The sequence below is a fragment of the Microtus oregoni genome, unplaced genomic scaffold, assembly GCF_018167655.1.
Source record: "Microtus oregoni isolate MIOR12 unplaced genomic scaffold, Mior012 000011F_ref0000422, whole genome shotgun sequence".
In the NCBI taxonomy this organism is placed as follows: domain Eukaryota; kingdom Metazoa; phylum Chordata; class Mammalia; order Rodentia; family Cricetidae; genus Microtus; species Microtus oregoni.
This window is the reverse complement of record NW_024543070.1, coordinates 15,764,460-15,908,638: the sequence shown is the minus strand read 5'-3', so window position 1 is coordinate 15,908,638 and position 144,179 is coordinate 15,764,460. Positions and strand designations below refer to the sequence as shown.

Below are 144,179 nucleotides of genomic sequence, written 5' to 3'. Positions count from 1 at the left end.
AACAGCTGCACCATCCTGTCAGTCCACTATCAGTAGAAGCCCGGAAAATCAGCCTGGTGGTGGCCGTGACCTGGGCTTCACGTGGGACTTTCCAGGAGGCTGATGCAGGTGAAGTGAGCCTGGGGTGCTCTTCAGAATTGGGCTGAGCTGCGGCCCAGACTGCAATCTTGTCTTTCAAGAGCAGAAGTGAGGCTGTGAAAATGGAGAGTCAGAGCAGGGGTGAGGTCAGGTGAGGTGAGAGGCCACACTCTAGGATGGGTTTCATGCTGCACCTTGGGACCTCTGGCCCTCCTCAACCACAGAGAGGTAACTGAGAACTAGGGAGCCTCCTCCGTTTCTGGATTCTGTGATCTTAGCCTTGGCTGACTGGTCAGGCATGAGAACCTCTGGCCTGGCCCAGTGAGTATCTCTTCTCTTGAAGTTTTGATCTTGGGATGGAAAATCTTTGAGGTCAGCTCTCTCTCGTGACTGATAAGATCACAGTCTCGGCCAGTAATTACAACACACTTCTTTTTTTTTTTTTTTTTTTTTTTTTTGGTTTCTCTGTGGTTTTGGAGCCTGTCCTGGAACTAGCTCTTGTAGACCAGGCTGGTCTTGAACTCACAGAGATCCGCCTGCCTCTGCCTCCCGAGTGCTGGGATTAAAGGCGTGCGCCACCACCGCCCAGCCCACAACACACTTCTATATCGTGGGAAAAGCCCTTCTAAAGGGAGGGGAGGATGCTGGCATCTGAAGAAAGAACCAGAAGAGACAGTGATGGAGGATTTTCAGGCCCAGGACCTCCAGTTGCATCCTACCACATTTTTCTCTAAGTTGGTGACAGTTTGATCACATGTATCTCAATATGCCCAAGGGACAGCAAGTAACTCCTTCTCACACCCTTCATAGGGTATATCCTGTTGACCGCAAGCAGGCAAATAGATAAGGTTAAAGGCAAGACCCCTGTCAGTTAAAGGTGGCCATGGGCCAGCCCTAGGAAGTCAGGATCTTCTTAAGCCATGCCAAAGACATAGAGGTAGGTTAGAGTTAAAGATTTGAGCTCCCCAGCTTCTATCCCCTCACTGTGGGTCCAAAAGAAGCTGGGGACAAATGTCTAACCGTGGTGCCTATTAGCATACCAAAGCACACGCTGAAATCCTGGCTCTCAGTGTCACAAGCCCCTGTTAGAGCCCAAGCTGGCATCCTGGCTCTTCTCACCCAACCTCTGCCTCCCACCGTAAATGTCTCCAGCTCTTAGTGTTGAGTCTGGTAGGGGGTGGGTCATGCAAAGATGGGGACAGACCACCAAAGTCTAATAAACCCGAAGCAAACTTTATTCCAGAATCCAGGAAAAAGTAAAGATAAATAAAAAAAAAATCTCCACGGGGCACAAAAAGCTTATCAGCTAGCTGAGACCACAGCCAGAGATGGTTTGTGTAAGGCTGTGGCCCAGGCTGGTTTCTGAACCCACCTTTTTATAGTAGGGGCACCAAGCATTAGGTCTGAACAAGGAAATTTTTACAATCTCAAGATAAAGCTCAGATGCAGATTGCTTATTTTACAATCTCCATTAACAGAGTTTCTCAGTTAAACTAGTGTTTGTACTTAATCTATTGTCTTCCTTGGTATGTCCAGGTGGTGTTTACTGAAGCCCTGTGGTCTCCCCTTTGATGCTGCCAGTTCCACACAGCAGGGATAATGCATAACCCAGAGGTCATATATCTATTTTCTAAAAGTTGACTCAGCTCATATCCGTAGGCTAGCTCTCAGTTTGCAGAGAGATGCTTTGGCCTTGTAAGTAGAGCTGTGGGTTGCAAAGCGGAGTGAGTAACCCACTGTTAATAGTTAATCCTTAAGCTACCGAGAAAGATGCTGACAGTCTGTTCTCCTAGGCTTACAACTTTATATTTCTTTATTTCTATATCCCTATTTCTGGAATCTACATTTTTATATTCTTATTTTTGGATCCTTCACTTAGGTTTCCCTTCCCCCAGCTTCTCATTCCTATATAACCCTGCCATTTCTGCCACATGCTCTCTTGGCTTCTCTTGGTTCCCTCCCTCTTGGCCTTCTTTCTGTCAGGTGCCAAAGAAACAAGAGAACAAGCTTTCCTCCGTACCTGTGGCTCCTCTCAGCACTGCCCACCCTGCCCCTACCCTAAACTTCTCCAGCCCGGGGGCTTGGCTTCTCTTTGCCACACTAACCTACCATTTCTCTTCCCCCAGCTTCTCTTTTCCATATAAACCTACCATTTTGGTCATGTGTTTTTGGCCTCTTGGCTCACTCTTGGCCTCTGGTCTGAGGCTCCTCTCTTAATCCTCTACTCTTGGCGCCTGGTCCCCACTTTTGCCCTTCCTTCTCTTCCTCTCTCACTCTCTGCCCCCTCCCCACCTCTAGTGGTCCAGTCCATTCTGCTGGTCATGTTTAGTCTACTTTATCTCTCTGCTCTGGGCTCTTCCAGATGCCTCTGGCTGCATTCTCCTATCTTATACCTTGGAGCGGGCATATCCTCACTTTCTACACCTGGTGCTGAGACCCCCCACTTTTACACACTCGCCATATTTATTGCACCCCTATTTGTTCATTTGTTTTTGTTTGTGTGCTTGTTTACTTTCAGGGCCATGGAAAGATCAAGATTCATCCTGACTTGCGCTGGCCTCAGAATCGTCTCAACACCAGACACTGAGTGTGAGCCCTGGGAAGCTTTCCTGTCCGAGCTGTCTGCCCAGTGGGGCACGTGGGTGTACTGACTGCTAGGCTGGATGCATAATCAATGCTCCTTAAGATACAGATAAAGAGCCAGGGGCAGGGCAAGATGAATGCGCAGTTGGGAGAAGTTCAATGCAGATCACAGAGGTTTCAGAAAAGAACACGGAAAGCTGTAATTAGAAAGCGCGGGCATTCAGGACTGCCTGCGGGTCAGAGGGGCGGGGCTAGTGGGCTGTGGTGGTGGTGGTGGTGGTGGTGGTGGTAGCCAGAGCAGGAAATGGGCACAGAGGTCCCCGCAGTTCAGGGCTGACATAATTGGACAGAGATCAGCAGCCGGTCACCATGGTAACAGCCAATCCGAGGTGCTGTTCCTATGGCAAAGAGTCAAGGTTTCTAAAGAAGGGACTAAAAATGCTTCTTTTGTTCTCACTTTGCTATCAAATCCCTGCAGGGGTGATGCGACGCCTCCCAGACACAGCCAACAACTGCTGGCCCCTGTGCCTGGGAAGGAGCCATGTGAAGGCCCAGGAAACCAGCTGGAGCTGGAGCTGGAGCGGTTAAATATGTTTCACGGAACTATTTGTGCCTCTCTGTAGGGCAGCGGCCAATGCGTGGGTTTAGAGTACGAACACACAGGGCTCCCATCACAGCTGAGCCGAGCCTATTAGCGGGCTGTGTGACCTGGGAGCGGTCATACCTCAGTTTCCTTTCACAGTGAAATGTATTCTTTGTTTGCTTGAGACAGGGTTTCTCTGTGTAGCCCTGTGTCTTCATTAGGGTTTCTATCGCTGTGAAGAGACACCGTGACCACAGCAACTCTTATAAAGGATTTTAATTTAATTGGGATGGCTTACATTTTCAGAGGTTTGGTCCATTATCATCAGGATGGGAAGCCAGGCAGACATGGTGCTGGAGACATGGCCGATTGTCCTACATCATGACCTGCAGGCAAAAGAAAGTAGCCTCTCTCACTGGGCGTGGCTTCAAAGCCCACCTCCACAGGAACACACTTCCTCCAACAAAACCACACTTCCTCTAACAAGGCCACACCTCCTGATAGTGCCACTCCCTTTGAGGGCCATTTTCTTTCAAACACCCTGTCTGTCCCGGAGCTTCTTGTGTAGATTAGTCTGATCTCAACTCAGAGATCCTACTGCCTCTGCTTCCCAAGTGCTCAGTTTGAAGGTGGGTATCACCTTGCCTGGCTAGAAGAATGCACTTCTGGTGCTTGTTTTTCGGGGAGGTGGCAAGAACTGAGTAGAGGCCCATTTCACATTGGCCTAGGGAGTCAGAGGCTATGGTCATGATTTTGAAAAGAACAGCGGTTTCACCAAAGGGTTTTGGGGAAGTAAAAACCAGGTTTTGCTTCTTTTGGGGGTACCAAAAAGGCTGTCCATGAGACGCAAGAGTCCAAGAGAGAGTGGTTAGATTAACAAAGTGGTATTTAGAAAGAAAATATTCTCAGGGCAGTCTAGAAAGCTGTGAGCCACGAGAGACTCCAAAGCCTTTGTTCTTCTGCCCAGGAATGAATTCCTGGTCCTAGAGAGTTTGCCTATGAGCTCATCTTTTCTCCTGCCACAAGCAGGAGAATCTGAGATGAATCTGAAGCCAAGGCTTTCAGGAACTATCACAGGAAGGTGTGAGATGAAGGTGAAGGGATAGGAGAAAGCACTTGCTTAGTAACCAGGACAGACCTGAAGCGGGTTGAACAAGGACATAGCTGTGGGCTGCCCACATCCTCCCTCCCCATCCAGAAGTATCAAGAGATGCAAACATCCGTATTTGGACTCTGGAGCAGCCATCTGTTGCTATGGCAACTTGGTGGGCTCTCTGGTGGGTGGAAGAAGGCAGCAGCTGGTGGAGATCAGCACCGGGGGCTGCAGCTCTGCCCTTGCGCTGGCATAGATATAGCATTTATGCCAGGGTGAGAGCAAACAGGTCTTTATTTGCTGTCACAGGGCCTTCACCCCTGTCTTAGATCTAACCCGGCTCACGGAAGGGAGCCAGGTACCTCTGCCGAGGGGTAGCTCTCTGGAGACTCCCACCTTGGACCGATTTCCTCAGACCACATGTTTACCTGAGAGATTCAGCTTCATTTTCAGTAAGGATTCAATCAACCATCCGTCTGTTCACTTATTCAAAGTATAGGAGGTGCAAAGTGCTGGACCAGAGCAGCGGCAAGATAGACGCGGCTCCTGCCTTCATGGAGGCTATGGTTTATGTAGAAATACGAAGAGGCTGAAGAGAATGCATTCTACGGTAGGACCCAGGGAAGTTGCGAGGCGAGCTGATTTGAAAAGGGTGGCCAGACAAGATGCCTTCCGAGGCTAGAAAGAGCTACAGGTGTGAGGAGAAGCCAGAGCGTGTGTGTATATGTGCAGTGTTTGTATATATGAACGTGTGTGTGTGTGTGTGTGTGTGTGTGCGCGCGCGCGCACGCTCTGGGGACTGAATCTAGAGTCTTGCTAGGCAAATGCTTGTCCACTGTGTAGTACTCTAACTTAAATTTTTCAAAAATATATTTAGTATTTTAATAAGCTTTATTATAAATCAAAACAAAACATAAGTCATACACCAAAATTAACCAGGCCCAAAGTCTATACATCTCAATGAACTCTATATAGATAAAAAGCTAGCTGCAACCTGAGTTCAAATCCCCAGAGCCTGCATACAAACCAGAGATGAAGACAGGAGAGTCCCAGATGCTCATGGGTCTAGTATACAGCGGAGAAACAAGAACCCCTATTTTTAAACAAAGAGGAAGGTGAAGATCAGCATCCAAGGTTGTCCTCTGACCTCCGCACGCATGATGTGGCATGTGTACACATGTGTACACATAAAAGAAGGCAAGAGTTAAAGAAGAAAGACCGTTACATTGCATGACTGCTACAATGACCCCCTTGAAAGCTGATGGTCAGGAAGAAGCAGAGCTAGAGAATTAACAGGGAACCCCAGCAAGGGTGCTGGGGTGCTGAGGGTGGAGAGTAAGATAAAGGATGACTCAGAAGTGTTGTGGAATGTTACTTAGCTATGTAGAAATATGTTACATTTGTTTATGTTGCAGAATATTACTTTAACTATATAAAAGATGTTGTTATTCTTAAAAATGATCCCCAGGCGGGCTGGCGGAGCCCGCCATGAGAAAAGCGGCTACAGCTTCCCACCAGCGGGAGGGCACGCGGCGCCACATGGGCGGTGGCGGCAGGTAACAGATACATAAACACAGGAAATAGCCATAAGTATTTATTAAGGAAGAGGGAGAGAGAAAGAGGGAGAGAGAGAAAGAAAGAGAGATAAAAGGAGAGAGAGACAGAAAAAACATGTACACACGTCAAGGAAGCAGAAAAGAAAGGGCCAAGATGGCAGTGGGCAGGTCAGAAGTAATGGGAATGGGCGTGGCTTGTCCCTTAAAGCGACAGGAAAGCACAACATTCCCAGGTCTTCCTTATAATAAAAAGCAGGAGACCAGGCACCACAGCCCAAAGGAACTGGGGCAGCGAACTCTCAGGCAAACTCTCAAGACTGCTTCCGGCTGATTGTGAGTGTTGTCTTTGGGGGGGCTGGGTGCTGGTCACATCCTGGCATAGCTGGTCTCTTTGTTTCTGACTGATGTCTGTGGCATGGAAATGTCTGGTATCTCTTATCCTGTTTAAGGTATTGGCAGAACAAAGAACAAAGTTAAATTAAGGGAAAACAATTTTTAGGACCAGGGAATTGAGGGGGATGTATCTGACCTGTTTAAGGTGGATTCTTTAATTCGGCTCCCTGGAACTCACGAGAACTCCTTGGGTTTGTGAAAACAGAAGTTTTAGACATATAATGACTGTGGCATAAGAGATAAATTTGGTTTGAAAGTTGTTTGGTGAGGTAATCTGGGAAAACCTCTCAGCTATCAAACTGTCAGAGATCTTTGAGAAGGATAAGATTTTACTTGAGTTACTGATTAAAAAACGACAGAGAACTTACTTGGTTGGCACCCAGAGCTACTCTTTTTTGGGTCCTCCATGGTCGCGGAAGGATGCACTTGAGCTTTGCTGTTTAGCGCAGGGCCTGCCAGGCTGCAGAAGACCCTGTGGGCTAAGAAATCTGTAGGAAGACAGGCCTACCTTGACCTGAGCAGCTAGGCTGTTGATTCCAGTGATTCCGTCCACGTCTAGAGGTCTTTACTTTAGATGAAAGGCAGTTTCGCCAAATGGTCAGCGCTCTGCAGTCGAAGTGAAATTCAGAAGGACATTGTTCTGTACGTGTCTGTCTTCTGTCTTCTTTGGAGGGAGCAGAGAGCTGCTGCTAGGAGCCAACCTGTCTCTTTTTTGTTGTTGTGAAAAGTTTTTAATAATTAAATACTTAAATATCACATTCCCCAGATCTCTGAGCAGTTGAGGGCTGTTTATCAGGTATAACTATAGTATAGAATTTGTTTGGAAAGTTGAGTCTGAGCTTGACCACACTGGCTCTCAACAGGTAAGATTTACATTTGTAAAAAGGTAGAGAGAGGGAAAGAACTGCTTGTAATATAAGGTTAGAACTGACAATGGTAGAGAACAGCTTAAGAGACTTAAAGGTACATACCAGTCTAAAATATAAGACTCACGTTTTGTAGTCTGAAATGAGATGTAATAAATAATTATTATACGTAGAAAGAGTGAACAAGAATTGGGCAACGTGGACGCCTCTGACGGGCCCTATCAAAGGCATTTGACCATTGTTCAAAACACATTTAACAGAGTTAGCATGAGGAGTTTAGTGAAAACCAAGTGAAGAGGCAGGGTAAAATCAAGGAGAGTGTGGTCACGTGATCTGGCCCTCAGCCAAGATGGCGGAAAAAGTCACCTGACCCATCTGGCCTTCAGCCAAGATGGTGACCACCACGTGTAGTCTGCTCTGTTAGAGAGCCCGCCATGCCACAACAAAAGCTGCAGAGGGGAGGGGCAAAAGGCTGGAAACGAAAAATGGCTGTGTATAGTTTTAATGGGGCCACTTATTTGGACAGAGATGGATAAGTGTAAGGCATTAAAGCATGAGGCCGGAGTGATAGGTCTGGATGGCTTGGCTCCCATGGTCAAGGCCGTGCCAACACCCGCAAAAACCGTGGCACCTCAAGCCTACAACGAGAACGGCCCCCCGTTAAGGCGAGATGCAGATGGCACAAACATCCAGGCCCGGTGAACAGGCGTCCGAGCTCACAGGGGGGGTGCTATAACCTGGCTGAATCGACTCAAGCCTCCTAAGGGAGAGGGATTCCCGGGCAGGAGGGATTCAGCCCAAGGTCAGGCTGCACTGTAGCGGTGTGCTGCACCATAGCAGCAGTTACGACGAAAAGAAGGAAGAAAAGGAATGAAAAGAGAAAAAGAGGAAGAACTGGAGACCCCAAGCCTCCAGGCGCGGGTAAGCTGAGAGCTGGCTAAGGACACGCAGTCCCAGGCATGGGCTTAGCACAGGAGTCAAGCCAAATTGAATGCCAGCGAAAGGAACAACCGAGGCCCTGAAATCCTGTGGTTTGAGGTCCCCCCTTCCATAAAAACCGTGAAGGGTTGCCGGGAGCTCAATGGTCAATCCCGTGGGTTAAAAGAGATGGTTAAGTTGGCTGAGATGGGGACACTCACGATTAGTTGATTTGTTGTTTGGAGGAGCTGCATCCAGGCAGATGGAATACGTGGGTCGTTGTAGAGAAGGTTCAGGTCCTGATTCTGCCCCCGGAGGGAGCTCAGAGTCCCGCCGAGTCATGTGGCACCATTAGTTATTCTTTTTTTTTGTTTTGTTTTTTTGTTTTTTGTTTTTTCGAGACAGGGTTTCTCTGTGGTTTTGGAGCCTGTCCTGGAACTAGCTCTTGTAGACCAGGCTGGTCTCGAACTCACAGAGATCCGCCTGCCTCTGCCTCCCGAGTGCTGGGATTAAAAAAAGGATCCCCGGGCGGGCTGGCGGAGCCCGCCACGAGAAAAGCGGCTACAGCTTCCCACCAGTGGGAGGGCACGCGCCACGTGGGCGGTGGCGGCAGGTAACAGATACATAAACACAGGAAATAGCCATAAGTATTTATTAAGGAAGAGGGAGAGAGAAAGAGGGAGAGAGAGAAAGAAAGAGAGAAGAGATAAAAGGAGAGAAAAGAGATAAAAGGAGAGAGAGACAGAAAAAAACATGTACACACGTCAAGGAAGCAGAAAAGGAAGGGCCAAGATGGTGGCGGGCAGGTCAGAGGTAATGGGAGTGGGCGTGGCTTGTCCCTTAAAGCAACAGGAAAGCACAACAGATGTGTTACCTTGTTTATACTGTATTTGTTTAAGGAATGTAAAGATGTGCGGCTTTGCCTGACCAAGGCACCTGATTGGTTAAAAAGCTGAACAGTCAATAGCTAGCAGAGGTGCGATTGCTGGGGCTGGCAGGCAGAGAGAATAAGTAGGAGGAGGAATCTAGTCTTGAGGGAGAAGGAAACAGTGGAGAAAGAGAGGGAGACGCCCAGGGCCAGCCAGTCAGGCCGCTGCCAGCCACCTCAACATGGAGGAAGCAGAAAAACAGGACACACAGAATGAAAGAAAGGTAAAAAGCCCCAAGGCAAAATGTAGATAAAGAGAAACAGGTTAAATTACGTTACGAAAATTAGTGGGGCAAGCATAAGATAAGGCCAAGAATTTATAATTAATAATAAGTCTCCATGTCATGATTTGGGGCCTGGATGTCCAAAAAAACCTGCTACATGAAAGTGTCTAGTGGTGGCACACACCTTTAATCCCAGCACTCGGGAGGCAGAGGCAGGCGGATCTCTGTGAGTTCGAGACCAGCCTGGTCTACACGAGCCAGTTCCAGGACAGGCTCCAAAGCTACAGAGAAACCCTGTCTCAACCCCCTCCCCACCAAAATGAAAGTGTCTAGTCTAAGAGAACCGTGAAAGATGTGCGTGTGTGTGCGTGTGTGGGGGGGGGGGCTGCGAAGTGCCCCACGACCATATACACTGGATATTGACTTTGGATTGCAAGAAACACTCCAAGCTCAAGTTGTCCAAGAGCCTCCTCATGTTTACCAGGAAACCTTGGCAAGCCGAAGCCTTTCACAGGCTTCTTAACAGTACATGATCAAAAAAGAAAATTATTATTTTAGGAGCGAACTACTGGCTCTGCTAAGGGAGTGGCAGGTGTTAGGAATAATTCTTAAGAGGAGCCTCTCCGCCGACACAAATAATTCCAGTCAGACCTAATTAGACCGAATAAAAGATGCCCACGTTTAATGCGGCACTTCCAGGTGGCGGAGGGGGGTGTGGTGTGTGGGGGGTGGAGAGAGTGGGGAGAGAGCATGGCAAGGGGAAGAGAGCAGGGGAGCCCACGCAAAACCCAGAGACCTCGTGTTCCTTTTCTGGGCGGCAGCCTAACTAGCCTGTGGGAGTGGTCCTGACCCTCCCTGGGGAGGGGTCAATGCTTGGTGGGCTTTTTTGGCCCTTCCTGGGGAGGTGGAGTCCGGACCAAGGTGACTCAAAGGGGAGAGGGCTTGAAGTGGGGCTTCCTGCTCCATTCCTGCTCCATTGGTGCTCCAAGGATGAATGCCAGCAGCTCGGGTGATGCTTCCAACCCAAACATCCCAGAATCCTTGGATATAGGGGTGTCAGGGGGCTGGGTTTCACTTTTGACCAAACAAACAGCAGGTATCATCATTCTGTGAGTAACTCTGGCTTGCCTCCAACTCAAGACAATCCTTCTGCCTCAGCCTCTGGAGTGCTAGGGAAACATGCAGGAGCCACCACACACAGTTAAAGAAGGACACCTTCATGTATGATTTCCCAGGTTGGAAGGAGAGAGCCTATAACTGAAGAACACTTACAAAGTTCCCACCTGACAGATACCAGACAACTGTTTTAAATCCGTTTGAATTTAACTCCTGTTTGATAAGAAACTGGAGCCCAGAGAGGCAAAGTAACTCACTGAAGGGTAGCAGCTACATACACAGCAAGCAGATGAGCCAAAATTTAAACATGGAGTTTGTTAAATGCTCTGTAATTTTAAGATAATTACATTACTGTACCAACCAAAGCAACAGGAATTTAGAAGCTGTATTCTGGAGATTTGAGCAGAAAGAGGTTTGGGAAGATGGAAGAGGATTTTTGAGACAGAGGCAGTAATCCAACAAATAGCTGAAGGGCTGGGGGTTGAGAATTCAGCCAGCAGATCCTCCATGGTTTAGAGACTAAAGAGTTTTCCAGATGGGTGATACTTGGCTTTTCCTTGTATTGTTACCTTATTGGGCAGTGTTATAACCCCATTCCTTACCACAAACGCCAGGAAAACCATTGGCAGCCAGGACAATAATGAGGGGATGGACAATGAGAGAACAAGATGCTGACCATGGATTCCAGAGCAGGAAGAAGGGGCAGGAGGTGACCAGGATGCATCAGCAGCCACGCTGGAGTTCGCTGAAACTCTGGGATGAGATCCAGCTTAATCTTTTATTTGGAGAAGAAAAGAAAGGGTAGTTAGTGATTGCAGGCTGGAGGATGTGAAAAAACCAGGTCACTCCTGACATCCTTACTCACAAGCCGAGGAGCAGAGCCCTCAGGAAGAAGCTCTGAGGGATGAGCATGTCTGAGTCATACCATTAACATTAGCTGTTTGCCTAAAGGGCCCTTCAGTGGGGTGTACTGAGGTCTTCAGGGAAACAAGCAGTCACTGTGCATGGTGCTGTCCCTCACCCAGAGTCCTCCTGTCTTTGTTCTATGTCTTCATGGCTGTTAAGCAGCCTGGGAGGGCAGAGCAGGCAGTCTGCAGGAGGCCAGCATGAGGACCAACCCTCTCTCTGCTCCCTCCTCTGCCCACTCCTCAGTGTAGAGAGTGCCCTGTTTGTTGGGAGATGTCACACTGTCAGGCGGATCTGAGGCTGCATTTGGCTTATGAACACTGACAACAGCTTCTTGTCACATGTCCAAAGGCAAAAGCATAGTACTGGGTCAGTTTCTAGGTTCCTGTTCAGAAAAGGCCCCCCAACTCATTTTTCAGAATCTAACTGAGAAGTATCTCGGGGAGGGGGGATCTGTGTGGGTGCATAAAGTTGGGAGGGTAGGGAGGTGGGGAGGACCTGAGAGGAGTTAGGAGAGAGGAAAACATAATCAAAATATATTCTAGAAAAAATTTTAATGAAAAAAGAAGAAAAAATTAAATATAAGGCTGGAGAGATGGCTCAGTGGTTAAATGAACAGGTATTGTTCGTACAGAGGACTTGGGTTCAGTTTCTAGAGTCTATGTCAGGAGGCTCACTGCTACCAGTGATTCCATCCCTAGGGAATTAGACAGACAGACCTGCACACAAATCTTTTTGCTAAAAATTTAAATATACATACTTCTTACCTCAGATATTCCTCCTCTATAGAAACTATTTTATCTTTGCACAGTTTTTACATATAACATTGTCCATAGCAAAAAAAAATATATGAACAACCTAATATTTATTAAGAGGAGCCGGGCGGTGGTGGCACACACCTTTAATCCCAGCACTCGGGAGGCAGAGGCAGGTGGATCTCTGTGAGTTCGAGGCCAGCCTGGTCTACAAAGGGAGTTCCAGGACAGGCTCTAAAGCTACAGAGAAACCCTGTCTCGAAAAACCAAAAAAAAAAAAAAAAAAAATATTAAGAGGAATGTCCTGAAACAGGAGATGGCTCGGTTGGTTAAGTGCCTGCCATACAACATCAGGACCTAAGTTTTGGTACCTAATACTCCTGACCCTGAGTGCTGCAATTACAGGAATTTGCCACTGTGCCCAGATTTTTTTTGTTGTTGTTATCGTTATTTTCAAAATAAGTTAACTTTTAATTAATTTTTTTAGATTAATTTTTTCCTTTTATGTGTATGACTGTTTTGCCTGCATGTACAAATGTGTACCACATGTGTGCCTTCTAACAGAGATTAGAAGATGAGGGTTGGATCCCTGGAATTGGAATTCTGGGTGGCTGTGAGTCACTATGTGGGCGCTGAAGAGCCCAGCACAGGTATTAGTGACATGATCAACAGAAGGGCTGTGGTGGGAGCCTGAGAACCACTGCTCGGATGAGCCACAGCCTAAGCCGTGACTCAGTCTCCTTCCGCTGCACCGAGCTCCTTAGCAGGCATCGCATCTTCCCTTCCAAGACTTTTAGGACGACTGGAATAGCAGTTAGTTTATTATCACTTGGCTCCGCAGTGGGTTCCTATCATAGGATTGATGTTTCTGAAATGTAGCTGAGAACGCTTCCTGTTGTTGCCTGCTCAGGAAATGAGCTGTTACATACCCAGCCATACCAGTTCCTTTGTGGATAAGTCAAACCCTAAATAAACGCACGCGGATAAACAAATGCTCCTGGCTGTAAGATGGAACCCATCTCGAAGCCACGTTCCAGCTTAAATCATCCTGTAGACCACTCTCCTCTGAGAGGGCACATGTATCCCCTGTGCGCATGCGTGCACTGTTCGTAAGCGCTCTTCCCACCTACACCACTACAGAAGCGGCGAGCACCTAAAGGGTCTTACGTGAGGATGACACAATAAGAACTGAATTATTAAAAGCTCTCTCAGAGTCGGTGAAATTGCCCAGTAAATAATCCTAGTGACCCGAATTTGATCTCTGGAACCCACGTAAAGGTGGAAGGAGAGAACGGACTGTTCACCCCACAAAGCTGTCCCCTGACTTCCACATATGTGCCATGGTGTACACATACTCACGTTAAAGTAGTTTTCTAATAGGTTCACAGAGGGGGCTTGGGACAGTTAGTGGAGTGCTTGCCCAGCATGCAGAGTCCTGGGTTCAATCCCCAGCACCACATGAAACAGATGTAATCTCAGTGCTTGGAAGGTGGAGGCAGAAGGATCCGGAGTTCAAAGTCATCTTGTCTACACAGCAAGATCGAGGTTGGACTAGGTTGCATGAGACCCTCTTTCAAAACTGAAGGAACAAAAAACAAAGGCCCTCAGAAAATGGGCGTGGTGACCTGCTTCTGTAATCCCAGCCCTCAAGAGGCCGAGGAAGGAGCCTTGGAAGAGTGAGACCTGTCTCAGAATCAGCAAAAACGATCTGCCTGAAGTGTAGCATCTTTGTGAGGCTGGAAGGATGAGGACCAGGACAGATGATGCTGTTAAAGATGACAAAGGTGATGGTGAGCTCTCAACAGCGGAGTCCCTGAGGTGCTACAGTACCTTATTGAGGCGCTCCGAGGACTCACTGAGACTGCCCTTTGCCCAGTGTAGCTCTTTGCTGTCTTCTGTGCTGGTGTTGAAGACAGGCATTCTAGTAGCAGAGAAACAAAAAGGATTAAAAACCAAAAACCCTCACTGCTGTCACAGCTTCTGCAAGGGGCCTGGGATGGGTGAGGAACTTGAGCCTGTGCTGGAGCCCTGAGCCTCGGTGAGCTGTAGCTCTCTGATGTGTCAAGGACAAAGGAAATGTTGGAAGTGTGTGCTGGGGAAGCTGGGTGTAGGCAGATTTCATCACGATGGACAGACTTCTCCTATTCTTTTGCAATTCCTGACCCCAAAGTTAGTTGGCCCCTCAACCCAACGCCGACCTCTGCAAAGCTAGAATGAGTTGTATCCTAGCTTAAGCCAAAGGAAGGGACCCCTGGCTCCCAGTTCTGACCTCATTGTCACCATCGAGCATGAGCTGAGGTTTGCCAGCTAACCTCTTTCGCCCTCCCTGCCCTTCCTGCCGCTGTAAGATGCCAAACACCATTCCTTTCACACCATTTAATACGAGCAGCTGGTCCCATGTTGCCTATGATGGTGATCCTTGGTTGCCAAACTGACTACATCTGGAATTAACCAAAACTGAAGTGGCTGGGTAAACCTGACAGTGATTTTTTTTAAACTGAAGTGGAAAGACCAAGCATAAATCTGGGTTTTTGTTTTTTTGTTTTTGTTTTTTGTTTTCCGAGACAGGGTTTCTCTGTGGCTTTGGAGCCTGTCCTGGAACTAGCTCTGTAGACCAGGCTGGTCTCGAACTCACAGAGATCCGCCTGCCTCTGCCTCCCGAGTGCTGGGATTAAAGGTGTGCGCCACCACCGCCCGGCAAATCTGGGTTTTTTGAAGTGGGAAGATTCACTTTGAATCTGGACCACACCTTCTGCTGGCAGCCTATATAAAGGGCATGAAAGAAGGAATCACTTACTCCTTGCCTGTTTGCCCTTGCTTTTTTTTTTTTTTTTTTTTTTTTCCCCCCGAGACATGGTTTCTCCATAGCTTTTTGGTTCCTGTCCTGGAACTAGCTCTTGTAGACCAGACTGGCCTCAAACTCACAGAGATCCAGCTGCCTCTGCCTCCTGAGTGCTGGGATTAAAGGCATGCGCCACCACTGCCTGGCCTGTCCTTGCTTTTGATAGCAATTTCATTCCTTCATTGGCAATAGAGCAAGAAGCTTCAGGATTCCGACATATATAAAAGTATATGCGTATATACACTTAATTTTTTTCCTCTGGGTAGGTAGACCTGGCTGTTCTGGAAGTAGCTCTGTAGACTAGGTTGACCTTGAATTTGGAGACCCGCCTGCCTCTGCCCCGAGAACGTTGGGATGAAAGGCCTGAGTCACCACACCCGGCTCATTGTGTATTAGTTCTGTTTCTCAAGAGAACCAGGACTAATGCATTCACTGCCTTTGTTACTTGGAAAGCAAGAATCTCACAAAGCAGTGGCCTCTCTGGTTGAGTGTCCTGTGCTGACTGAGGAGGGGCAGAGAACGAGACTCCAGGTTCCCGGTCCAACAAGGACAGCTCCATTTCATAACAGATTGGATTTTCAAGTACCATCTCTTGTGAACACATGATTCCTGATTCTGCCCCTAAAAGAATTGAAAAACCACTGTTATAGAACATCTCTCATGAGGGACGGTACATAGATCGACTGCCATTATCAAATGGGTGAATCATGGCTTGAGAAATATAGTAGCTTGGACAAATGGCTTTATTGGCATGAAACACGTATAAGCTTAGGCACTAAATAATTCACAGCATCCAGCCAGTTTCAAAGGCAGCTGAACAAAATCTTCAAGTGTCACATTATGTGTGCGTGTGTGTGTGCGCGCATGCGCGGGGAGCGTTGTGTATCAGAAGAATACAGGTGTCCATTTTCCACCTTATTCCCTTGAGACAAGGTCTTTCTCTGAACCTGGAGATGGGCTGATGGCCAACAAGCCCCAGTGACACTTCTGTCTCTACTCTACCCCCAGCTTTTTACTGGTCTTCTGAGGTATGTATGTTTTCAAAGCAAGCCCTTTTACTCTCTGAGCCGTCTTCCCAGCCCAATACTTCACACTTTTTCAAATAGTTAAGGCTTCGTGGACTTAGTGAGATATAGATTTGATCTCTAACTGGAACTTTATTTTAGTAGATAATTTCCTTTAAAGACTAAAACATTCTACTTTACACTGTATTGAACAAATGAAGATTTCCCTCTTCCTTGATAATCCTGTCCAAGAGCAATTGTGAGACTCTTTCTTTCTTTTACTATTTTTTCTTTTTTCTGGGCCTGTCTTGGAACTCACTCTGTAGACCAGGCTGGTCTTGAACTCACAGAGATCTGCCTACCTCTGCCTCCTGAGTGCTGGGATTAACAGTATGCACCACCACTGCCCAGCTAATTGTGGGCTCTTTCAAACCCTTTGCTGGGAAGAGTAGCTTGAAGTTTCTTTAGGATGGTCAGTAATTTGGGAGTTGGCCCTCCTACTCTTTGTGTGCTTGCTGATGAAGAAATCCATACTCACACTGTGGGAGAACATTTCCAATCCTTAGGCAAACCATTGATAACATACAAGAGGCTTTTAAAGCCAGAAATGTGGCTGCAGAGATGGCACCGTGGTTAAGAGCCCTGGCTGCTCTTCTAGAGGACCCGGATTTGATTCCTAGCACCTACACTGCAGCTCACAACTTTCTGTAACTCCTCATCTGATTCATGGTGCAACACTTGCAAATGGTACACAGACCTACATGTAGGCAAAGTACCTATATGTTGGGGACTGTGGACCCCCAGACCCTGAAATTCCTGTAAACAACTTGTTTTCCTGTGTTTGCAGCTGCTCTGAGCATGAGACCCTCAGGAGTTCCTGATGACAGGGGAGTGGTTTCTGGTGGGTTTGGCTGAGTGTGGCTATCCCTATATAATCTGTCCTGGAACACAATAAAGTGGGCATTCTTTTGTTGTTGTTGTTTTGTTTTGTTTTTCAAGACAGGGTTTCTCTATAGCTTTGGAACTAGCTCTTGTAGACCAGGCTGGCCTTGAACTCACAGAGATCTGCTTGCCTCTGCCTCCCGAGTGCTGGGATTAAAGGCATGTGCCACCACCACCGGACTTAAAGTGGGCATTCTTAGTTCAAGGATGACTTGTGTCTCCATGTCTGTCTCTCTGTCTGTGTGTCTGTGCATGTTTAAATCTCCAGGCCCTTGCCCAAGACTTGCAAACCAACCATCCCGTAGTGTGGACACCATACTACGGGCATAGTACCATAGTACAGGTGGACGTATAAAATAAGGTTTTTTTTGTTTGTTTTCCTTGAAAACAGGTTTATGAGCAAGCATCAATTCTTTTGTACTTAATCTTTCAACAAATATTTACTTTTTGCTTATCCTCTCTACCTGAGGTTATTGAGATTGCATTTAGGTTCTAAAAATATCACTGGCTTTGTCTGAGAGTAGTTGGCGAACAAATGTGGCATGCTATGTATTTCTTGTCTAGCCAAGCACTGCCAAATGATCTGATTAAAACAATAAAACAGAGAGGGCTTGATCTTCCTTTATCAATCACGTATAATCAACAAGATCCAAGTTCTGTGCTAACAAGACCTATGTAAAGATTTATTGGGCTCTTTGCTTATTCAAACTAGTATGCAACCATTAACTAGTTAATCCAAGTATTCCCTCAGGGAGCCTGGGCAGAGCCATTATTGCTACAGTGCTTGAAGCCCAGAAGCTTGTTCAGGGCCATTTAGTGAGGTCAGACGAGGCTTACTGGGAGCTGGAGTCCCGGGGCTGAGGACTGCTTCCCACACCCAGGCACTTACCCATCTGTCCTCATTTTCCCACCGAAGAGGAACCACACTTTGCACCTCCCAGCCCTATCATACGCCCGCTCTTCTCAGATATCCTAACTCCCCTCCCCTAAAGCTGACTAAGGGAAGTGCCAGCAAGGTTTGATGGCCTTCTGTTTCAGATATTTATCTTTATATGCAAACTTTAGCAAGTAAGGCTTTGGACTCAGTCAAGTCTTGGATTCAAATCTTGGCTTCGATGCTTATTGTCTTGTGACTTTAAGCCTATCCCTTTATCTTCCTCCTGTCTTAGCTGTCATCTTTGTGAAATGGGGATGTTAATATGCCACTTCTGTAAGAGTTAATGACATAGTTTTTGCTATCACTTGGCTCTAATATGTCCTCAATACATGATGGGGCTCTAGCTCAATAGGTAAAGATTTTGCCTAGCATGTACAAAGCCCAGTGTTCAATCCCCAGCACTATATAAACTGGGTATCATGATGTACACCTGTAATCCCTGTATTCAGGAGGTAGAGGCCAGAAGATCAGGAGTTTAAAATCTTCCTTATATAGTAAGTTCAAGGTCAGCCTGGGATATATAGGACCCATCTAAATAAAATGTCCTCACTGTAATGGTAAAATGTTGTGGCACAGTTCCCCTGAGAGGCACAATTGGCCATCATGGGTGGTTTAGGGCAGCAGCGGGTGGGAGACTATGGAGGGCCACAAGGGGCAGCCAGACCTACCACCCAAGTCTTCTGTGGGTCCTAAGCGGGTGGGAGGCGGCAGGTGAGAGACTGGTCCCTTGAGGAGCCACGGAGGGTGAGAGACAGAGATGAATAGGCACAGCATGCAGAGAAAGTGGGTATTTATTTAGTGGGTCATGGAGGGGAAAGGGGAGAAGGGGAAAGAACAAAGAGAGAGAGAGGGAGAGGGGAGAGAGAGAGAGAGAGAGAGAGAGAGAAACAGAGAGAGAGGAGGGGGGAGAGGAGAGGAGAAGCTACCTCTTCAGGAGAGAGATGAAAAAAAGAGAGCTCAGGCTGGAAGCAGAAGGAAGATCCGCTTGCCTCAGTGGACAGGGGAAAGGGGGGCAGTGGGTGAGGCTTATCTCTTAAAGGGACAGGACAAACCACTACACTCACAGCATCATAGTAGCTCAAAATATTAGGTCTTAGGTCCAGTTTCCAGTACTGCCCCTTCCAAAAATAAACAAACAAATCACTAGGCAACTGTTACAAGCTGCCCCAGAAGGAAACATAAAGAGACTTCTAAAGCAATTACTGGTCTTCACTGAAAAACAAAACAAAACTGTAGACAGAATAGTGTTGAGAGCAACAAGGTAGATACACATAGTTAGTATAACAAAAGTTGTTTTATTATGCTGAGGGTCATCACACAGGTTCACACTCTAAATTCCTGACAACAGTCCTAAGCCTATCTCCCTAAGGTTGCTCACTTGTATGACACATCCTAGCTGAAGGTCAGGTCCAGTCTCTAACAGAGGGTCAGAATCTTTGGGGAGATGCTTCAGCAGCAGGATAGATCAAGGCGGCATCTCTCCAGATGTACAGAGCAGAGCATTGCTCTGGCTCTCTGTGTATATTCTGCCCAGTGGGCTTCATGGGGTCTGGAACTGAGTCTGGTTATCTTGAGTGAGGTTGCTAGATTTTGATTATCAGGCGCAGCCTTGGGTGTGGTGGGATCCTGATTAAGCTATTTTTACGTGTCTAAATGGTATTCTCTTTTCTTTTTTGGTTTTTCGAGACAAGGTTTCTCTGTGTATCCTTGACTGTTCTTGAACTTACTCTGTAGACCAGGCTGTCCCAGGCTGGCCTCCAATTCACAGAGTTGCCACCTACCTCTGCCTCCCGAATGCTGAGATTAAAGGCATATGCCACCACTGCCCAGCTAAAAGGCGTTTTTCTTCTTACACTGGTGTGGGGGGGGGTGTAAATTTTTTTTGCATTTTATTTAGTTGGTTTGTATGTGCATGTGTGGATCAGAGGACAACTTGTGGGAATCAGTTCTCACCTTCTAGATTGTGGATCTTGCGGGGGGGGGGTGTCAGTCTCAGGTCATCAGGCTTCACAGTAAGTGCCTTTACCCCCAAGTCACGTCACCAACCCTAGTTTTGTGTTTTTGAGATAGGTCCTCATGCAGTATTAGACATGAGAAAAAAACCATTCCCACCACTGTCTGATTAAAGCAAGCTGTATTTAGAACTAGCCAGCTGGCTGCCTCTCCCAAAGTCAGCATTTCAGAGAGTAACCACTTACTAGCTTTTGAGGTCCCTTTTATGGGGAAGGGTTAGGGCTAGAAAACAGGCATGGAAATAATTGGCTGTCATCACCTGGACAGAGAGTGGGCAACTCAGGGCTCAAGGCTGCTGCCTGCTGGGCAGATGCTCAAGAATATACCAGGTGGGGCCTGGAGGTGGTGGCCCACGCCTTTAATCCAGCCCTTGGGAGACAGAGGCAGGCAGAGCTCTGAATTCGAGGCCAGCCTGGTTTACAAAGCAAGTTCCAGGACACCCAGGACTGTTTCACAGATAAACCTTGTCTCAAGAAAAACACAAAACAAAACAAAAACAAAGAAGAATACACCAGGTGGAAGGGGAGTCATTAAGGTATCAGGGAAGACACATTTTCACAAGGTAAAAGGGCAGTCATGTCATAGGTGTAGGAGTTTAGCAAGGCAAAGGGGCGAGCATACATCATGGGGGTCCCAAGTTTAGTGTAGGCTGAAAGACATGGTTTGCAGGATCCATTAGGCTTGGGAAACAGGAACTTATAAGGTATGGAGACTTAATAACTAAGTATAACAGTGTGTCTCCTTAACAACAGTGTGTCTCCTGTCTTGGTTTCATAGTAGCTCAAGCTAGAGCTTACTATGTAGCTGAGAATGATCTTGAAGGCCTGATCTTCTTTCTTCGGCCCACCAAGTGCTAGGATTATAGGCATGTATCACTACACCTAGGAGTGTGTGTGTATGAGATCTTCTTGCACAGAGCCCAGTTTTTGACCCGTGTATGTGCATATGTGTGTGTGTGTGTGCGTGCACATGCGTGTATGTATTTTTCCCACCCTCTTCAGTATGTCTTATACAACCATTTACCTGGGTACAGCAAAGGAAGAGAATGTAGACAGCTTTAGAGAAATGCATGCATTACCTCTGGGAGGCAGAGCTGAAGTGCCCCGAGCACTCAGCACTCTGGCTTTATCTATTTTCCTAATGTTTTTTGGCCTTCATATAGAACCAGCCTAATAACCTTCTCTCCAAGCCTGACCAATCTGCTGATGGAGCTGTGGGCTTTCTGTGAGCCCTGCATGTGTGGCTTTAATTTCATTTCTGCCATAAAGGAAACACAAAGACATCAGCTCTGACTCCATCAAAGAAAGAATGCTGTAATTGTAATTTGGCAACCCGTGTGCTTCTGCTACGTGCACTGTGAAAGCCAATGATGATTAATCCTGCACAATTATCTGAGCCCAGGAGCAGGCATGCAATAACGACAACTGAATCAGGCAAGAGAATTGCTGTGTTGGAGCACTGCAGACCCGGGCTGCCTAGATGCATGCTGGGAGCAACAGCAAGCTGATTTCAGCCAAGAAATCTAGATCTTTTGGTTCACTGTGGTAGCCCCCTGTCTCATGAGGCTGCTGAGCACTTGAAATGCGACCAGTCCAAACTGAGTCATAGTGCAGAAATGAAACAAAGTGTGTCGCAAAGGATGCAAAATATCATTTTATATCCATGGTGATGCATGCCTGCAATCCTAGTTTCCAGAAGCCTGAGGCAAGAGGATTATGAGTTTGAGGACAGTCTAGGCAATGTAAGAAGACTCTGTCCTAGCCGGGAGGTGGTGGCACATGTCTTTAATCCCAGCACTCGGGAGGCAGAGGCAGGTGGATCTCTGAGTTTGAGGCCAACCTAATCTACAAGAGCTAGTTCCAGGACAGACTAAAAAGCTACAGATAAACCCTGTCACGAAAAACCAAAAAAAAAAAAAAAAAAAAAAAAAAAAGACTCTGTCCTCACACTCAAACATAAAATATCCCCTTTTTAATTGAGTGCACATTAAATCTTTATTACTTTACATGTGCTGGGTCTAATATGATACATTGTTAAAATTAATCTTACCTGATTCTTTGCACATATTTGCCAGAAATTTCAAAGATTTTTTTCTTTTTTTAGTGTGTGGGTGTGTGGGTATGAGTATGGAGTTCCCAAAGAGGCTAGTGATCTCCTGGAACTGGAGTTATAAACAGTTGTGAGCAACCTGACCTGGGTGTTGTAAACCAAACTTTTTTTATTTTTTTATTTTATCCCTCAGAACCCATGATATTTATTGAGCTCTACACTTTTCTGTGCTCCCATTCATGCCTCTCCCCACCCCCCTTCAACCCTCCCCAAGGTCCCCAGGCTCCCAATTTACTCAGGAGATCTTGTCTTTTTATACTTTCTACTTCCCATGTAGATTATATCTATGTAAGTCTCTCTTAGTGTCTGCATTGTTGTCTAAATTCTCTGGGATTGTGGCTTGTAGGCTGGCTTTCTTTGCTTTATGTTTAAAAACCACTTATGATTGAATACATGTGTTAATTGTCTTTCTGTGTCTGAGTTACCTCACTCAAAATAATGTTTTCTAGCTCCATCCATTTTCCTGCAAAATTCAAGCTGTCACTATTTTTTTTTCTGCTGTGTAGTACTCCATTGTGTAAACGTATCACATTTTTTTTATCTATTCTTCAATCGAGGGGCATTTAGGTTGTTTCCAGGTTCTGGCTATGACAAACAAAGTTGCTATGAACATAGTTGAGAATATGTACTTGTGGACGATTGAGCATCCTTTGGATATATACCTAAAAGTGGTATTATTGGGTCTTGAGGAAGGTTGTTTCCTAATTTTCTGAGAAATTGCCACACTGACATCCAAAGGGGTTGTACCAGCTTGCATTCCCACCAGCAATGCAAAAGCGTTCCCTTTTTTCTACAATCCCTCCAGCATAAGTTGTCATCAGTGTTTTTGGTCTTGGCCATTCTAACAGGTATAAGATGGAATCTCAGAATTGTTTTGATTTGCATTTCTCTGATGATTAAGGATGTTGAACATTTCCTTAAGTGTCTTTCAGCCATTTTAGATTCCTCTGTAGAGAGTTCTCTATTTAGGTCTGTACTCCATTTTTTTATTGGATTATGTGATCTTTTGGTGTCCAATTTCTTGAGTTCTTTGTATATTTTGGAGATCAGATCTCTGTCTGATGTGGGATTAGTGAAGATCTTTTCCTATTCTGTGGGCTGTCGTTTTGTCTTGTTGACTGTGTCCTTTGCTTTATAGAAGCTTTTCAGTTTCAGGAGGTCACATTTATTAATTGTTTCTCTCAGTGTCTATGCCGCTGGGGTTCTATTTAGGAAGTGGTCTCCCTGGTGCCAATGCGTTCAAGTGTACTTCCCACTTTATCTTCTATAAGGTTCAGTGTGGCTGGCTTTATGTTGAGGTCTTAGATTCATTTGGACTTGAGTTTTGTGCATGGTGATAGATATGGGTCTATTTTCATTTTTCTACATGTTGATAACTTGGATAACTTTTAAAACATGTTTGTTGAGCTGGGGTGGTAGCTCAGCTGGTAAGGTACTTGCAGTCCAAGCCTGAGGACGTGAGTCCAACTTTCCCAGAATCTACACAATAAAGCTGAGCGTGATGGCTTTTGACTATACAAGAGCACTGGAAAGGGTGAGATAGGGAGACCCTGGGATTCGCTGCCCATCTGGACTGCTTCTGGGTGAGTTCCAGGCCCGTGAGAGTTCCTGTCTTCAAACAACAACAAAAATAAATATCTACATGACAAATGTCACCTGAAGAATAACAACTGAGATTGGTCTCCACAGACATGGGCACACACATGCACCTGCACACAACTGAACAAGCACACATGCAAACACACACACACACACACACACACACACAGTGTCCAGGCGTCTTGGAGGAAGACACAATGGCCCAGTGGACTCAGCAGGTGTATGAATATGCCAACCGTGACTATAATAAAGGAATGTTTGGGGCAACACCATTAATCTGAAGCCTCTGCAAGGAGCGATGCTGCATTGATAGGCAGAGCGATGACCCTTAGCCCCAGCATGTGACAGCCAGCTAGGACTCACTGCAAATAACCTTCTCCCTGGTGCATTGCAACATTTATTCCTCATCCTGTGTCTCCTCCTCCCCACCCCAGTCCCACAGATGTTCCGCCTTGCAGTGGCGTTTGCCAGATGAAGCTGAAACTGATGGATTTTGAGCGAAAGGGTGAAACACTGATTAGAAGCAATCAGAGGCTTTCAGGGTGGAGTGGCCATTAGACTCCCTCTTACTGATAAGCAGTATCTCAAGTGGCTCCAGGGGCCCACTGGATTCTTTAAAAGATACCCTGCCATTGGTAAGGACACATACATGTGTTAGAAACCCATGTGAATGAGTGGGTAGGGTACAGCCGAAAAGAATGCCAAAGTGTGTTAATCAGCTGAAAGAGATAAACCACAGGTGGGTGTGGTGGCTCAGGCCAGCACTTGGGAGGCTGCGGTAGAAGGATTGCTGTAACCTGGAGCCAAGCCTGGGCTACATAGTGAGTACCAGGCCAGCCAGGGGCACATAGGGAAACCCTGCTGCAAATGACCAAACAAACAGAGCATGTTGTAGTGTCTCGTCCTCTTCTCCCTCCTTTCCTTCTTTCCCCCTCCTTCACTTCCTCCTCCTTTTCCTTCAGTCATGAACCATGTGTTCTACCAATGAACTATGTTTAGTCTTTTTAATTTTTTTTTAACTTTTCCCATCATGCTTGGCTCTTTATCCTCTTCTTTTTGGTAAAATTTGTAAAAGAATATATATGATCCATTAAAGGACACAGTTAAAGCAGTTTCCTTTCATCTCAGTTGCCTTTTTTTTTTTTAATTTAACTAGATGGGCAGTACTTCATCCCAAAGAATGAAACAAGCATCCCAATGAGCCAAGTGGCCGGGGTCTGCTTTAGAGGCCACAGAAAGTGGCAACAGACTCTGAAGGTGACCAGAGACAGAACGTTGGGGAGACAACCAGTCGGCTAACATCAGGTTACTTGGGGTTCATCTTTTGGCACGTGAGGACAAAGGCAAGGTCAACTTGTCTAATCTGTTGGGATGTGGCCCAGAAGCCCACCCAAAACACTGGCCTCCTGTATTTTTCACTTAATGCACTTGCATTTTCGAGAGAAACCTGTGAAAATTGGGAATAATTACTAAGTATGGCAATTAGAAAGCACAGGGACCAAAGCCGTCAGCTCTCACTGTGCTCTCAAATTTAATTCTCTCTCTCTCTCCTTCCTTCCTTCCTTCCTTCCTTCCTTCCTTTTTTTGAGTTGGGTTTCTCTGTCTAGTCCTGGAACTTGCTCTATAGATCAGGCTGGCTTTGAACTCAGAGAGCCACCTGCTTCTGCCTCTTGAATGCTGGGACTAAAGGTGTGTGCCAGCATACCCAGCAAGCTTAGCATTTCTAACTGTTCATTGTCACTAATGTGATGTCATAATTGTCGTCTAGTACTGATAAGAAAGAAGTGTGAGAGCACTGAGAATGTGCACCAGTAAATGTTTTGTTCTCCATGCTTCAAAAGTGCCAAATATTTATTACTATTATTTTAATCATTAATTAGTTTGGTTTTTCAAGACATGGTTTCTCTGTGTAACCCTGGCTGTCCTGGAACTCTCTCTGCAGACCAGGCTTATCTCAAACTCACAGAGATCTGCCTTCCTCTGCCTCCTGAGTGCTAGGACTAAAGGTATGTGCCACCACTGCCTGTCCCTAAATACTATTTTTTATTTGAACTTTTTTGGTGTTGGATAGTAAATGAAAGCCCTAGTGCATACTAAGCACACATTCTACCACTGAGATAAACCCCTGGACCTAAATTTTATTTACTCATTTATTTAGTTAGGTTGTTTTAAAGACAGGGTATCACTATGTAGCCCAGGTTGTCCTAGCTCAGCCTATAACAGTCTTGAGCTTCCTGAATCTGGAAATATAATCATGAACCATTATCCCAGACAGATTTTATTTATTTGGGTGTGTATGTGTGTGTTCATATTCATTGTGTGTGGGTGCATATACCTGTGCACATGTATGTGTACCTGTGTGAATATGTATAAACCCAAGGTTGACATCGATTATCTTCCTAGATCACTGTTACCTTATGTATTGAGGCAAGGTCCTTCAGTTGAATCCAGAGTTTGCCATTCAGCTAATCTAGCTCCCCAGCCTGATCCTGGGGTCTCCTGTTTCCCCTCTCGCCTAGCATGTATGTGGGTGCTGGGGTCTTCACTCTTGCTCCACTGAGCCGTCTCCTCAGCCCAAATTTTATTTTAAAAAGGTATCTTTGTAGAGATTTTCTTTTTCTACAGACAAGGGGCTGGCCCTCTGACCTTGCAGACTTTTGATGTTAGGAGAAACCAGCACTGGTTTTTTTTTTTAATTTTTATTTATTTATTTTTAAAAATATGGAACGCTTCACGAATTTGCGTGTCATCCTTGCGCAGGGGCCATGCTAATCTCTGTATCGTTCCAATTTTAGTATATGTGCTGCCGAAGCGAGCACCAGCACTGTGTTTTTAAGGTTCCGTTATGACCAAAAGGACCTGAGCCACAATGAAAACTGAATCCAGTCTGGGGACAGACCGTCTTTCCTTTTACAATGTTTGTGATAAATCGTGTAAGACTGCCAATCAATGACATAAAAATCCGTCAGCTGCTGCCTGGAATGCCGCATCAAGAGCACGGTGGCCATCTTGGCTCAGTGGTGGCTGGGGAATGCGTTCATAATGCCGTGGTGGCAGTGGGGACAAGAGTGAGTGGATGTCCGTCATCTGGAGAGCAAGCTTAGTGTGGGTGGAGGTCGCTCGGGGGTGCGTTCTCTCTGGGGTCACTGATGGCCTCCTCCACCTAAGCCTGTCATCAGATCGCACGGTATTCTCCAGGGGGCTTCTGGCATCGCAGTGCGGGACGTAGAGTCTAATTGAAACGGGAAAGAGCGGAAACCTAACGGTGCATGAAATTAACAGCAAGTGCTGGGAAATGCCATGCAGTCCTGTATGTTCTGGGACAAGGCAGTCATCACAATTGTTTCATTGGAAGAGAAGTGCAAAGCAGAAAAAGCCTGTGTGCCCATGGATCGAAAGGACCGCCACTGCTCTCTCAAGTGGCGGCTCTACCATCACCACACAGCACCCATCGGGTGCTTCACAAGTGAGTGGGGCTGGGGGCTGAGGGGGGCAAAAGCTAGAAAAATCTCCTCCTATGTGCATCTTCTCTCATTCTCTTATTTAGCAAGTACAGAATATTTCTGATGTGCCTACCACCCAGTTATAAACAAGACATAGTCTTTGTTCTCAAGAACTTACAACTTCAGTAGGAAGTCAGGAGGGCCATTCAAAACCCATCTGTCTGCCCTGTGTTTCCCTTCTTTGACCTTAATAAACCTTATCTGTGGTGATTCTGTTAACAGCAAGATTCATCAGCAAACAGTAAATGTTTGTAACATTTCAAAAATTGAGCCTCCAGTGGGGAGATGGCTCAGGCAGTAAAGGTACCCGCTGCCAAGCCTGACGACCTGAGCTCAATCCCAGGACCCACATGGAAGGAAAGAACTGATTCCCTCAAGCTGTGCTCTGACCTCCTCATGAGTGTCATGGTGTATGTGCCCTGACACAGGAGAACACAATAAAAGATAGATAGATAGATAGATAGATAGATAGATAGATAGATAAATTTAATTAAAAATAAATAAAATTGCAAGGTGGTGGTGATGCGTGTCTTTAATCCCAGCACTCAGGAGGAAGAGGCAGGCAGATCTCTGAGTTTGAGGTTAGTCTGGTCTATAGAACAAATTCCAGAACAGCCAGAAATACACAGAGAAATCCTGCCTCAAAAAACCCAACCAGTCAAGAAACAAATAAATTGAAGGGAACCATTGTTGGTGGTCACAGCAGGCAGAGAAGCAAAGCTTTCCCTTTTTTTTTTTTTTTCCGAGACAGGGTTTCTCTGTGGCTTTGGAGCCTGTCCTGGAACTAGCTCTGTAGACCAGGCTGGTCTCGAACTCCCAGAGATCCGCCTGCCTCTGCCTCCCGAGTGCTGGGATTAAAGGTGTGCACCACCATCGCCCGGCTGCAAATCTTAAAGAGATGAGAATGAACCCTTGGTCTAGACTGAGTTTGTCAACTTGGAACAAGACTTAGGGGAGCCTGATACCAGGCAGTTTATTGCCAATAAATTTAAACAGTATAATTTGGAAAAAGGTTTCCTGGTGTAATACACTTCCTGGTGTATAAGGAAACATAGTTACATGGAAACTTGACTCAGGGTACATGCCATTTCTTCTAAGAAGATGAGTTCTAGAGATAGGCTACCTGTACTAGCTTAAGGGTCTAGGAAAGGGTCTGGCCAGGTCTCAGTCATACAGTATAAAGGTCATTTGGGCTATTGGCCACTTCTGGTCCTGGTTGTGGGAGTTTGGGGGAGCCTGGCTATACAGATAATGTAAGGGCCATTTAGACTCTTATGCGTCTCCAGTCTGGTTGTGGGAGTCTCTGGCTATATTTATGTTATATTATAAATGATATGTTATATCATTTATATTCCTACCAATGTTTAGTCCTGGTTGTAGGAGCTTGATATGGCCTGGCCCAACAGATAAAGCAGGTCCCTGGCTATTAATCACTTCCAATTCCCAGCTTTCTGGATAGAAGATCAGGTTTTACATATTTCCCCTTGGAAAGACAATCCTGTGTACTTCACATTTCTGGTCTCCCTGGAGCTCTGTGGGCACAGGGATCTTTGTGCTGTGCTCCCAACAAGAAATAAGATTAAAAACTGACAAGAAAGAGCACACTGTTTGGTTTTCCAGTGCCAATCAGCCCTGAGACCATGATACAGGTAGCATTATACAGACAGAACAGCTTATTTATGCATATACATGTATATACATAAATATTTGCAAATAATACTTTGTATGAAAAGAGGCCAGGAATTCAAAGCAGAGTGGGAAGGGTTTTATGGTAGGGTTTGGAGGGAGGAAAGAGAAGGGAGAAATGTTCTAATTAAAGGACGTCAAAAATTAAAAAGAAAAGATTGAATCTTGAGTGCATAGATAATAAACGGAGTTACTGCCATACCACTTCCATTGTTGGGGCTCAGCACATGACACCCAAAGTGTGATGCTTTGATGTGATGAGCTGGAGAAACAGTCTCTGAACTAAGATGTCGATACCACAGAAGACGAGATGCATGTCACAGAGAGAATCTACAGATCAACCATCTCAGCTAAAGCCCCTAGGAACAGCACCTCGGGCCATTGCCTGCTCTCCGGGCTCAATCATTTCTCCAAAGAGCGTGCACCACCTTTTCTGTGTTACTCAGTTTCTTTTGGTCACCGTGACAAACATCCTGGGAGAAATCAATGAGAAGGAACGAGAGAGCGTATGGATCATGGTTTCAGTTCATGGTCACTTGCTTGGTTACTTGGAAAGCTGCTTGTTTCATGGGGGTCAGGGAGCAGAGAGAGCTTGTTTTACTACCAAAGTCCTTCACGTGAAAACTATTAAGCTAAGAATCCCTAAGTAGATTAAATCATTCATGAAGTCAGAGCCCTCACGAGTCAATTATCTTCCTAAAACCAATCTCAGAACATGAGCTTTGGGGGGGGAATAGTATCTAAACCATAACATCTAATAAAACTGTCCAGAACTACCCCATTGCCTCCTCCTCTTCCCGGTATGAAAGGCTGTTTGAGATTCAACCATGTGACCTTTTTGTAGTTTTGTAGTGCTGGGAATTGAACCCAGGACCACATACATGCATACCCTCTAACATTCTAGCACTGAGTCGAATCTTTTTCTGAGTTTCACGTGTTCTAGACTGCCTGCCCTAATTAGATGTTTTGTCAATTTGATATCAGCTGGAGCTGAAAAAATGCCTCCATCAGATTGTCTTGTGGACATGTCTCTGTGGCGTGTCAAAGACTGGTGTGGGAAAGCTGAGCGGTGGTGGTGCACACCTTTAATCCCAGCACTTAGGAGATAGAGGCATGTAATCTCTGTGAGTTCGAGGCCAGCCTGATCTACAAAAGCTAGTTCCAGGACAGGTTCCAAAAGCTACAGAGAAACCCTGTCTTGAAAAACAAAACAAAACAAACAAACAAAAAGATTGATGTGGGAGGGCACAGCTCACTGTGGGCAGTGCCACCCTCTGGGCAGATGGTCCTGGGAGATATAGCATCCTACTGACTGAGCCATATTCCAAGTTCCTTTAGTGACTATCTAAAACTTTAAAAACTTTTATTATTTTGTGTATATGGGTGTTTTGTTAGCAAGAATTTCTGTACACTGTGTGTTGGCAGTGCTCTTGGAAGCCAGAAGAGGACATGGGGCCCCTTGAACTGGAGCTACAGCCTGCTGTTATGAGCGGCCATGTGGGTGCTGGGGATCGAATCTGGATCCTCCAGAGTCACCAAGTCGTCAATCTAGCCCTGTAAGTTTTTTTAGAGGGATGGGGGAGGACCTCACTGTGTATCACTTGGCTAGCCTAGAATGTGGTATATACACCACGCTGATTCAGAACTCACAGAGATCCACCTGCCTCCATTCCCAGATTGCTGGTATTGAAGGTGAGCGTCACCATGCCAACCTTAAGTGATTTCTTAATTTAATGTTCTTATTGGCAATATAAATAGCACAGACTGATAGGGTTTAGACCTTCACAAATAAAATTGCATTGGGCTTTCAGGAAAGGAGGCTGTGAGTCAACAGAGTTTCTAATTATCCTGAAAAGATGGCTCACAGAGCTGTAGTTGCATAAAGTACATGGATTCAGATAAAAGCTAATGCTTCTTTGAAAAGAAATGTATAGTTCACACAGACACTCGCTCATGAATATTCATAGCAGCATTGTTCCTAAGCAAGAAGTGGAAATGGCCAAGATGTTCATCAGTTGACATATCAATACACCGATTGCAGCATCTGCACAATGGAATATTTGCCAACAGAGGACAATGTAGTGCAGATGCAAGCTGTACCAGGGGTGAACTTTAAAAACAGTATGCTATAAAAAGAAGCAAGTCACAAAGTGACACAGAGACAGAATGTTGATTGGTGTAGCAGGGGTTGGAGAACGGTGTGAAGGATGACTGTCTGATTGGTACACAGCTACCTTTGGAGGTGATGAAAATGCCTTGGAACTAGATAAAGAAGACGGGAAATGCCGCTAGGGGTTGGAGAGATGGCTCCAGGTTTAAGAATACTAACTGCTCTTCCAGAGGACTTGCATTCAATTCCCAGTACCCACAGGGAGGCTAACAACCTGTTGTCATTCCAGTTCCAGGGGAGCCGATGTCCTCTTTGGGCTTAGTCAGACACTGCAAGCACTTAGTGCATAGACTTGCACGCAGGCAAAACACCAATACTCATAAAATTGTCAGGAGCCATTTCAGGTTTCTCCTTTCTCACAGGGCCTTGAAGTAAAAACCTTGAGACAGAAAACTTAAAGTTAACTAAAACATTGTGTGCTACCCTTGGAGAGTCCAGCTTCAGAGGGCACCACAGAGTGTCTTCTTTGTTTGCTGCTTATCACTAACAGCAGTTGCTCTAGCCACTGACCTTGCAACTGCCTGGCTTAGCTGCCTAGCTACTGAGCCCCTCCTTTCCTTTCCCCCTTCCCCAGTTCCCTCTGCCCAAGCTCCTCACCGAGGAGTATATAAGACATAAAACTTGCTTCAATAAACGGATGCCTTGATAAAAGAATACTGCTTGGCGTCTGTTTCTCTCTCGTGCCCATGTCTTCAGATAGATAGTGCCTCTTCAGACCCTGGAATAACTTAGGACCTGCTGGGCGGGTCATAAAATAAAAGCAAATAAATTCTTAAGGAAAAAAACTACTAAGTTTTATTTTATTTTTTTAAAGATTTATTTATTTATTATGTATACAACATTCTGCCTCAATGTATGCCTGCACACCAGAGGAGGGCACCAGATCTCAGTACAGATGGTTGTGAGCCACCATGTGGTTGCTGGGAATTGAACTCAGGGCCTCTGGAAGAGCAGTCAGTGCTCTTAACCTATGAGCCATCTCTTCAGCCCCCCTAAGTTTTATTTTTAAAAATGGCTAAATTCAGGCTGGGAATGCTGCTCAGTGGTAAAACCCTTACTCAACATGCATACTTTTGAGCACACACACACACACACACACATACATGCACACACACACAAAGACGCACACACACACACGCACGCACACACGCGCACACACACGCACACACACGCACGCACACGCACGCACAAACGCACACACACACGCACAGACACACACACGCACACACGCACAGACACACACACGCATGCACACACGCACAGACACACACGTACTCACACACACACGCACAGACACACACGTACACACACGCACACACACACACACGCACAGACACACGCACACATGCACACACGCACAGACACACACACGTACACACACACGCACACGCACGCACACACGCACAGACACACACACGCACACACACACGCACACACACATAGACACACACACGCACGCACACACACACGCGCACACACACACGCACAGACACACACACATGCACACACGCACAGACACACATGTACTCACACACACACACACAGACATACATACACGCACACACACGCATGCACACACGCACAGACACACATGTACTCACACACACACAAGTAAGTAAAGGAAAGTAGTGAAAGAGATCAGAAAATGTTACCTAAAGTACGATACTCTTAAAGCTTGTTGCTTTATAGCAAGAAAGTTGAGGAGCTGGTTACAGGCTCTCTCTGAGCTCTCTTTATATATCTAAGGAGGGACCCTCCAAAAGGTGCTCAGTTGCCATGAGTCCCCTACCCAGGAATTTCATAAACCAGAAAAGATTAACTGGGTCACAGGAGAGGAGACAAGAAGTTGACTTCATGCCTGGTCACCGGCTCTAAAGACTGTTCGCAGACAACTACCGTCTCATCTGCACAAGGCATAGGTACCACAGCCTGCTTCTCCCCACTCTCCCTAACTTGTGCCACTCCACAGACGCCCCAGGCTCCTGCAGGCGTAGTTCTCCTGCCTCTGACTCTCACATGCTGGGATTACAGGCCAGCAGCCCCAGTCCTCTCTATTGGTCAGGATGCTGTATAAGCTTTAATCGTCTGACCTTCCCGGAGTCCCATGTTTATGGGGACTTTTATGTGTATGCAGGTCATTAAGATGTTTTAAAGTTGCCTGTTAATATGCCTTATGTCTATTTAATTTGTAGTGCAGCCAGACAATCTAGTAAGGGAGAGGCTGTAGAGCACTTGCTTAGCATGTATGTACAAGGTCTTGGAGATGGTGATCCACACTTGTGATCACAGCACTTAGAAAGCCAGGAGAATCAGGAGTTTAAAGCCAGCCTCGGCTGCAGAAGAACAAGTAGGAGGCCAATTTAGACGACATGAGACCCCATTTGGCGAAAAACAACAATACCAACAAAACGAGGTCTTAAGATATTTTCCCAATAAGCAAATTCCTTCTCCCACTCCCTTGTCTCACATTTCCATGTGAGAACCAGACACTCTCAAGGAGACCGGGGCCAAGAGCCATACAGAAAGCCTGGGTTCAATACCCAGCATCGCACAAACCGGGAGTGGTGGCATAAACAGTAATCAGAGGTTCAAGGTCATCCTGGGCCACATCCTGAGTTTGAGGCCAACCTGGGTTATATGAGACCATTTTTTATATATATATATATATATATATATATATATATATATATATATATACAGAGAGAGAGAGAGAGAATAAAGAAAGGAAAGAGAAAGAGAAAGAAAGAGAGAAAAGAATGCTTTCTTAATTTGTGTGAGGTAGGTCTGAAAGAGAGAAAGGAGAAATACATGGGAGACTATGGAGGGAGAAAAGGGAAGGGGAAAATGATATATTAATCTCAAAAAATAGGAGACATAATTTTTAAAAAGAATAATTATTACTCCCACCTCTTTAGCATGGTGATAGGTCAAGCTACCATTAAGACAGGCCATTAACCCACCCGACTGGATTTAACTATTCTGAAGGGAAGAGACAATGCCGTGCCATTCTTTTGGTTGGGAGGTAACAGCTTCCCCTTAATGGGCCCTCAAGTGTTACAGGGGCTGCACCCCAGCCCAAGGTTTGGACTGAGACCCAAACTAGGATCTGCTCACTCTTTAGTTGGGCAGTTTTTACCTGAACATTATACACGACTGTCTGGAATGGCTCTAAAATCCACATAATAAGTATCTTAAATGAGTGGAGGAGAGAAATAGTATTTTCATGGAAGAAAACAACAATGAGGCTTATGAAGAGTATCAACTCTCAGTGAACCGGCTGCGTTCTCCACAGCAAGCCTCTGACCTCTGTTTACCCGCTCCACCCAAGTCTGCTCAGCCCCTCGGAAGCTAACTAAAACTGCCCTCCTCTGTGGCTTCTTTCACAGCCGCTTCAGCACCGATGGCCGTTCCCGCCTCTCTTGAAGTTCTGCAGAACTCTAGCAAAAACCCGTAGATGGAAAGAAGAGGTTACCCCGTTGGCTACGTTTTTATCCGCCACCTCCAGACAACCCGCAGTGACTCCTCACAGAGTAGAACGGAGCACAGTGTTGGGGAGGCCTCCTGCCGCCTCTGACCCTCACCCCGCCCTCGCTGGAGTGCTGCAAGGCATTATTGTTAGCTGTTCTGACTGAAGAGGAGAATTGCACGCACTCTCTGTGTGGTTTAGACAGCAGCACTTCCTGTGTCTACTGGTACTACCAAAGTCTGGAAAATCCCGGCAGTGACTCCTCTGTTGTTTGTTCATTTGCTTGTTTTTTTGCCAAGGAAGCAAGTAGTACAGACCTCGTTCTGTTTAGAGGCATGTGTTTATGCTGTCATGACTTTTTATGGTCCCCAGGAATGCAGCGTGCAGTTAGGACAAGAACACTCAGTAAGTACTGGATCCATGCTACCACATCATCTCTAAAGGCTGAAGGTGAGCTTGCTCACAAGCAGACATATCTGTTCTATCAGGCGTGCCCTGCCTCTGACCTGCTCCCAACCAAAATCACAGGTCTCTTTGGGATATTTTCTGAAAGTACTCTCTATATACATACATACATACATACATACATACATATCTTTATTTTTCAGGTTTCTCTGTGTAGCTTTAGAGCTTGTCCTGGAACTCACTCTGTAGACCAGGCTGGCCTCAAACTCACAGAGATCCATCTGCCTCTGCCTCCTGAGTGCCGGGATTAAAGGAGTGTGCCACCACCGCCTGGCTGAAAAACCCTATTTTCAAAAGACCACTGTACTCTTCTTTTATAGTATCATGTTAGAGGATTCTAGAGAATGATCCAAGGCCTGTGCTTGCTAAGCATGTGGTTCAACATGGACCTACATGCTAGTCCTTAGAATGAAGTTTTTAAACAGAGAAAGTTGTCTGTGGAGGATAATTAAATATTTCTTTATTAAAACAGGCGGTGATGGTTCACACCTTTAATCCCAGCACTTGGGAGGCAGAGGCAGGTGGATCTTAGTGAGTTCGAGGCCAGTCTGGTCTAGAAAGGGAGTTCCAGGACAGCCAGGACTGTTAGAGAGAGAAACCCCATTTCAAAAAACAAATAAACAAACAAAAACCCAAAATCTCTTTATTGAATGACTGAACACAACTGAACACATGAATAAAATTTTAAAAAGACTGAAAACACCTCCAAGATAAGAAGTGTCTGTAGATCTTAAGTGCTTTATGACTTTGGCAAGAAACCAACAGTCAAGTCTTTATGTCAAGACCAAGCTTGCAGGGTACAGAATCCTCCCACAGTAAACGCAGTTCTTTCCCTGTCTCCCCAGTTCTTAGAAGTACTATGGCTTAGGTGGTAGTGACTCTAAGCTCAGCATACGAAGAGTTACAGACAAAGAGGGCTAGGCTAGGGAAACTCCCTGGGTATTGTGTCTGGAAAAATCTATGTCACTTAGTGGTATTACTAGTGCCATTGCCCACTCACTGGGAGTGTGTGTGTGTGTGTGTGTGTGTGTGTGTGTGTGTGTGTGTGTGCGCGCGCGCGCATGCGCGCGCAGGTGTTGGGGACTGAACATAGAGCCTTACGCATAATAGCCCAGTACCCTCCTGCTGAACCACATCCCCAGCCCACTTGATATCATTTTGAAGAGGCAGGAAATGTACAGAGATACGCGATAGTTCTGGGGATTTTGTGCTTTGTTCCATTTAGTTCATGTTCAGGATGGAAAGGCATCGAGAGAGCCACTCCCTCCTCCTTGATGTCATCCTGCTTTAGAGAAAGCAGTTTTTGTTCAGGTTCCCAGGAAAGGGCTTTGCTGCCTGGTGAGAAACACTCTTCTCCCTACTCAAGAAGGAAGTCTCTCCTCAGGCAAGAAGGGAAGAGCCATGCACAGTGCCCAGGCAGGCAGGGGGAGAGCTGTGTCTCCGAAAGGAGAAAGGAATGACTTTTGGGGGTTACGAGCCTCTTCTGGAAGCTGTTGTTGACTCTATTTCGATGTGTTTTCTGAACCCTGCAGAAATGCAAAGATAACTAAGCACCTGGCAAGTGTCCTGAGCCGTGAGCTCAGCATTTGACCTCACCAGGCTGACGCAGACGGAACACACAGAAAAATGTAAAGTCCTATTTGGTTGTACCAGGATACTAGAGAACGGCACGTATCTTCAGAACATGAAAGGCTCAGACTCAAAGAGAACAGCAGGCTTCAGTGATGTACACTAACTCAGAGCCACTTCCTGATCGTACAACCACGGGCACATGACCTGATCTCTCAGGTTCCTCATCTCTAAGAAATAAACACTCAAACTAAATACCTCCTCCTATGCCTCCTAAATGATAGGTTTATAGGCCTGTACTATCACTTATATGCGATGGTCCTAATCTCCTAAAATACACACACACACACACACACTGCACTCCACATGATAATTAATTTCTATACGCTCTGTTTCCTCATTCACAGAGTGAGAAAGATACAGACTCTGCTCTTTGTGTTTATCGTGAATGGTAGACAAGAAGTGTACATTACCTAACATAGCCCCTGACATAAAATATTCTATGCAGGTGTTACTAAAGTAGAGTTCTTAGGGCTAGAGATGCCTTTGTTAAAGCATTGAACACTAAAAACGTCGTATGGTGGGCTGTGTGGAGGGAGGGGGTCCAGTGCTCTGCAGGAGCTGTCAGGCTTTTGACCATCGTGCTCATGAATTAACACTGACTCAAGGGAGAGTCAACGTCAGAGATGGGTTAGTGTTTTAATAGCCAATAATATAGCCTCAACTCAGCTTCTGAGAACGTGTCCATCATAGTACCATTTGTAATCGGACTCGGAGGATTTATGACTTGTTCTGTTATAACCAACCCCAGAAACAGCTCGTTTCCAGGCGTTTGTGCCACCCTGTGCTACTACTGCTCATGTTAGCTGGCTTTCACGATAATACATACCTGAAATAATCAACTTAGGATAAGAAAATGTTGATTTTGGCTTACAGCTTTAGCGGGCTTGCCCTGCGGTTGCTTAGCTCCGTTGCCGATGAGTATGTGTCAAGGCAGTACACCATGGAGCGATTCTCCCCACCTCGTGGATGGGACTCGAGGTGAAAAAGAGGAAGAAACAAATATTCCACAATTCCCTTCGAGGACACATACCAGTGACCTAAGAACTTCCATTAGGCCTCTCTACTTCTTCTTCCTCCTCCCCCCCCCTTTTTTTTTTTCATGAAACAGGATTTCTCTGTGTATCCCTGGCTGTCCTGGAACTCACTCTGTAGACCAGGCTGGCCTCAAACTCACAGATCTACCTGCCTCTGCCTCCGGAGTGCTGATATTAAAGGTGTGTGCCACCACGGCCAGGCAGGTGCCTAGCTTTTTAAAAATTTAATTAATTTATTTATTTTCTCTACCTTGAAAGGTTCCACTACTTTTTAATACATCCTATGACAAGCCTTTAGCACATGGGCATCTGGAGGCCATTTAACTTCCAAATAATAGCACAGCCATGTCTGCTATTCGCTGCTCACTGTAACAGAGATGTGGAATGAGGTTGCTGTTGTTCCTGTGGCAGGCCTTCGGCTATTGAGGATGTTGCCTTCTCAGGGATAATGTCAAAAAGTCCTGAGTTATTTGACCAGAGCTTCAACCCTATTTTAAAAACTAAGGTATCATTTGTAGCCTTGGAGACATCTTAAGGACACCCGTAGCAACCAGCCTACATGGCCCCAAGCTGCCGTCCAACTGTAACCAACGTGGGCTTCTTCCAGCAGGAGCCAGGCAGGTGGCTCCCCTTGTGTGTCCTAATGAGCGCATACCACTCCTCCCCTGGCACATCTCAGGGAACACAAGAGCTCCAAGCGTTAGTGATTTCCCTCGTGTAATTGTGTTTCTCATGATAATTCCCTAAACACGGCAGCAAACTACTGTCCTGGGGAATGTATGTGGAACCCTTGTTTGACTCTCCGGATCAGCCTGGGAGCTTGGAAGAGCCAAGCATCCTCCCTACCCTGCTCTTTTTGGTCCTTTTCCAAATTACTTGAAGTTCAGCTGTTTGCAACATTGTATCCAAAGATGGGGCTCCTCAGCCCTTCCTCCAGCCTGGACAGTTTGTTCTCTCTAGCTTCTTGGTCACCCACAGCAACTGGTAGGGTACCAGAAATAATTTACCCCACACTTTTCCAAGTTCATGACTGAAACCCCTGTAACAAAAGACAGATTAAAGGGGCAGAAGAACAAATGAAAGGTGACTAGCACACTCATGTCATGCATACATGGGGGATCCCCAAATAGAGGTGGCTCGGAGCTCAGTTTGAAATAACATTCTTAGGTCATTTAGCAGAGCAGTCAGTAGTGTAGAAGACGAGGTGGTTTGCATGAGAATGTCCCCCATAAGCTAGGATGTTTAAATGCTTGGTCCCTTGTTAGTAGAACTGTTTGGGAAGGACTAGGAGGTGTGGCCTTGTTGGAATAACTGTAGCATTGTTGGAGGAGGTCTGTCACTGGAGGTGGGCTTTGAAGTTCCGAAAGCCCTCGCCAGGTCCAGTCTCTCTCTCTCTCTCTCTCTCTCTCTCTCTCTCTCTCTTTTCTGCCTGAGGATCAGGATACAGAGTTCTCAGCTCCTTTCACAGCACTACATCTGCCTGTGTGCTGCTGTGCTCCCCATCATGATGGTAATGGACTAAACTTCTGAAACTGTAAGCAAACCCTCAATTAAAAGCTTTCTTTTAAAAGTTGCCTTGGTCATGTGTCTCCTCATAGCAATAAAACAGAACCTTAAATAAAACAGAGCCTTAAATTAGGAGAACAATCAGGAAACGTGAACACAAAATTTTTAGATTTAAATTGGAGCCTTCATTGATATAGTCTTTTGAGATCTAGAATCATTTTTTCCTGGCAAGGGAATGAAAACACATATACAAATAAAGATTTCATTTTGTTTAAAGGGAGCTGTATCAGTCATGTAGCAGCGTTCTTGTGTCTTTCCCCAGCATCAGGATTTATTTAAAACAATACATTAACAAGCTATGCCAATTTCATCATCTCTGAGTTTTTATCTTTAATTTCACCTGTCACTGGGTTCTTTTATTCTGTTTTGATCTTGATTTTTAGTATTGGATCTCAGTTTCTACATTCCATGTCACACCATGATATATAGATTACAGAAAGGTTGAACAGGTGTTAGAGTGGCTGCAGGGTCCAAAGGAGCCTCACTGAAGGTAGCAGGAAGCTGATGTGGATGGCAAGGAAGAGTTAGTGCATACTGCATGAGGTCAGCCATCAGCATGAGTTCAGTCACATACTCTTCAATCAAAGCACAGCCGGGCGGTGGTGGCGCACGCCTTTAATCCCAGCACTTGGGAGGCAGAGGCAGGTGGATCTCTGTGAGTTCGAGGCCAGCCTGGTCTACAAGAGCTAGTTCCAGGACAGGCTCCAAAACCACAGAGAAACCCTGTCTCGAAAAACCAAAAAAAAAAAAAAAAAAAAAAATCAAAGCACAGTGGGTCTACACAGATGACAGTTCCAGTGGGCAATGGTAGGCTCAGCTGAAGTCCCGGAGACTAGGTTGGGAGTGTCTGTGACTCCCTTGACACACACACCAGATGGCACATCTGTTGTGTGGGAAGGCAATGTACCTTACTTTTCCTTTTCTATGACCCACACGAGGGTGTTATATTACTTGTTAGTCTAGTGGTGAGCACACGGGCCTGCTTCTGACGTGGTTCTTGTCATGTCCATGTGTGCCCGATTTAAATGGGGGAGTTCCACAGGTGGTGAAGCTGCATTGGCATCAGTAAGCTGTCAGTCTGCGTGTCAGGGTTTTTGTGCGGGCAGATGGTGACTGTTCACGTGCACAAACTAGGTGCAGAGTCATTCTGCTTCTCTGCTTGCACTGCTTTTAAAAATGGAGTCAGTTAGGACGAGGCCTCGTCTGGGGGCTTCTGATCTCTGCAATGAGGAGTAACTTAGAGCAAAACACAGCCAGATCTCCTCACCTATAGGTGCAATTTCTCCGTACAAAAGAGCCATTCTGCTTTCATGGCGGCTCATGTCCACCATTTCATGAAATAATCAGTTTGAAGTAATGGTGAGCACCATATGTCAGAAGCACAGAAGAATATATTTTGGGTCTTTATATAATATCTGAATTTATTGGTAAACAATAAATTAACAAGGCATGGTGGTTTCAGTGGCAGTAATTTGCCAGATAGTCCCACGTTCTTCAATAGCCCTGAATAATATGAGCACGGATTCTTTTTTTTTTTTTTGAGCATAGATTCTTTTATCCCAATATTTTTTGAAAATCTCATTATATATTATTTATTTACTCATTTATTTATTGTGTGTGTGTGTGCATGCACATGTGTACCTGTGAGCGCTTGCACTCACACCGATATACCTGCCAATATATGCTTGTATGCCAGCAGGCACCTTGCAGGAGTTGATTCTCTCCTTCTACTATGTGGGTCCCAGAGACTGAAGTCAGGTCATCAGACTTGGTACGGTGCTTTTACATGTTGAGTCATCTCGCTAAGCCCTTTTATTCCAATCTTAATTACTAATAGATCATAAATCATAGTAAATTATCTATCTACATGCCTATCAATCATCTATCTATCTATCTATCTATCTATCTGCATATAGGTTGTAAAAAGATCCCAAAGTGTTAAGGAGGCAAGGAATTTCAAAAAGGCATAAGAGACCAAGACCTGGAAACTGCTAGGGATGCGGGAGTTTTGATACAATGATGAGCCCAATTGAGCAGCAGAAGAAGCTGGTGAAACAGTTAGCTGTTGGCCACAAGGTTAGGCATTAGGATCAGAGTTGAGCTTCAGGAGCAAAATGAAGCTAAAAGCAGAGCTAGGAGTGGATGAAGAAATGTACAGACAGGCCGGGCGGTGGTGGCGCACGCCTTTAATCCCAGCACTCGGGAAGCAGAGGCAGGCGAATCTCTGTGAGTTCGAGACCAGCCTGGTCTACAGAGCTAGTTCCAGGACAGGCTCCAAAACCACAGAGAAACCCTGACTTGAAAAACCAAAAAAAAAAAAAAAAAAAAAAAAGAAATGTACAGACAGAGGGAAGGTCCAAATGGACAGACAGCAATTTGAATAGGCTATGTCAAAGGTAGGGTCCAGGCAAAGCTGAAGCTCCTGAGGCAGTTGAAAATTCTCTGCCTGTCTGTCCCCTGATGCACACACGGGGTGGTCAGCTGACAGGTGGGTGGGTGCCATCGCCATAACAGTGCTATTTTCTCACCTCTGGATTGGGTCCAGAGGAGAGAGTCACACATGTCCCTTAATCTGGTGTGTATGAAAAGTTCTTGGGCTTGGTCTTCTGGATATTTTAATATTCATATTTCCCCCTAAAATCTCATATTGCACAGATAAGTTTACAGAGAACAGGAATAAGTCATTTATTGGTCTCTGCCATGTGGGTGGTGCCAGACAGATGGTGCTGTTCACACGTCCACTCAGGTGCAGTCATCCCACACCTTCAAAATAGAGTCAACTGCTGCTCATAAAATGGAACCTCTCTGGGTAAGACACAGTTGGGGGAAAATATAGCTGTTTTATACAATATAGAATATCTTCGGGCAGGGAACAGCCTTCTCCCCACATAATCCTTACATTTTGGGCTGGGGACATTGTTTGACTGGTAATACGTTTGCAGTGCAAGCCTGAAGACTTGAGTTCAATTCCCCAGCACATATGTACAGACTGGGTATGGAGGTGTGTATCTGTAACCCCAACACTGGCAAGGAGGGTAGGTGGAGACGGTGCATCCCTGTGGCTTAGCTGGCCAGTCAATCTAGCCAAAATAGCAACCTTTAGGTTCGGTGAAAGATTCTGTATCAAAAAGCATGGGGGGAGCAATGGAAGAAGATACCTGAAGGAGGCAACCTCTGACCTCCATATGCCCAGGGGCAAGTTCAAGTTTGTGCATACACACACACACCCCCACACACACATATACACACACACACACAGACACACACACACACACAGTTGGTGGGGTTTTTGTTTGTTTGTTTATTTGTTTTAACTCTTTGCTGTCTTTGGGGGTTGTCACCTAGCTTCCAAATAAATACACAGAGACTTATTCTTTCTTATGAATGCCTGGCCTTAGCTTGGCTTATTTTTAGCCAGCTTTTCTTAAATTATCTGTCTACTTTTTGCCTCTGGACTTTTACCTTTCTCTTATTCTATATGCCTTTAATTATTTCTTACTCTGTAGCTGACAGTCACTGGCTCCTTTCGTCCTCTTTCCTTTTCCTTCCCTATCTCCTCCCTCTTCGTTTCTTCTTCTATTTATTCTCTCTGCATTCCAGTCCCATCTATTTCTCTCTCCTGCCTAGCTATTGGCCATTCAGTTCTTTATTAGACCAATCAGGTGTTTTAGACAGGCAAAGCAACAGAGTTTTACAGAGTTGAACAAATGCGACATAAAAGAATGCAGTGCATCTTTGTATCACTAAACAAATATTTCACAGCATATACAAGTGTAACACATCTTAAACTAATATTCCATAGCACACACACCCCACACACCTGCATGTGTACCTTCAGAAAATAAAAAAAATAAAAACACAAGCATATTTTGAGGTGGCATATTTTGGTCTCTTAAAACCCCTAGCTACATAATAACTAGTAAGCCATTTTTCTAGGAGAGGGATCACTCAGAACCAGGTGTGGTGATGCATATCCATAATGTCAGCTCCTTGGAGTGGAGGCAGGAGAAATTCTGTGAGTTCGAAGTCAGCCTGGGCTACACAGTGAGTTCCAGGTCAGCCAAACTGACACAGAAAGATTGAAAACAAAACAAACCCAAACCAAAAGAAAAAGAAAAAAAAATCACTAAAAACTGACCAAACAAAAAAGAATAAAAAGAGGAGGGTAAAGAGGAGGTAGAGAAGAAGGAGGAGGAGGGAGAGGAGAAATAATTACTCAAGCATTTTATAGGGAAAGCTCCTTTGGCTGCACAGGTTGTATTCTGTCCAAATACAGAGTTGTATGTGTCATTTGAATGCAATGTGATATCTGTCATTGGAGATGGATAGTGTATATTTGAACACTCAAATGTGGAAACTCAAATGGTCCAATTGTAGCATCATTCGTGAGATGAAGGAACACCCAAACTTGGTGGGCTGGAGAGATGGGTCACTGGTTAAGAGCACTTGTTCCTTTTGTTTAGTTTTGTTTTGAGACAGGGTGTGTTTGTATAACAGCCCTGGCTGTCCTGGAACTTGCTTTGTTGACCAGGTTAGCCTTGAACTCATAGAGATCTACTTGCCTCTCTGTCTGTCTGTCTGTCTGTCTATCTGTCTGTCTCTCTCTCCCTCCCAAGTGTTGCAATATAAGTCGTAAACCACCATGCCCAGTTTGCACTTGTTCCTTCAGAGGGCCTGGATTAGATTTCTAGAAACCACATGTTGGTTCACAGCCATAGTCTATATCTCCAATTCCAGGGGATTGGATGTGCTCTTCTGACCTCCCTGGACACCAGGCACACATGTAGTGCACAGACATACATGTGAGCAAAACACTTATAAACATAAAATAAAATAGACAAACCTAAAGCATTACCCTATTTAAGATAAGGGTTAGTTCTAGCATATTTATAATTTCCTTTTTTTGTGTGTTTGTAATTGAATACTAGTGATCATCCATGGATAAATTTTTCCATTGGTCTTGGTCTTATCTCCTGTTTCATTCATCTCAGCGTCATTAGCAACAATGTAATCAACCGGGCCTCTAGCTGACACTGTGTCAAACCTGTGGTGTATTTGTAACGCTGATAACATCTTGTTTGGTTTTTGAGACAGGTTTTGGTTATGTAGCTAGCACTGGCTTTGGAGTGGTGTTCCTTTGCTTCAGCTCTTCAAATTCTGGGATTACAGGCCTGTGCCGCCACGCCTATATCAATACAGCTGCACGGGGACCATTCAAACCATAACAACAGCCATGCCAGTTTGTTTAGCAATGTTCATGGCTGTTTGTGTGACCCAGTGATGACAGACTATCTACGGTAGCCAGTTACTGGTCCACAGAGCCGGAGGTGTTTACTGGTCCACAGAGCCGGAGGTGTTTACTACTTGTCCCTTTACATAAAGGGTCACGAAGCTCTGTGGGAAACTAAGCAATCACACTCACTCGTGACTTGGTATGCTCTCCCCTTTCCCACGATAGCAAAGCCCGTTTCTCCTTTAAAACGCTTTCTCTCCAGTCCTTATGTAATTATCCCACCCGGGCACATAATTTCCTTCACTATTTCTCAGCTCAACAGGACTGCAATTAAGTAGTACTCTATGTGTGTATGTGTGTGTGTGTGTGTGTGTGTGCGTGTGTGTGTTGTTGAGTATTAAACCTTTGCTCAACTATGCAAGCATTGAGCTGTGGCCTTAGCTTCAACTTGGAATTTTTTACATCAAAAATAATCTTAAATGTGTGCTTACTAAACTAGGCATGGTGGCACATGCTTTAATCCCAGCATTCAGGAGGCAGAGACAGGTAGATCTCTGAGAGTTCAAGGCCAGTCAAAAACAAAACAAAACAAAATCAAACAAACAAAAAAGCATGCTTACTGTCTGCTCTATTTCATCATGAAGACCCAAAGGTTGGCCCTTCAGCGTCCTGTATTTCTTTGTATGCACTGAGCAGTGCTCATGTTTTTAAGTCAGGAAGACCTGAGTCTTCACTTTGACCCTATCCCTCCCTAGGTGAACAAGTGCCATGAATTTCTTGAATCTTGTCATCTGCCGAGTACATTTGTTATGAGGATTAGAGAGATGGTGTGTGTTCGCTTCCAAGACCCAGAAAGCGCTCTCTGACAGCATCAGTCACCAGGGTCCAACCTCTTTCCTTGGAATATGACCGACATTACTGGCCCTTAACAAACACATGGCGAGGCAGTGTAACTAAAACAAAACACTCAGTTGGGAGAAATAAAACTGCATGGCTGGGGGAGGGGGCTGTCTGACTAGCTGCAGTGGCTAAGGCCTCAATGAGACGCTAGACTAATGAGACTTTGAAAAAATTAAACAGACACACTTGACTATTTAGGGAGCCGAGCACTGCCCAGGCTTCTGCAAGACAGAAGATCATGCCTATTCCATTTTTATCTAGGTTCAAGGAGGAGAGCAATGCAGACCTGAGCTACGCTCCTGCTTCTCCATAATGTCTCCTTTCTCTCCTAGGATGGTTGCGTCAGCAAGTCACATAAAGAGTACTGCGCGTGGAATGTTTGACTGCGGCTCTCCGGGGAAATAAATTTCTAAGTGCAGCAATCAGAAATTAATAACATTCTGGGGGAAGTTGTTTTGACAACATCTGGAGATGTAGCCGGGTGCAGTCTTCACCACCTTGGGTTACCCTCCCTGTTCACTTGGCATGTAGCAGGCATGGGTCCACTGGGCAAACAACACAGCCTCTTCTTTCTCCTGCAGTCTGCGGTAGCTGGAGGTCTCAAACAGCAGTGACTTGGGGCGCTCTGGGGGCTCCGACATGAAGGCATCTGCTCTTTCTGTCAGGGTTGGTTTGATGTTGGAAAGTGAGAGAGAGAGAGAGAGAGAGAGAGAGAGAGAGAGCGAGAGCAAACGTCTTTAATTTTCGGTTTAGATATTCATTGAATCAAGACAAATAATCTTGACTCGTGTATTAAAAGTTTAGCGAAAGCCAGGCCGTGGTGATGCACGCTTTGATCCCCACCTGAGGAGGCAGAGGCAGGTGGATCTCTGTTGAGTTAGAGGCTAGCCTGGTCTACAGAGTGAGTTCCAGAACAGCCAGAGCTGTTATACAGAGAAACCCTGTTGGGGGTGGGTGGGTAAAAAGATAGAGCAAAATGTTACTCAAAACACCATGATTGAGGGTAGCAAAAAAGGAGCTGGGAAGGGACAATAGAAGGGAGAGATCAATTGTCTGTGGCTATTATTGTTTATAGCTTGCTATTATCTGGGTGCACATGCAGGCAGTATATAGACATTAAGGGAGACATAAGAGATGAAGAGGAGCATCTCCTCCTCCAGAGTAAGCCTTCGAGAAGATGGCAGTTCCTGTAACAGCCATATGTGACAGGACAGACATATGCTTCTTTATTCCTTCTTACTTACAAATTTAGACAAAGTGACCTGATTTCTATTTTCCACTGATGATATATGCTTTTAAATTTCAAATCAGGCTTTCCCCCTTTCTTATATAAGACCACATGGAAGGAAATTGTGTTTGTTTGGTTCGCTGTAGCAAATAACATGTAAAGTTTGTCCTTCTGGATTTGACATGCTACTCAGAGGCAGAGAGGGCTTGTCTTGCGTGCTCAAGGCATGGACTTCAGTTCCCAGCACTGAAGAGGAAGAGGAAAAAGAAAAGAGAAAGGGAGCAAGCAGCCTAGCCGACTTCCTAGCTTAGCATGTTGCTAAGTATCTATGCTCTTAGCACATAAATACATACCCAGTGCTAATACTTAGAAATAGGGAGTTATATAGGGGCTTAGATATGGAAAGACCCAGAGTGAAAATATATGTATCTAGATATTTCATTTGAAAATTACTTTGTGTGTATGGGTGTTTTCCCTGCATGTATGTTTATGTACCATGTGCCTGCAATGCCCTTAAAGGCTAAAAATGAGAGTCTGATCTCCTGGAACTGTAGTTATAGATGTTTCTACAATGTGGGTACTGGGGATTGAACCTGGGTCCCTGAAAGAGCAGCCAGTGCTCTTAACGACCAGTGCTCTTAACCACTAAGCCATCACTCTGTCTCTCTCTCTAGAATATTTTATTTTATATTTGAAACAAGGTTTCTCTGTGTAGCTGTGGCTGTTCTGGAACTCGCTCTGTAGACCAGGCTGGCCTTGAACTTAGAGATCTGCCCGCCTCTGCTGGAATTAAAGGAGTGAGCTACCAGTGACCCATGAATTTTTACTTGATTATAATACACTCCTATACATGGAAATCTTAGGGTAGCTCAAAACAGCTATGTTTTTTTAAAATACAACCAACACATAAATATATATCTAAACTTCAAAATTAGAAGCTAAGATAATCCTATTATAACGAACTGCAGAGTACTAACTTGGAAAGACAACCAAAAAAGAACAGGAATCTCAACACGCTTTAAGGAGTGAAGAATTCTCCCCTATGCCTCCTTCTGTGTTAGAGAAGTGATTCTAGACTGCTGAATGTGATAAGAAGAAACAGTTCCTGAACTGCGTGCTACGCAGCTGCTACGTTCACTCACTGTAGAAAATGGAAGGCCAGTGTCAATCCCACCGGTGGAGAATAAGACCACTACCGCAGTTCAAAGTCAAGTTTGAAGCAAGTTTTAATTAAAAACTTGCCAGGTGGATGGACTCTCTGGCCAGGTTCATCTCTGATTTCCCAGAAAATGGCCCCCAATCACAGTTTGCGGGGGCTTATTTTCCATCGGGTCCAATCGAGGGCAAGCATACATGATGATATATTTCCTGCCAATGAACTTCCACCCACTTGTGATCCAGCACATCCGGTGCAGGTGGGTCAAACAACTTGTTCAGGGGAGTGAAAACATGTGACCTGTTATCTCACCTAAACAACAGCCTCCAGCGTTTTAGGAACTGTCTGTCCTGGGGCAAGGGGCTTGCAAGTTAGAGGCATTTGTTTGATCTCTTAGGCCTGGTAATTAAGACTTAAAACATAACTGTCTCTCACACCTGAGAGACTCTTGTCTCCACAAAGCTTATAATTTAAACTGTGTGGTAATGGTTAAGAAAGCTGGCTTAGGGGGCTGGAGAGATGGCTCAGCGGTTAAGAGCATTGCCTGCTCTTCCAAAGGTCCTGAGTTCAATTCCCAGCAACCACATGGTGGCTTACAACCATCTGTAATGAGGTCTGGTGCCCTCTTCTGGCCTGCAGGCATACACACAGACAGAATATTGTATACATAATAAGTAAATAAATGTTAAAAAAAAAAGAAAGAAAGAAAGCTGGCTTAATGGACTTGCATTCCACCTCTTTCTTTCAGGAGCTGAACTGAATCCTCACACACTATTTCCTCCTCTGTGAACCACCACTCACAGTAGCTCCTCCACCCAAGGGCTGAGAGCCTTTCAGTTCTGTGAGCCAAGCTCTCTCTTGTCTCGGCCACAGCACACGTTCCTGCTATCTGAATAAAATCCTTCAAGTTTGACTTTCATGCCACTTCCTCAGAGAGTTTTGTTTCAGATAATATGGATTCTGTATCAACAAAAGATCTACTAAACGGCTACATACATGAGGCTGTATTATAAATAACCCAGTCTAAGATTTAGGGTCAGCATTTTTTTCTCTATAAAAGGTCAGGCAGTATACATTCTTCAGCGTTTGAAGGGGCCGTGTTACAATAAAACTTTATTAGAGGATATTTAAATAGGTATTTACATATATCCTCCAATTTACATACATCCTAAGGGTCTTGACTGGAGGGATGAGGCCCCTGCTCTATGGCTGGTTGACGTCTGAAGTCTGAGGATGGCAGTTAGGTAGGGAACCGATAGAAACCTCAAACCTATATAGAAAAGCGACTTCGGAAACTGGCGGAGACTGGGGCGGGGGCAAGGGGCGCGGCCGGGCCTGGCGGGGCGGGGCGCGGAGGGGGCGGGGTGGCGGCTCAGCGTCGTCGTCGTCGTCCCCGCCTCCTCCCCAGGGGCCGCGACGGAGCCTCGGCGGCGGCGCTCAGTGCCCGAGAAGAGCGTGCCAGCGCTAGCAGCGGCCATCCCGACGCCGCGGCGCGTACCTCTCGGCTTCCCGGCGACCCTCGGCCGCAGCGTCCGCGCCCCTTCAGCTCGCTCGTTCGCGCTCCTTCCCTGAGGCCCGCTGCGCCATGGCCTTGGCGTTGGCAGCGCTGGCAGCCGTGGAGCCGGCCTGCGGCACCGGGTACCAGCAGGTGAGCGGCCCTGGGCCCGCCCCGCCCTCCGCCGGCCACTCGACGCCGGGGCTTTACAGGCCGCGCCGGGCCTGGGCCGGACCACGGGGCCTGGGCCTGTCGCGGCTCGGGCCAGCCGGGCGGGGACCTCGTTAACCCTGGTTCCTAGGTCGGGCGGGTCCCGGAGGTCGAACTCGTGGCGCCCTAGGGGCTCCGACCTGGAGGCAGCCGTCCTTCCTTCTCTCAGCGTTGGTTTGATGTCATTGGAAAATCGGGGGGAGGGGATTTTCTTTTCTATTTTTTTTTTTAAGTCAAAAAGGTAAAGGAAATGGGTTTAGAAGCAAAGATCGCAATCGCCTGTGCTACCGCCGGCGGCTGTCCGCAGCGAGGTGCGATTACTCAGGGTTTCAGAGCCTCGCTTCTGTCCAAACCCATCCCCCTCGTTCCCTTTAAGACTCGAGTCAAAAAAAAATGAAGCGAGAGGCGAACCCGCAGCTTTTAATCGATTTGGAAGAGGCGATGTTTGGCTGGAGAGAGGCCCCAAAATGTAGGGCTACCGTGAGGCTGCAGGGCGTGTGCCCGGGTGTATTTTGCACGCTTGGAAATGACGTTTAAAGAGATTTAATAGCATATCTAGGGAGGAAATGTATCCAGATGATTGGATTATTATCTGCTGTGTGAATCTGTAAATTGAGGCCCTAGGGAGAAGAGATTTTTTTCCCCTACCGGCCTGTGGGTAGGTTTCCTCGGGAAATTAGAGACTTTTGGGGGGGGGGGGGATGGGATAATAATCTAAACCTCGTAATTGTGGGAGGTGAGCCAGAGAGTTGTTGACTGAACTGCTTCTGTTTTGTCAAATTTCAAATGTTTTCAGTATAATTTGCATACGAAAACGTCAGTCCTGCTTTTTCCGACATAAAATGGCAGTGATTTAACTGTTCTACGTTTACTACGTTGTAGAAATAAAACCAGTACGATTAAAGCGTGTTGCAGATTAACCCTGGCGCAGTCGGCTACTGGTTTGTTTTGCTGTCTTCAGCGGTGTGTTGTAATCCGCCCTTCTTCCCGCCCCCGCCCGGACTCCTGAAATGACTAGTTAAGGATTTAGCCTCTTGGTTTCATAAACACCCCAAGTTGTGGCCCCGCAGTCTGTCTTTATATCTTCTCTGCCTTTATTCTGTGACCTTGGATGAGAATCCAGTGCTTTCCTGTTTTAATAAATTCCAATCACAGGCTTTTATCAACCTGTTTACAAATCCCCTGAACCTTAAGAGTGTCTATCTTTCCATCCCGACTTGGATAGGCAAACAAGCAGAAGAACTGTGGATTTTCTTTGTACTGCCATCTTACTGAGCTACGGGGTAATGCTTGTTTACGGCTAGAACATAGAAAATTTGTTAGAGTGCTAAATAGTTTTTGTTGGCGTCTGTGTTTAGGAACTTTTTGATTATGCAGAATTTAGGTATGTCAGAGATGGGTCATCTTTATATCATTACTCTAAAAGTAATGATTTTGCTGGGCGTGGTGGCTCCTGTCCCTAACCTGGCACTTGGGAGGCCGAGGCAGGAAAATAAGAAGTTTAAGGACTGCCAGATTAGTTGCAAGCAGCCTGAGGTACAGGAAGATCCTGCTTCAACAACAGCAAAATAAATTTGAAGAAATTTCAAGAAATAATCTTCAATAAAACTTGAAAAAATCCTCCTAGAAAAAATTGTAAAATTTGAAAGCAAAGGTCGAGGCAGAACCAAATCCGTCCCCATGGATAAGCAAAGTTTACGAATGGGTTGGTATTTCTGTGGATTGGAGCTGAGTAGACGTGAAAAAGTGTGCTCAGTGTGCATGTGTGCAGATCTGTGCCAGGCACGGCGGACTCCATTTAAATCCGTCTTCATTGAACCCTGACAACGCCTTGATGACTCAAGGTTTGTTCTCATTTTATAGATGACATTTTATAGAAGTCAGGTCTCTTAGGGTCTCAGTGACATGCTCAAGTCAACAAAGCTGTCAGATTGTGATTATAAGAGAATTTATGTACTTACCTACATAAAAGGCTTAAGGCCCAAAACAGGCTGTGTCCATTAGCAGGTACATATGTGTACATCTATATTTTGTACGCATGCATGTCTATACGGGCCATCTTTACATTCATGCAGTTCTGTGGGCTCCTAATCACACTTGGATGTGTCCATAGTCTCAGGCATGTGCATTCATGAATGTTCATATGTTGGTCTTGCATCAGTGTACAAAGGCACACAATTATTAGCAAAATTAGATTTTTTTATCTCATTTTTGTTTTTAATTTTTTTTTTTTGTTTTGTTTTTCGAGACAGGGTTTCTCTGTGGCTTGGAGCCTGTCCTGGAACTAGCTCTGTAGACCAGGCTGGTCTGGAACTCGCCTGCCTCTGCCTCCCGAGTGCTGGGATTAAAGGCATGCGCCACCACCGCCTTAATTTTTTTTTTTAAGTCAGTGCTGAGAGTAGGGCCTACAACCTAAGGCCTTACACTTTCTAGGTAAACCCTACCACTGAACTATACCTCTAGCCTCTCTTATCAACCATTGGGGGGGGGGGGGGGTTGAGACTGGGTTTTTCTGTGTAACATATCAGCTATTTTTAATGCCTGTGTGACATTTAATTGCATGACTGAGCCATAGCTCAACCACCTATTGGTAGTCCCTATTGGGAGCAGTGAGACCCCAGATCCTGAATTTCTTGTAATCCCCTGATCTGAGTGCCTACAGCTGCTCTGAGCACGAGACCTTCAGGAGTTCCTGATGGCAGGAGAGTGGTTTCTGGTGGGTTTGGCCGGGGTGTAGCTATCTCTATTAAATCTGCCCCTGAACACAATAAAGGGGCATTCTTGGGGAATTCAAGGATGACCCGTGTCGCTGTCTCTGTCTGGTCTGTGTGTGTCTGTGTATTTTAACCTCCAGCTCCCTTGTCCGAAACTCGCAAACTGGGTGCCAGCGCACAGAGCGCAGACACAGGGGGCACTAAGAATATTTTTAATTTTTTTCATTCATTGAAGTTTGTTTTCCACACACATGTAACTGTCCTTTATAGTGTGATCAGAGACTATACATATTTAAAAGGCTTTTGAATTATGGAATGCTGGTGAATTGTCCAGGCCACTTGATAGGAACATGGCTCCTCTTTAGACTGTCACAAAAGACTGTTCCGACTTCTTTTGATCTGGTTCATATGAGATGGTCTTCCAGCTAAGTGACTGTAATGGAAAGCGTTATGATTCATTCAGAAATGCTAACACTGCTGGCTTCCTTTGCTCTTACAAGATTTTATGAGTGTGTGCACATTTATGCACAACTTGAACTTAGGATGGACCCAGTTTCCTTGTAGTATGATTTCTCCCCCCACCCCCATTTTTACAGTTTTAAAACTGAGACTGTATCCAAATAGATGGAGCAGTGTTTCTGAAAGGTTTAACTGGGCTCATGCCCAGCTGTGGGTAGCTCAAAGAAGACATTAGTTGCATTTTCCTTACTGCAATAGATCTTTGCCTTTATTTCATGAATTTTGCTACCTCATGCCAGATATTTTAAGATATTTGGACTTGAGCTGGGAGGTGGTGGTGCATGCCTGTGATCCGAGTGCTCAGGAGATAGAGGCAGGAGGATTTCTGAGTTAGAGGCCAGTTTGGTCTACAGGGCAAGTTCCAGATGGTTACACAGAGAAGGTTAAGAGCATTGCCTGCTTTTCCAGAGGTCCTGAGTAAAATAAACAAAATATACCACACTAATTTTTCATCCCTTTGCCTCTTGGTGCTAGGGATTGAACCTAGAGCTTTGTACGTGGTAACTACGTGCCCTGCCCCAGAACACCGCCCACCTGAGCATTTCTAAGTACAGAATCTACCCGCATTAAGTGTATTCATGTGTATGAAACCAACCCTGTGTCCAGTTACCATTAAACAATGTCCACCTTGCTTATTCCTGCCTGTGTCAACTAGATACCAGTGTAAATGCAACCAATTATTTATCTTTTTGTACTTGTCTTTTCATGTGACATGTCATCAGCTATGTATTTATCCCTTTGTAACTGTCTTTTTTCATGTGTCATGTTGCTACGGTTCATCCATATAGTAACTGTCAGAATTCCTTCCTTCCTTCCTTCCTTCCTTCCGTCCTTTTTTTGTAGAATTTTTCTTTTTTTAAAAAAAATATTTATTCATGTATTTTACACCAGCATCCTCTGTCTTTATGCATATTAGAAGAAGGAATCTGATCCTACTACAGATGGTTGTGAGCCATCATATGATTGCTGGGAATTAAACTCAGGACCTCTGGAAAAACCAATCAAGTGCTCTTAACTGCTGAGCCATCATCTTTCAGCCCCCTTAGGTAGAATTTATTAGCTGACAAGGTTTTATTTATTCATTTGTTTGTTTGTTTAATGTGCATTGGTGTTTTTGCCATTGGTGTCAGGTCCCCTGGAACTGAAATTATAGACAGTTGTGAGCTGCCATGTGGGTGTTGGGAATTGAACCTGGGTCCTCTGGAAGAGCAGTCAGTGCTCTTAACCACTGAGCATCTCTCCAGCCTCAGAATTTCTTTCTTAAGGCTGAACAATATTTTGTTTTATGTTTGTCTATACTTTCTTGTTTGTTTGTTGGTTTTGGGATGGGGTCTCATATCAAGGCCTGACCTCCTCCCACCCCTCAACCCCCCTTCTCTGAGGCTCACCTTGAACTCCTTATCTTCCTGCTTATCTCCCAAGAGCTGGGATTACAGGCCGATGGCACCAGGCCTACCTGTGCTACGTTTTTAAAAATAAATTCCTTTACTGGTGGACATTTGGTCTTTGTGCGTAATGCACTGAGAACATGGGTGTGTGCGTACCTCTTGGTCTTCACTTTTGAGTTTTATGAGTAAATACCCAGAAGTGGAATTTCTGGATGGTTTGGCAATTCTATTTTAAGTTTTCTTAGAACTACTATTCTGTTACCCATAGCAGCCACACCATCTTGAATTGTTGCCAGCATTTTACAGAGATTACAGTTTCTCCATATTCTCAACAACAGTTTCTAATTTTTCTTTTTTCTTTTCTTTTTCTTTTTTTTTTTTTTTTTTTTTTTTAGTGCTAAGGATGGAAGCTAGGCTTTTGTTCATGGCTGGCAGTCACTATCCTCTTGAGCCATACACTAGTGAAGTAATATGGGGCGGCAGGGCTGCGTCCCCCACACCCGGCCGCCCACATGGCTAGCTTATGCCCCGAAATAATTACACGGACACGGTATTCCTCCAAACACTGCCTGGCCCATTCTCTTCTAGGCTAATTCTCACATATTAATTTAGCCCACCTCTAATCATCTGTATGTAGCACCCCAAGGTGCGCTTACCGGGGAGATTCCAGCCTAGTCCATCCTGGGTCGGAGCTTCATCCCGGGAGCGGGGCATGGCGTCTCTCTCTGAGGCGTCTGCTCCCGAGAGAGCTGTGGAGTCTCTGAGCTCACTTCCTCTTCCTCCGAGCATTTTGTTCTGTTTACTCCTCCCACCTATCCTCTAACCAATAAAATGGGCCAGGGCAGTGCCTTTATTAGCCAATGACCTTCCTCCATCATTTCCCCTTTTTCGGTTTAAACAAAAAAAAAAGGCTTTAACATAGCAAAATTACATATAACAAAACAGTTATCAAGTAAAAGTTACAATAATCTTTATCATAACTAAGGAAAACTATAACTATAACTAACTATTCTTAACTCCATCAAAGACTCCAGAAAGATATATTACCTAAGTAAACAAGAACTAAGAAACTTAGTTCTAGAAATGACAAAGACATCTCGCTGCCTGGACAGTCACCCAACGTTCTTTTGTACCGTTGGGGCATCCATCTTCAGCCTTCAGGCCCATGGTATCCAGCAGACATTTCCATAAAGCAGGAAAATTCAAAGTCAGTTCAGTCACTATCTGTTGTGTCCTGCAGAATGTCTCGCAGACTCTTTCATGAATCAGGAACCCCGAAAGATCATCTCACCTTAGGCAAGTTCAGTAGTCCTCTCTCTGCGGGTTCTCTGTGTCCATTTTATGCAATAGTCCAGGCAAGAACAGTTTCTTGCCCAAATGGCTATCAAACTCCATAAGGATCCTCTTCGATGCCCATCTTCCTCTTGAAGTACATTGTTGCTGCCAGGAGCAGAGTGTCTCATTGTCATGAAAAGTCCTAAGTTATTAAAACATTTAAAATGCCATATTCTATAATCTTTGAAAGATATGAAGAATGCCTATCTAAGATATATCTATGCACATCTAGAAAATCTTAACTAACATGACTACAAACTTGACTATTATTTATGATTATCCATCAACAACCTATATTTACTAATTATACATTACATTTTAATAATGAACTACACAATCACAACACCTTAATCAATATCAGAAATACATATACATATAACAAAATTGACCTTAAATCTCTATCAATAAAGCAAAATCTATACTAATGCAAATTATTCATACCTATATCATATCCCCCTTTAAATGTAAAAGAACGTTTATAAACCATATTTGGGAACATGGGCGCAGTTATTTCTCTCCAAACTGCTTCCTGCTGAATGGGGGCGTCGTTAATTAGGTCTTTCATGGTATAACCTGTGTGCTAGTTTCATCTCAGTTGGCAGTTGAGCGAAGCAATTTTCTGAAGGCGTGCACAGGAACCATTCAGGAGGACGTGGTCCATCATACCAAATCGGAATAGAAGAAATGAACAGCGTCTCATCCTCTGTGAAAACAAAATAAGAAACTCCTTTCCAAAGTATCATATCCTTAGATCCAAATTCAAGATATCTATGTTGGATTAGTTCAGCAGCATTTATAAACAAATATCTTTTAGCATCTGTTGCTCCTTCCTCAGCATTTAAATAATTCAAAGAGAGCATAATAGCATACAGTATCAAGATTCTCTGTGTATTTTCCATCTTTGTACAGCTTTGTTTTAACCTCTATTTCGTTTATTTTTACTTTTAACTTTTTGCTTTTTGAGACAGGTTCTCTGTATCTTTGACCTGAAGTAACTCTGTAAACCAGGCTTTGAACTCTCAGAGATCCGCCCGTCTCTGCCTCCCAGGCATTCAGGATTAAAGGTGTACACTACTACACCTTGAACTCACAGAGATCTGTTTGTCTCTGCCTTCTAGGCACTGGGATTAAAGGCGTGTGCTACCACACACAACAACTCTCTTCCTTTTTTTGTTTTTTACTTTAAGAACTTCAACTTTTAGTCTGCATATATTTTTAACACACTTTAAACCATTCACAAATTTTCTCTGTCTTTGAATCTCTCTTTACTGTATATCTCTCTTTTTCTGACCACATGAATCTTTAATTTACCAAGCTATCTCAGTAGGACTAAAGGCGTGGCTTTGTCAGCTAGATCCAGTCCATTCCTTAGCTTTCCAGCCTCATGGCTGAGGTACTGGCTGTAGTCATGTTTACTGCCACAACTGTATGGCATTTCAAGGTTCCTGCCAGCAAGTGAGCTACAACAGACAACACTCAAGTCCTCTCTCGGTAGCCGGCCCTCCCGCCTCAGTCAGAGTTTGCCCTGGCAGGACGGCCCAGAAAGGCAGCATTTTTAAATGGCGCAGCTTTTTTCCTGTTATGGCTGAAAACCGAAAAGCATGTGTTCAGCTTTTGGTCAACACCGTTTAAGTGTTTCGTGGCAGGACCTCTTAATGAGCTGCAGGCTTTGCAGCTAAAGCTGAGTCAGGAAGCCTCTCTTAGATGAGGTGCTTGCTTGCCTCTAGCAAGCAGAGTAGAACCGAGAAATTGCTGCTACCAAGAAACCAGGCACAATGCTTTCATTTTGTTCTAGAATTACTTCCCAAGCTGTCTCAGGCTTTATGTGGAAGCAGTTGTCCACGTGGGCGCCATATGAAGTAATATGGGGCGGCAGGGCTGCGTCCCCCACACCCGGCCGCCCACATGGCTAGCTTATGCCCCGAAATAATTACACGGACACGGTATTCCTCCAAACACTGCCTGGCCCATTCTCTTCTAGGCTAATTCTCACATATTAATTTAGCCCACCTCTAATCATCTGTATGTAGCACCCCAAGGTGCGCTTACCGGGGAGATTCCAGCCTAGTCCATCCTGGGTTGGAGCTTCATCCTGGGAGCTGGGCATGGCGTCTCTCTCTGAGGAGTCTGCTCCCGAGAGAGCTGTGGAGTCTCTGAGCTCTCTTCCTCTTCCTCCGAGCATTTTGTTCTGTTTACTCCTCCCACCTATCCTCTAACCAATAAAATGGGCCAGGGCAGTGCCTTTATTAGCCAATGACCTTCCTCCATCACACTAGCCTTATTCTGATTTCTTTTTCATTGCATTGACTGTATATTGTCTTTGGAAAAATGGCTATTGTAATTGTTACTTGAATCAGGCTAGCCTAGAATTTCCTATGTGTGTAGGTTGATTTAACTTTGAATTTACAGAGCTGTGACTGCCTCTGCCACCTATAGGGATTAAAGGTGTTTACCACCACACCTGGCCTGTACTTATTATTATATTTTTAGATTTATTTACTTTATGTGTATTGGTATTTTACCTACATGTATATCTGTGTGAGGGTGTCAGATGCCCAGGAACTGGAGTTAAAGACAGTTGTGAGCTGTCATGTGGGTACTGGGAATTGAACCCAGGTCCTCTGGAAGAACACCTAGTGATCTAAACTGCTGAACCTTCTCTGCAGTTCCCTGTAACTATTTCTTAATGGTATTTGTTTTTTCAGCCTTTGTTTGTTTTGAGACAGGGTCTCAGTAAGTAGTCCTGACTGTCCTAGAACTTGCTGTGTAGACCAGACTGGCCTTGGACTCAAACAGACAGATCTGCCTGCCTCTGCCTCCTGAGTGCTGGGATTAAAAGGAGTTTATCACTATCCCTGGTTCAACTTTTTATTAGTATTTCAAATACATACAAAGTAGAATAGTATGATAAGTGTTATGGAAGCCATCACCTGTACTCAGTAAATAACTATCAGTAGCCAGTCTTATTTATATTCCTGGATCAGAAGTTTTTATTTTGCATCATATAATTTCTCTTTTGTCAATACTTTTATATTTTTATGTTTGGAGAAAATAGCTCTTATACTGTAGCTCAGGCTGACCTAGTACTCACAGTATAGCTCAGACTAGCCTTGAACTTACAATAATCCTCCTGCCTTAGTCTCCAAAGTGCTAGGGTTACAGACATATACCACTATGCCTGGCTGTAAATCCTATAATTTCATTTACAAATATGTTTTATGTGAAATAGAGAAAAGTGATGTTTCAAGTGGATATTGTCACCTGAGGTTAGTATCATAAGAGCTTTAAAAAAAACTTTTATTGTGTTTTTTATTTGTGGGTGTGGATAGAAGATCTGATTTTCTCCTCCGGTGCAGCTCCTGGAGATGGAATTCAGGTTGTCAGGCTTGGTGACTAGTGCCTTTTACATGCCCAGCTATCTTGCCAGCCTTTAGAGCTCTCTTGGAATCTGTTAGAAGTATGGAAATAGGATTTGTAAATGTCGGGAAGCACAGAACTGTGACTGTCCTTTGTTTTTTTTTTTTTTTTTTTTTTTTTTTTGATTTTTCGAGACAGGGTTTCTCCGTAGCTTTTGGTTCCTGTCCTGGAACTAGCTCTTGTAGACCAGGCTGGCCTCGAACTCCCAGAGATCCGCCTGCCTCTGCCTCCCGAGTGCTGGGATTAAAGGCGTGCGCCACCACCGCCCGGCTTGTCCTTTGTTTTTGAATTGGCTCACTCTTGGCAAGCCTTGTTCTCTGTGTCATTTTTTTTGTGGCACTGGTAGATTCTTGATCCATTCTTGCTTTCTGGCTGGCTCCACTGGTCATCACTTGTTAGGGGAGATTTATTGGCTTCATCACTCTGTGCTCTGTAAACAGAACAGAACTTCCTGGTTTGGGCAGAAACCAAGACTTAATTGGCTACCTTAGGGAATCCTGTTCTAAGGACTGGTCACCACTGGTCCTGTGCATACATGTTTATTCCAAACATCAGTTATAATACACTGTACTACGTTAAGTTATAAAAGTAAATATTACCACAAGAATAACTTTGTTGTTTTGTTTTGTTTTCGATTGGGTTTTATTGTGTAGCACAGACTGGCTTTGAACTTGGGACCCTTGCGCTTCAGCCTTCACAGTGCTGGGGTGACAAAGGCTTTAAAATAAATCCTTAAATTTCTTTATTTTTATTTATTTTTTAAAAAATATTTATTTATTATATATACAATATTCTGTCTGTGTGTATGCCTGCAGGCCAGAAGAGGTCCATTACAGATGGTTGTGAGCCACCATATGGTTGCTGGGAATTGAACTCAGTACCTTTGGAAGAGTAGGCAATGCTCTTAACCTCTGAGCCATCTCTCCAGCCCAAATTTCTTTATTTTGATATTATTATTATTATTTTTTTTTTTTTTTTTTTTTTTTTTGGTTTTTCGAGACAGGGTTTCTCTGTAGCTTTGGAGCCTGTCCTGGAACTAGCTCTTGTAGACCAGGCTGGCCTCGAACTCACAAAGATCCACCTGCCTCTGCCTCCCGAGTGCTGGGATTAAAGGCGTGCGCCACCACCGCCCGGCTTGATATTATTTTTGGATAAGTACAATTGCTTAGTGAGAACCATATTCTTGTAGAGGGCCATACCTATTTTAGATAAAGAAGTTTAATTGCAGATTAATGTTGAAAATAAGATCAAAGATATTTCCCCCCTTGTTATTATTGCCAATAAGCTAGACAAGTGGTCAACATTTATCAGATTTATTGTGCTCTGCAAACATTTTAGTTAGTCGCCTCTGGTGGCTGCCAGGTAGAGGCACAGTTTCTATTATCAGTTTCAAGTGTAGTGTTACAACAAGTGTGCTATTAGCCAGTACACCCTGCCTGTAAATTAGGCTCTCACTCTGTTTTCTGAGTCCATAATTAATTAATTAATTTATTTCTTTTCTTTTTTGTGTGTGTGTGTTTTGATTGTTTATTGAAACAGGGTCTCCTCTCTGCGGTCCTGGCTGTCCTGGAACCTAGTAGATAGACAAGGCTGGCTTCTGACTCCTAGAATCTGTCTGTTTCTGGAGTGCTGGGATTAAAGGTGTGCACCACACTGTGTGTTGATTTCTTATTCCACCAACAGTTTGGAAGTATGGCTCAGTCAGAGTGCCTGTAGCCTGAGGACCCGAGTTCTGATTGCCAGCACCCACATAAGGTGCAGGCTGTATGCAGTATGTGTGCACATACATGCTTTAACTTAAGAGTTGGGTGTGGAGACAGGAGGATGCCTAGGACTTCCTGGCCAATCAGTCAGGTTCAGTGAGAGATGTTGTCTCAGAAAGTAAAATTACAGATGGAAAACGAGAGGGGAAGATACCCTCAATCCACTTTTAGCCTCTGCACATGACACCTGACTGAGCACATGTGCTCATAGACACGCACATACAACAAATGGTACTGTCAGCGTGCCTTGCTCCATGGCTGAAGTCTGTGTCCGGCTCTCTCCTGTAAAAGGCGCTCTCCCCTCTTGCGTGCTGGACTGTGTGAGAATGGTGGCACTCGCAGACTAAGTGGAAGGAAGGGGTGGAACTAACAGTTGCCAGCAGAGTATTGGCATACATTATTTGCCATTTTTATATGTGTAACATTGATTTCTTCTCTATTAGCTTAATTAGTCATTTATATCTGTATGAACTCATATTTATAATTATTTGGGACTATAATTCCAGTACCACTGTGTAGTGCTGTCTTTGGCAATTGGGAAACTCTCAGTTGGTCCTGTGCCCTGTATCTGGTTCCCTTTGGGACACCTACATCTTTGCTTTGTTTTAGAGCACTTTCTTTTTGGACCAGTCTTATCTAGTGTATTTTTTTCAGACGATTTTAGAATGATTCATGTCCCCCAAAGGAAGCCTTCCTTCCTTTCCTTGGAGAATGATACCAGAAACCAGGTCTGTGTTCTTGTCGTGGGTGTTGTTAGTTGTAGGCCTTCTAAGGTGGCAAAACCCAGGAATGCCTGTCTGTGTTGTGTACTTGTTTCTTTAAATGCTGCATGTATACTTTGTTACTCAGTTACACCCTCAGCCTCATAAACAATATTTGTATAAATAATTACCCAAAGCCAGGTTCACACAGTGTCTCCAACTTTAATTCAAGCATGGGGATCACACTAATTTATTCTCCTAATCTATGAACTCCCATTTCAGCAGTGAAAATTTTGACTTCTACCATATAGCATCTGTTTATATAATTCTTCAGTTTTAGTATACATATATAAAGTGGTACCAGAATTATTAACTCATATGCATATGGGAAACATTCTCCAGAAGTCAGGACACATACACAGTTGTCAACGACTAGATTCTAGAATTAAATGGCACCTTTGCTCTCTTATGAGAAATGGTTTCCTACAGTTTTGTTATTGTTGTTTGTTTTCTGAGACAGGGTTATTTCGTGTTGCCCTACCTGGGGAACCCAGGGCTTTGTGCATTCCAAGGAATTAGAAGATACACAACAGAGAGCCTGCATTTGGTGTTCCTTAATGTGAAACTAAGAAATGCTGAAGGAATTCAGTTCTGCATAGATATATCTTTATTGTGTGTGTGTGTGTGTGTGTGTGTGCATGTGTGCATCTAAAGGTAAGAAGACAGGCAGATTTGAAGTGGATTCTCTGAGTTCAAGGACAGCCAGGGCTGCATAAAGAAACCCTTTCTTGAAAAAAACAAAACAAAACAAAGCCAGGCCACGGTGGTGCATGCCTTTAATCCTAGCACTAGAGGCAGGTGAATCCCTGTGAGTTCGAGGCTAGCCTGATCTACAAGAGCTAGTTACTGGACAGATGTCTCCCCAAAGCTCCCTCCCTGTCTTATGTTCTCCCGAACATGTTTTTTTTTTTTTTTGTATTGGGGATAGAACCTGTGGCCTTACACATGCTAGGTGAGCCTTCTAAAGGAGACTTGGGTGCTGCGTGTTTTAGCTGTTCCTACAACCTTTCCTTCTTTCTGTTTAAATCTTTTTCAACTCAGCTTATCAGTACCTGGTGTCACCAATTTCTGAGCTTTTGGGTCATGTAAAACAAGTTGCCTACTTTGTGTTCTGATTTAGGATTCAGTCTTTCCTGTGTGCTGAATCAGTCCCCCATGTCAATCTCACTTATAGCTGTCAAGGTTTTGCTACTTTCTGTCTTGTTGCTTGACTTTATAGGTTTTCCTCTTTTTTTGGCTTGTTTTTTTTTTCATGATTTATTTGTTTTTATTTTATGTTCAGTGCTGTTTTGCCTGCATATGTGTATTTGTGAGCTGGAGTCATAGACATAGTTCCTTGGGAATTGAAGCCACATCTCCAGCCCTAATTTGTTTGTTTGTTTGTTTGTTTTGGTTAGGATCTCACTATGTAGCCCTGGTTAGCCTTAAACTCACTGTGTAGACCAGGCTATCATGGAACTTACCTGCCTCTGTCTCCCATGTTCTGATATTAAAGGTGTGTGCACCATGCCTGTTTTTGTTGTTGTTTGCTTGTTTTGTTGTTTCTTTTTTTATGAGCTTATTAAGTATAGAGCAAGCAAGAGTAAAAGAATAAATAGCAAGTGATACAAATAGCAAGACACTGTCAATTGAGGGCTTATAAACATTGACCAGAAATAACTGGGAAAACCAGTTGAGGCAGCCAGCTGGAGTTCCGGATTGAGGGACACCTAGGCAGAGCAGAGTGTTCCCTCCAGTGCTGCTCCCAAGTGAAGGAACAAATAGCAGCAGATAGATAACATCGTCAAATCTGGCACTTACAACACCCAGCAGAAACCTCCATGGGAAATTGAGGCAGTCAGCTGGAATTCCAGACTGAGCTTTTGCTCCATGGATGGATTCCCATGGCGGTTTTATATTTTGGGATAAACCTCTGTTGAAAATGGTTCACCTTTTAGTCGTTCTCAAGTACACAACGTTTCTACTTGAGCTATTTTGCTGTTCCTTTCCTCCTCCTTATAGTTAGCAGGGAGGAGGACCAGCCCATCCCTGGACTCTGAAGGACAGTTTGAGATACACATGCCTGATTCTGAAGGGAAGGGGATCAATCCTTTTCCAGAGCCAGCCTCTCAGTAAGTTCAACCAACACATGATGATTTAACAATGCAATGTACGTCACAACATGGCTGCTGACTTTCAGCCTCTATATCTATCTAATTGTGCTGTCTTGACAATAGAGAGTATTGTATTTAGTAAATATGCCAACTGGTTGTTTTTAGAAGGAAAAACATCTTAGGAATTGCAATATGATAAAAATTACCAAAGTTTTCTTTAGTGTACCAGAAGCATTTATTAGGTACTTATTTGTATTCAGCAGACTATAGTATGTGTTACAGATTGAATAATGGACAGTCAAGGTTTTTTTTATCTTTAAAAAATGTATTTCGTGTGTGTGCCTGGGTGCATGTGTGTAACCATGTTTACACTCTGGAGGTCAGAAGACAGCTTACAGGACTCTGTTCTGTCCTTCCATGTGGGTTCCTGCTATTGAATTTAGGTTCTAAGGCTCTTACTCTCAGAGCCATCCTCATCATCCCCATTCAGTATTGCTTACTTTTAAAGAAAAAAGGCTTAGAGATATATTTCTTGTTTCTGTTTATTAATTTTTGTTGCCATTTCTTTTTAAAATCATTAACTATATAACTACCATCTCTTCCCTTATGCTATTAATTTGATAGACAGGAAAGGAACATACTGTACTTTGTGTGTGTGTGTGTGTGTGTGTGTGAGAGAGAGAGAGAGAGAGAGACAGACAGGTGTTCCTGTTCCTAGGAAGAGTGATAATAAATCAAGCACTTTTGGTTCTATATCCTCGGGCATAGATGTTTTTATTATCTTTTTTTAAGGTTTGTTTCTCAAACAAATTTGCTTTTACACTATATGGTAACAGTGAGCCTCCCATACTCCTTTCCCTTAGTGTCTGTTTGTCTTTAACATATTTCCCATGGACAGTAGTGACAGGGATACTATCCACCTGTAAATCACTCCCGGAGCCATTGTCATTGTCCCTTCCTTGGTTATAGCACTAAGCCATAAGTAGCTAAAATTTCGATTACCTTTTAAAAGAAAGTAAAGAAAGGAAAATTATTGACTAGTGCAAGGAACAGAATACTGCCGCCTTCATTAAATTTTAATAAAAAAAATCGCCAGCGGGATTCGAACGGTGGTCCCTGATAAACCTAGGGGAGAGGAATGGAGGGTACAAGAGACACAAGAAATGACGGTAAGACAGTATTTCTTTTTTTTTTTAATTTATTTATTTATTAAGGATTTCTGCCTCGTCCCCGCAACTGCTTCCCATTTCCCTCCCCCTCCCCCGATCAAGTCCCCCTCCCTCATCTGCTCGAAGAGCAATCAGGGTTCCCTGACCTGTGGGAAGCCCACGGACTGCCCACCTCTATCCAGGTCTCATAAGGTAAGCATCCAAACTGCCTAGGCTCCCACAAAGCCAGTACGTGCAGTAGGATCAAAAACCCACTGCGATTGTTCTTGAATTCTCAGTATTCCTCATTGTCCGCTATGTTCAGCTAGTCCGGATTTATCCCATGCTTTTTCAGACCTAGGCCAGCTGGCCTTGGTGAGTTCCCAATAGAACATCCCCATTGTCTTAGTGTGTGGGTGCACCCCAAGACAGTATTTCTGATCAAACCGCCATTTATTATATCCTCAGAAGCTGTTATATAGCAAACGAGTGAGGGAGAAGGAGAGGGGTGTCAGGTCTGCTGGAATTCAGGCTTGTAGACATCCCTAGCTGATAAGTAAATACTGCGGCTCACGGCTCAGTGTTCGAGGACTAACAAAGGAAAATGCAATTGTTTCTGAAGCCTGGTGCCTGCAGGTCTTGCTAGAAGATAAGATGCCAGGTCTATTTCCTAGACCCTGCAGAGGGGATAGAGGTAAATATTTTTCTTAACTTGTGAGCTTAAGATGACTGTAAACAAAATGGAGATCTCAAAATACAGGTCTTTGCTTCCGTCATTTTGAGACAGGGCTTCATTGTGTAATGCTGGCTGGCCTGGTGTTCACTATGTAGCCTAGGTTGGCTACAAACTCACAGAGATCTGACTGACTGCCTCTACTTCCTGAATGCTGAGATTGAAGGTGTGCACCATACACCCAGCTAATTTTTTTTTTTGCAGTGCTGGGAATCGAACCCAGAACCTTGTATGTTAGGCAAGTGTTCTAACTTGTATATGTGAGGAGGGGAGTCCTCACACTTGTGCAGTAATCACTTCTCTTCTTGAGCTGTCTTCCTCGCCCCCGTAAACTTATCATTGTGTGAATTAATTACTTGGATTTATTACTTATGTGGATTTGCTGTGGGGGGTTGTTTGTTGAGACAGGGTCTCACTGTGTAGCATCGAGACCTTGTGTTAACTATCTGAGCTTGGGCAGTTGTCCTTCTTACTATATAAACTGCTGACATGACAGCTCGTGGTGTGCTGCTTAAGGGGAAGGGTATTGTAGTTATGAGAGAACAAGCAGAGGCATCTGGAGGAGTCCAGAGTTGAGAGAGAAAATAGTAGAACATGGCCAGCAGCCTGAACCTGGCCATGAGAGATGGGGTGGGGGGGTGGTAATCAGGGTTATTTGGAGAATGAGTAGCGGAGGGAGGGAAGCCCATGAGTTGGAAGTTGAGGGTAGGGGAGTAGGTGAGAAGAGCTAGAATGTTAACATATTGAAAGTGTAACAGGTACTTGTGACAGTGAGGGAGAGGCCAGCAGGTGCTTTGGTATGCCAGTTGGCACCACAGCTGTCCCTCTGCATTTGGAAATATGGGGAAATGGAGTTTTCTTTAGTGGGGATATAGGTATGTGCCAACACACTTTAAGTTTTTTTGACTATGTAATTCTATATTATATGGTTCTTAAAATCATTTAACTGTGATTTAAATGGCATAATGAGCAAAAAGGGGAGACAGACACAAAAAAAAATTGTCTGAAACAACACATAAAAATAAAAAATGAGACCAGCCTGTACTACATAGACTGTTGTCTCTCAAAATTACAATAAGGGAGCTAAAGACAGTTCAGCAGTTAAGAGACTTCCTCTCTTAAGGAGGACCTCACTCAGTTCCTAGCGCCTGTATAGCAGGTCACAACCATCTGTAACTCCAGTTCTGGAGATCCAATTCTTTCTTCTGGACTCCATGGGTACCAGGGACCCATGTGATGCATATATGCATGCATGTGGTATATACACATATATGCAAGCAAAACTTTCACCTATTTGTATACATAAAGTAAATACAAAAAATTACAATGAGGTTTGTATGGTGTTGCACTTCTTTGGTTCCAGCACTTGGAAGGCAGAGGCAAGTGAATTGAAGGATAGATCAACACATACCAAGCTGCAGGCCAGCCAAAAGTACATGGTGAGACCCTGTCTACAAACAAAAACTTTTAGGGGCGAGAGATGGCTTAGCAGTTAAGAGCACTGGCTGCTCTTTCTAAGGTCCTGAGTTCAATTCCCAGCAAATACATGGTGGTTCACAACCATCTGTAATGAGATCTGGTGCTCTCTTGAGGAAGAGACCTGGTCAGTTGTTCTCATCAACTTTGACCATGAAATCCAATATGGACAAGTTCAGCGGAACTGCCATTTATGGGCTGCCCATGCTTCAGCATTGCCAGGGCATAAATTTCATTTTTCATTCAGTTTTCTTTAGACCCGACACATCTTCTGTCTTTGAAATTCTAGCCCACTGAGGGCAAGTGTTAGCCTGGAAGACTCTTGGCTTCAGGTTTTACTGAAGCTAGGTGCCATTTACTTAAGTGTCTTGGTAGAGCCATCAGTTCTGGAAAGTATTTGGGCATAAGACATTGATTCCATAGGTCAGTAAGCTGATGACAAAGAGCTGGCACTGTAATTGCAGCTGTTTAGTGCTTTTGCAGATGAGCAGTGACTTTGCTCAGTTTTAGCTTTTTAGGTGAGGTGAATTGGAGGTGAGTGCCTAGGATGTGCTCACCTTGTATCTCGTGTTAGTAAGACCTAATATGGAGAACTGGGCGGGGGGGGGGGGTTGAAGGAAATGCAAGTTGGTGATCTCACTTGGCAGCATCTGCTCTCGTTTCTTTTCTTTCTTTTTTTTTTTTTTTTCTGTCCCAGAACTAGCTCTTGTAGACCAGGCTGGCTTCGAACTCCCAGAGATCCGCCTGCCTCTGCCTCCCGAGTGCTGGGATTAAAGGCGTGCGTCACCACTGCCCGGCTCTGCTCTCATTTCTAAGGACTTCTATAGATATTGCAGGTATTTTCCCTCGTAAAGCCAAGTGTTCGTCTGTTCTATTTATGCTGCCAGCCAGACAGCCACACAAGCAAGCCTTTAACCAAAAGCTCTGTGAACATGGCCTTTCTAAGAGGAAGCATTCTGTCTGTTAGACACTTTTAAGTCATTGTTCTCATCACTTAATTTTCCTTTGCTTTGGCTCATTTTTAGGTTTTCATCTTGGTATTACATGTTTACATTATTTTTTTTCTGATAGTCTTAGATATTCTAAATGCTGCAGTTGTGCGATATATACACACATAACTTTAAAAATCATTACTTTTGTATATGGATGCTTTCTCTACATAGATGTCTGTGCACCACATGTATACAGTGCCTGTAGAGGTCAGAGGTAGGCATTGTATCTCCTGGACCTTGAGTTACAGATGGCTGTGAACTGCTGTGTGGTGCTGGGGATTGAATCCCATGTCCTCTGGGAGAGCAGCCAGTGCACTTAACCACGGAGCTGTCTCTCCAGTCCCAGGAAACGATTTTTTTTGTTGCAGTGATTCACTGTGCTTGTCATTTTTACCCATTCACAGGCATGTTCTGTGGTGATTTGTGGGCTATTGAGGGTGACAGATACTGACGTAACAAGGGAACAGTGATGTACAACAGTTAATTTGACGTTTTATTTAAATAAAATTATACAGTACAGATTTGGCTTTTTGAAAATAGAAAACACTATTACCTTATTCTTTTGAGATTGAAAATTTATTTCCTTAAAGTTTATTCTTTTAAAAATCTCTTTAGATTTATTTTTATGTTTACATGTATGAATGTTTTGTCTTGAATGTATGTATGTACACTCACCATGTGCATGTTTGATACTTTTGGAAGTCAGCAGAGGGTTCAGAGCCCTTGGAACTGAAGTTATGGATGGTTGTGAACCACCATGTGTCTGCAAGGAGTTGGACCCAGGTTCTCTGCAAGAGCAACAAGTGCTCTTAACCTCCAAGCCATATCTCTCCAGCCCAAGTGTATTTTTTTAAAGTATAATTAAAAATAAACTATTTTCCATTAGACTGTATAACCATTATCCCCATCTAATTTTTAAACAATTTTTATTACTATGCCTGACCCTACAAGAAATTCAGACATAGCATCAGTAAGCTACTATTCCCCCACCCCCATTATCTTAGTTACCAATAACCATTAATCTTTCTTTCTCTATGAAATCACACTTTTGGTCATTTTAATATAAATAGAAGCATGCAACAGACGGTATTTTCTTAGTTGCTTTATTCTTAGTATAATGCTTTCAAAGCTATATCACAAGCATTTTTTTTTTTTTTTTTTTTTTTTTTTGCTGAATAGTGTTTCATTGTATAGATAAACCACAGATTGGGCTGGAGAGATGGCTCAGCGGTTAAGAGCATTGCCTGCTCTTCCAAAGGTCCTGAGTTCAATTCCCAGCAACCACATGGTGGCTCACAACCATCTGTAATGAGACCTGCAGGAAGAATACTGTATACATAATAAAAACAAATAAATAAATGTAAAAAAAAAAAGATAAACCACAGATCTTGTATCTATTTGTATGCTAAATTTTTGGCAATGCTGTACCATCAAATTTTGTGTGGACATTTGTCTTAACTCTGGGCTTAACCATTTACCAATAGAAACACCCTTTCTATTGCCACCAGTAGTTTGTTAGAGTTCTAGTTTTCCCCCAAGCATAAGAACTTGTTACTGGCTGGGTAGTGTTGGTGCATGCTTTTAATCCCAGCACTTGTGAGTTCGAGGACAGCCTGGTCTTCAGAGCAGTCTACAGAGCCAGTTTCAGGACAGGCTTGAAAGCTACACAGAGAAACTCTGCTTTGGAGAAAAAAAGAACTTGTTACTGTCTTTTTAGTAGGTATGAAGTATTATCTCATGGTTTTCTCTGATGACCTTAAGAGTGTTGAGCATTTAATTTTGTGTCTACTGGCCATTTGTATACTGGTCTTTGGAGAAATGTTTGATCAACTCCTGCATGTGTGTATGTGTGGTTTGAGTGTGCATATGTGTGTGCATGTGCACTTACAGACAGGCATGTGTGGGGTCCTGAGGTTGACATCAGGATGCCTTTCTCAGTTGCTCTCCACTTTATTTTTTGAGATGGGTTTCTCACTGAGCTTGGAGCTTGACCTTGTCATTAGGGCTAGACTGACTGGCCAGCAGGCCCAAACCATCCTTCTGTCTATGTTTCCCCTGTTGATAGGGTTGCATGCAGTACTTGGAGTCTGATCTCATTTCCTCGTGCTCGCATGGCAAGCAGTTTATTCGTTGGGCAAACTCTAGCCTTCCTTTGTTCATTGTTAGATGAGATTGCATTTCTTACAGTTGAGGTTCTCATACCTTGTCAGAATTACTTAAAATATACCTAATATATTAATAGCAAGTTAGCGGAGAACTCTTTTTGCAAGTAAAGAGTTTGGGGCTGGAAAGATAGATGCTCGGTGCATAAGAGCACTTGCTAATCTTCCAACTTTAGTTCTTATCAACTGTGTGTGAGCACACACACACACACACACGGCATTTGCACAAACACAAGTACAAACACTTTTTTTTTTTTTAAAGAAAGCAAAGAATCTGATGAGGCTACAGTGTCACAGTAGATGCATTAGATGTAGTAGAAAATGCACAGTTCTTGATCTCTGGCTCTATCTTTTACCCCAGGCAGAGGCAGGAAGATCTCTGAGTTCAAGATCAGACGGTGTACAGAGGTAGTTCTAGGAGAGCCAAGGCTACACAAAGAAAACTTGTCTCGATAAATCAAAATAAACAAAGTAAAATTAAATAGGACCCAACAACAACAAATTAAGTAGTGTGAATACTTGTAATATTAGGGATTTCTTGGCTACTTTGGCATTATTTGTATTTTTATGATGTCATTTCACCTTGGGTATAAAGATTTGTGAGGTTTATTTGGTTTGGTTTTGTTGAGACTGAGTCTCACTGTGTAAACTGGACAGCCCAGAACTCAGATATAGACCAGGGTGCAGAGCTGTGGCATCCCTGCCTTTGCCTCCCAAGGGCTGGGGTTACAAGTGTGCACCACCACACCTACTTTATGCAGAAAGATTTTTTTTTTCACTTTTTCCAGTCTTTAGAGAATGTAAATGCCTGGGACTACTAGTACCACTCATTGTAAGATTAAATATTGTCTCTTAGTGAGATCCAACCCTAGCTCTGCTTTACTGTTCCTCAGAACAATTCATTTTAAAACTGAAGGTGTGTGTGTATTATGTATGATGTGTTATGTTTGTATGTGACTATTGCCTCTTACATGCTGTGGAGTGCCTGTGGGGGGGTCCCTTCTTATACCTTGTTTTTGAATAAGGCTCTTTTAATTTCTGCTGCTAGACACACTCTGGGCTATATGACCTAAGAGTTTCTGGGGGGAGAAAAAAGAGTTTGTGGCAACCACCTGTCTCTCCAGTTCCATAAGTGTCTTTAAACTAGTTTTTTTTTTTAATATTTATTTATTATGTATACAATATTCAATCTGTGTGTGTTTGCAGACCAGAAGAGGACAGCAGACCTCGTTACAGATGGTTGTAAGCCACCATGTGGTTGCCGGGAATTGAACTCATGACCTTTGGAAGAGCAGGCAATGCTCTTAACCACTGAGCCATCTCTCCAGCCCCTTTAAACTAGTTTTATTCAAAGTTGCTTCTATAAAAACTAGGTATCATTGGGTGGTGGTTAAGCATGCCTTTAATCCCAGCACTTGGAAGATGGAGACAGGCAGATCTCTGAGTTGGAAGCCCAGTCTCAAAAAACAAACCAAAAACTATGTATAATTTCTGTAGTGAGCATTTCTGGCTTCTACTGATTATGCAGCCAAAGATGAACTTGGATTCCTGATTCTCCCATCTTTCAATCTCCCAAGTGTTGGGATTTATAGGCTTGTGCTGCCATCCATACCTAGCAGATTTTTTTTTTTTTTTTTTTTTTTTTTTTTGGTTTTTCAAGACAGGGTTTCTCTATAGCTTTGGTGCCTGTCCCGGAACTAGCTCTTGTAGACCATGCTGGCCTCGAACTCACAGAGATCCACCTGCCTCTGCCTCCCGAGTGCTGGGATTAAAGGCGTGCGCCACCACCGCCCGGCTCAGATTTTTTTTTAAAAGATACTAATATAATTTCATGCTCCTCAGCTTGGCCTCAGTCAACTAGACTTAAGTGGTTATTTTGCCTCAGTTTCCCCAGAAGTTGGGACTACCAGTGAGTGTCATTGCACCTGCTCTTTAATGCTGTATTTGTTTCTAATAGGCACAATACTTAGATTCAAAGGAAGGTGATCCCTTTATTTTAGATGTACTATATTTTATAGCCTTAACCTTAAAAATAAAACAATACACCTTTTTATAAATTTTTAAAGTATTTGTTTGTTTATTTTCAGTTTCTTGAGTCAGGATTTTCTTTTAGCCCCGGCTCCTAGAATTTGCTCTTTAGACTAGATTGGCCTCAAACTCAAGAGTTTCATCCCCCTGCTTCTTGTGGTTTGGAATTAAAGGTGTGTGCCACCACCACCTGGTTTAAGGTTTATTTTTTATAGACGGGTGGTGGTGGTGGTACACACACACCTTTAATCCTAGCACTCGGGAGACAGATGCAGGTGGATCTCTGTGAGTTTGAGGCCAACCTGGTCTACAGAGCTAGTTCAGGAACACTGGGCTATTACACAGAGAAACCTTGTCTCAACACCCCCCCCTCAGATTTATTTTTATAAGCTTTTGATCATTTTTATTTATGTGTCTGTATGTATATCTGGCAGGTGTTTGCAGTACGCAAGGAGGACAGAAGAGGGCATGGTAACTCTTGAAGCTGGAGTTAAGGGTAGTTGTGAGCCATTTGACCATGAGTACTGGAAACCAAACTCTGGTTCTTTGAAGAAGAGTAAGCATTCTTAACTGCTGAGCTGGCTCACTAGTCCTAATAGACATATTTTTAAAACTTTTTAAAAATTTTATGTGTGTGTGTTTAGCTAGCATATATGTTGGTGTACCACATGCATAATTAACAGATGGTTGTGAGCCATCATGTGATTGCTGGAGGTTGAACCTGGGCCCTCTGGAAGAGCAGTTAGTGCTCTTAACCTTCAAGCCATTTCTCCAGCCCCCAAGATACGTATTTTCTTTTCTTTTTTTTTTTTTTTTTTTTTTTTGGATTTTTCGAGACAGGGTTTCTCCGTAGCTTTTGGTTCCTGTCCTGGAACTAGCTCTTGTAGACCAGGCTGGCCTCGAACTCACAGAGATCCGCCTGTCTCTGCCTCCCGAGTGCTGGGATTAAAGGCGTGTGCCACCACCGCCCGGCCAAGATACGTATTTTCAAAATCAAAGGTTAGTAAGATCAAGGAGTATTATGGCAGATTGGGATCATGCACCAAGTGGGGATATGGAAAAGAAAATCAGGACACAGTGTAAGTGTGTGACAAAGCAAAATGCTACTTGAAATTTCAGATTATTGGATTATTTTCATCTTGGTAGAGACATAGGTAGTTCTGTATTAAGCTCAACACTTTGTATGGCTCCTTTGGAGGGCAGGCAAAGTTGCTTACTATGTAGCAACTCAGGCTGGCCAGGAACTTACTTCCTTAATGTTCCAGTTTCAGTCTCCCAAGTGTTGAGATTACAAGTGTGAGCCACTACACCTGGCCTTTTCTGTCATTTATGAGTAATTTTATAGTTCAATTTGTAAAACAGTGCCATAAATTTTTTAAATGTCATTATTGTTGATCACAATAAAGGTAAAACTGGTTCAAAATGTAATAAAAGTGATGTAATGGGGTGAAAACTCTAGCTCCAGCAGTATTTCTTAGTCTCCAGAGTCAGTCAGAGACTGTTCCTGTGTGCTCTGAGTTAAGTTCTCTCTCTTAGACCTGCCTCAAGGACCGGCCACAGCCTGGCCTGTACTGTGTAGTTAAGCTGGACCTGGGCCCACTTGGCCCAACTGATGGAAGAGTGGGAGTCTTTCCAGTGCTGACCCAGAAGTAACCTGCTTGTGCTGTCTGAGCACCAGGAGGGGATCTGTGTGGCTGGGTAGGCTGCACAGGAAAGGTTCTTGGGGACAGAGTAAGAAAATAGGCAAAACTCATCATGGACGCAAGTAAACTGTTTCCTAAAGGCTACAGTCCAGTTGTGGTCCGTGCATTTCTTTCCTTCATTGCTGAGCAGTGGCCTTGAGGCCCCAAAGTGTAAGAATGTGGGTGCTTATACAGCTCTGTCGTTCAGCAGTCATTACTAAGCGTATGTGGCCTTTAGAATGTGATTCCCTTTGTTCTTCTCATAGTGTTTTGTTTTAGAGCAGCTTTTCTGAGCCTAACCTTACCACCAGCAGTGTGGGAGTAATTAGGTTTCTGTGGTGGGAGGAGGCAATGAGAACAGTTGAGTGGGGGGGTCATTCCAACATGTGGCACCTCCATAGTCATAATTTTTTTTCCGCGGGGTTTCTTTTTTCTTCTTTTTAGTTGGAAATGTATGGTTCTAAAATACTGAATTTTAAGGGAGAAAAAAAAATCTTGACCTGGTAATGTTTGGTTTTTTTCTCACCAAAGAGATAGCGTTTCTGAGAAGGCTGGAATTTCTCTGCTGTTATCTGTTACTGTGCTGGGGAGTGATCACATTTCACATTTCTAGGTTGCTAGGAGACAGGCAACCTATCTTACAGCTACTGGCATGGTAGACTATTTTACCTCCTGATTTTTTTGAATGTCTATGTTTCTAAGAACTGCCAGGCTTCCTTTCTGAAACCAAATTGTGTAGAAGAAACATGCTTGCTTTGACCAGACTCCAGAATTATAAAGTAGGTTAGAAATACAGATAGAGACTGCATTCTCAAATAATCTTTTTCCCCTTTCTTGTTGCTGTCGTTCTCCCTTGGTGCTGTCTTCTCTCATACAGTGATGGTTAGTCGGGAGGAGGCTAAGAATATCCTTCTAACGTTCACATACTGTTAAGATCTTGGATTGAGGAGAATCATGTTCCCAGGAGCTCTTCAAATAAGTCACTATATGATGTCCCTGGAATATTTGCTTTCCTATAACTATTTTGCCTGTATGTTTTCTTTTCCAAGGAAAAAATTACCGTAGTTTTCAGTACAATTATTTTGGGAATGACTTAAGTTTAAGATTAGATTGTTAGAGCTAAAAAATATGCCCACGTTAGAAATGGTGGCACATGCCTATAATCCAGTATTTGAGACAAGGGATTAGGGTTCCAGGCCAGCCCAAAGGTACACAGGAAAATCCTGTTTCAAGAAAATAAAAATTAAAAAAAAAAAATCAAGGCCTGGAGATGAAAGTCAGTGGTAAAATGTTTGTACTAGGTTTCATACCCTGCACTGGTTATAGAACGTCCTGGATGGTAGATGCTGCTAAGAATATGGCCCAAGAACCCACGTCAAATTGAATTTATAGATAAATCTATATTGTAGTAATTCGTGGATAGCGCAGGATTGGAGATTGATGCAGACTCCGCTTCTTATCAAATCCCAGGCTCTCTTCTGTCTCAGCTTACCATGGACTTCTTTGTAAAGTGTGCTTAGGAGCTGGTATGTCTTACAAGCACCTCAGTAACTTCCTGTGTGGTAATACTGAAAACAGGATCAGACCCTTATCAGCAGACTCCCTTTATAGTTTAATGCCAGTGTAGACCAGCTCATTAAAAAGTATGATCTATTGAGAAATCTTCGTTTCATGACAGTGACTAGGGTGGGCACTTGGCAGCAACAATAGGTAGACATTACACATTCAGTGTGGACTATTGAAATAACTGGAGGAGCTGGGGAGTTCTGGAGTTAGCTCTGCTGTAAATAACTTGCCTGGGATTCTTAAAACCCAGGGTTTGATTCCCAGCACTAAAACACTACATCAGATAGTTGAGAGAAAGTACTGACAGAGGTTAGACATTTATGTTTTCATAACTGTCTCACTTACCAAATAAGATAGAAGGACTTGGTTTGTGTATTTTCAATATTTGTCCTACCAGATTGCTTTTCTAACTTTAAAGAAATTATACAAGCAATGAAATTAGAGTCTAAATGTAAACAAGGAGAAACCCTTTATACTTTCATTACCTAAAGATAGTTCTGAATTATAGATATCTCATTCTAGATCTTCTTTCCATTATATGATTATCCTTTTACAAACAAATTGCACAATGCATATTGTTTGATAAAAATCAGACTTCATGTAATGGTTCTATAAGTTTCTAAGTTGTCGAATTTTCTTTGAAGTTTTGATTTTTTTCTTAGTCTATTTTTTGATAGCTGGGCATGGTGGTTCACACCTGAAATCCCAACTCGTGGGAAGTAGGAGTGGGAAGGTCAGGAGTACAGGGCCTTTGTCAGCTCCTTGACAAATTTGAGGCAAGCTTGAGCTACATTTGGCTTTTTCTGTTTTCTTTTTGGATAGGCCTCATATTTTATGTAGCCCAGGCTTGTCTATGACTGAGACTACAGGAATGTGTACTTGGAGTATGATTCTTATATAACTTTTTCTTTTTGTCTCATTTCCTTAAAATAACTTCCTGGGATTAGGATACTTTAAAAAGGCTTTGGAAACAAACACAATGCCAGATAGCCTTCCAGATAGGCTACTCTAGTTTTTAGGTTTGTATCTTTTGAATTTGTTTGTGTGTGTGTGTGAGTGTTAATATCTGATGTTTTTATTCAGCTGCAGAATGAAGAGGAGCCTGGGGAACCCGAGCAGACTGCAGGTGATGCTCCTCCACCGTACAGCAGCATTTCTGCAGAGAATGCAGGTGGGTACTGAGGCCAGGGCTAGCACAGATCCCTCCAGTTGCAAGGGAGGAGATCCCTTGTTTGTCTTGGCCTCCTGGCTAGCTTACACCCAAAATAACCACACAGAAACTGTATTAAACAAAACACTGCTTCGCCATTAGCTCTAACTTCTTAGTGACTTTTTTTCCAAAATGGATATTTAATTTTTCTTCTTTTGTTTTGAGAAAAGATCCCCATAGACCAGGTTGTCCTCAAATACTATGAATAGGGAGACTGACCTTGAACTCCTGGTTTTCCTGCCTCTACCTGGAGGTAGGGTTATAGGCATGTACCACCACACCCAAAACCTGAATACTGGGCATGATGGCTCATACCGTGGAAGGTTGAGACTAGAGACAGTTTGAATACATACTGAGTACATAGTCTCTTAAAGATTTGTTCATGTATTTTCTGTGTAGAAGTGCTCCACTTGCTTGTATGCCTGCATGATGGAAGAGGGCACTAGATCCCATTATAGATGGTTGTGAGCTGCCATGTCATCATTGGGAATCAAACTCAGGGCCTCTGGAAGGGTCAGTCAGTGCTCTTAACCACTGAGCCATCTCTCCAGTCCCCCAGGTTGAGTTTTATATTACTAGATTCTATTACAGAAGAGGAGGAGAAGGAAGAGGAGATTGTTATTTCTTTTTTGTTAATGAGGGGCATTGATGATTGACAATTTCAATAATTATTACAATAAGAATGTTGAAGTTAGCTGGTGTATTAGTTCACACTTCTAATATCAGTACCCTGGAGGTCAAGGCAGGGCAGTGGCAGTTCCAGGCCAGCTGAGGCCACACAACAACAAATTTATGGAGAAGCTAATTTATAACTAGAGAGTAAAAGAAAGATTTTTTTTTTCTTTTGAAACTTGAAAAATATTTAGAATCCAGGTGGTGGTGGTGCACGCCTTTAATCCCCAGCACTTGGGTAGCAGAGGCAGGTGGATCTCTGTGAGTTTGAGGCCAGCCTGGTCTACAAGAGCTAGTTCCAGGACAGCTAGGAAACCCTGCCTCAAAAAACAAAACAAGAACAACAAGTTTAACCTTGTAAATACATCTTTTCTGTTGTGCTGCATATTTTGTGACAGAAGTCAGTGAGCATGAAGTACAGTGTTCAAAAGAGGAGATGAAAGAGTTCATAGAGAGAGTTATTTTATAACCCAGTTGTTACCTAGTAAAAACAGGAACACATGAATATTAAGCCCTTTCCTTTTTTCAAGTTTGATTTTCATTTTTTTTAACGAGAGGAAACTACAGTGTAGATCTTAGTGCATGTGTGAAGACTTTTTAACCATTGACAGGAGATCTGGCTGTGTTTCCTAGGCAAAACTCAAGCTGTGACCCTGTAACATCCATCGCCCAAGAACCTGAGATCACAGGCACACACACCATACCTGGCTTGTGTAAAGTGTTAGCCTAAGTGTTTTCCATGACTATTTAAATCACCAGTTCTAGTGATCACTTAAGAGTCTGGGACAGGTAGACGACCGAGGCCCCTCCAGGGCGTCCCGCGGAAGGATCTTAAAAATTGTACAGAATTTCAAGATGAGCGATACTTCTGAAGAGATTCCAAATTTTGAAGAGATGTTTGCAAACAGATTCACACAAGACGACAAAGAGTACCAGGAATACTTGAAACGTCCCCCTGAGTCCCCTCCAATTGTTGAGGAGTGGAATAGCAGAGGTGGCGGTAACCAGAGAAATAGAGGCAACTGGCTGTAAGATAACAGACAGTTTAGAGGTCGGGATAACAGACGAGGATGGCCAAGTGACAATCGATCAAATCAGTGGCACGGACGGTCATGGGGTAACAACTATCCACAGAGACAAGAGCCTTACTACCATCAACAGTACGGACAGTATGGCCCCAACCAGCGGCCTCCATATGGTTACTACTGACAGAAAGGATGCGGCTTTAACAAAAGGCCGTTCATTTTGATAATGTGCTGAATGTTCGTTTGTCTTCTTTTGGTCATAGTTTTTCATTCTGTTTTACAGAATGGGTTGTTAATTGTTTAGAACTTAAGACTTGAAAATAAATTGATCTTGCTAGAGGTGTGACAATTGATGGGAAAAAAAAAGAGTCTGGGACAGGCAGATTGTAAGTTCAAGGGTAGCTTAGCAAAATAAAAGGTAAAAAGAGGGTTGGAGATGGCAGCTCGATGGGATTTGATCCCCAGTACCACAGAATAAACGCCTGTTAGATTCAGAGTTGGAAATAAGTATAGCAAGTGAGTTTTTATTTTTATGTATGTGTGTTTGTATGGATGTATGTACTTTGAGGCAAGGTCTCACAGTGTAGCCTTGGCTGAATTGGAACTTGCTAATGTATAACAGACTGGCCTTAAACTCACAGAGATCCACCCACTTTTGCCTCCTGAGTGCTAGGAATAAAGGTATGGACAATCTTGTTTTTAAATACATACTTAAAAATTGTTCCAAGTGTCACATTTATTTATAAATAAATGTCCTTTGCTTCAGATGGATTTTATTACTTTTTTTTTCTGCAGCGTATTTTGACTACAAAGATGAAACTGGGTTTCCAAAGCCCCCTTCTTATAACGTGGCTACAACACTGCCCAGTTATGATGAGGCTGAAAGAACCAAGACTGAAGCCACAATCCCTTTGGTTCCTGGAAGAGTAAGCAGTTTGTTTGATCTATATTGTTTTGGTGCTGCTTAGTTGGAGTTATTTTCATTATCCATTATTGAGTTACTAGAATTGTCTTGGTTACAGCTAATTTTAAGCATATACATTTTCTTTTGGAATAATAGGCATCTTCTGAAAATGATGCACCAAGCAGTGTAGCATGAATAATAAAAACCCAGAAGCAGATATTGGGGTTCAACCTGAAGATCAGAAAAGCAAAACTGCCAACCACTAGAGAGATTACCAAATCTTCAGACCAAAAGGGTGATCCTGTAGTGTTCTCCATCAACCTCAGACTCCACACTCCACTGAGTTCCTGTCACTTCCCCACCCAGCCATAGCTCCTGTCGCCACCTCTGTAGTGCAGGGATTAAAGGCATGTGATCCCAAGTGCTGGGATTACCTTTGTATGGGCTCTGTTTCTCTTTTAGTTTTAGACAGGTTCAGTCTTTTGTAGCCCAAGGTGGCTTTGAACTCACAGAGATCCATCTGCTTCTTAGGAGGCAGAAACAGGCATATCTTTGAGTTTGAGGCTAGCCTGATATACAAAGAGAGTTTCGGGATAGCCCTGTCTTGAAAAGCAAAAGCAAAAAAAGAAAGACGTAGGCAATCCTTTATTGGGTTTAGCAGCACTGAGGAAGCAACAAGGAAAGTTTGTCTCTTAGCCAACTTACCAAGCAGTCTTAAGCAGCCTACTTAGTCAGTGAAGGGGTATGTTTGCACCAATTACAGTAGACCTTTCACGAAAAGGAAGGTTTTTGGTTATGCATCTCACCTTTTGTGCCAGTCATTCTTTTGTCTAGAAATAATTCATCATAACTCTGTCTTACTCTTTTTCCTTCATTTAGGATGAAGATTTTGTGGGTCGGGATGATTTTGACGATGCTGACCAGCTGAGGATAGGAAATGATGGGATTTTTATGTTAACTTTTTTCAGTAAGTATACATGTAGTAGTCACTTCCTATAAACCCAAGTGCTCTGAATGGACAGTATGTTTAAAGCAATTATGGATGCCACAGTGTTAACACATGCCAAATCTCATCTTTCAGGCCTACAGGGCCCATTGTTATTGCTGCTGCTCATACCCAGATGGCAGAGTAGGAATGCAACAGCATTGATAGATTTTGTTCTGTAAACTTCTCATTTTCTGATAGATCAAAGTCAATCTGACTCTGCGCCTTTTCTCTTCCTTTCCTTTCCTTTCCTTTCCTTTCCTTTCCTTTCCTTTCCTTTCCTTTCCTTTTTTTGTTTGTCAAGACAGGGTTTCTCAGTAGCTTTGGAGCCAGTCCTAAAACAGGCTGGACTCGAACTCAGAGTTCCACCTGCCTCTGAGGACTAGAATTAAAGGCCTGCGCCACTACTACCCAGCTATTATTTATACACTGTTCTGCCTGCATTCCAGAATAGGGCCCCAGATCTCATTTCAAATGGTTGTGAGCCATCAAGTGGCTGCTGGGAGTTGAACTCAGGACCTCTGGAAGAACAGCCAGTGCTCTTAACCTCTGAGCCATCTCTCCAGCAGACTTTCCCCTTCTTAATGCTGTTTTATACTTTTTTATGCACCTCACTTACATGTGAGCACCTATTTTATTTACTCTGTGAAAAATTAAAAATGTAGTGCAAAAATAGTGATGCTCTGAGCTGTCAGAAGACACAGCAGGAGGATGAGTAACTTGACTCACTTATGTGAGGTGCCAGGTTCCTGTCCGAAGTGTTTCGTTTACTCACTAACCTATATGGCAGCAAAGACAGGAGCAGGTTGGTAGGCACAGAGCATGCAGCATGAGATTCACAAAGTCTTTCCTTGCTTTTGAGGGAGATCAAGGGGAGGCGGAGATGGTTTGTCAAGTGTAGGCTATCTTTTCTATCCTAGGGAACGCCACATAAGTAGGGGCTGCTGCAGAGAACACTCCTGTCCCTTGGTTAACATATCTTTTCCCTCCACTCTTACAGTGGCATTCCTCTTCAACTGGATTGGGTTCTTCTTGTCTTTTTGCCTGACCACCTCAGCTGCGGGAAGGTATGGGGCCATCTCAGGATTTGGTCTTTCTCTAATTAAATGGATCCTTATTGTCAGGGTAAGTTGCATAGCAGAGAACATAGATTGTGTCAAGAGGCAGTAATTAGAATGACTTTGAATATTTGATTTTTAATTTTCTGTTATCTTGATATTTAAAGGGATAATCTGGTTTGTTTTTGTTCTGATTCCATGGTAAAGTGAGCTAAAATCAGTTGCATGTAATTCCTATCTCCTTGTTTCATGTTCAGATCTAGGAGATGATCTGTTTTATAGGTTGTTTTGATATGTATGAAGTACTAATGCATGTGGACACTTGGAGTTTCTGTGATAGAGGGGCGGGTATTCATCATGTTAATTCTTAACATCCTGATTTGGGGTTCCTAAAACTTAAGGAAAACCCAGATTCAGTAGTAGTACCAGCGCTCCTATGGGGAGATGACAGGCAAAGTCAAGAACCCCTGGAAGGGAGCAGCCAGCCAGCGTCTGTGTGTAGCACGGGGAGACCCTGCTTTTAACAAAGTGGAAAGCCAGGACACCAAGGCATGCATGCACACATGTGCAAACACATGCTTTTTACATATAAACACACACACATGGAATAGAAAGTATGTATGCACTGGAGCCTACTGTGTCTCTGCTTCTTAGCTGAGTTACCTCTGGTCAGAATCTGAATTTTTCAGAAACAGTTGATAAGGGTTTTTTTTTTTTTTGTTTGTTTGTTTCATTGTTTGTTTTGAGACAGTGTCACATTGTTTAGCCCTGGATGGACTGGTACTTGCTATGTAGACCAGACTGGCTTTTAGAACTCACAGATCCACCTGCCTCTACCTTCTGAGTGCTGGGATCAAAGGCATGCACTACTATGCCTGACCCAAGCCGTAAGTTTTAATTGACATGCCATACAAAACAATAAATTCTGAAATCCTGTTCAAAACTTGCCTTGTTTGGAAACCATATTGGTATCACAGTGCTTGTGGTTTGGTAATCTTTATTTTAAAAGTCCCAAATTGCAGTCATAGCAGTGCTGGCCGTTTAGATATGCCAAAGAGAAGCCACATGCTTTTAATGAAAGGTGAAAGCTTTCACACAATAATGAAAGAAAAAAATTCCATGGGCTGGAGAGATGGCTCAGAGGGTAAGAACACTGGCTGTTCTTTCAGAGGTCCCGAGTTCAATTCCCAGCAACCACATGGTGGCTCACAACCATCTGTATTGTAATGAAACCTGGTGCCTTCCTTGCCAGCAGTACATTGTATGCTTAATTTAAAAAAAAAAAAAAAAAAAAGTTGCTTTAAAAAAAGAAAAAAATTCCATACTGAGGTTTCTAAGATCTTTATAGCAGCAAGATTTTTTTAAAGAGCCATGTTTGTATAACTTATCACAGTATATTGTTAGTTCAGTGGCACTTATCATTAATCTTTTATTGTGCTCAATTCATAATCAAACTTTATCAAAGGTCCACATATATGGAAAGGCTGTATGTATGCATAAGCTTTGGAGCTGTCTGCCATTTAAAGCATTTGTGAGGGTCTTGAACACTATCTCTCATGGACAAAAAGGGAATACCACACTTTTATTCTCAGACTTTGGACACCAGGGCCTCCAAGAGAATAGACTAAGTTTACATTATTAGTTATCTTTGGAATCTAAATGAAAACCAAGGTCAGAATGGCTTAGCAAGTCAGAAAAAAATAGGGGAAGTTTTCATTCCTTACGAAAACAGGTCCCACCAGAGATGTTCATTAGATCAAATCAGCACTAGCAAGGAGAGCTGAATTTCAGCTGTACTGTAGTTCTTGCTCCCCTCGGGGTTAAAGACAGATGGTTCTGTATCACACTAAAACACAGCAGTGCTTCACAGGAGAGCATGAACTTCACATACATTTAATGCATTTACCCTGCCAATGGCACATTCTGGTTCATCCCGTGATCTTAAAGCTGATAGAGACCTGTGGCTGACTACTGCCACCCAGCATCCTGAGGGACTTTGTTTCATCCTGCCTGTCACAAAGCTGGGGAAAGACTCAAGTGTAAAAAGATGGTTTTACTGAATGCATATTGGTCTTGTTCTGTCATAACGTTAATCACTTTTGTTAGAGACCATCTGTGTTCTTTTTCTCTTTTACAAGACCTTCAGTTCTAACTTGCCAAAAGAATGCCTTGTGCCAATTCCTGGCACAGGTATAGGATTACCATGAAGTACCTGATACAAAGTTCAAAATTCAAGGTTAGGAACAAATTGGACTTCATTGGCAAGGAGACAGTAATGCCAACCAAATAATCACATCTAATGCTAAGTATATACAATGAAACTAGAAACATTCTTAGATGGGTACTTTGTGAAGTATTGCCAGGGTTATAAGGCATGCACCACCATGCCAGAGATTTCTAACAAAATGAAGAGTTACGTATGGTGGCACAAGCGTATTATCCTAGCCCTTGGGAGGCTGAAGGAGAAGAAGCGTTACTAAATCCAGCCTGAGCTATATACCAAACAGTCCTCAAAACCCTCAAAATCCATTTGTGTGTGTGCGCGCACATGCACACTTGGAAAATAAGGAGTCGGAAGCGAACAGAGAACTTTACAGTTTTTTTTTCCATTAGAAGAAGTCATTTTTCATTTCTTGTAAACTATTTCAAATTAGAAGTAAATAGACCATATTTTTAAAAATTATTATGGTGCTAGTAGATTGTTCAGTGGTTAAGAGCACTTGTTGCACTTTCAGGGAACTTGGGTTTGATTCCCAGCACCCCATGGTGTCTCACAACCATTTCTAACACCAGTTCTAGAGGATCTGATGCTTTCTTCCAAATTCTTCAGGCACCAAGCTTGATGCATGTCATACACATACAACAACACAGGCAAAACATGCACAGTAAATGAATGAATGAATGAACTAATTAATTTAAAAAGTATGTATATGTGGTCTAAGTGACAGTTGTGTTTTGTGTGCTCCTAAATTAATAAGTGAAATTGTTCTGTTAGGCTGCAATAAAGTCTCTGCCCTTTTCTTCTGCTGCTTTTTCCAGTTTTCCACCTATTTCCCTGGATACTTTGATGGCCAGTACTGGCTCTGGTGGGTGTTCTTGGTTTTAGGTAAGTGCTTTTAACTTTTTAAAGTAGAAAAACAATTATCGAATTAAAAAATGTCGTAGACAGCTAAGATTACTTTAATAAAGCCTCATCTCACTGTATTGTATTTACCATCAATTTAAAATACAATTTTTAGATTTTTTTCATTAAAGATTAGATAGTTTCCTAATGCATGCACGTTAAAATAAGAGTCTGTGAAGTGCTTTTCTAACCCATTTATGTATGATACATGGGGCATACTAATGCAGTATAGTGTGGCTTTTTTCTGCTTTTGAGTTATTTCTGCAGAGGGTTTGCAGACTCAGCCCTGAGTTGATTATTTGTGTACTGTATCCAACTGAATTAATTCCTGTATATTTGTGAGCCATCTTAAGTTAGACCTGTCAGTAGACCACCGATGAATGCACATAACTTCTGAAATTACGGGCTTTCCAGAATTCTGTAGTTCACCCTTGATAAAAAGACTTTATTTATATTAAAAAGAAGTTTTAAAATTATATACATACACCTACATACATATACATATGTTACATGCACACATGAAGGCAGTCTGATTATTTATTAATCTGTAGATTATGATTTATTTTATTTTTTATTTTAAATTATTTTCCTCCTAAATCATTAAAGCAATGAAATTAGCGTCGGGGTGAATTTTTTAATGTGTGTTTGTTATCTATAAAAAAATATGTGTGATTCAGTAAAGAAACCAATCTTTACTGCTGTCATGTTTACAAAGCAGTAGCCCCCGGTAGCCTTTAAAGGAGAGATGGCTCAGTGGTTAAAAGTTCATAGTATTTTTGCATATCCCAGCCAGCGGATGCAAACGGTGGTCCCTGATAAATCTATAGGAGGAAGAGAAATGGAAGAACAAAAGAGACACGAGAAATGAAGGCAAGACAGTATTTCTGATCAAGCCGTCAAGTTTATTATTTCTCAGAAGCTGAATGCACAGTGGCAAGGGGGAGGGGAGGTGTGTCAGGTCTGCTGGAATTCAGGCCTGGAGACCTCCCTAGCTGATGGGTAAATACTGGGGGGGCCTGTGATTGTTGACTAACAAAGGAAAATGCTAATGTTTTCTAAAAGCCTGGTGCCTGCTGGTCTCACTAGGCTAATGTCCTAGGACCAGAACTTGCCGGCAAAGGTGAATATCTTACTTGTGAGCTTAAGATGGCTGTAAACAAAATACAGATCTCAAAATACAGGTCTTTGCTTCCGGCATTTGCAGAGTACCCAAGTTTGATTCCCAACACCCATGTGTCTGCCTGTGAGAGCAGGCACACACCCCAACAAACAGTTACTTACGTAATTAAAGTTTATAAAAAGAAAAAATCGATTAGCACTAGACATCTTTGACATCATCGCTCTGTCTACTGAAAGCTCAGCACTCGTAACAAGACTCTTGGTTATGGCAAAAATCATTCCTTCCTTTTTAGACTTTTTTGTTTGTTTGTTTTGTTTGGGGGTTTTGTTTTGCTTTTTGTTTTTATTATTTTTTTTGAAACAAGGTGTCTATGTGGCCCTAGCTGCCCTGGAACTCAAACTGTAGACCAGGCTGGCCTTAAATTCAGAGCTCCACCTGCCTCTGCCTCCCAAGTGCTGGAATTAAAATGTGCAGCTACATCTGGCCTTCTTTGCGTGTATTTTTTTGTTTGTTTGTTTGGTTGGTTGTTGTTGTTTTTGAGTCCCAGTGTTGGCCAGGTTGGCCTTAAACTTGCTGTGTAACTGAGAATGACCTTGAACTACTGATCTTCCTGCCTAAGCCTCTCAAGTACTGTGTTATATGTACACACCATCATGCCTGGTATTCAGATTCGTAATTTGACTGTCTCCTATTTTTGAGACAAGATCTTGCTGTGCACCCTATCGCTGGCCAGCACTCACTGTGTAGATCAGGATGTCCTTGAACTTGATTTGATCTTCCTTCCTCTGCCTCCCAAGTGTTCACCACTGTATCTAGTTCCTGCCTTACACACCTTGAATCATCTGTTGAAGCTATTGGTGTACTGTTGCTTGTGAATCTGCCTGCTTAGCCCAACACCTACACCCAGCAGGAACTTGAGTTGAGACCTGCCTTTCTTAGCCATCAGATGAATCAGATGAGTGCATTCCTGACCCTGCATCTTACTTAGGAAATGCAAGTGGTCCATCGTGTTGCTTCCCACCTGAGTGGAGGCACTGAGGCATTGTCTACTCCTGCTCACTGGAATCTAATGATTCCAGAGAAAAAGGGTGAATTTCCTCCTCCCTGTAGTTCCACAAGTTTAGTAAAAATGAGTGGCATGAGAGTAGCTCGGGAGCAATCATTTATTGGCTTGTTCTCTAAGGTGGACTCCAAGAGAAAGGCTAGGTAGGATATTGAGCTCCGTGGCCTAGAAGCTCTAATCAAAGGGGAGACAGTAAACATTTTCACATGGGTTGTTGGCAATGTAATTTGAGGATTGATTTCTGTATTAGTGTTTCATGGAAGAGAGATTGATATTGTATTATTGATTATTCTTGCTGTGTTCTATTTATGTAATAACAGCAAAAAGGGGGTTTTGATGAGGCATTGTGACACATGACTTTAATCCCAGTACTTGGGAGGCAGAGGCAGGTGGATCTCTGAATTCAAGGCCAGCCTCATCTGCAGAGTGAGTTCAAGGATAACCAAGACTACACAGAGATTCTGTTTCAAATAAAAACCAAAAAAAAAAAAACCCTCAACGAACATGCTGGGGTAGGACTTTGTGTGCCTTTGTGTGTTTGTACCCTTTATTTGACGGGTGTGCTTGCATCCTCTCTTTGGGAGCTTCTGTAGGAATCTGTTCAGAGCACGTTCAACTTGGTGTCTGTAGTTAACCTACACTAGTAGTTTATTTACCCCATTTTTTATTATTGTTGCTATTATTTTGGTTCAAGACAGAACACTGTATATATAATACATAAATAAATCTTTAAAAAAAGAGAAATATTTTTTTAAAAAAGAGTTCTTTTCATCTTTTCTCCCAATATTCTTTTTTTTTTGTTTTGTTTTTTTTGTTTTGTTTTGTTTTTCGAGACAGGATTTCTCTGTGGTTTTGGAGCCTGTCCTGGAACTAGCTCTTGTAGACCTAGACCAGGCTGGTCTCTAACTCACAGAGATCCGCCTGCCTCTGCCTCCCAAGTGCTGGGATTGCTAAACTTTTCTTAGTAGTTGAAATATTTAGCAAAAATTCACCTGCATTCCCAAGTAGCACCTGTTGGTCCCTCCATTCCAGTGATGGAGCTCCCATTTCAGGAGAACAAGCATATGAGCATATGCTGTATTTCTGGTTTGAAATCAAACTGAATGGTATTATTAGTCTCAACACAGATATCTTGGTTTTTAATCAAAGAAAGAGGAATAGAGGAACTTTTCACCACTGAGTTTATTTTAAAATTCTTCAGACAAATTAGGTTAATAATTGCTTGGGGCTGGGAGAGAGAAGGTGGGAGCAGGTGACTGAACAACTACTAACTAAGGTCCAGGGGTTGGGAAGGTGATGACAAACATGCTGAAATTAGATCGTGAGCCTGGGAGCACTCAGGAGGTGGCCTGGTCTACAGAGTTACAGGAGAACTGAAGGACTGTTACACAGAGAAATCCTGTCTTGAAAAACAAAACAAGGGGCTGGAGAGATGGCTCTGCGGTTAAGAGCACTGACTGCTCTTCAGGAGGACCTGGGTTCAATTCTCAGCACTCACATGGCAACTCGCAACTGTTTGTAACTCTAAGATCTGACACCCTCAAACAGACTGCAGGTGAAAAACTAATATATAAAAAATTTAAAAATTAAAAAAAAAACAAGAAAAAACAAAAAAGTGAGATTGTGGTTGTTGTACAAGTCAGTCAGTAAATACATTAAAACTCGTGTATTGTATACAGTGAACTTTATAACATGCAAATTGTATCAGTAAAAATATTGAAATCTTGTTAGAGTGTCTCTGAAGAAGGTCATTGCAGGGGCGAATGTTTAAGCGTGGTACTATCAAACCTCCTGGAAGAGTAGAAAACTGGAGTTTACATAAGTGGATGCTGACATCTAGTGGACAGTATTGTGTACTGTTGGCAGAAAAAGAAATAACAAAAGATTAGAATTAAGCTGGAGAAAAGTAAAGTTGTATGTGCCTGTAATCCCAGAATACTCCAGAGATGGAGGCTGGAAAATTAGGAGTTCAAGACCAGCCTCTGTACTGAGACCATAGTCAGAAAACAAAACAACAAAACCCATTTGTAATCACTCCTTTTGATGTTAATTGTGTGGATTCTGTTTGGGGACTCAGCAGGGAGATTCTGTAGGCTTCCCAGTGAGGCTTCCACATGCAAATGTTTGGTTTTAGATTCCAGAACCTTTTGAGACCAATTAGATTCTATGCAAAAGAGGTGTTTACTTGAGATTATGTCTTCCCATTGAAAAGTGGACACTGTGATAGGAAAAACCCTGGAGAAGCCTGTATTAATAGGCTTCAGCAGGAAAATGACTTGTTCTTGTTACAAGGGGGTGGTTCTGGGGGACGAACTTAATGTAGGAATTAGAAGTTCATTCTTGACTTTATTTTTTATTTTTTATTTAGGCTTTCTCCTGTTTCTCAGAGGATTTATCAATTACGCAAAAGTTCGGAAGATGCCAGAAACTTTCTCAAATCTCCCCAGGACCAGAGTTCTCTTTATTTATTAAAGGTATTGAAGGAGGGATGGGGCGCTGTTTTCTAGTTGCATTGTGCTCATTTGATACATTGCAGAGTTCCGTTCAGTTCCGAGTGAGACTCTGCCGGGTATATAAACAGTAAGGAGGACATACAGACTCCTTGCCTTGTCACTTTTTATCAGAGGGGTGGCGTCTGCAGAAAGCTATTGATGAGGGTGAGGGAGAAGAGAAATCTTTTGCCAGCATAAAGGCAAGAATCGTAGTAGTAATAGGGGTGCAAGTAAGGTATTGATGGTGTGATTGAGTCCATAGGCCTCCTCCCTCATCACCAACCTCACAGAGCCCCAGAATGTCCTGCAGAGAATGCTCTGAGGGAAGTTGGCAGGCACGTTTGGGATAGGTCCTTTTCCTTGAGCTACTGACAAGCCCACTAAGGCATCCATTTCTTAAAATTAGTCATTGAGCCTTTCCAGCAGCCTGTTTTCAGGATCATACCCAGATTTCATCACTCTGGGGGAGAGGAAACTCAAATCCAAGGGAAGGAGAGACCTTCCCTTTACCCGGGACAGACCTAAGTCCTGAACCGCGTTTGATTCACAGTTTCCCCAGTGGCTGCCTCCCATCTTCATCCAGCAGCTACCTGAAGGGTGAGGTCGCTTGAGAAAGAATATAGCAGGCTTCTCTCTGACAAGGCAGACTGCCTTTGTGGACTTGATTCTCTGCCCCTTGGGCTGTGGGGATTTATATATTTGATAGAATAAAGCCTTAAACATCGGTCCTATTGAAGGTTCAGAAAAGGCGTGTGTAGCAGCTGTCACAAATCTTAATTGATGGTAGGATTCAGGTTGTAGAATCATGTGGGAGACGACTTGAGGGTGGCTGTGGGTTCTCATTGTAAACAGTGCTGAAGTCACCGACAGGTACCCTCCAAAGCATCACTGCTAACCACAGTAACCTAGTGGGACAGGCTTAACTGCCCTGCAGGAACGTGATGATAGCTATGAATTTCCTGGAATACCTTATTGTCCATCATCTTCATTTTTCATTTACAAGGACATTAGACAGGCTTGGGCTTATAGCTCAGTGTACAAGGTTTAATTCCTCCTTGAGAAGGAAAGGGAGGAATAGGAGAAGCACGGAAGGTTTGAGTATGCTGGGGAATTTTGCACTTTTTTCATCTTCTTATATAGAAGAAATAGGAACTGCCTAACACTCTGTTTTCCTGTGTTAGGGATTTTGATGGGAATCATTATTCTATAGCTTTGATGGTAAAGTTGGTTTTTTGTGTGTTTTTTGTTTGTTTGTTTTGGGGTTTTTTTTGGTTTTTCGAGACAGGGTTTCTCTGTGGCTTTGGAGCCTGTCCTGGAACTAGCTCTGTAGACCAGGCTGGTATCGAACTCACAGAGGTCCGCCTGCCTCTACCTCCCGAGTGCTGGGATTAAAGGCGTGCGCCACCATCGCCCGGCTTGTTTTTTTTTTTCTTTTTAAATTGATATTTATTGAGCTCTACATTTTTATCTGCTCCTCTCCCTGCCTCTCACCACCCCCCTTCAATCCTCCCCCAAGGTCTCCATGCTCCCAATTTACTCAGGAGATCTTGTCTTTTTATACTTCCCATGTAGATTATATCTATGTAAGTCTCTCTTAGGGTCCTCATTGTTGTCTAAGTTCTCTGGGATTGTGGTTTGTAGGCTGATTTTCTTTGCTTTATGGTTAAAAATCACCTATGAGTGAGTACATGTGATAATTGTCTTTCTTTGTCTAGGTTACCTCACTCAAAATAATGTTTTCTAGCTCCATCCATTTTCCTGCAAAATTCAAGATGTCGTTATTTTTTTCTGCTGCGTGGTGCTCCATTGTGTAAATGTACCACATTTTTCTTATCCATTCTTCGATCGAGGGGCATTTAGGTTGTTTCCAGGTTTTGGCTATGGCAAACAAAGCTGCTGTGAGCATAGTTGAGAATATGTACTTGTGGACGATTGAGCATCCTTTGGATATATACCTAAAAGTGGTATTATTGGGTCTTGAAGGTTGTTTCCTAATTTTTTGAGAAATCGCCACACTGACATCCAAAGGGGTTGTACCAGTTTGCATTCCCACCAGCAATGCACAAGTGTTCCCTTTACTCCACAACCTTTCCAGCATAAGTTGTCATCAGTGTTTTTGATCTTGGCCATTCTTACAGGTGGAAGATAGAATCTCAGAGTTGTTTTGACTTGCATTTCTCTGATGACTAAGGATGTTGAACATTTCCTTAAGTGTCTTTCAACCATTTTAGATTCCTCTGTTGAGAGTCTCTGTTGAGACTCTGTTTAGGCCTGTACTCCAATTTTTTTTATTGGATTATGTGATCTTTTGGTGTCCAATTTCTTGAGTTCTTTGTATATTTTGGAGATCAGATCTCTGTCTGATGTGGGATTAGTGAAGATCTTTTCCCATTTTGTAGGCTGTCGTTTTGTCTTGTTGACCATGTCCTTTGCTTTACAGAAGCTTTTCAGTTTCAGGAGGTCCCATTTATTAATTGTTTCTCTCAGTGTCTGTGCTGCTGGGGTTCTATTTAGGAAGTGGTTCCCTGTGCCAATGTGTTCAGGTGTACTTCCCACTTTCTCTTCAATAAGGTTCAGTGTGGTTGACTTTATGTTGAGGTCTTTGATCCATTTGAACTTGAGTTTTGTGCATGGTGATAGATATGGGTCTTTTTTCATTTTGCTATGTGTGGATATCCAGTTATGCCAGCACCACTTGTTAAATATGCTTTTTCCCCCCATTTGATATTTTTTGCTTCTTTATCAAATATCAGGTGTTCAATTGTGGATGCGTAGATTGATATCCGGGTCTTCTGTTCAGTTCCATTGGTCCTCCTGTCTGTTCTTATGCCAGTACCAGGCTGTTTTCAGTACTGAAGCTCTGTAGTAGAGTTTGAAGTCAGGGATTGTGATGCCTCCAGAAGTTCTTTTATTGTACAGGATTGTTTTGGATTTGCTTTTCCAAATGAAGTTGAGTGTCGTTCTTTCTAGGTATTTGAAGAATTTTGCTGGGATTTTGATGGGAGATTGTTAAATTTGGGGGATATTTCTGAGTAGTCTAGATTGAAAGTCATGAATCTGGGGCTGGAGAGATGGCTCAGTGGTTAAGAGCACTGGCTGCTCTTCCAGAGGTCCTGAGTTCAATTTCCAGCAACCATATGGTGGCTCACAACCATCTGTAATGAGATCTGGCACCCTCTTCTGGTGTGCGGTCATATATGCAGGCAGAATGTTATATACATAATAAATAAATAAATAAATCTTTAAAAGAAAGTCATGAATCCGCCGGGTTATGATTTGCAGCACCAGTCTTCAGGACAGTGCCGGTGCTGTGGGAGCTGGTCAGGAACTGGTTTGAGCAAGGCTGCTGCAGTGTGCTTTAGAGGTAGTCAGAAAAAAGGAAAATATAATACCAGTGAATAAGAGCCCTCTGAGGGCACCAGAACAGTTCCTTGCTTTCTGCCTAGCGTCAGTGTACTGGTTAGTATGAAATCACTCAAATAGGCCCAGAGAGTCTAGAGCGTCAGGTGAAGGGGATGGATTGGAAAGCAGTGCTTTTAGTTTTAATTGCTTCCTTACCAATTAGCTCTCAGAGAATTCTTAGGAGGGAAATGGTTAGGTCTGTAGGTATGAGTGATCTTTGCTTATTGAAAAGACTAAAACCTTTGTCCAGATCCACATGTAGAACACTTGTTTTCTTTAGTTGACAGACAATTTGGTTAGAAGTTACAGTAAAACCATCATGTGAAGTATTATGGCATTACTCCATTGCATCTGACTTTCTTTCGTGGTGATATCCTTCATTAGAAGCTAGCTGTAGGCTTACCTGTGCCAGAAAGACCGCAGGTACAGAATTTCAGAAGTAACTCTATGGTAGAAAGTAACACACCTTTCATTCTGGATTCAGTTTGGTGCTTACAGAGGCTGTTAGAACAGAGACTTCTCTTATTGTGCTGTGTTGTGCTGGGAGTCTCTGAATTTGAGGTCAGCCTGGTCTACATAGTTCCAGGACAGCCAGGGCTTTGTAGAGAGACTCTGTCTAAAAACATAAACCAAAAGGAAGAGAGACTTCTAGGATATCCAGTATATAGGACAAACAAAAATAACTATAAAGTGTTCCCAGTAGACTGAACCCATGGGGGCTGGAGCAATGGCTCTGCAGTTAAAAACACTTGCTCTTCCAGAGGACCGGGTTTTGGTTGCCAGCTGTCCTGGAACTCTGTACTTCAGACTGGCCTCAAACTCAAATATTCACCTGCCTCTGCCTCCCAAGTGCTGAGATAAAAGGTATATGCCACCACTACCTGGACCATAAGTTTCTTAAAGAAAAAGGCCGTCTTTAACCAACTGAAGCAGGAGTTAGAGTTTGTGACTATGGTAGAGCAGTAATCAAACACCCTTTCACAGCTCACTCAGGCTCTAGGGAAAATGGTACACTGATAGCTTGCCATCCACAGTCCCACAACTGGGAAGACTGAGACAGGAGGATGATACCGAGTTAGATATAGGAGGTAGTGAGTTACAGGCAAGCTTTGAATATGTCTCAGTAAAACAAGTGAAAAAGTGCATAGTTAACTAAATAACTCAACACTTTTCCCTCTTTGCAAGAAAAGTCAGCAGAGGTCTCTATGAGTGGGCGTAGTGATATCAGTTGTGGCCATGGAAGTGGCAGAAAGAGCCTGTACCTTTTATATTACTCAAGTGATAATGTTCTTCCTTCACTGAAAGTGTGCTTTTATAGAATACACCTTGGTACATAATACAAGGGCAAGCTGCTGTTGCTGGAGAACTCTGTGGCACACCAGAGCATGTGCACAGTGCACAGGGAAGAAGCACGGTGCATTGCACAGCTTTTTTTTTTTAAAGCTGCATTAACCCTTTATACTTTTGAACTTGAAAAACTTTTTTTGAGAATTTCATGCAGGAATACTGTCTTTTTATCTTCACCTCTTCCCTTCCAACTATTCCTGCATCTCAGAGCTCTGTCAAATTATTATTACACATGTATGTTATATACACACACAAAACTTGCTGAGGCCATTTAGTGTTCCTCCAATTTTTCAAACTTCTGTGTTTTTTTTTTTAGGGGGTGTTTTTGTGTTTGTTTGTTTTTGGTTGGAGTCCTGTTAAAGCTGTTTATAAAGCAGCAGGGACTAACTGGTGGGAAAGTTACCTGTATTCCAGTGTGTCCTGCAGTTGGACTTGGTGGTCATTGACTCTTGGTTTTCATCTGCTCATCAAAACTGATGAAGGGGGAATGACTTGAGTTTGTTAGGCCTCTGTAGAATGGCCTCCAGGCAGGAGCCATAGGTTCTTTCTGTTTGTGCTCACATTTCCAGTCTGAGTCCTCCGGTGTCGATGGTGAGTTGTGGTCTGTCACTTTGTCTTCTTGGTGTGAAAAGCAATCCATACCAGTGATCTACCAGACAGGAATGAATCTGGAGTCGTGGCAGATGTTGGCAGTTTCCCTGACTATTTGAATCTTCTTTGCATGTTGGTGCCTTTTAAGCTTATATAGTCTAAGGAGAAACAAAACAAAAGGGACAGCAAGGTTTTGTGTGGTTTTTACCACACTCTAGAGAGATGGGAAAGGGGACACTAAAGACTCATATCATAGATGATCCCATCCATTGTCATGCAGCATTGGGTGCCAAAAAGTAGTTCCCTTATACTTGTTAAAGTAATTGGTATGTGTGTCCCTAGTGCTCTTTCTTTGGGCGTTACAATGAGGAGTTACTCAACGTTTTTCCCCACACCACCTCCACAAGAACTAAACCAGTGTATTTGTACAGGGCTGGGACTGTGATCAGTGACACATCTCTGAGTTCAGTTCCCAGCCCAGGAGAGGAGGGTAGGGACACACATGGACACAGACATCATCTTGAAAGTATACATCTCAGGTGCTGGAGAGATAGCTCAATGGTTAAGGGCACTGCCTGTTCTTCCAGATGACCTGGGTTCAATTCCCAGCAACCACATGGCAGCTCACAACTGCTTGTAATTCTAGTTCCAAGGGATTTGACACCTTCACACCAATGCACATAAAATAAAGTTAAATACATTTTAAAAAATTTAAAAAAAGAAAGTATACTTGCCTGTCATATTAGTTTTTAAAAGTTGATTAGGAATTGCATATTGTTGTGATCCAGCTACCCTCACTCCCCCTGACTGACAGCGGAACTTTCTCGTGGTCTGTAATTGACAAGGATGTTTGTATTCTTTCTGGCTGTTGGGTCTGCACAGAAGGAACAGAGGTATAAAAGGTTGCTGGGCAAAATAAAGGTTGCTGTTCTTCCACTTGAAAAGAAGCCTCCATGTGTCAATCCCGGCACCCCCCACCAATCTTAGCTATCCAGGCTGTGCTGGCTGCAGCAGCATACATTCTGAAAAACAGGCTTCCCGCACACATTGGTTTGAAGTTTTCTGCAGCATATTTGTAGGCTAGGACAGGTGAGTTTACTATGCTCACTTTTTAACTTTGCTACAGTCTACAGAGAGAGTGACATCATTGGTATCCTCACTGGAATTCACTGTGTGAGAGCTGACAGAATCATCAAGTGAATGCTAACAACAGGCAGATTAGGAGATGGTCCTGTTTTAGTCTATCCTAAGGAGAATAGCTGTAGGATGAAGAACCACTGCTTCCATTTTGTGCTTTTTTTAGAACAGAAGAGAAAAGAGTGAGAAACTCCTGATCTCTTTTTTTTTTTTTTTTTTTTTTTTTTTTATTTTTCGAGACAGGGTTTCTCCGTAGCTTTTGGTTCCTGTCCTGGAACTAGCTCTTGTAGACCAGGCTGGCCTCGAACTCACAGAGATCCGCCTGCCTCTGCCTCCCGAGTGCTGGGATTAAAGGCGTGCGCCACCACCGCCCGGCTTTTTTTTTTTTTTTTTTTTTTTTTTTTTTTTTTTTTTTTTAGAGAAAAAACATCCTGGGGCTGGAGAGTTAGCTCAGCAGTTAAGAGCACTTGCTGCTCTTCCAGAGGACCAGGGTTCAATTCTCAGCACCCACATGGTGGTCAAAACCATCTTTAACTGCAGTGTCCTTTTCTGACCTCGGAGAGCACTGCACACATGTGGTGCACAGATGGACATGCAGACAAAACACCCATGCACATAAAATAAAATTCTCTCTTTAGAGAGAATGTATCAGTTATTTATAGTGTGGGGGGGCACTTGATGTTAAGAACTGAAAGTTGGGGGCTGGAGAGATGGCTCAGTGGTTAAGAGCATTGCCTGCTCTTCCAAAGGTCCTGAGTTCAATTCCCAGCAACCATATGGTGGCTCACAACCATCCGTAATGGGGTCTGGTGCCCTCTTCTGGCCTGCAGGCATACACACAGACAGAACACTGTATACATAATAAATAAATAAATAAAATATTAAAAAAAAAAGAACTGAAAGTTGACTGTTTATTGGCTACTATGATGTCCATGTATAGTAATCTTCAAATTATGTGCTTCTAGTCAAAATAGCAGGCTCACTAGAGATTGACTATTCAATGTCCTTCTTTGGCAGATGGTTTCTGGCAAAGGCCTTCCTGCACTGATGAAGTCCCTTGAGAAGCGCGTGCACCTGCAGGAAGTGAATCACCACCAGAATGGAGGAACAGTCACCTGCTTTAAAAAATAAAAGTACTGTTGAAAAAGATCATTTCTCTCTCTTTGTTCCTAGGTGTAAAATGTTAATAGTTAATGCAGAATTCTGTAATCATCGAATCATTAGTGGTTAATGTTTGAAAAAGCTCTTGCAATCAAGTCTGTGATGTATTATTAATAATGCCTTATATATTGTTTGTAGTCATTTTAAATAGCATGAGCCATGCCCCTGTAGTCAGTAGGGGGCAATCTTGCTTTATTCATTCTCCATCTCAAAGCAGATTTGAAATTACAGATTAGTGTAAGCTATGCATAAAGCTGGCTGTTTGAAAGGGGGTTTTCTCAAAAGTCAAAACTTTGGTTATGACTGCATTTCTGCACATAGTCCATATTTCCTGTTCAAATTAATCTAGAAATATGTTAAATTGTACTGTGTGTGAACACCTGGAAGCAAAACCATAGTGCAAAAGTCATTGTAGTGTTAAAAAGATGTTCTCAATTGGTACATAAGCATTAATTTTTCATAGTCTCTACTCAGAAATTACCTTTTCATTCTGTAGTTCTGTGTATAAAGGAATTCTAAAGGCATTTGTTGTTGTATAAAATGGAAAGGGCAAAGGCAGATTCAGATGAAATACAAAACATTATTCTGGAAACGGGCTAGAATCCCAGAGGGTCAGAAACCAAGAATTAGCTTGGAACTTTTGAGAGGATCCCTAACATTCTGTACTCCTTGCTTTTACAACTGTTATAACTATAGAATGATGTGCTTGCTGCCCAAGTGCTAGCTCACTTTGGTTGCTATATTAAACTGTAAATACAATAGAACATTAATAAATGTCTCTTGTGTAGCACCTTTTACTGTAATCAGCGTTTAATTTTGGAGTTTAAAGTTCTTGACTGTGACTGCATTTTCTAATCTTATACAGTAATCCAGAATATATTCTAAAAATTAAAACTTTGTGTGTTAATTATGGTTTTATTGCTGTGGAAAAAAAATATATCACAGCCAAGCCAGGCATGGTGCATGCATGCCTTTAATCTCAACTCTCGGGAGGCAGAGGCAGTCAGATCTCTGAGTTCCAGGACAGCCAGTCTTACACAGAGAAACCTTGTCTCAAAAAAAAAAAAAAACTGCTTGGGGAAGAAAGTGTTTATTTCAGTTTATAGTTCCACAACACAGTCCACCACTGAGGGAAGTCAGGGTAAGAACTCAAGGCAGGGACCTGCAGGAGGGAACTGGAGCAGAGGCCATGGAAAAGTGCTGCTTGCTGGTTTATCTTCCATGGCTCCCAGGACCTCCTGTCCACAGTGAACTGGGCCCTCCCAAACCTATTGTCAGTTAAGAAAATGCACACAGCCAGTCTGGAGGTGGGTTCCTTCTTGGGTCAAGCTGTCATAAAACTGGCCAACACAACAATGATTTCACTTCTGCAACACAGTTCATGTTTGTACACTCACAAATTGGAATACAAGTCTCCCCTTTCATGTCTCACTCTTTACGTTCCCACAAACATTGCCCCTACAAAAGACATTAGACCAAAGTAGAAAGAGCATGGCGAGCCTGCAGAAGCTGCTGTGGAACTCGCAGTCGGCTTCCTTCTGGTGCCACCACCATAGAAAGCCTGCGTGGATCACTGACTGCCTTCCTCTGTTTAACACAGCCTATGACTTCAGGAATGAATGAACGGGAAAGGGTCCTGATGCCTCCACATTTTTATTGCTATTTACTTGTATTAATTTAAAGACAAGTGGTAGTCATATTAGCCTTTTTTTTTTGCACCATATTCTACTTAGATGAAATATAAAGAAAAATATGCCACAAGGTTTCAAAATAGCTTGTAAACCAGCACTAGCATGTATGGTAGTTATAAAAGTGCTCATTTGTCTGCTGCCTGGGAAGAACCTAGGAAGTCTTTGGGGTATTAGTATATAATACATAGAAACATTAAATTGTCTGAAACTAAACAAACATCAGAGCCTCCTGGAATTGCTTTGTTATTTGTTATTGTATTATTTTACTTTATTTGTTTATTGGGTTATTGGAGACAGGGTTTCTCTGTGTGTAACAGCCCTAGCTGTCTTGGGACTCACTCTGTAGACCAGGCTGGTCTTGAACTCACAGAGATCCGCCTGCCTCTGCCTCCTGAGCACTGGGATTAAAGGCGTGCGCCACTGCCGGTCATTTTTTTTTATTTTTTGAGACAGGTGCTCACTAATGTAACTTTAGCTGGCCTGAAATCTAATGTAGACCAAGTTGGCCTTGAACTTACATCAGCCCTCAAGCCTTTGCCTTCCGAGTGCTGTCTTACAGATGTGTGTCACTGCACCCTGCCTAGATTGACACATCAATAGTCGCAACTAGATTGTTGGTTATTGTGGTGTATTCTTGTTCTGTTTTGTTTGAGGGGCTTCCTGTTGAGCCCATGCTGCCATTGACTTCTTGTCCCTCCTGCCCAAGCCTCGTGGCATCGTCTACCACCACGCTCAGCTGTGTAGTCTTGTTTAAAGATGATAGCCTCTGAAATCCCCCTCCATCAGATTATACCAGTCAGACATTTTTATGACCTCTTGTGTCTTAATTCCTGAATGAAAACAATCTGGATATGGAAATGCAGCAGAGAGCTATTAAAATTGTCATGCAGAGCAGTAAAATAAGATAAAGGGTAGAGGTTTTAATAAATTACTTTGGAAGAAGATAGGAAGGAAACACAACTTGCTGAAGGTTTAGAATAAATTGGCTTGGATCAACACCACGCTCTGTCTGTAATTGCCATTTGAAGTAGGCATGCTTATGCTTAGAGCATTGTGTAATTGTCACTCCTTTTTCTGGAAAGCACTAGAATGTTTGGTAATAAACGGCATTGATAAATTTCCTTATGAAGAAATAGTAAACACAGGATTGGAGAGATGGCTCAGCAGTTAAGAGCACCAGCTGCTATTCCAGAGCACCTGGGTTCAAACCCCAGCACCCACATGGCAGCTCCTAACTGTAACTCCTGTTCCACGGATTCTGACACCCTCACACAGACATATCTGATGACATAAATAAAACCAGTGTACATAAAAATAAATTTTTAAAAGAAGAAATAGTGGCCGGGCAGTGGTGACACACACCTTTAATCCCAGCACTCAGGAGACAGAGGCAGGCGGATCTCTGTGAGTTCAAGACCAGCCTGGTCTACAAGAGCTAGTTCCAGGACAGGCACCAAAGCTACAGAGAAACCCTGTCTTGGAAAAAAAAAAAAAAGTAATAGTGAACACAGAGCTGGTAAGATATAGCTTAATAATTTGTCTCCTCTGCTGGTGTCCAATTGGTCTGTTTTCAGCTACTTGGAAGATAATTGCTTTCCAGTAAAGATGACTTGGGGAATAATGAAGACGTAACATGATGCAAAATGTGAAATGTGTTTCCATAGACGATTAGGGTGTGTTGTGGTGGTTGTTAGTTTTAGTTTGTCTATTTTGGAGGCTATCTCTGCATCTACTGCACTTGGTAAAATGAGTTGGCCAGGATCGTTTACCAGACCAGGATTGAAGGGTCAGTTTGAGTGTGTACCCGTGTACTGTTGGACAGTAGTTCTCGCTAAAGTCACCCACGTGACCTCCTTAGCTGCAGGAGGGCTCTGGGTAGTCAGAGGTTGCTAGGGGAAAACCCCTCTGAAAAAAACCCACCAGGAATTTCCAAAGGGAAAAGGAAATTTAGCTTGAAGGGAAAAGATTATGAACCTGATATTTTACCATCCTCATTCTTTGTTGAAGGTTGGTTTACTTATTTGTAGATGTGTGTGTGTCCCTATGAGCGAATGTGCCAGTGTGGAGGTGCCCGTGGAAGCCAGAAGAGCTGGGGTGCTGGTGATTGTGAACTGCTGGGATTTGAACTCAGGTCCTCTTTGTTGAGCAGCAAACACTCTCCAGCCCTGCTTTTGTTTTGAGACAAAGTTGCATTTTCCCTGCTTAGGCTACTCTGTCTGTAGCCTAAAGTGGCCTCAATCTCAACAGCATCTTCCTGCCTTGAGCCCGCAGGATTACAGGCATTTGCCAGCACAGCCGCCTCACCCATTCCTGCAAGAGGCTGTTCTATACCACCCACAGCCTCCTGGCTGTGACAGAGCTGCTGTCCCTGCTGGTAAGATTTTAAGCACTCCATCTACTGCATAATGTTCTCATTTAGTTTCATATTTTGAAGCAGGATCTCACCTTGTAACCCAGGTTATGTACATCAGGCTGGCCTTGAGCTCATAGTTTTGCCTGTCTCAATAAAATCTTGGGACAATTATCACATGTACTCACTCATAAGTGGTTTTTAAACATAAAGTAAAGAAAACCAGCCCACAAATCACAATCCCAGAGAACCTAGACAACAATAAGGACCTAAGAGAGACCATACATAGATCTAATCTACATGGGAAGTAGAAAAAGACAAGATCTGAGTAAATTGGGAGCATGGGAACCTCTGGAGAGGGTTGAAGGGGAGGGGAGAGGTAGGGAGGGGCACAGAGAAAAATATAGAGAAATATAGAGCTAAATAAAAAAGAAAAAATAATAAAAACAAATAAATTCTTGTACCCCCACACTCGGCCTTATTGCAGTGTTTTAATCCCCTCGTGCACACTTGTCAAAGTTGGCCACTTGAAGGGTAAGTGTATTATTACTTAGAGGTTCCAGTTTAATTTGATCCCAATCCTTACTTAAAAGGACTGTTTTGTTTTCTTCATTTTCCAAAAAGCATTGTCTTCTAATTTGGAGGTTTAATCCTAAATTCATCAGTTGGCAAAGCAGTGGAGATGGGGTGTAGAGTCCATGTGAAGGATGCACAGGGACCTGGGCATATCCCCAGCACAGTCTCTGCAGGGAGCCAGACAGGATAGCCATTACAAGATGGCGCCGACATCCTGTCTTTTTGGAAATAAACAACTCCATATTTGGCTATGCCTTTGGGAGCCGCGTGTCCCCTGCTTCCCGCATGCGCAGTGGTTTAGAGTCCTTGGGCCTATCCTGACGCAGCCTAGTGTCAGCTGATGGTGGCAGCCAATCACAGGGTGACCCATGTGCCTACTCCCTATATAAGCAGCTGCTTTAGTGCTCTCGGGCGCCTCTCGCTTCCTGCTCTCCCTCAACCAAGGTCACTCCATTAAAGCGTGATCTGAGAAGAATCCTCGTGTGGTGGTTGTTCTTTCTCGCTGGTCGAGAAGTTCGCCGCAAGTCCCCACTTCCCCCTCCAGCAGCAGAAAGTCAGATGAGGCTGGAGAGATGGCTCAGTGGGTTTAGCATTTGCTGTGCAAGCTTGAGGGCCTGAGTTCAGGTCCTCAGGACCCAGGTTAAGTGAGTGTCTGCCCCTGTATTCTGTAGGAAGATGGGTGGATACAGGAGCATCCTTCGATGCTCTATGAGCCAATTAGCTTGTCATTCTCAATGGGAAAATACAAGAGACCCTGACTTGAAATAAAGTACAAACTGAGGTCCTCTGACCTCCAGATAATCATGTTTCCTATAGCATACATGTGCCAGCACACACGTACACACACACATTTTTAAAACAGAAACTAGTAATTTCAGTGTAAATCTTTCCCAGGTTTTTTTCTTTTCTTTTTTGGTTTTTCAAGACAGGGCTTCTCTGTGTTGCTAGTTGCTAGTGTTGTGTTGCTGTTGGAGCCAGTCCTGGAACTAGCTCTTGTAGACCAGACCAGGCTGGTCTTGAACTCACAGAGATCCGCCTGCCTCTGTCTCTAGAGTGTTGGGATTAAAGACGTATGCCACCACCACCCGTCATTAAGGTTTGTTTTTGTTTATTGGCTTTTGAGGTAGCCTCACCACTTTATTCTGACCGGCCCAAAACTTGCCTCAATCTCAAGAGATCCGCCTGCCTTTGCTTCCCAAGTACTGGAATTAAAGGCAGGTACTAGCACACCTCGCTTTTTACTGTTTTTAATTATGTGCACGTGTGTTGCTCTGTGGGTGTGTGTGCGCGAGTGAGTATAGGTGCCCATGGAGGTGCAGTCACAGGCAGTTGTGAGCTGCCTGACATGGGTGCTAAGAACCCAGCTCTGGTAAGAACAGCATGTCCTGTTAACCAGATCTCTTAGCCTGAGTGCAGAGTACTGTGAAGAGGAAGGGGAGCCATGCATCTGTGCAGATGCTCAGAGGTTGAAGGTTGGCATGGGAGTTGTGAGACATCCCCACCACCCAGCTTGCTTTGTGTATCGTTCATCCTTCTCCAAAAGCAATTAATTAAAATCACTTATGGGTTGGGGTGCAGCTCAGCGGTAGAGCATGTGCTTAGTATTTACCAAGCCTGGCGACCGCCACTCAACATCGCGAGCATAACCCTGTCATTTATGTGGGAAATGAAAAGATATTCCCATCTGTTCGTGATCATGCGCTGATAGATTCCCAAACTGAGGAGAGTGGCTTCCTTGAAATTTGAGAAGACATGTCCTGGAGGCTCAGGAAGAAGGCAGTGTTCCTTGTTTTTTCTTCAGTTGTCTGGTGTATTAGTTAATTTTATCACTGGGAAGAAGGATTTCCTTTGGTTAGGGGCTTAAGAAGGGAGACAGTCTGAGCAACATGGAGGGGAAGGCATGGTGGGAGCTGCTGTATCCATGGCACTGAGCAGGAAGCAGAGAACAGGGAGCCAGTGCCCCCCTGCTTTCCGCCTTTGCCTTGTGTGTGCAGTCCCAGGCTGTCCAGGGTGCCTGCCACTCTCCTTCAGAATAAGTCTTCCCACACAGGAACCTGATCTGGAAACAGCCTTCTAGGCCAAGTCCAAAGGTGTGCCCCTGGGAGATTCTAAATCTGCTGGTGGCAGTGAAGATCTGAAGAACGATACCGCCTGGGGGGGGGGGGGGGGGGAGATGATAGAACAAAATCTAAATGCAATCTTTTTTTAAAAAAAGAAAAATTCCCCGGGCGGTGGTGGCACTTTAATCCCAGCACTTGGGAGGCTGAGCTTGAGGCCAGCCTGGTCTACAAGAGTTAGTTCCAGGACAGGTACCAAAGCCACACAGAGAAACCCTGTCTCGAAAAACTAAACTGGTTAGGAAGTACTGTGTGCTGGACAGTGGTGGCACACGCCTTAATCTCAGTGCTTGGGGGGCCGTGGCAGGTGGTCCTGTGAGTTCAAGGCCATCCTGGAGCTGGGACTGTAAAACAGAAACCCTGCCTGGGGTGGGGGCTGGCAGGGAAGGAAGTGCTGCTTTGCCTTGCACACTTAGGCCTTGCACAATTCAAGCCAGACAGGGCCCCAGAGATGAGAGGGGCAGTTAACATGAACTCGCCTCCCTAACCAAGACACTCTCCAACTGATACGGGCTTGTTTTCTCCAGTGGAGTCTCACAGGGTATATTAACCACCCTTATGCCTGATGCCCAGCATTAGATGGTCGACACAGAATAAACTCACTGGCATTTTTTTAGACCATATGTCCTATACTGCTTCTTAATTTTTTTTTACTAGTCTTTTGCTTGTATATTATGGTTTCCGGTTTTTGTTTTTTTTGTGGGTTTGGTTTGGGGTGTTTATGTGTGTTTGCCTCTGTGTATATTTCCATGTGTGTATGTGTTTCATGCTTTTTGTTTATTCTGGGTTTTTATTTGTTTGTTTGCCTGTTGGTCTTATAAAGAAAGAGAAAGAAGGGTATAGAGTTTGGGGAGAAGGTTCTGGAAGGACTTGGGGGAGGGGAAACTGTTCAGAATATATTGTATAAAAAGTTTTTTCCCAAAATAAATCACAGTATCATGTGCACAGAAGAGAGAGAAAGAAGAAACAAAGAAAGAGAAAGAAAGAAAAAGAAAGAAATTAAGAGAAAGAAGGAAAGAGAGAGAGAGAGAGAGGTGCTGCTTTGGTGGATCTCTGTGAGTTAGAGACCAGCCAGAGCTACAAACACAGCGAGACCCTGTCTCAGCCTGGCCTGAATGGAGCCTTGCAGCTTGTGGCTTGCAGCTTGTAGTTGTGTTTGCCTTTGTATCCCTACTAAGAACCCCTTCCTCTATGTGCGACAGACTCCCAGAGCCAAGTAGAGAGCACTCATTTCTGCAGCCAGCCCATCACCCTGGCAGTGCATCCGCACTCGTCACTGGCCTCCTTGGAGGAAGCATCTAACCTTATTTGCACAAGTACACACAGGAGGATACAAAATAGATGTAATGAATAAAAACAAAATCATGGTAGATCCTCCTATGTTTAGAAGGGTAAGGACTCAGAAGCCTCTGCAAGACCTCAGCATTCCGGAGATGTGGAAGGACGCATGTTGGTGACAGTATGTCCAACAGATGCCCTGCCTGCTGCCTCAGCCTGTGCTTTCTTTGACGGCACCTTCCGTGAGTGTTGTTCTAGGTGGGGGGAGGGGGGGGAGTAGAGTGGGAGGTGGCGAATGAATGGAGCTCCCGGCAAACTCTTTGGGTCAGCTTATTCCCACTGCTTCTGTGTGAGAAGTGTATGTTTGAGCATGGGTGCATAGGTGGAGGCCAGAGGACTTGAGGGAGTTGGCTCTATCTCTGTCTTGGGATCCAGGGACTAAATTCGGGTCACTGTGTTTACCTGCTGAACCATTCTCGCCTTTATCCAGAATTCTTACATCAGGAAACAAAATCGCTGTCTAGATCCTAAGCTGTTTTCAAATGTTTGTTGACTCTGGAAGGATTTTACTGATGGGCCATTCTGATGTTCTCATTGACTACTTCCACTAAGGGAGAGTAGATGGGAGATCCTGGCAAGGAGGGTAACCTAGGAAAGCCAGATGCAGGCGGTGATAAAGGGAAGGACTGGGAGTGGGAAGTGGGTTGGGGGGCAGGTGAACACCTTTCTTTGTCCCACCGTGGTCGTCCTGACCCACTGTGTATCCTGCCAGCCGATCGCACGAGCTCCCTGACCTCTGTAAAAGGAAGTCAGCGTAAGTTAAAGACTAAGGATTTTTAAAAAGTTCTTTTCTTGGATCGTTTTCCTTTACACATGCGGCTGTCTCAAGAAGTGACTGGATCCCTACTCAAAGGTTCTCCTTCGCTGCCCCTGCAGTACTTTTGTGAGAATGTGATGAATTAAATTCACCAGACTGCAGTTTAAAGTTAAATAAACAAAACAAAACAAAAAACCCCAAAAGTCTAATGTGTTTTATGGTGGCATTTTTACACAAGTGACTGACTCTTTGCTAGAAGCACATTGGCTGTTTTTACAGGCAGTCTGATCTTTGAGATGGAGACACAGAAGCTCTCGGGACAGACGTTGCACTTGGATAGACGACCGAGCGCAGATGACCGAGCTTGGGCCTGGGCGCTAATCTCAGTCACGTCCTCACTGGCTGCTTGTCCTCAAGTCATGCCCGACCCATCCCCAAAACAGTATATTAAAACTTGTCGGTAAAAACACCAAGTTTAAGAGCAGGCTGTGGACATTTTTACTACCTTTTATGTATCAGCGAGTGTACTTTATTAGAAGGAAAGGTAAATAAATGTTTGCAAAAAATACGTAGTGTGAGCACTGGTAGCCATTACCTCTTAACTGGATGGCGGGGCATTTACACACTTAGTTTATTAGCGACCTTCCCATAAAAGTTTTAGGATCCAGGGCCAGACAGAGGTCATAAGTTTATCCAAGTCTGCACTCCGGAGCACTTCTTGGGTGACATCAGACAGCTGAAAAGAAGCCAAGAAATGTTGCCTACATTTCAAATCCCAAGTCCCTGAAGCCTCCTCTCCATGTATGGTCTTTTATCCCCTCAGAAACAATACAGATGAGAGCTGGGAAATCCCTTGGGTTAGCAGTGACCAAGTTCTGTATTGTTTTGTTTTTTTTTTCTAAAAGATGTATTTGTGTGTGTGTGTGTGTGTGTGTGTGTGTGTGTACAAGTGTGTGCTTGCCATGTGAGTACAGGTACCCATGGAGGCCAGAACATCCCCGGAAGCTTGAGTTATAGATAATTGTGAGCTGCTGGAAACTCACCAGCTCTTGTAGGAGAGCAGCAAACACTTTTTTTGAAGACATTTTTTTAATGCGTCCGAGTGTTTTATCTCATGTATGTAAGTGTGCTGAGTTCACGCAGTACCTATCTAGGCCAGGAGAGGGCGTCAGAGCCCCTGGAATTGGAGTTCCTAGTTGTGAGTCACTACATCGGTGCTAGGAATGGAACCTGGGTTCTCTGCAAGAACAGTAAGTGCTCGTAACCCACGAACCCACGTTCCACTTTTTAAAAAGTTGCAGCCCAGGTGGTGGTGGCACACACCTTTTTAATGCCAGCACTAGGGAGGCAGAGGCAGGCAGATCGATGAGTTTGAGGCCAGCCTGGTCTTCAGAGTGAGTTCTAGGACAGCCAAAGGTACACACAGAGAAACTTTGTCTCAAAAAACCAAAACCAACCAAATAAAAACCAGTTTCTGTATGTTATGCATAGATGTAATTCGGCTTTGTTGTTGCTGCTTTGAGACAAGATCTTGCTATGTGCCTCTGACTGGCCTTGCTTGTTTGTAGACCAGGTTTGTAGATCAGGCTGGCCTCAAACTCACAGAGATCCTCCTGTCTCTGTCTCAGCATCACCTCAAACTGGCAGCGATTCTTTTTTTTTTTTAAATTCATTTCCTTATTTTTTAAATTCATATTGTTTTGTTTATACAGTGATTAGGAACTATTTTGTGAACTAAAACCATTTGCTTGCTTAAAACAGCATCTCACACTGTGTATCCCAAGCCTTTTCAACTTACTCTGTTGCCTAAGTCATGGCTCAAACTGAGTAATCTTCCTGTTTCAGCCTCCCTGGTGCTGGAATTACAAGCATAAGCCACCAGGCCTTGCTGTACACGGTTTCTTGTAGCACGGTTTGGGTCTCTATTTGATAAGTACTAACTCTGTGCTAGTGTGAGTTTGAGACACTGGAAATCAGCCCCAGGGCCTTGCTTGTCACCAGACAGGTATTCTCAGGAGCTGTACCTCCAACCCAGTAAACATCAGTGTTTACAATGAACACAAAGTTCCTCTGCCTTACTTGATGCAATGGTCAGTCCCAGCTGTTGGTAAGATCAGATGGGAAATGGTCTCTGGAGATGCCTGGGTGGGGGAGTACATTGATGAGGCTAATGAGATGGAAGATTCCTCCACTGTGGGCAGCCCCATTCCCTAGGGCACCGTCCTGGACTGTATAAAGGGGAGGAGGCGAGCTGAACAGAGGCGTTTCCCCATGCTCTTCTTGCTGTGACTGATGCGTCGACCTTCCCAGCTATGGTGGACTGTACCTTGGACTGTGAGCCCAAATAAACCCTTAGGTGGCTTTACTCAGGATTCTTTTTATAAAGTTTATTTATTTAGTATACATGTGTGCCTGCAGGCCAGAAGAGGGCACCAGATCTCATTATGGATGGTTGTAAGCCATCATGTGGTGTCTGGGAATTGAACTCAGGACCTCTGGAAGAGCAGTCAGTGCTATCTCTCCAGTCCCCTCAGGATTCTTTATGGCAGCAACAGAAAAGTAACAAAGACTTTGCTGCTGGAAGTGTTTCCTCCTCCCAAGCTGTGACCATCATCTGCTCATTTATTTTTTTGTCTAGAAGTTCTTCATAAAAGCCAAATGCTTCAGAAGAGGGACAGGTGGCTGTTCACTGGAAAGGCTACCCCAGAGGGGACCTAGAAGGATGCAGAGGGAAACAGCTGGGACTGTGAGCCTAGGGCTTCGAACTAGCTGCAGAAGGAAGTTGTTGGCCTAGGGCTCTACCTCGCCACCCCTGCCGGCTCAATTGCTCATCCTGCCTACGCTTTGGTGTTCCTGTCTGTGTGTTCCTGTCTTTGGTGTTCCTGTCTGTGTGTTAATATGTTTCCTCTTGGGCTGTTTTTATTTAGTTATTTTTCTTTTGAGACAGGGTCTCATGCAGCCCAGGCTGGCTTCACACTCACTATATAGCAGAGGATAACCTTGAAATTTTGATTTTCCTGTCTCCACTTTCGCTCTCAGATTACAGGTACATAATACCACACTGGGTTTGTGAGGTCCTGGGCATTGAACCTAGGATGGTTGTGTGCTGAACCAGCTGAGCTCCATCCTCAACCCAGGGCTGTTTTCGTTCTAAATAAAGATAGTTTATGTAGCAACTGGAGAAATGGCTCAGCAATCAAGAGCATTTGCTGGTCTTGAAGAGGACCACAGTTCAGTTTCAGGCACCCTTGTCATATGGCTCACATCCCGTGACTCCAGCTCCAGGGGTTCCAGCATCTTCTCTGGCCTCCATGGGCTTCTGTACATACATGCATATATTCATACACAGACACATATTTGGGGGAAGAAAACTTAAAAATAAGAAGACAAAGTAATAGCCAGGCAGTGGCAGCACATGCCTTTGATCCCAGCACTCGGGAGGTAGAGGCCAGCCTGCTGTGTGGAGCTAGCTCCAGAACAGCCAAGGCTACACAGAGAAACCACTGGGGGGGGGGGGGGGGGCAGGGAGATACACAACAAAAACAAAAAAGATAAAGCAGGTTAAGGTGCCCTGTCCACAGTGTTGCTCTTGGCAGGGCTACAGTCAGCTCCAGTATCCAATCCAGAGACAGGACACTGGAAGTCGGAACCTGTCCACAATTTCATGCCCCCACCCTCTCCCTCTCCTCATCCCTGCAGTCCCGAAGGTTGTCATTAAGCTGTCCCTGATTAATCAAGCCATTCCTTCCTCCCACGTTCCTGCAGCCCGATGAGAGCACACGGCACACTGCTTCCCTAGGAACCACGTACAGCATTTATGTCGGAACTAATGTGCACATTCACTTGATCCTTGATGATTACTAGAAAGGGGATTATTTTGCATTCTTCACCACCAAGCAAGCAAAGCCTCACTCCCCCAGCAAATAATTTTCAACACTTAATCCCATCAAAACACTATGAATTTGATAGGCACTCATACCCCTTAAGCCATTTGTATTTTTACCATAACAAGACTGGTCATAGATGATCTTGGTTAGGTTTCGGTCCTCAACCTTACAGTGTACAAGAGACCCAGTTTCTCTGTTGATGAGAAATTCACACCAAATGACTTCATGTGAAGCTTTAAACCCTTGGTAAATATGTGAAGACTGTCACAGATGCTTGCCATGGTAACAGGTGGCTTTTATTATTTACTATGTTCTCAGCTCACTGTTTCGTTCTTCCTGGGCCTTCTTTCCTTTAAACATCTCAGTGTTCAAACCCAGGACCCGGAGCAAGTGCTCCACCACTGAACTGTACTCCTAGCCTTGTCTGGGTCACTCCTATGGTGCTATTCTTTTCTTTTTTTGGTATTTTTGAGACAGGGTTTCACTGTAGTTTTAGAGCTTGTTATGGAACTAGCTCTTGTAGACCAGGCTGGCCTCAAACTCACAGAAACCCACCTGCCTCTGACTCGGGAGGCAGTGGGATTAAGGCATGTACCACTACAGCCTGGCTATGTTTTTCTTTTTTTAATTTTTAAATTTTTTTGTCGTCATTGTATGGTTGAATGTATATGAGGTGTGTGTGTGTGTGTGATGTGTATTTGTGTGTGTGTATGAGGTATGTGTGTATGTGTCTGTGTGTCGTGTATTTGTGGGTGTGGATGTGATATGTATCTGTGTGTGTATGTATCGCTATGTGTGTGTATGTGTGTGTGTGTGTGTGTGTGTGTGTGTGTGTGTATGATAGATGTACAGGGTGTTGCATGCCATAGCCCATGTATGGCGATCAGACAGCAAACCTGTAGAGCTGCTTCTCCCCTTCCACCTTTATATGGGTTCCAGGCTTTGAACTCCACATTCTCAGGCTTGCATCTTCAGTCGCAAATGCCCTTTGCAGAGCCGTCCAGCATCCTGATCTAGGTGTTTGTTTTGAGAGAGTGTTTCTCACTAACCTGGAGCTCACCAGGTAGGCTGACCTGGATCCCAGCATCGTCACTCTGACTGTCGTTCCTAGCGTGTGCCATCATTTACTTGGGCTTTGTGGAGAAACCCTGTCTCAAAAAACAAAAACAAAACAAAAACAACAACAACAAAAAAATACATTACTTGGGCTTTGTGGTGTAAACTCAGAGCTCCTGCCTGCAAGCAAGCACTTTATTAATGTCTCAAAATGCCACTCATGCTACTGTATCCAGGAAGAATCTTTCTGTGAAAAACAGTCTTCAGACCTCTGAGAACACTACAGTCTTCACATCAGAGAAGATCGAAGCTGCCAAAATATCTCAGATATACCGAGATTTTTTTTTTTTTTTTTTTTTTTTTTGGTTTTTCAAGACAGGGTTTCTCTGTGGCTTTGGAGCCTGTCCTGGAACTAGCTCTGTAGACCAGGCTGGTCTCGAACTCACAGAGATCCGCCTACCTCTGCCTCCCGAGTGCTGGGATTAAAGGCGTGCGCCACCATCGCCCGGCATATACCGAGATATTTACAGGGACAAATTCATTTGCATTCAGAGCGCTCAGGGCAGTTATCAGTCTTCAAGTTGAACTTTTCTCCCCCTTCAAGATAGGGTCTCTGTGTGTAGCTCTGGCTGTCCTGGAACTCAGTCTGTAGATCAGGCTGACCTCGAACACCTGAGATACCTTTGTCTCCCACGTGCTGGGATTAAAGGTGTATGCCACCACTTGTTGGGACCATTTGGAGTCCTGGCCTCCAGCTGCTCTTCCCTGCTAGAGATCTTTACTTTCCTTCTGATTTGAGTTACTGAAAGCTGTGTCAAAGTTGTTTACCAGCTCTGCTTCACGAGCAAGTGTTGCCTTGGCCTTGAGGATCAGAGGATAAGGTTTTCACCTGTTGGCCCACCTGACTGTTGGGTATATAAGCCTCTCTGGCGCTCCTGAACAAAGGGGCTTCTTACCAGTGACTAGAGGTCCGTGTCTCTGTCTCTCTGTCTGTGTGCCTTTGTGTGTTTCAATCTCCAGCCCCTTGCCCGAAGCTCGGGAACTATATGGTAGCCCATAGATCGCAGACAGGCGTTGTGCGCTGCAACCACTCCTGGCTTGAACATTTTTTTTGAAGTCAATATTTAAGTGGAGATCTAGAGCAGAAACGAAAGGCACCAATCCACACCTCTTGCTCTGTTTCACACCTTCCCGCAGTTTCACCAATGGCCCAGGCCTGGCCCTGGTAAGACAGCAGCTGTGGCTCTAACCAGCAGGGTCCCAGGAAGCCCAGAATGCCCAGGTGGCAGACTCAAACTCTAGCCCACAGTGGTACTGAAGAAAGATTCACACGAGGACACATCGCTTACAGAGCTGTAAGAACTCAATGGTCATAGGGGAAAACATACACACAAACACACACAAACACACACACACACCCTGTCTGAGATACTCTGTTTCTGAAGGAGTGTTTCTTTTCTTTTCTTTTTTTTTTTTTAAGATTTATTTATTATGTACACAGTGTTCAGTCTCCATGTATGCCTGCAGGCCAGAAGAGGGCACCAGATCTCATTACAGATGGTTGTGAGCCACCATGTGGTTGCTGGGAATTGAACTCAGGACCTCCTGAAGAGCAGCCACTGCCCTTAACCTCTGAGCCATCTCTCCAGCCCCCTGAAGGAGTGTTTCTAGGCTCAATCTTGACTTCCTATTGGGAATACAGGAAGGAAGGAAGTGCAGGTAAACTCACTAGGTCCTGAAGGACACCTCCCTACACACACACACACACACACACACACACCTCCCTCCTGTGAGCTGAGAGAAGCCTCTCTTTCCAGGGTGATATAGGAAGGCCATGGTTTGAGGTGGTCACATGTCCTGCTTGAATGATCTGTAGAGAACGTTCTAGAAAACTTTTTCCTAACTCTTGATTGTTGAGAATCTGTGAAGTGGTAGCGTGGAGCCCCCAGGACTAAAGATAGCTTAGTCTTCCCTGTATAAATTTATCTGATAAGATGTAGGAAGCCTCGCCTTTCTCTCATTATGATTCCACCCCATGAGCCGGGGTACATCCAGACTGGACCTCAGATGGCAGCTGTGGATGCTCAGAACACAAAAGGATTTTTTGCTTGCCCACGGGTCACTCAGTGTTTAAACAGAAATGGCAGAGGCCCAAGCCCACCCTATCAGCAGCTTGCCCAGCCCAAGCTGTTCCCTGTAGACTCACCAATCACCTGAATTTACCATCCCCTTTAGTGCGTGGGCAGGATGTATGTACTGACATAGAGCACACGCAACAGGTCTTCTACTCATGTGGAGACTAAAGGTGGCCGGCCTGCATGGTAGGAGGCCCCCAGGGTTAACTGGAGTCTGATCAGGAGTGCACCAAGAGGCAAGGTGACTCCAAGCCTTGGGAGAGATGGTCCTTGTTCACCACCAGGTAGTAGCCTAGAAGAGGTTAAAAGGGCACTAACTAGAGCTGGAGGTTTGTGAGCTCCCTGAGACAGGAAACACTTGACGATGTCTCAGTGCGTATTTCTCAGGAACAGTTCTTGTGCAAAGATGGTCCTGGACAGTATGGGTTATATCTTCCAGGGCAGTTATCTCAGGGTAAAGAGGAGGATAATAGCATTTAGAAATTTAGAATTTAGCAGTGAGTCCTGTGAATTCAGGTCTGGTGTCAGAGGCCTGTAGCCCAACCCCTCAAGAAGCAGAGGCAGGAGGTTCTCTGTGAGTTTGAGGCCAGCTTGGGCTGTATAGTGATAGCCTGTCCTGAAAAAGCGAAACAAACAATAAAACAACAACAAAAAAGCCCCACTAGCGAGGTTGCTCAGCATGTAACGGTACCTGCTGCCAAGCCAGAGGATCTGAGTCCAATACATGGGACCCGCTGATGGGAGGAAAGAAGCAACTCCCAGGAACTGTCCTCTGACTTCCCTATGTCCACCCACCCTGCCCACTGGGGCACACACACCACAGGTGTGTGCACGGACACACACACACACACACACACACACACACAATCAATTTTAGAATAAAAAAGTTCTTAGAAAAGTGTCCTTTGCATGTATTTGGAAGTTTTTTTCACTTTATTTTTTTCCCATGTGTATAAATGTTTGCCTCCCTATATGTAAGTGCATCCTGTGCATGCCTGGTGTCCGCAGCAGTCAGACCAGGGCATCAGATCCCCTAGAAGTGGAGTTACGGACGACTGTGAAGCTATGTGGGTGCTGGGAACTGAACCCCTGTCCTCCCGAAGAACGAGTGCCCTTCACCACTGAGCTATCTCTCAGCCCCACCACCCCCCCCCCCAGCCTCTTGACTAAGCCCAAAGGCTTATAACCACCCCTACTTTCCCAGCCCTTCCTTACTATCCGACACTTGATGCTAATAGCCTTGTAAGTGTTATCTAATCATCGGAGCTATCTTCTGGGATAGGATTTTCAAGTCTGTCTTACAGATGAAGAAGCTAAAGCTTAACGAGTTGTGACTTACGTGAAAGCCTAGCACTTGGGAGGCAGAGACAGGAGCATTGGAGTTCAAGGTCAGCTTCAGAGAGTTTGAGGCTAGCCTAGGGTACATGAGACTTTGCACAGAAAGACGCAGAGAAATAATTTGTCCTCTGTCACAGAGCAGAGAAAATAAACATCAGGATTTGGACCTCTTCTGGCGCATTTCATTTGGCTTGGTTTGAGGCAGGGCCTTGCTGGTCCAGCCTCAAACTCTTGATCCTCTTGCCAACGTGTCCTTAGTGCTGAGATCACAGGCGTGAGCTACAATAGCCAGCTCTGAACCCGGATGCTCTAAACTCGCAGCTCTTGCGAGGCCATTGAGACCTTTGTGTTTTCGTGCACACTGGGTAAACTACCCAGCTGGCACACAGTGGGGAAAATTCCTGTTTCCTGAATTTTGTGCTGTTGTATGTCATCATCCCATTAGCTTATTATTTAAATTATCTAATTAGATTGGCTATTACTCAGTCTCGTCCTAAATAATATCCATGATGTGCTAAAACTTTAAAATGAGAGCATCCTTTAGCACACAGACATTGTGTTACGGTCATGCCATGAAAACATCATCTAGCATGCCATCATCAGGTTGGTATTACCCCGTGAGAACAGCCTCAGCTCTCCAGCATCCTGCTGGTATTAGCCTTAGAGAAATGTGGTGTGATATTTAAAGGCCACGTGTCTAGCAGAGTTCTGGTGGTACATGGACAGTGGTGGTCCATGACTTTAGTCCCAGCACTCAGGAGGCAGAGGCAGGCAGATCTCTGTGGGTTTGAGCCCAGCCTGGTCTACAGAGAGATTTCCAATACAGCCAGGACTACACAGAGAAACCCTGTCTCAAAACAACAAACAAACAAACAAAAAGGCCATGTGTCTTTATAGATAAGGGCAGATTGAAATCATCTTCACATCACCCACCCCAGGTGGTACCTCTTGCTTCTCAGAAGCGGGCTAGGGTGTGGTGGCGGTGCCCAGAGCCTCACTAGTGACTGGGTTGACCTCACAGAGGCTCCTCTTCAGAGGGAGACTGCTTGCCTGTGTCTTTCACAACCTGCTTACATTACTCTAATGCAATGGGACAAAGGACAAAATTTAAAATTCCAGAAATAAGCAAGACTCCTCTTGGTGCTTTAGCTGTGTGCTCTAGCCCAGGGACATCACTAGATCCTACGGTTTGGGGGTAGTATGGAGAGTAGCCTTGCTGGGGGTGGAATGCGGACACAAAGGGGTCCCCACCTAGGATGAAAGGAACCTCGGGCTAAATTTCCCGTTTCCATTTCCATTCTTACCCTGTATTCCTTGCTAACTAAATCCTGGCCCCACTTAGGCAAAAACTAAAGAGAACTTTAGAGTCCTGTTATCAGAAACTGTATGCCCATTTAATCTGCCCAGCTGTCTTTAATACAAACAGGGAGAGAATAATTCCTAATTCCCTGCCTTCACTGTTCCAAAATATGCAAAGCCCCCCCCCCCCCCCATGCCTTTCTCCTCACTGTGACAGAATAACCAAAGGAAGCAATTTAGAGGAGGAAGACCGGATTTCAGCTCACAGTGACAGTCCTGGGTCAGAGAAGGCAGTAGCTCTTAGGCCTGAACCTGAAGATGATGTCACTCTCAAGACCCACTCCCAGCATCCCATGCAGCTAGTTAGAATACAGTTCTCTAGGGTGAACAACCTTCTGGAAGAGACTAGCAGCTGGGGACCAAAATGTCAAACTCCTGAGTCTGTGGGCCGCATTCCTCATCAAGATGGTAACAGCGATTATGAGCCATCACCCTCAACCCTCAACAAGTTGCATTTAAATGTTAAACTTTTGGGGTTCAGGCCTTTACTTTATGTGGCAAGTTGGGTAAAAACAGATGCATATGGGAAATGGGCCCTTTGGGGCCCGGAGAAGTCAGACTGGGGAGCGTTTTCTGAGGACCAGCTGCTAATCAAATCTCTCTGGCCAGGCACATTGATAGCCGACCCGGACCCAGAGGATGCCATTTGTCTGTTCCACAACTAAGTTTCTCCTTGTCTGTGCTGGGGCTGGCCCTTGCCCACTTACTTCCTGCTAAGGTAGGAAGTAAATCTAGAAACAGTTAACAAGGGGGAGGTTTGCTTTTGGGCCTGGCTAACGGTTATACTTGTGGTTCAGCAGAAACTGACCAGTTTTCTTACCCTCCCCATCGCAACCCTTCCACCCTCCCTCCCCCCATAATCTAGCCCTACTCCTCCGAACAAAATTCCCAGTTCTCGGGTACACTTTCTAATCTTCTTCTACTGTCTCCACCCCAATATGTCGTGGTCTGTTCAAGGACTCCCCAGCCCTACATTTTAAAAGACTCCCCAGCAGCTGGAACACCACTCACTTCCCCTCCTCCCTGCCAGCCCGGCTGGAGTCCGCAGGCACGCCAGGCACACGTGGAATGTTGCCAGTCGCAGGAGATCCCGAGGGAGATAAAAAGCACATCTTTGACCACTTCTTTACCAAACAGACCCAAGATGTGTAATTAAAGGCCCCGGGACTCTGCTGGAAATAGGTTTAAACTTGAGGTAATCCCTTCTGGCACTTCCTCTTCCTAATAACCATCAACAGAAATCAAACAAATCCACCTGGCTCCAGTCAGTAAGTCTGTAACCAGCAAAGGTCACGGGAGGAGCGATAAGAACAAGAAAGCGGCCACAAACCGCGTTACTGGAAACACATGTTGGGACGTGTTGGAAAGCGACTCTTGCCAGGCCCGTGCTAGCTCTGGGACAGCGACAAGGGGAGCAGCGTTCCCCGCCTCTGCCTCTGCCTCCCCAGCCAGCGTTTTCTTGTCTTTCTCTCCTAGACTAGACTTGGGCATGGGGACAAAGGTAGAGGTTGTTCGCTAAAGAAAACCCTGCCACTACTGAAGGGGGACGACAAAGAGATTCAGGCCTCTTTCAGCAGCGAAGACCCCTGCAGTCTGCCCGGAGAACCTGCCTCCGGTCTCCTCGGTGCCTGCTTGTGCAGATAGCCAGAAACACAAGCAGGTTCGCGTGGGAAAGTGTTTCTTCCAACTTTTTAGACCGCGCTGCGCTGTTTTATTACCAGGTCGGGCGGTTGCAACATACCTGGCCAGCGTGGCTTAAGCAACACAAGTAATTTTCTCACAGCTCAGGAAGCTGGGAAGTACAAGGTGTTCAGCTGGTTCCTGGTGAGGACTTCCCTTCTTACTTGTCAAGGGCAGGTCCTTGCCTGGCCAAGAGAGAGCTTCCTCTTTTTCTGAAGGTGTCGCTCATTGTGATCACCATTGAATGTGTCACCTCCTCACAGGCACTGTCTCCAAATGCGGTCACGCCGGGTGGCTACGGTTTAGGAATTTTAGGGGGACACAGTTCAGTATGATTTGAGCGCGTGAAGGACAGCGAGGGGACTAGGACCACCACGTGATGGGTCTTCAAGTCCCCTCAGAGAAGGGGGAGAGGTGTCTGGGGACTCTTTCTGGATCCCACACATCCAGTACCTCCCAGCCTAATCCAGGAGCTCCTAAATTGAACAGCAGGCTGTGGTGGTCAGTGAGAGGGAGAGAACCCTGTGCAGCTGAGGAGAAGCCATGGTTACCCAAGCCTGCAGCTAGGATGTCGCCTCCAGTGAGTGCCTCTGTCTTAGCTTTTTTTTTCATTTTTAAGCCAGAAACGCGGTTTGGTTTCTGCCTCCCAATGAGTCTTACAGGATTCAAAATTTATGGTCAATGGTGACCGGTGGTTTTTTTGTTTTGTTTTGTTTTTTTTTGTTTTTGTGAGAATGTTAGCATTTAATTGACCTCCCTGAGTGGCTTCAAGCCACCATAACACAGGCTCCTCCAACACCTTTTTCTTCTCGTCAGCTCTTCTGCTGAAAATCTTGGCTTCCACGATGACAGACTGCTTAGGAAGCTTTCCCTTCCCCAGAACTTTGTAGTAGCCCGATCGCACGACATCAATGATGGCAGCAGCTCCGGATGACCGGTTGTTTTTAAACTGACCAGTTAGTCTTGAATCCCGTGGCCAGGTTGAGGGACGGATATTTTGAATATTATAGCTCCAAAGACCTTTAAAGATACAAAGCAGAAAACTTTCATTTTCAAGGACTGGTTAACTCAGGTTTCATCTTCACTGAGCATTGTCAAAAGCTCCCACCCATCAGCTGAGCTGCCCTCGGCCAGTAACTTACCCCTTCTGATCTGTTTCTCTAATCTTAAGGGTGGGTAACAGTGCTGACCTCCAAAGATCCGAAGAGCTTCAACTTCATAAAGTGCTCAGAATGTGTGCCTGTCTGCTCAGGGCCAGGGGATTAGAGTTCTATCTGTTCTGGCTCTTCCCAGAACCCCCTTCTCCATTCTGCAAGATGCTATGGAAATCCAAGAGAGGGAGACTAGAGAGATGTCTCTGTTTTAGGAGCATTTACCGCTCTTCCAGAGGACCTGAGTTCGGTTCCACCACCCTCTTGCCTCCACAGGCACTCACACACATGTGACAGACACTCACACAGACGCATATACGTACACATAAATTAATAAAAAGAAATCCAGGAAAGGTGTGTGTGTGTGTGTGTGTGTGTGTGTAAGACAGAGGTAAATGTTAGGCATATTTCTCAATCACTCTTTACCTTGTTTAATTTTATTTTTTGACATATGTGTGGTGGTGTTTGTAGAGACAGACCCAGGAGCAGAGGCCAGAGGAGGGCATTGGGTGTTGCTATCACAGAAGTCTCTAGGCCGACAGCTAGCAATTCACAGCAATCCTCCTATCTCCACTCCCCACAGACCTGGAGTTACAGACCCATGCAAGACCAAGACCGCTTCCAACTTGTTTCGTGGGTGCCGGGATCTGAACTCAGGTCCTCATGGTTGTGCGGCAAGTGCTCTCAACCACTGAGCCAGCCCTCCAGCCCTCCGAAAGAACATTTAACAGCTCTTAATCTAGTAAACCTTGTGTGAATGTGGGTATGCAGGCATGAGTGTGGAATTCAAAGGACATGTTTTGGGAGCCAGTTCTCTCTTACCCCCTTTATGTGGGTTCTCCCAGCTCCACCACCTGTTAGGGTAACTGACCAGGGCCATCATGGCCAGCCTCTATTTGGTTTTCTGTTGCTAGTACTTTGCCTGGGATACCGTAGGTACCCCATTTGTACATTCACCACTGGAATCAGTTATACTTGGTCGTGTCTGCTGGGACCTTTTTTTTTTAAGCCAAACTCTTAGTATGTCACAAGTGATATGCAGTTTCCCTGAACATTTCATATGATGTCTAAGAAGCAAGAGAATGTTCTTCCATGACTCAGTGCTATATCACAGCGTATTAACACCTTTACTACCGTTAGATACCAAACCCACATCTGCATTTTTCGGTTGTCCCCAAAACATCTCCTACATTGGACTTATTCAAATCAGGACAAGCTATCATGCCTAGTGATTATAACTTTTAAGATACTTTAATTCTAGAACATTCCTGACCACCTTTCCCTCCTTCTATATGGTATCAGACCCTTGGCCTAGTTAAAAAGCTAGGCAGGCTGCCTGCTTCTGTGGGGTGGGTCTGATTGTCTCCTGGTAGTGGTATTTGACTCCTCCCGATCCATTACCTGTGTGCAGGGAGGCCGGAAGTTAGGGTTGTAGGCTTGATTACATTCTGGCATGGTCAAATCCCACCCTTCCTGTAGTCTCCCATCAAGAAAACTATCTTGTTTGCCCCTGTGGTTCAGACTGTGTCCGGAGCAGAAACTGGTCCAGATAAGGAGATCCAATCAGTGTCAAATTGCCTTTGTCATTTGTTCTACTGGCAGTCAACACACCGTGCAGGGGGTGATGCCTTGGCACCACGTGACTATCCAGTTTATCAGAGACAGGGTTTAGCCAACAGCATTTGAGTCCTTTATTATCACGCAGGAATCATCTGTTTCACTGGGGCTTCACAGAGGTGACCTCCTAATTGTTGGCCCGTCTATGCTGTAGTCTTGAATCTGTAAAGAACGCTGGCCCTCTCCTAACACCCTGAAATTCAGTTCCTCCTGACAAACTGGGATAAAGGCTGAATTTCTGATTTTCCAAGGAAGGAGTCAGGGAAACTCCGGTCTTTAGGAGGCTGAAGAGTGTCTGTGACTGAGACGTTGAGGTTCTCTTTAAGGAAGCTTCACTCCTCCACTTTCCCCTGAGATCTCGCGAGTTTTTGGAAACCAGAAAGCCACACACGCGTTCATCGTTAATGCACTCGGGCAAGTTCGCTAGGGGACCCATGCGTGGGCTGGCAGCAGCAGAGCCCCCGGAGCTTTCCACCCAAGCAGAAAGGACTGGTGTTAAACACAGTTCCCTCCCTCCCCAGATACAAAGGGGCTTCGTTCTTTTGGAATGGGTGGTGAGGATCTTCGGAGTAGAATTCTCATCCCAGGCTTCTTCACCCTGGCTCTGACCGAAGGGGAAAGCTCTTAACAGACTCTTTCCAAATGGCCACATGTTTTCCAGTCTTCACTTTGTCCTGAAAAACAACAGTTCAACATTCACCTAATGGGAACAAAGTAACGTCTATGGGTTTAGCTTATTACCCAACTAACCCCAGAGGAGGCGACCTTAAGGAGCCTACTGTTGCCGGGCGGTGGTGGCGCATGCCTTTAATCCCAGCACTCGGGAGGCAGAGGCAGGCAGATCTCTGTGAGTTCGAGACCAGCCTGGTCTACAAGAGCTAGTTTCAGGACAGGCTCCAAAGCCACAGAGAAACCCTGTCTCGAAAAACCAAAAAAAAAAAAAAAAAAAAAAAAAAAAGGGGGGGGGCCTACTGTTTAGTTTGGGATAACTGCTGTATACATGCTGAAGTGGAGTAGAAAACATCAGCCCAAGTAGATGTGTGGAAACAAACCCTAAACCCCTAGCCTGATCACTTACTGATCTGTCATGTGTTGATCCGTTATCCCAAAAGCCTCTGGGAAATGGATATACTCATCCTGGGAAATGGATATACTCATCCTGGAGTTTAGAGGCAGAAACTATATAGCTCTTAAATTCAGCTCTGAGTCACACCTGCGCTCCATCTAGCGCACCATGCTGATCTCTTACCACATGTTCCATGAAGCAAAAGTATAGAGAAACGAGGTTGCCATGGTGCCTATGCACAAGGTATTTCTTACTTGGGGACCCCCCCCCATTTTGCATGTAACTATTGAAACAATATTATTTAACTATGTATAAATATATTGCATAATAAAGAAAATCTTTGTAGGAAAAATATGCCTTATAACCACAACACCTTAATTTAATAAGTGGTTTTATTTTTAAATATCTCCCTCAGATCTTTGCCCTTAGGCGTTGGTATTCCTGGGTAGTACTGATCAGCACAGATGCTGTTTCTTGCTTTCTTGTTCGACTTTATATGCATTATAAATATTTTATGAAGCCTTTTTATTTTCAGTGTTAGAGACTGGATACTACTCCACCCAGTGGAGAAAGTATTATTTACTTAGTCTAACTCTTGGAGTTCACATCTAGACGGGTTTATATTTTTGTTATTTAAAACAAACAAAAATGAGCTGGGCAGTGGTGGCAAACACCTTTTTAATCCCATCCCAGTACTTGGGAGACAGAGGTAGGCAGATCTCTGAGTTTGAGGCTATCCTGGTTTACAGAGTGAGTCCCAGGACAGCCAGGGCTACACAGAGAAACCCTATCTTGAAAAATAAAAACAAAGAAGAAGGAAGAGGAGAAGGAGGAGGAGGAGGAGGAGGAGGAGGAGGAGGAGGAGGAGGAGGGAAATTCTCTATGGAATTTTCTTCTGAACCTCCAGTGAGTTCTTACAGAAGCTCCTAGGAGTCGACTACTGACTCAAAGAGCCGAACATTCTATGGGGCTTGGCATGTGTTGCCGAGTTGCTCTCTGGGAGGACTGCACCATCAGGAGGAGGCCCAGGCCTTGTCAGTGCTGGATGGTGTCTGGGCTTGTGTGCTGCCCCTCCTCACAGAGAGGTGGAGTTTGTCCCTGACTAGTCTTCATAGGTGCATTGTTGATGATCAAGGAACTTGAGTTTTGCTCCACGTGTTCACAATTTGGGTTGTCTTTCCCAAGCCTTGGCCCTTTCTTGTGTGGGGCCTTGTTCGTCACTGTACATCCTGAGATGAATGTACATGCTACATTTGTGGTCACGTGCTAGTTTAATAAACCAGTGGTCTGCGAAGGAGCCAGGGAAACAATGGGGGACATAGCATCTCTTGAGGGAAGCCAGAACTCAGCCAAGGAGGGAGTGGGAGCAGTTCCCATTAGGGTGCTGAGTAGGGATGGTGTCTGGCCAGCACAGTGGCTCTGACTGGAAGGGGCAGTCTAAGAAAAGAGAAGGAGACACCCAGCCTCATCCTGCTCCCTCTTCTCTTTCCTGAGGTGCCCGACTATGCCTCCCACAACCACAACTGGGGAAAGTTGTGAGGTGATCCCAAAAAGTGAAGGGCTAAAGGCTTTTTTATTTTTATTATTTATTTATTTGTTTGTTTGTTTGTTTTTCAAGACAGGGTTTCTCTGTAGCTTTTGCAGCCTGTCCTGGAACTAGCTCTTGTAGACCAGGCTGGCCTCGAACTCACAGAGATCCGCCTGCCTCTGCCTCCCAAGTGCTGGGATTAAATGTGTGCGCCACCACTGCCCAGCTCTATTTTTATTTTTTAATCATGCTTAAAGTCCCTGCATGCACATCTATTAAATGCGTCTCTTCCCTGTGTCATAAAATCAATTATTTCTCAGGTTGTTTATTTTGGTTTAAGATTAAAACCATGTCCTAATGTTTAAAAAGGACTTAGGGACTGGGGCCGTGACATAGTGGGTGAGTGCTTGTCATTTGAGCTTGAGGACCTGAGTTCAGATCCCCAGAACCTGGGTAAACACTGATGAAGCATGCGTTTGTAATCTTAGCATTGGGGAAGACACGTGGATCCGTGGGACTTGGTGGTCAGACAGTCTAGCCAGTCAGTGAGCTTCAAGTTCAGGGACAGACCCCGCCTTAGAAAATAAAGTAGAGTGAGATCAAGGAAGGCATTGGCTTCAGGCCTCCTGTGCATATACTCCTCCTCCGTAGTTCGTTTTCAAAGGACTGGGGCTGACAGTGTGACACACAGGCCTGGGAAAGCTGAAAAATGGAGGAAGCCCTTCTCCCCTGGGACGCATGCCATCCTCTGGTCGCTCTGTCTCCTCGCTGATCTGTCTCCCCCGCCCCTTTCTCTCTGTCCTCTGCAATAACCTGCAAGGTAAAGGGCTTTTGGTCACCACCGGCCACTTATCCCTGGTATCGCAGGTTACAGGGAGATGCAGAAATGAAACGGTGGAGAAGATTCCAGAGCCATCACCCCAGGACAACCCCTCAGTCTACACAGGGGAGCCGTCTACTCAGTTCACTCAATACCAGGGGGAGGCAGGTTGTTCCCGAGTCCTGCAGCCCTGAACCCACTTTCTGGCCTGAGGACTATACCTGCTCCCCCATAGAGCCAGAAGGGAGGGAGGGAGGGAGGGGAGCAGGGAGTCCTGGGAGAAGCACAGTCCTTACCCTTCATTGTCCAGCCGCTGTCTCCCTAGAGGATGCTATGCAGAGGGCCTCTACTCCAGAGGTCAGGGGCCAGTGGTAAGACACCTGACCTGTCCCACCTGGGCAGAGGCAGTTAGTGGCCTCTAGGAGCCAGCACTGTTAGAGCTGCTCCACAGACTGTGTTTCAAGACATTCCTGTTTCTCCACTTAGCAACCGCTTTAAAGCATCCCGTGGCCTGTGCCTCGTGCAGACCGCCTGAAGCGGAGAGCGGAGGAAATCAGGCAGAACTCAGCCAATGTTATGACACCACGCATCTCCTGATGTTGCTCAGGGAAGCAGGCTGCCAAACTCTGAGAGAAGCGAGCGGATGCTTCTTCTGGGAAAGTTTGAACAGCAGCCCCAGGTATGAATCTCAGCTCTACGCAATCCTGCCTTTCAGGGCTGGTCCTCTGTCCTCAGCTCCACAGGTGCAAGGACCAGACTTCCCAGTTGGCCTGGGACAGGCCCAGGTATGCCTGGAACTGCTCTCATTTGACAAGGATCTCTGTCTGAACAATAAATGACAGCTACCCCTGCCTGTAGGCACCTGTGATCTGTCTCCAGAAATATCTTGGAACCTGGGGCCTCAAGGGGCCTTCTAGAAGCTTTTGTCTGTTCTGTCACTGGATAAAGCAGGGCCCCCACTCTGCCAGCCAGGGACTCTGGCACCTGCTCTAGTTCAAGCCAGGGCAGTTGTGTGCCATTTCAGTGAGAAGATTTGCCCTTCATCTACCTCCTCGCTTCGCTCAAAACCTCTGATGAGAGATGAGAAGACAGGGGTAGCAGGGTCTGCTGGGGAAATGACCTCCTGTTCTCACTGCCAGAGAGCCTGCAGGGCCGGAAGTCAAGCACCTTCTCCTAGCTCCCTTGAGAGAAAAATTTTACAATCTGTGGTGGCCTCAGATATACAGGGAAAGAAGCGAGAGTGAGGGACCAAACAAGGAATGTTAGTCGGGCCGGGCCGGGCGAGGTGGCGCTGCTAGGTCTGTTTGTCGAGTGAGGGCCACGCCCACCCAGTACTGATGGCTTCAGATTGCTTGGTGCTTTCCTTCCCATGGCTGCCTCAATCTCCCATGATTCTCTTCTTTCTGTTTCCATCTCATCCAGGCCATAGCTGCTTCCCAAGGAGCAGACAGGGCCAGCATGGCTAGACTTTAGGACAGCGGCCTTCTGTCTTTCTGTTTTCCTGGGAGCCATAGACATCCAGTTTCAGATCCTGTCAAGTGTCAGACCGGTCACTCTGCGAGGCCTGAAGGTACAATGAGAGTCCTGATTCCTGGCTGGGGGTGTGGTAGGCTTGTAGGCTTCAGGCTTCTAGCCTGAACTACAGAGGCTAGACGGTGAGAGATGATTCCACCTGAGGCCACGAGAAGAACGGTGGAAGACTCCAGAAAGGAACACCCTTTGAACAAAGCTTTGAAGGACAAGGAGGCCTTTACAAGGGGCCCAAGGAAAGTGCCCAGCAGATGCCGGAGGGTGGGACAGGGGCTGGGCTGGCAGTACAGAGATGACAAGCCCTCTGGAGTGGAGAGGCCATGTGACTTCAAGCCTTGCTTCATATCTCTCAGCCGTGGGTTTTTTTTTTTTTTTGTACAATGTGAGTAAGTAATATAACTCACATTATAAAATTGTGGAAATTAAAGGCTACGTCTACACTGTCGTTCAAACTATTCCAGAGGCAGAGATGGAAGAACTGTTTGAGCCTGGGTGTTCGAGTCCAGCCTGGGTGACACAGCAGGGCCTGGGGTCCTCTTAAAAGACTGTATCAGACGTAAGTCAGTCAGCACGGTGTCTGTCATATAAATGCTGAGTGTCCATTATTGGCCCTATTGCAACACTACTGTACTCCTGAGTGACCAGCACACCGTGATCTCAGGCCACGTCTGCTCTTAGGATCCCATTTAGGAAGATGCTATCTGAGGCAAGCAGCTGGCGGAAGGAAGCACACACGACTGCCTGGCTCGGGCACCGCAGGCTCCTTCAGACAACTGCATCAGTAAACAGTGTGGCTCTTGGCCTCAGCGAATGCGATTATTGATCGCCTTTTATTCTCCGCACATTGCACATTTGTTCCAGCGTGCTGTGGGTCCGGTGGCGAGGCCACTGACTAGTGAGAGGGTGTAGATACACGAAGAGGTGAGGGAGGAGGACAAAAAAAAAAAAAAAAACTTTTCTAAATAAGTTTTCTGAGATTGAAATGTTTTTGGAGGTCACAATTAACCTGCTCTTTGGGGAGCCTCTAGCTGGAAACTTTGTGGCGGGAAGAAAGATTTGCTTAAATCTCTTTCATCTTAGTGGAAGTGCTGAGAGCAGCCCTGTGTGGGCCTGGCCACAGCTACCCTCTAGGCACTAAGCAGGTATTAGGGACCTGTTATGTTCTCCCACGGTCCTGTGACTAGCTGCTTAAATGAGATTTGAAGAGCACTTTCTGGGTTGTAACAACAATCTCTAAAATTACTGATTTTTGTTTTAGAAGGAAATCAGGCCTGTTTGTTTGTTTTTGTTTTTCCTGCTTGTCCTTCCCACACAGACTTGGCCAAGTGGCTACCTGTGTCACTGAACTATCTTAGCCGCAGGTTAAAACAGAGTCAGTGCTGTTCAGAGGAGTGGCTGGACGGGCTGAAAGTGGGGAGGGGGGACCTGGTCGTACGAGGTCCTTACTTCCCTAGATGACAGTGGCTGAGCTCTCCCATCCAGGGTGCCGCATTTTACTCTCAGCTAACGTGGTGGTGGGGGTCAGGTGGGAAGGGGGGGTAATCACTTCTGCTCAACACCCCACACTCTGAAATCGATATGGACAGGAGAAGGCCGATTGCCTTATATTTCCCTAGAGGGAATGACCGCTTCAGACATGTTAAGGAGGAGGCTAGGTAAGAATGAAGCTAATTTCTTTTTTTCTTTTTGGTTTTTCGAGACAGGGTTTCCTCTGTGGTTTTGGAGCCTGTCCTGGAACTAGCTCTGTAGACCAGGATGGCCTCAAACTCACAGAGATCCGCCTGCCTCTGCCTCCCGAGTGCTGGGATTAAAGGCGTGCGCCACCATCGCCCGGCGAATGAAGCTAATTTAACAATGGCAGGGAGTGGCCACCACTTCTGTAAGCTTGTGGGCAGAGAGGAATCATCCCCTTTCATGTATTGTCTTTTTTTTTCTTTTAATCTTGACAGCAGCCTTGCTCAGGCCACACCAACTCCTTCCACAGACTAGAGAAATGAGATGAGAGGCCAGATTCAGTCACTATGCTGTTAATCCAGAGGACTGGGTGAAACCCATCTCTGCCAGGCTTTGAAAGTCATGGCTCCACCCAACTCTCCCCTCTCCTCCCCTGTTTTCTTCTTCCTTTGTCTCCAGTCCTCTTCCCATCCCTTTCTTAATGCTTCTTTGGTTAATAAGGCTTAGAAACTCCTTCAATGTGGGATCGCGGAGATGGCTCAAGGGTAAGAAAACCTGTGTGAAAGCCGGAGACTTGAGTACAAACCCCCAATATGGCCACTGCCATGCGTGCCTGTAACCCTAACACTGGAAGGCAGAGACATACACTGTGAGCTTGTCAGACAGTCAGTGTGGCCCACAAGGCTGAGCTCCACTCTCAGAGATCAAAGTGGAGAAGAGCAGAGGTGGACATGGGCCCCCACATGCTCATATATAAACGCCACATACACAACTTCTAAAATTAAGTGAGATTAAATAAATACCTCCCTCTTATGTTTTCTCTGGCAGCAAGGCGGTTACTGTAACGGCCCAACTCTGGAATGGCAAGAGTGAAGCCGCTCGGTGCTTTGGCTTCTGATGCTCTTAGTTCCGTCCATTCTAATTAAAAACTGCCACCTCTAACTCCCTCTGTTAATCCCATGGATCGGGAATAAAATCACTACCACAGTTTAAAGTCAAATTGGAAGCAAACTTTAATTAAATATTGACCAGATCCATACCCAGGTTCCTGGGAAATGGCCCCAAGTCACAGTTTGCAGCAACTTAAGAAGGAAAACCCATAATTCACTGCATTTACCATCAGGTCCAATCAGAGCAAGCATACATGCTGACATACCTCCAGCCTATATCCAATCAGGGACAAATGTATACCTTGACGCATTTCCTGTCTGTGAACTTCCCGCCCGCATGTGATCAAGCACATCTGGTGCTGAGGGTCAAACAACCTTGTTTAGGGGAGTGAAAACATGTGACTAATTATCTCCCATACATGACAGCCTCCAGCATTTCAGGAACTGTCCATCCTTGGGCAAGAGGCTTGCAGATCAGAGACGTTTTTGTTTTATGGATTCTATAGGCATAATATTTAAAACTTAAATTTGGCTCTCACAGGGCTGGAGAGATGGCTCAGTGGTTAAGAGCATTGACTGCTCTTCCAGAGGTCCTGAGTTCAATTCCCAGCAACCATATGGTGGCTCACAACCACCCATAATGAGATCGGGTATAAATAAATAAATAAATAAATATTTAAAAAAAAATTTGGCTCTCACATCCCACCTTGAGTTGTATCCTTGACTTTGTGATGGGTATTTGTTTATATTGGGATCTAATAAACATCAGCTTAGTGGCAGCCAGACAGAAATTTTCGTTTAGTTAAGGCATCAATGATGCAAGAGCCAACAGCAATCAGCAGAATCAGAAGGGCCGAAGGCCCTGGGATGACTGGCATCAGAGTCACTATCTAGAAGGAGCCTGGAAATGAGAATGGGAACCAGTTATTTACTTCATCTCAGGTTCCCCCCCCCTTTTTTTTTTGCAATGATTTCCCCCCCAAGTACAGCCACATTATTTCTAGTGATTTCTGAGTGGTTTATAAAGAAACATCAACTTTCTCTTAAAGTTTTACTATAATCTCTCTGTTTTACACAGAACAGGTTGAATATGGAACTAGTTCAGCTAATGAATCTACCTGTTGATAGATCTGGATCTATTTAGTTTTAACAAGTACCTTTCCTGGTATGCCAATGGGCACCATAGGTAGCTATTTTCTTCCCTATGACAGGGAGTTTTCCTTTGATATAACATTACAGCCTATTGGAGTGACAAGGGATGACATACTCTCTTCAGTAACTACTTCCTGCTGAGACTAGGATGTTGTTGTCAGAGCCCAGGAAGGCAGGAATGCTAGTCATGGATGTATCTATCAGCTAAGAGGAAATCTGCTGAGACAGATGTAGACTAGAGGCAGAAGTTAAACTTTATGAACTTAAAGAAAAATATTACATTAGGAACTTTCAGGCCCATTAGTCTGAGTAGTTGAGGGAGGGAAGAAACCCCAAGACCAGGAGAGAAAGAAAGAGAGAGAGAGATCTCATCCTCAAGAATAGACAGGTGGGGCCCGGCGGTGGTGGCACACGTCTTTAATCCCAGCACTCAGGAGGCAGAGGCAGGCGGATCTCTGGGAGTTCGAGGCCAGCCTGGTCTACAGGAGCTTGTTCCAGGACAGGCACCAAAGCTATAGAGAAACCCTGTCTTGAAAAACCAAAAAAAAAAAAATTATCTGGAATCCTTTTGATCTGTGAAAGATGGATCCAAGTCTTACGACTTCCTCAATTCTCTGAAGCTTACATGAATTTTTTAATTTACAAAAAGACATAAAAGTTTTAGATATTATTAGCATTACCATAGACTCACACCTTTGAGTCCTAGCAAAAACTATAGATTTTAGTTAAAAAGTATGAACACATTTCTTCTGTCCAGAGAGCTAGAACTTTCTTCAATCCCCTGAGGGAATGGGGACTTTTGTTTAAATGCCTGGCCTTGGGAAAAGGACATTATAGATTTATCAGTTAAGTTTGATCCTTAAAAAGAAAAATTCTGAATTGAAGCCCCTTTAGTATCAAAATAAACCTTTTTAATTCATAAGCATAGTCTACAGAGAGACAGGGAAATTTTCTGATCCTTTTACAGTACACCATTATAGAATATAACCATTTCTTATATGACTCAGTTTAACAGGATAGCTTAAGCTTAACAAAGTTAGCAAAGATAAGGAGACTAGATATACATTCTTAAGCATGAGCAGACCTTGGGTAAAGAGAAACATTCTCTAAGCCAGTGGTTCTCAACTTCCCCAATGCTTTGACCCTTCGAAACAGTTCCTCATATTGTGGTGACCCCAAACCACAAAAATCATTTTTGTTGCTATTTTGCAGCTTTAATTTTGCCACTATTATGAATCTCAGTGCAGACATTAGGCAGGCAAGTGATGCTAGGCTACCCCTGCAGAAAGGTCTTTCATCCCCACAAAGGGTCTAGACTTACAGGTTGAGAAGCTGCTCCAAGTCTTTTGCCAGACTGCTTAGGTAATTCATTGTCTTACTGCATCATAAGATAACAACATCCCAATTTCAGTTGTTTAGTAATTGGTGCTCATAGCTGTGGCCTTAATTTTTAGCCTTTTATTTATAAGTTCAAATATTAATGATATAAAATGTTTTAGAAACTTAAAATGTTTCATAGTCTTATAAATTTACTTATTTTAAAAGCTGTTCCTTAAAAACAAAATCCAGTCTTTAAATTTTCTATAAAACTCTAAAATTTCCTCTTTAAAAAAGTTTAAAATCTCTCAACTGAACCAGGCAGTGGTAGTGCATGCCTTTTATCCCAGTACTCTTGAGGCAGAGGCAGGCGGATCTCTGTGAGTTTGAACCCAGCCTGGTCTACAGAGTGAGTTCCAGGACAGGCTCCAAAGCTATAGAGAGCAACCCTGTCTTGAAAAAAAAAAAAATCCTTAAAATCCTTAAAATCCTTAAAAGTTACCCGCCCTCTGGGGCGTGGCCTCTTAATACTACTTATGCTGATATAAAGCATGTGTTAGGCCCCTTTTCCAGCTGCGGGATTCGGTTGCTGTTCTCCATTCCAGCAGAGGATATTGATTTGTGAGTCTACCCTCAAATAAATAACCATCTATTATTCTCAATTCTGAGCTAGTGTGGGGTTTCTTTTAAATGTCCATCTTCAGGAAACTTTTAAGTATGCTTGGGTCTAGCGAAGGGAGAGTCATAAACCAACTCTAGAGCCAACTTTCAAATAAAATAGAATAGTATAAAACAACCTTAATGTTCTTCACACCCAAAAGACATCTGAACTCCCACTAACCCAAATCCAGTGATTAGAGAGCTCAGAGATAAATCCTGAGCCCTGGCCATAAATGCAGATGTGGCAGCAATGCTTTCGGCAGCAGAGACAGCAAAAATATCCAACCCATCTCTGTTTTAGTTCCATGCTTGCAACAAACCTTACAGACACACCAGAAAACAGAGAGACAAAATTTCCTAACAAAACAAGTATACACAACTTTCTCAAGAAATAGACAGACAAGACTTTACAACAAGACAGACAAGGCTTTCATCAAAACACAAAACGTGGGGCTGTAGAGATGGCTCAGCAGCTAAGAGCACTGGCTGTTCTTCCTAAGGACCCAGGTTCAATTCCCAGAACCCACATGGCAGCTCACAACTGTCTGTAACTCCAGTATCCAAGGGGTTTGATACCTTCACACCAATACTCATAAAATAAAAGTTAAAAAAAAAAAGGAAACAAAGTTTTCCAACTAGATGGGCAGGTGATGTCTTGCTATATACCCTGAAAAGGAGAATATTGGGATCCCACCAAATCCTCTCCACATCCCACACAGGGATCCCACAAAACAGAACCAGACTATGACTCACCAGGTCTCTGTAGATGCTGCTTTTCTCAGGTTCCTAAGAAATGGTTCCAAGTCACGGTTTGCAGCAAACCTATAATTCATTGCATTTCTCGTGAAGTCTAATCAGGGGCAAGCACACACCCTGAGGTACCTCCAGCCTGCATCCAGTCAGGAGCACACATATATCCTGATGTAATTCTTATCTGTGAACCTTCTGCTCACATGTGATCAAGCACATCCGGTGCTGATGGGTCAAACAAACTTGTTTAGGGGGAGTGAAAAAACTTATAGCTTATCTCCCATAAGCACAGGCCCCAGCATTTCACGAACTATCTGTCCTTGGGCAAGGGGCTTGCAGATCAGAGACATTTTTGTTTAATGGATCCCTTAGGCACAGTAATTCAAGCTTAAAATGTAACTTTGACTCTCACATTTTCTACTGCTAACTAGAAGAGCGTGCGAGTTTGTGTGCAGTGTGTGCACAGCACTTTATCTCTCTTTCCTGTTTCGTACTTAATTTGCCTTTCTTTCCCCCAGTTTATGCTTGTGACCGGTGAGTAGGGTGGGACTGTCTGTTCATAATCAGGTTCACATATAGACGCTGGCCAGTTCCCACAGAGCCCGACTAATTGCTGTGGATTCTCGTCCTCCTACCTCAACCTCTCTGCAGGGCCTGAGAGGATTCTTACAGAGTGGGCAAGGCTGGGAGATGGTAACACAGAACTCCTATGTGGTAAGGCACGGAGAGGTTCTGGGAATGGAAACCCCCTCAGAGGACTTGTGTTTCCTTCCTCTAAGGTTTGAGGGACACACACCCATCTGAAGTAGCCTCTCAGCCCTGTTGCCCCTACTAATTGGCAGGGCCCTGCAGATCCCTCGGGAAGTCAAGAAGTTGACAGGTCTTGGACCAAGTTCCCTAAAAGGATGTTAGTGGTTTTCACCTGTCTGTGGGTATGTTTAAGGTGGTGGGGTTTTGCTGGGCCATAGAGACCCCACTGTACATTCCTGTCAGAGAGGAGTGTCAGAGCTCAGGTGCCTGCTCAAAGGTCTCCATCTCCCAGTGGCAGGAGACTGGTCTCAACGTGCTGACTTCCAGCCCGGCACTCCCTTGGGAGTTGCTCTCTTGATCTAAATGGGATCATATCAATCATAGACTGAGAATTGCTAAAAACCCACAGATCAGCGTGATCCTGGAAGAACACACCTGTATTGTGGGGTGTGCAGGCCCCTATGGCCTTGTTGACAGGTCACAGGCTCTAACCAGCAAGAACTCTTGGGCGATTTTCAGTGGTGAAAAGGGCTTGGGAACACGGGGAAAAGATGCTCCAAAGGGGTATGGGGTAGAAATAAATAATTTGTATTACTTTGCCGAAAAGAGTAATCTATTTTTATATGCTCTTAGCTTTGTGTATGTACAATGAATATAGAGTAAACCCAATTATAAGTAGCCAGAGCCCCTGACTTGGAATAATCCATTTTAAAAGTATACATTTTTTTTTCTTAAATCACAATGTTCTTATCTTCTGTTTGTTTCTGAGCTGAAAAGAAATGCCCTAAGCTACTACCCAGCTGGGGGTTTGCAGACCAAAGACTACTGTTTTCTTCCTGCAGGAACCCTGGGGTGTTTGGGGTTAAAAGGCCTGGGCTGGCCCTGTGTGTTTAAAAACCAGGCTGACTGCGAAGCCTGCGGCTCCAGCCTGACTCCAGCCTGCTGTTAATGGAGGACTTACAGCCTTCTCCTCACCCTGTAACAAATAACCCACTCTGTGTGGCTTTCTTAGGAAGCCTGGGCCACCATCCACCCTCCTGCTGGGGGCAGCAGCAGGCTGGGTCGGCTTCTCTCCCTGTGGTCAGCCCCATTGGCCAGGCAGCAAGGCTCAGCTCCTCTCTGAGATAAGGCCCAGCTAACCACATTAGCAGGAGCTTGGCAGTACTTCTGTCTGGTGTGGGGACGGTGCAGAGCCTTGGGGCAGGGTTGGGACTTGTTCCAGCTTCCAGTGAGGCTCCCGATATGTCCCCAAGGAAGTCCTCCAGAGACCCACATGGTAGCCTCCTAGTCACTTTCAGCTAACGTGTTTGTTGGGCGCCCTTTAAAAAAATCTTCTATTACAGCCTGTGCAGACAGGGCTTAGCACGTCATCGCCAGTTCTTGGTATCCACTGTGTTCTCAGTGTTGAGCATCTCACACGAATGATTTCATCCACTCAGCACAAGAGCCTCGTGAAGTTGACTCATGAAGTCTCGTGAAGGTAGCCACTGTTATCCTATTTCACAGACAAGGAAACTGAGGCCTTCTCCTCACCCCCCCCCCCCGCCCCCTTCTTCTCCTGTGTTTTGTCTGCATCTCTGCTCACCACTTTCATGCCTGGTGCCCACAGACGCTAGAGAGGGCTAAGAACAGGGGTTACAGACAGTTAGTTGTGTGCCACACAAATGGGAACTGAATCCCAGCCTTCTAGAAGAGTTGCTTCTGTGCTCTCGACAACCACGGAGCTGCCGCTCCAGGACTTTCCGCCCCTTCATTTTATTATTTTGAGAGAGGGTCTCATGTGGCCCAGGTTGCTCTTGAACTAGGTATTTAACAGAGGTTGACTTTGAACTTCTGATCTTCCTGTCTCTACCTCCCAAGTCCAGAAAATACAAGCCTGTGCCCCCACTCCTGGTTGACTCAGTGCTAGAGAGCAAACCTGGGGCTTTGTGCATGCTAAGTAATAGGCTCTCTACCACAGGAGCCACACCCCAGCCTCGTGTATTCCTTCTCCTAAGCCTTCATCTCTGCACTCACATCATGTGGTCATTATTTGTTTCATATTTGGCCCCTGGCTTATATCATGAGATCCAAGGGGTGGGGGCAGGAATTTTCTTCCCGAGGGACTGGAGTCCCAGCATGAGCAACACCTGGTCCCTAGGCTTGTTCAATGGCCGAAAGAGACAGGATGCTTTCTCTGTGGCAGCACACCTGGTCAGCAGATGCTGCAAGCAGCCCTTCCTTGTATGTGTGGTAATTCCTCGCCATCAGGGGCCTGTGGGGGTAAGGGGGAGGGGAAGAAGCGGTGGGGAGTCATTGAGGTTGAACTACTGAATTCAAATACTGCTTCCACTACTCAGGTATGTGTTGGTTAGAACGTTATTAGTTCATTCTGAACCTAAATGATCACATGTCTAAAATAGGAAAAGGTAACACCTACTTGGCTGGGTTGGTGTGAGAACCAGGAAGAGTCCATGGTTTATCAAAGAGTCCGGTAGTGAAGGGCTTGCAGGAACCCGTGTTCTGTGCTCTCAGGAAGTCAGGCACCAGAGCGAAAAGGCTTAGCATCCATCCTCCATCTTTCATTAGGTTATAAAATTCAGGAACAGAGTGGGGCTGGTTCAAATGTGGAGCAGGTAGACATGCGTGTGTGCGTGTGTGTGTGTGTGTGTGTGTATGTTTGCGTGTGCGATTCCAGCACTCTAGAAGCAAAGACAGGAGGCCAGTTCAATCTACATGCAGAGTTTTGGGCTATTCAAGGGATACACAGTGAGACCGTGTCTTGTAGACAGTTGATGAGGCATGGGCACAAAAGTACCTGGAAACTGTAACATATTTTTAAAAATCAGTGCAAGGCAGAGTGTCATGACATAACCTTTAATCTCAGCACCTGGGAAGCAGAGGCAGCCTGATCTCTGTGACTTCGAGGCCAGCCTGGCCTAAACAGTGAGATTCTGCCTAAAAAAGGAAAAATCAGTATAAGCCAGGCACAGTGGCAGACATAAGCTTAGCAGCTCAGAAGGCAGAGGCATGAGGATAGCTATAACTCTGAAACTAGCTTGGTGTACATAACAAATTCCAGCCCAGCCAGGGTTACACGTCAAGACCTTGTCTCAGTAAGTAAATAAATAAAAAGAAATTGAAATGAAAAGTTTGAGTGTAGACCAGTAGTAAAGCACTTGTCCAGTGTACACAAGGGAAGGGTCTGGGCCCAGTGTCAACACTCTGTGTGTGCGCGCGTGTGTGTGTGTATGTGTGTGTGTGTGTGTGTGTGTGTGTGAGAGAGAGAGAGAGAGAGAGAGAGAGAGAGGTGTGTGTGTGTGTGTGTGTGTGAGAGAGGTGTGTGTGTGTATGTGTGTGTGTGTGTGTGTGTGTGTGAGAGAGAGAGAGAGAGAGAGAGAGAAAGGTGTGTGTGTGTGTGTGAGAGAGAGAGAGAGAGAGAGAGAGAGAAAGGTGTGTGTGTGTGTGTGTGAGAGAGAGAGAGAGAGAGAGGTGTGTGTGTGTGAGAGAGAGAGAGATTTTTTTTAATATTTATTTATTTATTATGTATACAACATTCTGCCTCGATGTATGCCCGCACACCAGAGCAGGGCGCCAGATCTCAGTACAGATGGTTGTGAGCCACCATGTGGTTGCTGGGAATTGAACTCAGGACCTCTGGAAGAGCAGCCAGTGCTCTTAACCTCTGAGCCATCTCTCCAGCCCCCGAGAGAGAGAGATTTCTTAATTGTTACTTAAGCTTTATTGTAAAGGATTTGTGGGCTAGAGAAGGTGGCTCAGAGGTTTAGAGCACTTATTGCTCTTCCAGAGAATCTGGGTTTGACTTTCAGCACCACATGGTGGCTTACAACCATCCATTACCCTAATTCCAGGGAATCTGATACCCTCTTCTGACGTATGAGGACACCAAGTACACATACGGTGCATGTACAGACATGCAAGTAAAATACTCATACATGTAGCGGCGTAAACGAATGCAGACAGATTGTAAATATATATATATATATATATATATATATATATATATAGTTTTAATGTAGAAATAGACTTACAGAACCACCGTTCCCGCGGAGACCAGGAAAGCAGAAGAAGGGTTGGGAGCACGCTCGCCAAATTTATAGGCAAACATTAGCCCGAGGCGAACATGCCCCCAAGGGGCGGGACTTATCCCTACACATACACATAAAATAAATAGATAAATCTAAAAAATAAGTTTTTGCTGCCAGATAGTGGAGGTACATGCTTTTAATTCCAGCACTCTGGAGGCAGAGGCAGGGGAATCTCTGTGTATTCAAGGCCAGCCTGGTCTACAGAGAGGGTTCCAGGATAGCCAGGGTGGTTACACAGAGAAACCCTGTCTTGAAAAACAAACAAACAACAAACAAAAAATAGTTTGTTTAAAAAAAAAAGAATTGGCAAACAAAAATATTCATCAAGATTAGCCAAGTCGATGAACTTCTGTACAATTAGAACCATTCGGAAGCTATGGGGCTTCACTCTGGATTTTTACTTTCACTATCTATTTATATTTTTATATACTTATCTACCACACACACACACACACACACACACACACATACACACACACACACACACACACACAGAGGGGTGGGAGAGAGAGAAGCAAAATCAATGACGAAGTTAAAACCAGAAAACAAGTTGTAAGTCCTCTTTCATGATGCCTGTGTCGATTATCTGGATTTCATCCTTCCTTATCAACCAATATTGACTCTTTCTTGTTCTCGTTCGTGTGTGTGGTACTGTACCCACTTTTTTAATATTTATTACAGCCTAGGATCCACATATGAGGGAAAACAGGCAGGGTTTATTCTTTCTGAAATTGTGTAAGCTCACTCAATATTATACATTCCTTTGTTTGGTTTGGCTGTTGTTTTTCAAGACAGGGTTTCTCTGTGTAGCCTTGATTGTCTTGGAACTTGATCTGTAGAACAGACTGGCCTGGAACTCACAGACATCTGCCTGCCTCTGCCTCCCAAGTGCTGGGACTAAAGGTATGTACCACCACCACCTGGCAATATTATACATTTCAAGTCCATAATTTTCCTGCAAATTTTGTGGTTTTGTTTTTCTTTAGAGCCGAATAGTATTTCATTTCATTTATATACTGGATCTTCATTATCTATTGATCTGTCAATGGGCAACTAGGCTGGCTCCATTTCCTGGCAATAGTGACTAAGAACAGCAGTAAATAAAAGGATGCAAGTATCAGCTGGGCGGTGGTGGCAGCACACGCCTCAGGAGGAGGCGGCAGACAGATCTCTGTGAGCTCCAGGACAGCCTGGTCTATCTACAAAGCAAGTTCGGGGATAGCTAGGCTGTTACACAGAGAAATCTGGTCTTGAAAAACAAAACAAAACAAAAGGGATGCAAATATCTCTGTGGTTCAGTTTGAAGTTCCTCCTCTAAGCACACGCTCAGGAGTGACATTGTTGGATCCTATTTTTCTCTCTACTTTTAATGGTTAGCTGTGCGTAATTTACATGATTTTTTTTTTTTTTAAATTTAAGTTGAAGCTGGAGAGACAGTTCAACAGTTCAAAACATTTGTTGCTCTTGCAGAGAACCTGGGTTAGGGTCTCAGGACTCATTTGTCAGCTCCCAGCCATCTGTCACTCCAGTTCAAGAGATCTGATGTTCTCTTCTGACCGCCACAAGTCCTAGGCACTCTTGTGTGCACACATACATGCGGGCAAACACTCATACAATTAAATCCTTTAAACAAATATCTGTGTAAGGTGGCTAGCCTTCTTATTCATATACCCCTACAGCTAGATGGGAAAGGCTTTGTAGGTTATTTCCTCAAAGTGACTCATTGACACTAACGTATGCATGTTGAGAACCAGCCAGCCACTGCCAAACTGTCTTCTACAAAGATGTAGCCATATGCGCTTGCGCACATAAGACAGATCCTAGTGCATTCCTTCCTCCGCACCCTCACCAGGGTTGGACATTTCCAGGTGTTTCCATCTTTGGTAATCTGATAGATGACTAATTGCCCTGTCACTATGGTAGTGTTGGAGTGTCTTTTTTAGATGATTTATTATTCTTCACATGGAGAATTCAATCTGTGGGTAAGTCCATATATTTCCTGAGCCATCTACGGCAGTACACACATGCGTGCGTGCGTCTGTGTGTGTGTGTGTTGGGTAGAAGGTTAGGGAGGATGAAAATAGCTCTAAATTCAGGCTGTCTGCAGACAGTTCAGCTGCCACGACCTGCCTCGGTAGGTTTCAGACTGTGAGGAGCAAATCATTAAGCTACTTCTGTCCCTGGCTCCTTACTCACTCACTCAGGCATGTCTGTCCTGGGCGCCCTAAAATTCCCAACCAGAGAAGATTCTGTGCTTTCTTAGAAGTATGAGGCAGCTTGGCCCTTTGAGACTATGCTGGCCTGGTAAAGCCTCGTAAAGGAAGGTACAGGCACTTGGTACCAAGTGGGAAACGAGCCGCAATTTAATACCCATCTCAGGTTTTTCCATCTTTCAACCCTACGTCCCCAAGAGAAGGGCAGTGTGAAGATGCAGGCCCTGGTGAGCCAGGTGGAACTGCCCAGGGCTTAATTCAGGTGCTCACTGACCTCTGGAAAACTTTGGGTCTAAGCCTCAACATCCTAGACCTGTGAGTTCAAGGCCAGTCTGGTCTACAAGAGCTAGTTCCAGGACAGGCTCCAAAACTACAGAGAAACCCTATCTTGAAAAAAAAAAAAATCTTCTGAGGGAGGTGTGTGTGTATGGGGGCAGGTGACAGTGTCCCATTATATAATCCAGACCAGACTGGCTCGAACTTGCAATCTTCCTGCCTCAGCCTCCCAAGTTCTGGGATTAGAGGTGTTTGTCACCACATCTGCCTTAAACAGGGACTGACCTGGTTAAAAGCTATAGTAAAGTCATTACGTACCCTGGTTTAAGGCGACACTATTGGCTCCCAGATCAGGCTGTCTGGGAGTGAAGAAGGGAATGAGTGAGAACCTTCAGGAACCTCTCATCAGCACAGGACTCCCTTCACCCTGTGTCCTGTGAAGGAAGAAGGCAGTGGCACCTGAATCCTTTTTCTCTGGGTTGAGTCCAGCCGAGGAGAGTTCTTGGTTCTAGCTCTGATTCCCAGAGTATTCTCTGTGACATCCTGGTTCCTTTTCTCTTCCCCGCTACAAACCGTGTAGTCTGGGGAGTCAGACAGTGCCAGGCTTAAACAGGGTTCCCTATTCACATTCCCCAACTCTGTTTTGGGGCTTCACCTGAGAGAGGAGGCAGAAAGGCCCCTGGGAGCCCTTACCTAAGGCAGAGGATGGACTCTAGGGATGCCATAGGCAAACCGGCTGTCCCTGGCTCCTCCTTGGTACCCACGCTTCCGCATCTCTGTTGGCATTAAGGGGAGGTGTCTGCATGGTGGCCAGGCAACCGAGGGGGGGAGGAGACTGGCTCCAGATAACATGGAGAAATTCCTTTGGAAATCCAACTTCTAGGATTATAATATTTGTAAAACAAAGCATTGCAAGCTATCCATCAGGGCTTAGGTCAGGGTATGTATTTTCATCAACCTCAAACCTATATAATTCAGGGGCTACAAAATGCACCTCCTTGCCAGGCTGGGGAACAACCCTGGATATGCTAATAGGTCCAATGGGATCTTTAGCCTCCTGCTAATCCTTTTATGGCTTACTCCTTTTTTTTTTTTAAGTGAAAACTCAGGTTAAATATTTATTATACAGGAAAGGAATGCTGCTGCTTCCTCCTGCTTTTCCTGTGCTGTTGCTGTTAATAATTTAATACATTATAGTACAAAAATAGCCAAGATGTGAAAGACACAAAATGCTGTATCCGTCCCCAGTTTCCCCCAAAGAGGCCGTTTCTAGCATCTGAGAGCCCAGGGCTATTCACATAAAACCCTGCACAACATATGTAACACTTAATCATTATTTCTTCTTTTGTTATTTAAAAGAAAATGATTATGGGGCTGGAGAGATGGCTTTGCGGGTAAGATCACTGACCACTCTTCCAGAGGACCCGGGTTCAATTCCCAGCACCCTTGGTGGCACACAACTCTCTGCAACCCCTGGGGATTCAATGTCCCTGAGGGCACTGGGCTTGCAAGCAAAACACCCACACACAGAAAAATAAATTAATTTCAAAAAGAAAATGGTTAATCTTTTTTTCTATAGTGACTGAAAGGGCCCTGGCATTAGGAGAGCCTCAGCTGGTGTAGTCACCAGTTCCAAGGGATTACACACACTTGGGTGTTTACTCCTGTCAGGCGCCTCCATTCACAGGGCCTGATCTGCTCCTAGTAGTTTTGACCAAAAATGGTCTCAGCATTATTTGATGTGTTCTCTTTGGCCCTGTTTTTTTTTTTTTTTTAAAGCTATCTAGGCTCCAAATGTCCAACAGTTTCTAAAAATAAAGTTGAAGCCTCGTCACCACCAATGCCAGAGCTCTGTGCCAGAGCTGATGGCTCTGAATCGGAAGACGCCTCTGAAAGAAGTGGCCATGAAGCCCGATGAGAAGAAGTGAGGAGCCCTGGGGAGGCTCTCAGAGCTCAGAGGAGGTGCTCATAGAGTCCACTATGTTCAGGGCCTCGGGCTGGGCTCTGGGGGTGCAGGGCTGATACAGTGAGAGCACACACAGCTCAGCACAGTCCCCAGGGAGAACAGGACTGCCCTGGGGCTGTCACCAGGAACCGTGTGGGGCTGGTACTAAGAAGGCGACCTTAGACACAGAAGTTCTACTTTGATATATATATGCAGTCACATGTCTTACACTGTAGCAAAAGGGAGTGGGGATGGTAGTAGAAACAGTCCTTACACAGTGACAAGCCGGCTGGTCACTGTTGTGTCCCGCAGCCAGGCCTGTACCAGTGGCTTCCTAAGCTCTGCTCTCCCAAGAGCCCTGTCAGTGACACTGAGCCCTAGTCTAAGATAGAGCGCTTTGGCCTCAGAGGTAGCAAGCATACGGCTCAAGATCACAAGTTGGGAAGTAGTAGGAAAACACATTCATACCCACAACCTCCTGGTCTCACTGCCCAAATAGTAGGGTCTGAGGAAAACCAAAGGCCACTGTGGTAGCTAGTTTTACGTCAACTTGATGCGAGCTAGAGTTATCTGAAAGGAGGAAACATCAATTGAGAAAATGCCTCCCATTAGATCCAGCTGTAAGGCCCTTCCTCAATTAGTGATTGATGGGGGAGGGCCCAGTGAGTGGTACCATCCCTGGGTTGGTGGTCCCGGGTGTTATAAGCAAGCAGGCTGAGCAAGTCACAAAGAACAAGCCAGTCAGCAGCACCCCTCCATGGCCTCTGCATCAGCTCCTTCTTCCAGATTCCTGCCCTGATTTCCTTCAGAGTTGGTATACAGTGTGGCAGTGTGAGCCAAATAAACCCTTTCCACCTCAACTTGCTTTTGGTCATGGTGTTTCTTCACGGCAATAGTCACCCTAAGACACCTCACCCACCTAGTACTGGGAAGGCACTGACCCATCCCTTAACAATTTGCTCCAGAATAAAAACATCCTATTAAAATAAGCAATTCACTATTTATACTTGCAATGGTTTATTCTTGGGCTACTCTGTTCATCCTGTAGCTAGGTTACCACACTCTGTTGTCCTGAGTGTCACGATTTCATAGAAAGCAATATCCCGTAAGCTGGTAACAGGGTCATGGGATTTTCTTCAGACTTTCTCAGATGAGCAGAGGGAGTTCAGCTTCCACATTTCTGCCTGTAAGAGCAGACACGGCACCTAGTTCCTGCTTGCTGAGAGGCAGGAAGAGCAGACACGGCCAGCAACCGCAACAACCAAAGAGGTCTGAGGTCTGAGCGTTTCAACCACCCTTGAGACTAAACTCAACCCCTCTCCCCGGTCTGAACAGTGTGGAGGGGAGCTTCTGGTGAGAATTCAAGGTCTTTCTGCCTTGGGTGAGAGCTGGGTGGTATCCCACGTTTGTCCACAGTCCACCCTGGTGTCCACCACATCCTCAGAAGCTATGGATGGGGTTCAGTTGACCTCAGCCACACTTCCCTCCCTCAGTGGGTAGGAGCACAGCTGCCATCGGCTTTTAACTCCACACATGCACCAAGCAATACCAGTGCAAGGCACCGAGGCCTCTCCAGAGCCTCCTCCTTGGCTGTTTGCTAAGCTGGCGTCTTTCTTTACCACAAACTCACTCTGCCATGTTTTCCTTGCCTGGCCTTCTGCCCTGAGACTCTGTCTTTACCTCTACTCTAGATTCTCCTGGTATTTGCTCTCCTACACAATCCTTTGGGCAGGAAAGGGTGGGTTCCCCCTGTTCTTCCTCTACAATCAACTTTGTAGATAAGTCACGTGTGTGTGTGTGTGTGTGTGTGTGTGTGTGTGTGTGTGTGTAGCTAAGTCTTAATAGCCAACAGTCATGAGAGATGCTGAACTCAATTATTTTCCTCCAGAGGAACAGTGGTGGCTAACTCAACAATCTGTTCCATGTATGCCCTCAGGTCAATGCTTGCCAAGGGTTCCAAACTCACAGCTTCCTTTTCAAATCTCGAGTTGGCAGGCTAGTGTCTTACTTTGACATGTAGGATTGATAAAACTTTGGTTTTGGTGAGTGGACTCAGTGAAAATTAAAATTTCCATCTCTAACACCTGTGGTCTCTCAGGTTGCAGGGAGACTGTGTGCGTGCATGCTTGTGTATGTACATGCATGCACACATTCTGAGCCTTTCTGAGTGACACATTTTACCTGTGGGCAGGAAAATGTAATCTTTTTTTAATTTAAGATTTTTTTTACATGCCCACCACAGTTTCTCTTCCTTCCTTCCCTCCCAGTCTCTCCTCTCCCACCTCCCTATTGCCCCCCAATCCACTTCTCCTCTGTTTTTATTCAAAAAAGGACAGGACTCCCATGGATATCAACAAAACATGGCTTATCAAGTTGTAGTAAGACTAAGCCCCTTGCCTTTGGGTTCAGGTTCTGTGAGCCCCTATGAGCCCAGATTAGTTGATTCTGTGGGTTTTTTTTTTTAAGATCTATTTATTTATTTATTACACAATAGTCCTCTTGCATGTATACCTTCAGGCCAGAAGAGGGCGTCAGATCTCGTTACAGATGGTTGTGAGCCACCATGTGGTTGCTGGGAATTGAACTCAGGACCTCTGGAAGAGCAGCCATTGAGCTATTTCTCCAGTCCCTGATTCTGTGGAAATTTTTGTGATATCCTTGACCCCTCTGCCTCCTACAAGCCTTCTCCTCTCTCTCCAGGATTCCTCAGGTTTGGCCAAATATTTGGCTGTGGGTCTCTGCATTTCTTTCCATCATTTGCCTCAGTTGCTGGATGAAGCCTCTCTGATGACAAATGTCCTAAGCCCAGTCGTGGATTCAGGCTGCTGGCCCGACCTTGAGTAGGAGGCTTCCACCAGAGGTGTGCGGAAAACTGAATTTTAAATAAACATCAGCCCTGGTGTGGTAGTGCAAGCCTTTAATCCCAGCACTTGGGAGGCAGAGGCAGTTGAATCTCTGAGTTTGAGGTCAACTTAGTCTACAGAGCAAGTTCCAGGACAAGCAGAGCTACACAGAGAAACCCTGTCTCGAAAAAAAAAAGTTAAAAGAATAAAACAAACAATCAAAAACACCAAAAAAAAAAAAAATCACCAACTAGATCCAAAGGAGTCAGATAAATAAAGGAGTTTGTGGTAGACACCGTTGAATTTGAGATATTTCATCTAATTATAAAGTTTTTCTTTCTTTCCTTTCTTCCCCTCCCCTACCCCCAGACAGGGTTTCTTTGTGTAGCCTTGGCTGTCCTGGAATTAACTCTGTAGACTAGGCTGGCCTCAAACTCACAGAGATCTGCCTGCCTCTGCCCCCAAATGCTGGAATTAAAGGCATGTGCCACCGCCGCCCGGCATAGATGTCTTTTTTTTTATAACCTTAACCTTATCTTTTTTTTTTTTTTTTTTTTTTTGAGACAGGGTTTCTCTGTAGCTTTGGAGCCTGTCCTGGAGCTAGCTCTTGTAGACCAGGCTGGCCTCGAACTCACAGAGATCTGCCTGCCTCTGCCTCCAGAGTGCTGGGATTAAAGGCGTGGGCACCACTGCCCGGCTATAACCTTATCATTCTTTTGTTTGATGTTGCTTGTCTGAGTAAGGTCAAATTTTACTTTATGTTGGAAGCTTATATTAACTATAAAATATTAAGTCTAGGCAGCAGTGCTGTAGGCAGATCTGAGTCTGAGGCTAGCCTGCTCTACAGAGTAACTAGAGGACTGGAATTGTTGGACTCTTGCGTCCAAACACCGAGAAGGAGTCACCCCCAGAGACCATCTCACACAGCACAGCCGATGCAAAACCATGAGGATAAAATCCTGTATAAAAAAAAAAAAAAAGAGCTAACCAGTTAACAGGCAATACTTGGGGTTTATAGTTATATGATCCAGGAAGGAAAGACATAGGGATTCTGTTCACCCTGTGAGTTGTTGTACAACACTGGTTTGTTAATCTCTGTGTACAGATCCAAGTGGTCCTCCAAATTTACTAATATCTCAAGATTGAGATATTTGACCAAATAAGAGGAGGGAATGTAAGACTTTATCCTCATGCTTTTGCATCGGCTGTGGTGTGTGAGATGGTCTCTGGGGGTGACTCCTTCTCGGTGTTTGGACGCAAGAGTCCAACAGAATGAGGTGCATGCTCCCCAACCTTCTGGATTTGGGGAAGGCTTTGTATTCTCTTCCTCGTTCTTCCTTCTCCTTGTTCTCTCTGTCTTACTCATCA

At 44.4% G+C, this 144,179-nt stretch overlaps 1 protein-coding gene, 1 non-coding gene and 1 pseudogene across 2 annotated transcripts; 2 read left to right on the top strand and 1 right to left on the bottom strand.

Moving 5' to 3' along the window:
- Positions 1-26,160: 26,160 nt before the first annotated feature.
- LOC121453725 lies at positions 26,161-26,264 on the bottom strand. Its single transcript, XR_005975047.1, has one exon. It is a non-coding gene; the product is annotated as a U6 spliceosomal RNA (small nuclear RNA).
- Positions 26,265-48,871: 22,607 nt separating this feature from the next.
- On the top strand, positions 48,872-97,047 carry Ndfip1 (Nedd4 family interacting protein 1). The gene is made up of 8 exons (XM_041660237.1): positions 48,872-49,132; positions 76,050-76,137; positions 78,669-78,799; positions 79,657-79,744; positions 80,763-80,887; positions 83,860-83,926; positions 88,496-88,601; positions 96,114-97,047. The coding sequence occupies exons 1-7, from the start codon at positions 49,070-49,072 to the stop codon at positions 88,597-88,599; spliced, it is 666 nt and encodes a 221-aa protein (XP_041516171.1). The 5' UTR covers positions 48,872-49,069; the 3' UTR covers positions 88,600-88,601; positions 96,114-97,047.
- On the top strand, positions 77,646-78,141 carry LOC121453448 (annotated as a pseudogene).
- Positions 97,048-144,179: the final 47,132 nt, after the last annotated feature.

Excerpts from the sequence above, each read along its gene's own strand:
- Ndfip1 (XM_041660237.1), top strand. The coding sequence starts at position 49,070 with ATGGCCTTGGCGTTGGCAGCGCTGGCAGCCGTGGAGCCGGCCTGCGGC. Across the intron at positions 76,138-78,668 it reads CATTTCTGCAGAGAATGCAG|CGTATTTTGACTACAAAGAT; the intron begins GTGGGTACTGAG and ends TTTTTTCTGCAG. Across the intron at positions 78,800-79,656 it reads TCCCTTTGGTTCCTGGAAGA|GATGAAGATTTTGTGGGTCG; the intron begins GTAAGCAGTTTG and ends TCCTTCATTTAG.